Source organism: Artibeus jamaicensis, unplaced genomic scaffold (genome assembly GCF_021234435.1).
Source record: "Artibeus jamaicensis isolate MK-2021 breed Jamaican fruit bat unplaced genomic scaffold, CSHL_Jam_final contig_3174, whole genome shotgun sequence".
Classification (NCBI taxonomy): domain Eukaryota; kingdom Metazoa; phylum Chordata; class Mammalia; order Chiroptera; family Phyllostomidae; genus Artibeus; species Artibeus jamaicensis.
In genome coordinates, this window is record NW_026521738.1 from 2,792,997 (window position 1) to 2,937,175 (window position 144,179).

The 144,179-nt window shown below is 43.0% G+C and overlaps 1 protein-coding gene across 1 annotated transcript; it reads right to left on the reverse strand.

Annotated features, from left to right (window-relative positions):
* Window positions 1-13,704: 13,704 nt before the first annotated feature.
* TGFA (transforming growth factor alpha) lies at window positions 13,705-115,957 on the reverse strand. Its single transcript, XM_053663402.1, has 6 exons — window positions 115,651-115,957; window positions 77,355-77,408; window positions 33,614-33,734; window positions 22,930-23,079; window positions 19,405-19,514; window positions 13,705-17,514 (listed from the first exon to the last, which is right to left on the reverse strand). The coding sequence occupies exons 1-6, from the start codon at window positions 115,688-115,690 to the stop codon at window positions 17,507-17,509; spliced, it is 483 nt and encodes a 160-aa protein (XP_053519377.1). The 5' UTR covers window positions 115,691-115,957; the 3' UTR covers window positions 13,705-17,506.
* Window positions 115,958-144,179: the final 28,222 nt, after the last annotated feature.

Here is a 144,179-nt window from a genome sequence, read left to right on the forward strand (position 1 = left end):
AAAGTAACTATAAAATAGAGAAAAATTTTAAGCAGTCATTCAAATATCTCTTTTAAATGTTTATTTTCCATTATAATTATTAATACACTATAGAAAATGATAGGAAACTATAGCATCATCTAAACTAGAATCTAGACAGTGACTATTGGTTTGTGTATTTTTAAAATTACAGAATACTTGTTTTAATATAATTGTCATCTACTTCTGTACCTTAACTTTTCCCTTACATTAAGCCATAAATATTTTTCTATGTCATTAGTCTTCATAAATATTATTTAAAATGTTTGTATTATACCCCATTAAATGATATGGCACAATTTACTTAGTTATTGGACCTTGAGGCTATTTTTGATTTTTACTCAATTTAAAAATAACAATATGATGAATAACATTCTGAAGAAAAGGTCTTTATAAAATCTCTGGGAATTAGCTTTTGACAGTATGGAACTATGAAATCAAAAAAATCATTTAATGCTCTTGATATAGATAACCAATTGTTTTGAAAAAGAACTTTTCCCATTTATAATCCAAGTGTGGGTATATGAGAGAGATTATTTTCATCACGCCCTCACCAGTAGTGGACTTTTGTTATTATTATTAATTTATTATTATTATTATTATTATTATTATTATTATTATTATTATTATTTTATCCTCACCTGAGGACATTTGTTTTCATTGCTTTTTAGAGAGAGGAAAATAAAATAAGAGAAGAAGGGATAGAGAAATATCAATGTGTGAGAGAAGCATTGTCTGCTTCTTGCCTCCTGTAGGAGGAGGACTGGGGACCCAACCCTCAACCCAAGTGCATGCCCGACCAGAGTTGAACCTCTCAACCACCAGACCATACTCCAACCAACTGAGTCACACTGGCTGGGGGGACTTTATTATTCTTAATCTTTGCTAATTTTGTAGGGAAAATATGGGATTCAGTTTAAAGTATTTTTATCAGTAAGATTGAACTTTTCTCATGTGTTTGTTGATTAATAGTAATTTCTTTTAGAGTATTCATAGTCTTTGCCTGTTTATCCTTTCATCTTCATACATGTTAATTAACTTGTAGGAATTCTTTATATAAAGAGAAAGAAAAGAAAGAGTCATCAAGGAACATGTGTAAAGGACCCATGGACAAAGCCAAAGGAGGGTGGGACGTGGGGGTAGGTGGGGTGGGGAAAAGTGGTGGTGGGAAAGTGGAGACAACTATACTTGAGCAATAATAAAAAAAGGAAATAAATATATACATACATACAAAAAAGAAAAGCATTAAAATTTAAAAGTTTATCATATTGCAAATGGTTGGGGCAAGGTGGTTATTGGTTATTGAATTTATGGTTACATTTAAAATAAAACAATCTTTTTTTCTTAAAAAAAGATGGTATCCTTTTGTTACATCTGCAGCAATTATGTTTCTATTCTTTGAATTTTTGGTTTTACATATAGAAGATTGAATTTTTGTGTATAGGAAAGTCATCTTCTCCTCTGATATTTTCAGTCAGAGTCTCCTTCCACAAGCTTGGTAAATGCTTACTTCTATTTTCTCATTTCCTTCCCATGTTTTGAACTTTTTATATCTAATTTTAAGATGTATCTAATTTATTGTGGTGTTGGTATATAAGGTGAGACTCTAAAATGATTTTTTTCTAAATAATAACCAGTGTTTAAGCTCCATTTGTTGAAAATTGTGTCTCAATTGACTTCTTTACTTTACCATTTCATATTTATTTATCACTATTAAATTGTTAAATTAATGTATGTATACATCACACACATATATACCACTGCATTCTTCTTTTATTCTTACAGTTATTGTTTTGTTTATCAGTTTTCTAAGTTTTAAGGTCTATTCATTTTACTTTTATCATTATTCTAAATTTTCTTTGCCATTTTTATAATAAAAAATTTAGTAAAATTCTCTTATCACAAATTCCCATTGGGATTTTGATTAGAATCAGATCAAATCTATTGTCCATTGGAAAAAAATAAAAACTTTACAAATATTATCCTTTTCAAATCAGGAACATGATCTCTTTTCACTTAAAAATATTTTTGACTAAAGTTTAATAGTTTCTTCTTACACATTCTACATATTTCTTAGTAAGGTAATTTCCAGATATTTTATTTATCTCTAATGTTACTGAGATCCCTTTAGGATCTCATTCAGCAAATCTTTATTGAATAACTATCATATACTAGGTTCTATTCTAGGCTCTGGGATTTTAATGGTGTGCAACAATGGGTACATCAGGCCCTCATGTATTTTACAATATGGAAGACCAACGTTAGTCAGATAGTCACAGTAATGGGTGTTCGGCCACAGTCTAGGATAAGAGCACTGAAGGAATGACATCAGATACCATGAGAGCATATTATAAACAAACAAACAAAATGCCTCTAGGTTGGCCAAAAGGGGCGAAGGAGAACTTTCCGAGGAAATAACAGAGAGCTGAAATGTTACTAATTATTGAAAAGTTTATTATATTTAGTCAATATATTGAACTCTTTAATTGCAAAAATTTCAGTTGCTTTGCTAGGGTTTTCTAAGTGTACAATTAAATTATAATATTTCCTCTTTGTCCTATATTTCTAATTTATTTCATACTTGTTGTACTAGCCAGATCTTTCCAAATAATGCTGAGTAACTATGGCAATAGTGGAAAGTTCATGATTTTTAAAATAAACAAGTTAGTGTTTTGCTGTTAAGAATGATGGTGGCTATTGGTTTGAAAAGATCAATCCCATTAAGATGGTGGACTCTTTTCTGGCTAGTAGATTTTATATTTTTCATTGGAAATGGGAACTGAATTTTATCAAATGCTTTAGGAAAATATTGACTAGAGCATGAAGTTTTCCCATTTGACTTATAATGTATTTTTAACCTTGTAGTCCTGGGATACGCCCTATTGGTTGTGATATTTTTCTTATACTTCTAATAAAAAATCTATACTTCAAAATTAAAAATCTAAAGTTGTATTTAGAATTTCAAAATACACATTTAGCTATAAATGATATAGTTTTGTTCTTTCTCTGTTGTTTGGACACCAATCATATCAGTTCAAATTTGAAATGTGTATCCTTCTGAGATTATATGGTGATGGGAGATTAGAATTTGGGTGGTGAGCATGCAATGGAATATGCATATGATGTATTATAAAATTGTACACCTGAAACTTATGTAACGTCATCAAACCATTACCTTGATAAATTTAATTAAAAATATAAAATATACCATATGGTAGACACTGTTAGTTACTTATCCAATATCCACGGTTTTTTTTTTCCCTTGCCATTAGAGTCCTCATTTTGTTTCTGGAAGCAAGGTGATAAATCATAATTGATTTAAGTCATCGTGACGGTCCTGTTGTTTTAGAGTTACACCATGTCTCAGTCTCCCTTGCACCTAGCGGTGGTCATATGACCAGTTCTGGTCAATACAATGTAAAGCAAGGGCTGCTGCAGGGTCTCTAGGAAGGTCTTTGCTTTGCTGACATAAGATCTAACTGTGGGTGTTCTTACCTCTTCCCCTTTGAGTATAATTACGATTGATCCCGGAGTTGTAGCAGTCATCCTGTAACCAAGAGGAGACGAGCACAGAACAAAATGCCCACATGCTAAGGTAGCAGAGCAGAAAAACCTAAGCGCTTGGGATTCTCAACCAATACCTGTTACCGTTTACCTCCAGACTCTTGTTATGTGAGAAAAACAAATCCTTAGTTGTTTAAGCCTCTCTTAGTACTGGTAATAATACAGGAACAGTGTTGATACTGGCAACCAAATACCAGCGGGGGAGCAAAAGTAGGTTTACAGTTGTTCATATGGAAAATCATATTATAATTAATAAATAATAAGACAAGAATAAGCTGTGTTTTGTATACTCACAACTGTAAACCTAATTTTGCCCCACCCTGTATACCTCTAATCAGGTACATACATATCTTTTGACCCAGCCATTTCTATGTGTGACTCCAACCTTAAGAAATGAAAGTACCTGTGTGTAGAGATTTATGTATAGCACTGTTTTGGGAAGCAAAGAACTAAGACCAATTGGAGTGTCTATCAATAGCCATGTAACTAAATAAAACGAAGTATATCCATACAATAGAATGCTATGTAACTATGAGAAAGAATAATTTAGACTGACATCTATTGATGTTGAGGAATGTTCATGATATATTATGTGAAAAAGAGCAAATTGAATAGTTAACACTTATAATAATGCATTTACTTGTGAAAAAAATCTGGTATATGTATAAATGTTTGTATATGCCTACACAAATGGATAAAAATACCTGCAGGAATGAGGGAAGTTACACAATTGAGTGAAACAAACCTGGTAGAAAAAAAAAGCTACCCTAAGTATTACCAAACTTTATTTTTATTGACCTATGTATAAGAACATCTAATGTGATATAAATAGACATGATATTGGCAATGATATTTTTGTCTCCTTATAGTTTCTTATTCCTTCTTTGTGGAACATAAATTTTAATTTTATTTCTTCCTGTATCAAGAATTCGAAGATAGGTTTTATTTTCCTTTTAATGATGTAGAGGCAGAATTCATCTAGAATCCTTTACCTGATAGTTAAACTTAGTTTTCAGAATGAAAATGACTTGTTTAAAAGTGTGATAGTGCTTAACTTTCAGTGTTTTCACATTAAAAAAAAATAGTGTATCCATCACAGGAACATGTAGATTTCTGGTACTCAAATGTCTTACTTAGTTTTCAGTGCCGGATTTTGAAAATTCTTTGTAGTTCTTCATCCAAACCATCCATATTAATTGAGAAAGACAACTGAGTAATGTTAATCCATTTTCATAACTTTAATATCAGGGCCTCATTTAAAGAACTCAATTTTTACCTCCTCAATTTAAGAATGAATTTCAGATTATCACTTTCGTTAAGAGAAAACTGATTTTGTGTAGGAAAGTGTGCCGGGTTTTTTCTTGTCACTTAAGTTTCCCAAAGACATAATTTCTCTATTTGAGGCACTGCTCATGAATGCCCTTCAAAATGATTTTTAAGGCATTATCCTGACAAAGAAAAATGCCAAGAATTGATCCCATTTTAATTGGTGACCTGAGGTAGAGACCTTTCCTCAGATGACATGAACAATGTAATTCCCCTCAACAGTTAAAATTGCATTTACATCAAGACACTAGGTAGCCACGTAACCTCTGTGTTGCACCGCTGGCTACCATACTGTGCTGCCAATTCATTGTGCAATGAACTGTCTGGGTCAAGCCAGACTGGGCGTCTAGTATAGTGAGTTGATTACTACATTCATCATATGTTCTCTCCTTGCTGTTTTAGCAACAGAGATGTTCCTGGGGGATGACACAATGAATTTAAATTCTGCTTCCTTGCTGAGTGATGCCACAGTGGAAGTAAGTTTCATAAGGTAGTCAGTCGCATGTTAACATCAACATCACAACAGCACTGTTTGCGGTTGTGCTGACTAATTACGACTTGTCTTAAACTTTTCAAGAATGTTCTCAATGCAAAATAATTGATTCCCCAATGTTGTTTAAAATGAGCACATGCCCAGAGATTCTTATGTTAAAAACCAAAAAACTAAAACCAATGACACCTTTGGATTGCATGAATAAGCATAGCTAGCCCTATGATATCATTTAAATCTATGTTCTCTAGGTTATAAGAAAAATACCACAAATTATTTGTTCTAACTAATTTGTCCTAAATGTTTTGAACCCTATTTTATCATGCTGATCAACAGTATTTTAGCAAATGTACATTTGTGTTGCAACAAAAACAATCAAAATCTCAGTCCATTTCTTTACTTCAGTGACTTTTTTTATCTGATTGCTTTTCCTTTTTTATGTACTATGGTCTATAGTTGTCTTTTTTTGTTTTAATAATAGCTAATAAAGCTATTATTAAATAAGAGATGTATTTTATATACTATAGAATTCATCCTTTTTAAGTGTACAAATTAGCAGTTTTTAGTATACTCACAAAGTTGTGCAACCATTACCACTACTGAATTTTAAAACATTTTCAGTGCTCCAGGAAGAAAAGCTATATCCATTAGCAGACACTCTCTTCTCCTCTCTTCCAACTTCAGACAATAAGTAACCTGTAGATTTGTCTATTTTATATATACATATTTCATGAAAATAAAATCATGCAATATGTGGTCTGTTGTATCTGACTCCTTTCACTTAGTATGTTTCCAAGATTCATTTATGTCATAGCACATCCTACTACTTCATTCTTTTTTGCCATATAATACTCCATGATATGGGTATACCATATTAAAAAAATCTACTATCTATTGGCAGTTTTAGCCACAGCGATCAGACAAGAAAAGGAAATAAAAGGCATCCAGATTGAAAAGGAGGAAACAAAACTCATTGTTTGCAGATGATATGATAGTGTACATAGAAAATCCAATAGACTCTGCCAAAAAAATTGCTTGACCTAATAAATGAATTTTGCAAAACTGCAGGATACAAAGTCAATATCCAGAAAGCAAAGGCATTTTTGTATACCAACAATGAAACATCAGAAGTGGAAATCAAGAAAAAAATCCCATTCGATATAGCAAACAGAAAAATAAAATATCTGGAAATAAACCTAACCAAGGAGGTAAAAGACCTGTATGCAGAAAACTACACAACCCTAAAGAAAGAAATCAAGGAAGACACAAACAAATGGAAACATATACCATGTTCATGGATCAAAAGGGTTAACATCATCAAAATGTCCACACTACCCAAAGCAATTTACAGATTGAATGCCGTACCTATTAAAGTACCAATGGCATACTTCACAGACATAGAACAAACACTTCAATAATTTATATGGAACCATAAATGACCCCAAAGAGCTGCAGCAATTTTAAGAAAGAAGAGCAAAGTAGAAGGGATCACAATACCTGATATCAAACTGTATTACAAGGCCACTATAATCAAAACAGCCTGGTACGGGCATAAAAACAGGCACATAGACCAATGGAACACAACAGAGAGCCCAGAAATAAACCCAAGTCTCTATAGGCAATTAATATTCAACAAAGGGGGCAGCAACATAAAATGGAGTAAAAATAGCCTCTTCAACAAATGGTGTTGGGAGAGCTGGACAGCTACATGCAAAAAACTGAAACTCGAGAGCCAACTTATACCATACACCAAAATAAATTCAAGGTGGATAAAAGATTTAAATATAAGCCATAACACTATTAAAGTCCTAGAGGAGAACATAGGCAGGAAAATCGCAGATATTTCATGCAGCAATATTCTCACTGATGTGTCTCCTAGAGCAAGGGACATAAAGGAAAGAATAAACAAATGGGATCTCATCAAAATAAAAAGCTTCTGCATGGCTAAAGAAAACAGTATTAAAATGAAAGAGAGCCAAACATATGAGAAAATATATTTGCCAATGATATCTCAGACAAGGGGCTAATCTCCAAAATATATAAAGAACTCACACGACTCCACTCTAAGAAGACAAGCAACCCAATTAAAAAATGGGCAAAGGACTTGAACAGACATTTCTCCAAGGAGGATATACAGAGGATCCAGAGACACATGAAAAGACGCTCAGTATCAATAGCTATCAGAGAGATGCAAATTAAAACCACAATAAGATACCACTTCACACTGGTCAGAATGGCCATCATAAACAAAGCAACAAACACAAGGGTTGGAGAGGTTTTGGAGAAAAGGGAACCCTAGTGCACTGTTGGTGGGATTGCAGACTGGTACAACCACTGTGGAAAACAGTATGGAATTTTCTCAGAAAACTAAAAATGGATCTGTCTTTTTGACCCAGCAATTCCACTGCTAGGATTATATCCTAAGAACCCTGAAACACCAATCCAAAAGAACCTATGCACCCCAATGTTCATAGCAACACAATTTACAATAGCCAAGTGCCAGAAGCAACAAGGTGCCCATCAGTAAATGAATGGATCAAAAAACTGTGGCACATTTACACAATGGAATTCTATGCAGCAGAAAGAAAGAAGGAGCTCCTACCCTTTGCAATAGCATGGATGGAACTGGAAAGCATTATGCTAAGTGAAATAAGCCAGGTGGTGAAAGACAAATATATGATATCACCTTTAACAGGAATCTAATCAACAAAACAAACAAACAAGCAAAATATAACCAAAGACACTGGAATTGAGAACAGGCTGACTGACAGTGACCAGAAGGGAGAGGGGAGGGAATTTCAGGGGGAAAGGTTTGCAGAAACAAATATAAAGGACACATGGACAATAACAAGGTTGGGGGTATATTTAAGTTTATGATCTGTTTTGATACGGTATGAGGTAAGGGTCCAACTTCATTCATTTGCAGGTGAATATCTAGTTGTCCCAGCACCACTTGTTGAAAAGATACTCTTTCCCACAATGTATTGTCTTGACACTCTTGTCAAAGATCAGTTAGCCATAGGCGTATGGCTTTCTTTCTGGACTTTCAATTTTATTCCACTGATTTGTTCTTCAGGTCAATTTAAGTCATGCTTGTGTCAGTGCCATACTGCTTTAAGTACCATTGCTTTGTAGTCAGCTTTGAAATCAGGAACTGTGAGTCCTCCTACTTTGTTCTACTTTATCTGTTCCCGATACGCTGCAATTCCATAAGAATTTCAAAATCAGCTCATTAGTTTCTACAAAGAAGTCAGCTGATATTCAGATAGGGATTGCTTTGAATCTGTGGATCAATCTGGGGAGTACTGCCATCATAATAATGTTAAGTCTTCCAATCCATAGACATGGAATGTGCTTTGGGTATGTTGGGAAGGCTCTGCATTGGGGCTGTAGGTAGGCTCCAGAGAGAGGAGGCCTAAGCCTGTTCTTAAAGGAACAGAAGTTTGGAAAAAAAGCAGAAAAAGCCATTCCCAGCAAAGAGAACTTTTAAGGCAGAGAGGAGTGAGAGGGACCCAGTAGAGCCAAAGATGAACAAACAGCTTGAGAGCGGAGGCTGCAAACGGATGGTGACCTGTAGACAGATTTTGCAGGGGCCAGAGTAGTTTATAAACTTGAGTCACATTAATAAGTAGAGATATTTTATTAGAAACAGAGATGGTTTATAAAAAAGCCAAGATTGCCTGCTTCTCTTAATGAAAACAAAAAAAGCTGGCCACCTGGATGGAACTAGGCGACCATCCCCCTCAGAAGAGGTCTGTGCACTCCAGTTCATCACAGTGTTCACCTCCCAGTCCAGATTCAGACAGATGGGCATTCATGCTTTCATCAAGCAGTTGCAATAATTCAGACCACCAGTTACTTGGCATTTTAATTTTGAGCTTCTGGTTAAGCACTTTTGGAAATTAAAGAGCTGGGGATAGGTAGGGGAATTCGGCAGAGTTAAACTAGAGGAGTAGTGGTATAAATGAAGTGTGCTGAGGGCTAGAGCTAGGGACAAAGGCCCTGGGAGCCTAGTGCTGGGGCGTAGGTATTTAAAGGCACAGTACTGGGGCAGGAAGGGAGTGAGGTGGCTGAATTAGAAGGCAGAGAGTGAGAGAACCCTAGGGAGCTCATCCACAGGGACCAGGCTCCAGGCACAGGGCAGAGTGGATATGGGAGGGAAAATCTAGCAAACGAGGCATTTGGATATGGAGAAAGCCAGGAAAGGCCCTTTCCTGAGTGATTTAGGCTGTGGTCTCTGTATAGGGCCCCTCCTAAGGCATCTCCAGAGCCAGCAGGTGGGAGGGCAGAGGAGTCTGGGTGGGGCCTGAGAAGCCCTTTTATAGCTGTGAAGTTCTGGGAAGCCACAGCACCCATAGCAGGACAAGGGGAGGACAGAGGCCCAAGTTTGGGTGCACAAAGACTATTTCAGAATGGCACTGTAGGAGGGGGAGGCCTGACGCATGGGGATAACCCATGATTTCATGGGCAGGAGATGGTGGTCAGAACGCTGGAGATGGACCAGCTCCCAGAGGTTTTCTGGCTCATGCTCCACCATGGGACCCTGGTGCCCCCGTGCTCACTCAGCCTCTGCTTGATTGTTTCGGTGTTAGGGTGCATACTGGCCCAGGAGACTGCCAGTACCAGGAGGTGACTCTGATGAAAAGACTCTATGGAGCTGAAGTCAAACTTTTTGCCTCCTGGTCCTGCTCCTAAGGCCAGACTGAACGCCTTCCTTTGTCTGAGGACAATTTTCCTCACCCCTCTGGGTTCTTAACCACTTCTAAAGGTGGTGTTCTGGGACAATGACTCTGGATGTGGCCCCATTTGCCACTGGCTCTCTGAAATACAGCTCACAAAAGTCACTGGAGGATGGGGATGGGGCCTCCCTTGGCCATATACATTGGTGGCATTGAGGGTTACACTAGATTTTTTTAATTCTAAGCATCAGGCTGTGCAAGTGGGAATTTATAAGCTTTATCTCAACAACTCCATGAGCTAAACAGGAGGCTCAGAGAGAACCAGTAATGCCCCAGGTAACACCATCGGTGAGAAGCTAGGCTGCAGCCAATGCCAGGTCTTCGCCTCCAGGCCTCCTCCCACCACTGGGGCCCAGAGCCCTGTGCTCTGGCTGAGGGGCTTCTTTACCAAGGCAGGTTGGAGAGTCACACTGCAGGGGAGTGTGCGGCTGCTTGCCCTGTTCTGGTGGGACCGGGTTTAACTGACTCTGGCTCCTACAGCACAGTCAGTCCTAAGATGTCCCATTGCCAGACCTGAGGAATCCCACTCTGGGATGTGCAGGGCAGACCAGCCCCAGGTTAGTGGAGGTGTTCCCTTGCCCAGCTCTCAACTCCACCTCCCTGACTTCCTGAGAGGGGCTCCCCCACAGGACTTGAACTTGCATGGAGGATTTCAAGGCTGCTGGGCTCCTCTCATCCCAGTTTAGCTGTGCAGCTGCAAATCAGGGCCTGAAGCTTCCATAGGAGCAAACATGCCTGAAAAAGGCCTTTCCCCTCTCTCCTATTTCCCTTTAATGTTGTTTTGTTTTTACTCCCAAATGCAAAATGTAGCTTTCTAATAAGTCACCACCCATTTGTATTTGACCTTGGGCATCAGCCATGTGGTACTCCTCACAGTCCCTATCCCCAAATGCGTTTTCTCACTTCTCTGCCTTAGACGATACCACTTGAAAGGAGGTGCAAGCCTCCAAGTGTCCCCAGGGGCTAACATGTGCTGGATATTAAGGATACCTAGACATGGGCCAGGGTGGACACCCTGGGTGGGTATGCAGTACTCTCAGCCCCAGGCGTCAAACCTCTCTGCCATCTGCATCCTGGGGCCTGGTGTAATCCAGAGGGCAGTAGGAACTGGATTAAAATCACTGGGAGAGATTTAAAAAATGCCCAAGGTTATAAAAATAGTCATGGGGATATAAAATGCAACACAGGGAATAGTCAATAATATTGTAATAATCATGTATGGTGCTGGATGGGTCCAAGAATTACTGCAGCGATCATTTTATAAGGTATGTAAATATTTAATTGCTATGTTGTATACCTGAAAGAAATAATCTATGTCAACTACAATTGAAAAGTAAATTTAAAAATATGCTCAGGGTCCATTCTCACAGATTCTAGAACTCAGTTCACCTGGGGTGAGAGACACCAGCCTAGTGGAATAGGCATTTCCAGGCTCAGTTTGTAGGATCAATATGCATGTCCCTCCCTAGTTCTAGAGGTGAAAGGTCATGCCAGAAACCTCAGGGCCTGCCTGAGTGGCAAGTCCTGCAGAGAGCAAATACAAGGGTGGGCCAAAGTAGGCTTACAGTGGTACATACACAAAACAGAGCTTTTTCTTGTATTACTATTTTTTAAATTGTTGTTCAAGTACAGTCGTCTCCCTTTTCACCTTACCATGCCCCCCTGTCTTCCCACTCTTGAAACCTACTCCCTTTGGCTTTGTCCATGTGTCCTTCATACATGTTCCTTGGTGGCCCTTCCCCTTTTGTCCCCTATTATCCTTCTTCCACTCCTCTCTGGTTACTGTCAGTTTGCTGTTTATCTCAATGTCTCTGGTTGTAGTTTATTAATTATTGTATTATTTTGCATATGAATACTGTAAACCTACTTTTGCCCACCCTGTGGGAGAGGAAGTTTCATGAGACAGGGAGAATGCTGGTGCTAGAATCCAGGCAGCTGCAAAGCAGGGAGCTCTGAACCAGGGAGGAGGCAAGGCTAGGTCACACTCAAAGTCCCCCAAATCTGGCCAGGTAGGAGTCAGAGCACACAAAAGCCAGGCAAAACATGGATGCTTTTGGGCCAACAGCATACAAAAAGACTAAGCCCAAAGAGTCTGGAACTTGGATTCAAGTTGGCAACTGCAGGTCACCTAAATAAACGGGGGGAGGTCTGGCTTGACTCCAAGTTCATAGGTACTTTTTCCTAGAATGGGTCCTCAACACTCTAGACAGGCCAGTGCACCTCCCTGACCAGAACCAGGGACAGCCACTGGACACTGGTCTGGAAGGCAGGCAGTCTTGGAGGAACAGGGATTGCAAATCAGGGAGGAAGAGAAGAAATAGGATAAGTAGAAAATTCTGTGGGTTGAGAATAAGGCCTGAAGATGTCCCTGAGGACTAAATAGGGTCATGAGGGGGAATACCAGGTATGGGTAGTAGGTCTTGCCCTCTCTCTTCTAAGAGGTAAGGAAGGTTCTGTTGAGGGACAGGCACCAGGCCAGGGAACTTGGAACAAAAAGGTGCTTGGGTGTACATCTTCCTGCAAGCTAGGTGTATACCAAAGCTCTCTGGGGCCTGGACACCAGTCCCTACACACTTCTTCCTGGCTACGAAGGGCCATGCCTTCCTCGGGACCAAGATCTCATGCCATTCAGCAACTATTCACTCTCTACTGCTTCTGTATGAGCTTCTCATAGGTTGCACATGTGAGGTCCCCACATAGGATAGAAGTACAGAGGCTTAACCACGAAAATTCAAATGCAGCGGGGCTTACAATAACTAGGCTGACAGTTTTAGAACAATTCCCTACAGTTAGAAACTGGGCAGTGCTGAGCTTCAGGGGGGTGAGTGGAGGTGTGATAGGAGATGGATAGGCTCATTTTTTTCTTCAACTAAATTGAGTAGAAAAGATCCAAATAAATGCAGGTCTTTAATCAGAACATACTTTTTGATAGCTATTAACTTTGAATATTAATGGGTAAATTGTATTAGGTTTCACTTCTGCATAGCCTTTTCCTAAAAACTGTAGCCCCACAATAATTGGCTCTCACTGAGTCCTAAAGCACCGTGGTTCTCAAACTTGAGCATATGTCAGAATAACCTGAAAGGCGGAGGGAACATGGGGCACCTCTAGAGTTTAATAGGTTTGGGGTGGGGTCTGAGAATTTGCATTCCTAAGAAGTTCTGATACTACTGATACTGCTGGTCTGGGGGCAACACTTTTCGGGCAACACTTTGAGAACTATAGCTATTAACTCATAATCTCTACCATACAGCTAACTATTTATATCTTGCCTAGAACTGATCCAGAATTATGTTCTGCATGTCAGTCTGTCTTCCCGGCCAGCTCTCAATTCCCTGGGACAGGGATTGTGTGCTTTATATTTTCCTTTACATCAGTTGGCATATGTTGGACACACAATAGATGAAATATTATATATTGAGAAAAACTTGAAAGAATTTGGTTTCTTCAAGCAGACAGGGATCATTTCTGTTTCATTTTAGGATCCTCACATTTTGAAAAAGAGCATCTAATTTTTTTTCCATTATTCACATTTGCAGAGGAAAATCTTAATATCCCAATCTCACAAAATACAAGTTTCAGTCTTGATTTAGGAAAAAAAAGAGTTCATTCCTTCATTTTTCCAAACAATGTACAGTACAACTGAACGACAATGCACATGACTGAAAAATGCGACTGCATTTTATATTTCTCACTACTTTTTAAATAATTCAGATATTAAGGAAAAGAACTGCTAATCACATTAATGCATTACAGAAATCAAAATTAACTTACCACACAAAATAAATTAAAACATTATTAAATATTAACCTTTTCAGTGCAACATATACAGAAGTCAGAGTAACAAGTTCTTTTAAAAAAAGCATCAGGTTTGTTATAATAAAGATAATGAAAAGTTGAACACTTCCGTCAGTTATTACATTAGAAAGAGGGGTTGCTTTTCAGTACTGCATGGGTGTGCTTACCTCTGGATCTTTCAAAAAGCCTGGTGAGATCAGTGGCTACAGAGAACAGGTCTTATGTTAGAACGTTAAGAATGAACATAGGTGTCCACCTGTTTCTGTGATGTCCCCCATGGTCCTGGGCTTTTGAATCATCTCCTGACCCCCCTTTACTGAGCAGGTTGGAAGAAATCAAAGCCAAGACCCTACTAAGGGGCCAGTGTGCCCTGAGCAGCGTCCGAGCCTGGTTGACCCATTCCTGCCAAAGTGCCTGGAAAAGCACCTAGTTGGATGGCCTAGTTGAAGATGCCAGACTCTTTTTTTCTACCTGCAGAGAACTGTCCCCCAAGAAGCTCTAGAACCACACCTTCCCCTCCTTCACCAAAGGGGCTGGGGGAGTGTCAATCCCACCTCCTCCTTTCTCAGGAAAGTAGACTTGGGGGACATTCTACCCACCTCTTCTGTTGGAACACAACGGCAAGCTCATACCTTGCTTTTTTCCGCTTGTAGCCAGACATGTTTTCCAGATCAAGCTAGGCTGGTGTATATTTTCCACCTAGAAGACAGTGTTCCCTGCCAGTGCGCTTGAAGGAGTCGCAGCCTGTAGAACAGGCTCCATAAAAGATGTGGAAGCACCTTCGTCATTTTTTAAAGGAGTTTTTTCACTTCTCCTGAGACAGACATTGAAAACAGCTGTGTTCCCTGCTCCCAGGTGTGTGGCTACCTATCAAGTCAGGTCTTTGGAATGAGTCCCTAATCATCATGAACACTTGGCTTTCAAAAGAGCAAGGAAACACAAGGAACATGCAGACATGGATTAGAAGTTGCATTTTTAACCTGAGATGGGGGCATTTTACAACTAACCAAAGAAGCACCAGTGCATGAGATGGCACAGGAATCAAAGCATGTTGGCCATCTGACTTCTACAAGAGAAATCACTAAAGAAGTAAGGCCGTGTCATATCCTGGTGGATAGATAAAGGTCCAACAGGACTGCCTTGACCCCAGACTCTGCTTCCAGCTCTTTTCAGACCTAGTTTACAGAGGACTGGCCCGAGAGGCATATTTAGGGTTGCACACATTCGAGCCTGCTCACTGTGTGGTCTTGCAGGCACAAGGAAGGGGGTGCTGGTGGCTATGACTTGTTAGACCTGAGGATGAGAGTGTTCACAGATGCTAAATTTGAAGTCCCCACAGGGAACCAAGAAGGTTCCTTCTGCTCCTATCCATGTCTCCTCACACCTCTGCAAAGGCTCTTGGAAGCCTACAGACTGGACGCTGATTTTTCCATTCATTAGGTGAAGAAAGCCCTGCAAACATTTTCATATCAGTCCATATCCTTTAATGGCACTCAGACCTCAGAGAGTCTCCAAAAGACTGAGAGAGATTGTCCTAAAGTAAAAATGTGACCTCGGGTTAACAAATGACACTACTTCACTTCCATTAGTCTCTCTAAACAGGAACCTCAGACCTTCAGAGTCTGATGGGAAAAGTGACATGGAGTCTGCAAGCCAGCAACAATTGGATTGGTCTCCGTGTGAGCAGCTACGCATACCAGCCTCGGCCCACATATCTGTTGCTGTAGGACTGGTCCAAGGAATGTAAACTTAGGCCTATTTTCTTTTGTAATTAAAACCTGGGAGCTGCATCAATTACATGGTTGGGGGGCCAACTGGTGAACAGATCCCATTTCTGCTCTCAGAGCTTTGGGTGCACCATGGTTCAATGGAAGTGCCAAGGTTAAGACATGGGTCAAAAATTGTCTCAGCTGTAAGAAAGAGAGAAAAAATTCATTGAAATAGACAGACTGGAAAGGAAGAATTAGGGGAGGACAAGATTAGCTGGTAGAAATTTCAAGCTGACTTGACATATTTTAATGGTCACTTCCATGATATGAGAAGCTCAATGCATTGAAGGATTAAAAGCTAGAAATCTTTCATTTTCCCCAAATATTGTTAAAGAAGACTTCCTTTGCATGAATTTATATATTATTTCATTGTTATTCCATTCCCAAATTTTAATGACAGTCCCTAGGGATGTGCCCCTTGCTGTTTAGTAGGAGGGGGCAGTGCTCCTCACAGGCCGGACAGTGGGCCGGGATGTGCCTCGTGCCCAGGAGGACAATTCCTCCCTTCTCTGAGGGGAAAGTGAGACCCTCATTGTGGAGACGGCTTGTGAGAGCTTTGAAAAACAAACAAACAAACAATCACTGGAATATTTCTCCTCATACTTGAAAATAAATAAAAAAGTTAAATTTCTCCTTTTAAAAATGAAGTAGTAAATCCACCAAGTGACCAAATGGAAAATAAATGACCAGTCCTCCTTTCAAGGATGTGGCCCCAAATGCCCGTGGCTCACAGCTAATGCTCTATTTCGTAGCACACGCCCGGAAGCCGCTTGAGGAAGTTAATATGTTTTATCATGGAGCACTGTAGTGAGTATTGTGCTTAACCTGTGCAGAAACACACACATTCCTTCTCTCTTTCCCGACAGAGGTGACAAATCTGTGCTGCTGGATTGGCTAACTTTTCCACCAGAATGTACCCAGGGGCATTCACCTCCTTTTTATCTTAAATGGCACAACGTCTGAACCCCACTCCTTGCTCCCATCAGCGACTCAACTTCTGCTTCCATCTCTGTACCTTGTGGGTGGCTTTTCCAAAGAGGACACACATTTTTAATCAGTACTCTACAACTTTGCAGCCGGCAACACATCCATCATTAATGAAGAAGTCTGAAAGAGTTTTATGCTTTTTACATTGGCTTAAGAGGTTAAAAATAAAACCATCATCCAGCTAATAAATAATAAATCATCTCCGAGGGTGGTGATGATTTGGGAAGGTCCTCAGCATCATACGTATGTCTGTGGAAGATGTTGGGCTGGTTGAGGGTCTTGTGGACAGAGGACAGGCACAGCTCTTTGTAAAGTTGGTATCCTCATATAACAATGAGCAGCTACCCTTTCTCCACCTTCTTCCCCAATAAGTGGATGAGAAAAAGATGTAACAACTATACTGGAATCTCCAGTGCTGGGCAAGCTGCATGCTGCTGTGGGCCCATTAAAAAGAAACACAGCCTGGTATCCATGAATGGTAGAAGACAAGTACACCTGGACTCAGATGCTGGCTGATGCACACACCTTATGTGGGTAAATGGGAAGCCCACCCCTTGCAGTTCATTTTTGACCAGTCTTTAAATTGCGATCCATTAATTTCTTTTCTAGATCACACCAAATAACCCCAAGCAGACAGAGTTCTTGATAGAGTTTTGAAGGAAGGCCCACAAAAGACAAAGGCTGCACAGGCGATGCAGGCAGAGGAGGAAGGTCTGCCGCACATCTAGGGCATCCCTTGCTGGGCTGTCCTGAAGAGGTTCTTTCTTTATCAGGGCTGCCGCAGTCCATCTGGCTGAATTCCTCCTCTGGGATCTTCAGACCACTGTGAGGAAGGAAGAACAGGTTAAGCTCTGTGGGCCAGACTCTAGCCATGCTGGCAAAACCCCAAGTTCTGTCGGATAGTCAGACCCAAGCCCAAGCCCAAGTTTTGCTGGTTCCACTTCAGGGGCAGAAGCTTCTGAAACTGCGCTTTCAGTGCCAAAGAAAAAGCTGACCAAAAGTGAAACGAGTTGTGGCAGGAAAGAACGGGGGATGCCCTCTGTTGTGTGGGCACTCTGTTCAACCAGCCTGTGGCCAGTTCCCCCACAAAGAGTGGTTTAGTGGGCAACTCAAGAGCTGGTCCAAGATTCTGATGGTAGAATGGCTTCCCCTATGGCCATACAAGAATGGACCCATTTGTTTCTCAATGGGCAGGGCCCTGAGGGCATCCTCTGTGGCTGTCATGGTGAGGCAGCATGAGCCCCATTCCCAGCAGCTCCTCGGTCAGCCTGGACAACTTCCTGCTTGGTCCCTCCCATGATCCCTCTAGAGCTGGGGAGGTATGCATCCTCTCAGGGACAGGGGCTTCAGGCTCAGTGCCATCTCTGGAAGGCCAGACCCATCCCCATGCTCAAGGGTGAAGTCCTCTCAAACGTGGGTAGAGGAGAAGTAACATAAAGAAGAAATTTCCTGTACTCTGAAATGACTCTGCTGAGGTTCAGACAATTGGTACAAAATCTACTATAAATTTTCTTAAAAGATGTAAGTAATTTTTTGTTGGAGCTAAAAGACCAATAGATGACCCGAGAGGCAGTGGAAGAGGGATGTGAGTGAGGCCCTCAGGGGCCTTGGTTCTCATCCTTGCTCCCTACCAGACTCATGGTGGGACCCAAGCAGGCCTGTGACAGACTCAGTTTACCTGCATTACCCACAAATCCTGTTCCTCCTTAATGATTTTTTTTTGCAGATTAATGGATTAGCATCCTGCCAAGTCAAAAGCACTGCCCATGTGCCATTACTGTGCTTCTTGAAATGAAGACCAAATAAATGGTGCTCCCTGGGCTTCAGTTCCCTCCGGGCCAGATTCCATGAGGTTTAACAAACATATGAGTGTTTCAACTTTCCATTCACTTTTCTTCCTACACTCTGCATGGAACCTTGAGCTTCTGGAATGTTAACTGTTTACTAGTGAAGGCCACCTTGGGGTGGATCAGCCCAGGGTAATTGCCTTCTGACACATTACTTCCTGAAAAGGAAATTTTATGATGAACTCCGTTGGTCTAAGTACATTCCAAAAAAGCTGCTGATGTGAGATTTCCCAGAGCTTGCCTGGATAAAGGAGCAATTTGGTTCTGTGAGACCCAAGCTACTGATGCTCAGATGTGGACTCCTGAGGTGTACATTTGGCCTCATGTCTAGATGTACAGTCTGCTTCACAGATGTTGGAAAAACATTCACAAAACAAGGGAAAACTTAATGATGGTTACAGCATCTAAAAGTTTAAAGAGTCTTTAGAGACCTTCTATAGGCCAAATCCTTCACTTCACAGATGGGAAAAGGGAGGTGATTTTTCAAAGGAAAAGGAATGAGCACCTGTTGCATATCTACAGTTGGTGATCCACTATACTAGATACTTTATTCCCAATGCCTTTTTTTGATACTTATTCAAGTTACACAATACCTTTTTATTAAGAAAATTGAGGCTCAGAGAGGTTGCATAGCTTGTTAAAAGTCATACAGTCACCACTAAGGATAAAAGAGCTCCCTTTTGACTAAAACATAGCTTAGAATAAACTAAACCTAACTAAGTAGATAAATATCACCTTCCTTTTGTCCCTCCTCCTGCTTCAACCTCCAAGAACTGCTCTGACCTGCAGAAAAGGTGGCATTTTTCTCCACCCAATCAACAGTGACTCCCAAGGGGAAAAGGCCCCTCATGGATGAGGCCCCTTACCTGTTTCCGAGTGGCAGCAAGCAGTCCTTCCTTTCAGGAGCACACTGGGCTTCTCGTGCCGGCAGACAAGGGCCCGGCAGCACTCACAGTGTTTTCGGACCTGGCAGCAGCTGCAAAGACAGAGAACATAGTCAAGGCAGGAGCCTGGCAAGAACACCCAGAGGGTGCAGTGTCTGCCCGAGGGGCCTGCTGGGCAGCTCTAGGCTTAAAACAAGCCTCCTGTGGGGCCCTCCAGAGGGACAGACATTGCAGAGGACTGAGGGTTACTGGGGGTAACCTTTAGGGTTGGCACTGGCCAATAGCAAAAGCACCCATGGGCCACCCTGAAGTCCCAGCTCTGTCTGTGTAGCTCTGCTCAGGGCAGCCTGGCTCCAGCTTTCCTGGCTCTCACAGGGGTCTGTCACCACACGGCTGCCCACTCCATAAAGCAGCAGATGGGTAATTCTGTAAGCGTAGTAATAGCCTTAGAACTGCTTGCAGGACTGGGACAAAGCAGCCACTTCAGGCTGGTAGGGTATTGCCAACAGCCAAGAGGGGATGGTGGCCGGGCTGAACTGACCCATGGAAAGAAGGAGAGAATGAGTCATGAATCTCAGTGAATCCTGAGATTTGAATCCTTCTCTGAGGATTAATATCTTCTATCTGTGGCAAACTAACCTCCCAGTGAACCTGTGTTACCCGGAGTCCTGAAGAGTTAGGACTGTGATGGCTCCTGCCTCCCTCTATGGGCAGAACTAGCATGAAAAAAGAACCAGAGAACTCAAAAGAAGGTCAGAAAAGAAAGCACAAAGTCATTCATTACCCAGAGACACTGATGGCAGTTTTCCCATGGGATAAGAAGGAAGACTTCATATCCACTCATTTTAACCTTAATGTATGTATAACCTATGCATCTGCTGACTGGGGCTGGGAGGGATCTCCTGGCTAACAAGAGCCTGAGATAGATGAGGAAACAAGCCTGTTGCTGTGCTTCTTTCCCTCTTGGTGCCTGGTGGCATTTCATGATCCCCATCCCAGCCATGGGAAGGCTAGGGGGCCTGGAATCTCTGGGCAGCAGAGCTGAGACGGGGCCCTGCAACGTTTCTGCCCACCTTGCTTCTGGCGCAGTGGCCAGGGCAGTCTGCCTGGCAAGGGTCCCTCCTGAGTTGCAGTCCAGGTTCACCTCATGCCTCAGGCCTGGATACCAGATCCATCAGTGATTGCTGTCTTGCACTCAGCTAGCCAGGGAGACTCGACCCCATCATGATTCAGCCAGGAGCATCCCAAGGGAAGTGAAATCAAAGCCTCTTGATTTCTCTGGTGTGGAATGAGCTGGTCCCAACCAATTCTGCAACTCAGTAGGTCCCCCTGCCCAGGCAACTAGCAGCCTGGTGGACATGAGGGCTTAGGCACTGGCTCAGAGATTCTGAACTTGGTATCTGGCAAGGACAGGGTGGCAAAGGATAGAAGAAAGGTGGGACTGGCTGCCTTCCTGGAAATGAGAGAGGCTGTTCAGGTATCTTGGTTTGTTCTTATCTCCAAGAAATCTGGTGAAAACAAGCTTTTAGTCCCTCTGGAGAGACCACGTGGTAACTCAGTCTTATTCTAAGGCTCTAGGACCCTAATGGCTTAGAAAGAGGACTACAGAAGTGATGGGTGAGCACAGGTAGCTGGTAGTGGTCCATTAGGCCAACAGCTGCTACTGCTCCGCAGGGAGGGTCTTCATGAGTGGCAGAACCTGAGCTCTGCCCCAGCTTGAACCAGAGCTGCTTGTCTTTTACCTACAAACATGTTTGCCCAAGGCACATGCAAGTGGAACAGCTCCTGCTAGCAGAGGAAGGGGAGGCCAGCCCAGTTCAGACCTCAGCTCTTGCCACTTAACACCAGCTTGTTTCAGGAGAAGGATGAGACCAGGCTGTGGCTGCTGTCAATGGCTGGGGCTCTAAAGGCTACTCCTTTCATTGCCAAAACCTGGAACCTGTGCTTTATTTTTATTTATAATTTTTAAATTTAAATATTTTTACTGAGATATAATTAACATACAATAAACTGCACATATTAAAGTGTACAGTTTGATAGGTTTTGAGATTTGTACACACACATGCAACCATCACTGTGGTTAAGATAATGAACATATCTGTCACCCCCAGAGTCCCAGTGTTCCTCTGTCATCACCCCCACTTCTCCCTCTCTCCCACCCCACCCCACTTTCCCCAAGCATCCTGATCTACTTTCTGTCACTAGAGCCCAATTTGGTTTGTCTACAGTTTTATAACAATGGAATAATACAGTATGAACTTTTTTAAAACAACATAGTGATTAGATATTTATATAACTTACAGAGTGACCTCCCTAATAAATCTAGTACCCTTCTTTCACAACACATAGGTATTACAATATTATTGAGCATATTCCCTGTGTTATACTTCACATGCTCACGGTTATTTTGTAACTACCAATTTGTACTCCTTAATCCCTTCCCCCTTTTCTCCCATTCCCCAGGCCCCCATCTGGCAACTGTCGAATGTTCTCTGTATCTATGAGTCTGTTGTTTATTTTGTGTGTTTTTTTTAGACCCCACATATAAATAAAATCACATGGCATTTGTCTTTCTCCGACTTATTTCACGCAGCAGGAGTGTGTGTTTTAGGTGCCCCAATACCAACAAACCAATAAACAAACAGGGCAGAGATACTTATTTATCTCTGTCCAAAATCCTAGGCAACCCCAGAGGGCAAAAGTCTGGCTTCCTGCATTAACATACGGCTGTTTACTCCAGCCCTTGCCACAATGGCCCCATCCACTTACTGTCTCTCCACGGTGAGTTAATCTATACTAAGCTACTGGCAGTCTTTAACTGTGAATTCCTTATGCATATCCAGTTAGGTATAAGATCTCTGAGAGCTTGCTTTGTGACTTAGACATCTTCCAATGTTTCCAGGGAATATGTCTGGGCAGATGCTGGGAATGCACCCCTAGAGTTTCTCCCTTTGCAGAGCAGTCCTGTTGAAAGATACAGGCCAGCAAACAAGGGTAAGAAACATCTGAAAACAGTCTCTCTAATGGTCTGGGCTCAGGAAGGCTTCTTGGAAGATGCAAGGCAGAAACTCAGTTTTGGAGGATGAGTTGGGCAGAGAAGTGTAAAAAGAGGGCAGGCTGCCATTAACCTATCACAACAATTAACAGTGGCCTTTGTGTGGCTTTATGATTTGCAAAGAGCTCCTGTCCAAATGAGGCTGGGAGCTGTTTCTGGTTCACTCTGGAGCACCTGGACATCCCCATTGGGAAACAGAGAAGGCTCCAAACCCAATAACGGGGAGAGCGAGCTTGCCTTCAGTCTACGGGGCTTCCAGCAGTGCACAGGGCCACTGCTGGGACCCTTCCAGGATGTGTGCCATTTTGGCTGTCACCAAAGTTCCACTTGGCTGAGCCGACACCAATCAGACATCACAGCAATAAACTGCTGAGGTGGCCCTGTTATCTGGGCATGCTGCAGATGTCCCTGGGAAAGGAGAAGACTCAACTTTAGGGGCAGCAAATACTCACTGTATCAGCACACACGTGATGATGAGGCCAGCCAAGGCCACGATGGAAACCACCACTAAGGCAGTGATGGCCTGTTTCTTCTGGCTGGCGGCCACCACAGCCAGGAGGTCTGCGTGCTCACAGCGTGCTCCGATGTACCCAGTATGGCAGCTGGGGAAGAAAGGGACATCAGCATAGTCTCCTGGCAGAAAGTCTTGTTCCCTCAACTCCCCAGGGAAAGCTGGGCTGGAGAGACCCAAAGCTCTAGGAAAAGCCCAAAGAGACCCTTCCAGGTGTTGGTTAAGTCACTCCCACTTCTTGCACAGGCACCTCTTGCTTAGGGAATAAGGGGCAAGAAATCAGCTTTATCTCATGAGGAGGAAAGGTGCTGCTGAAGCGCTTCATTGTTATTGTCACCATGCCAGCACTTGGGGGAATGAAGAAAGCAGCAAATGTGTTGATGGCACTGAGTTCATTTTGGCAGTTTGTAAAAATTCAGGTTATTTTTAAACCAAATGTGTGCGTTCAGAATTTCTGACGATGAGCTCAAGAAAACACACTGAACCAGCTGGAGACACAGGCTGTGGTTTGCTTATCTTCTTCAAGTTTAATTAGTTCTGCAAGCAGTACCCTGGTGGCCCAGCACATGGGGCACATACTGAAGGTGGGGCCAGCAGCATTAACTAGTAGTGGTGGGACTTAAGAAGCCACTGATCTGTGAACCCTGGTCCTCATTTCCAACTACACCTGGCCTCTCTCCACTGAGGATTAGTAAGGGTCCAGAAGAGGTCACGTTCCTGAGCTGCCTGTAGCCTTTAAAGGGCAATGCCAACACAAGCTGTGATCACTACTGGTCTTGCTGTTACACAGAGGCTCTTTGGCATCCATCAGTTTAGTAACAGCTTCCTCCTATGTGATAAAGGCTATGCTGCTTCTTCCACATCACTCTCGCTTGTGCTACCACCCAACTCTGGGGCAACCACGAGTGGTTCTTACACGATCCCTTAGGATATGTTCTAGCCATTAGGAAGTGATGGCCATTTTCGGATGTAGGTATTTTCCACTCCTCCAAGCTTATGATTTTTTTTCAATAGAAGATACCTAGCTTACACACTGGTTCCTTTGTCTGGGTGACATTCAAATTGTGACGGAAATGTTTGATCACCAACGGATGCCTTCTCAGGTGGGGAGCCGTCCTTCCCACAGGGGACTTCCCTGAAAAGCAGCCTTGCACCAAACGGCACACACTGGCTTTAAGTTTTGTTTTGTTTTCCCCTTAAACATAGCAATGACAGCTGAACTTTTTTTATTTTAAAGAGTCTACCTTTTGATGAGGTAGCTAGTCTATCACTTCACTTTTATTTAAAAGACACCTGAGGAATAAGGAAAAATGAGAGGATGTGAAGGGTCTTCCTGGTCCCAGAGGCATTCTGTCTGGGAGTGTCCTGCACCTGTGCTCCTGGCTGCTAGACCCCAGACGCCAGCAGGGTACCTTGACCAGGTCCCCAAATACTGGATATCCTTGTCTTGTTATAATGCTGTTTCATTATAGCATTTTATTATAATGTCAATGAACTGAATTCTTTTCTAAAAATGTAAATCTTTATTGTATTTTCTCCCCATTACCATTTAGTCCCCTTATACCCTCCACCCCCCAGCAATCACCATACTTAATGAACTTAACTCTTACTTATACCAATTAGACTATGATAAAATTAGTTTCATATATGTCATTTCGTGTAAAGTCTCAGAGCTTATCAATGACATGGAGGACTTAAGGTACAGTATATTCTCCTGGAGTATAGGTTTTGCTCAATGTTAACAAAAATTTCATCATTTTAATGTTGAAGGAATAGGTATTCTACGGGTTAATATTTATGGCAAATGTTAGATGCTGCAAAAATTGCTGCTTAAGTCTACCACCTGGGACACCCGAACACACGAGCTTCTGTCTTAACACTGCGTGGTGGAAGTCTTTCACTGCACTTGTGTCCAGAGCCCAGTTGTTATGCGCCTTAGGGAAAGGTATTTTTTTAGTTTGAATCCAGGCATCTGCTTTCCTGTGAAGGGTTATCTTACAGTAAGCATATTTTTTCTCATTTAATCCTTGCACAGAAAAGTCAAGTCATTTGGCTATGCCCACCCTGCTAGGGAAGAGAGAAATTCATACCCAGGTCTGCTGACCCCAGAGTCCAGGTTCTCACTCACTCACCAGGCTGCTTGCCCTGCACGCTAAACAGGGGTTTGGATGAGAATGCCACAGATTCAGCTCTTGATCAAATCTAGCTTTTGGTTTAACCTCCAATCATGATAGTATCAAAGATTTGAGGCTATAGTTCAACAAGGGTGCAAAGGTATTCATTGTTTGGTAAGTAAGGAAGCCGAGGAGGGCCAACTAGGATGGACAGTGCCACATAGGGCTGGGCTCTCTACAGACCCATGGAGGAGAGAACAGGCCCTGGATGGAGAAGAAACAAAGCAGGAGAGGGGGGATCTCTAGCGAGAAGATCCTTCTTGGAAAAGAATCTGGACCACAGGAATCTGAATAAGAACCCTGGCTCTTACAGACATGGTCTGGCAGGGAGAAGACTGAGGGGCTGTGGGACAGGGGCTAATTTTTATTTTTCTTTTGTTTTTACTTGGTATTAACAACAATTATGTGAAGGCAAAAGTCAAAAAGTAGCTCATATAGGTTGTGGAGCAAACAAAGGCATGGGCCCATTACCACCAGGGAAAGCTGACAGCAGACTGGACTAGAGGCTGAGAGGCGATGATCAGCAGGCGTGAGCGATGAATAAATCTAAGCCGTCTTTGTTGACAGGGAACCATGCACAGGGTCCCTTCTCTAGCCCATCTTCGAGTTTTCACTCTGCATCCAGATGGCTCCCACCTGAGCTTTGGGCTTACTTTATCTGATATCTGACACCCCTTCTCTGTCGGACCCCAATCTATCCCTTCCACTTTATTACCCATGACCAAGGTTTCGGCTAACCCAAGTTGTCTCTCCCTCCTCACTAGCCCGGTGTCAAACTTGTGTCCAGCACATAGACACTCAGGACACACCTGCCTAATGAGTGAATGACTACCCTTCTTCTTCCCTGTCTCAGCTCCTGTTACCTCCTCCGCTTCAGACTCCATCTCAAAGACTACATTCTCCAAAAAGATGTGATTTACAGATCCAGTCACCCATCCATTCCTTTTTCATATTTCTTTCCTAGATCTCCCTGACCTTTCCTCCTCTGAATGCCCTTAGGACTAGTTGGACCTCTCTGCCGGCCCTTCCACCGGCCTCATGGTAGGCCAGCCTCCCTCCATGCTTCCCAGGCAAGGCCTAGCTCTACAAAAACTGGTGAGCCACTGAACAGAATGGGCTGGTAACCCTGGGCTTTGAGTGAATTGTTTGATTTCTACCCAGAAATTGCAGCCAGGCCAATGAGACTTCTCTATGGACAACTTCCTCCTAGAAAAAGGTAGTGTGATGAGGATTAGCATAAATGTTTGTGCAAGGTCCGGGGAACCGGGGAACAGGTGGGTGAACACCCCTGAGGCAAATTTCATGTGGTTTGAAATCTTGCTACTCTAACCTGCAGGCTTGATTCTAAAACATCCCCCACTAGTAGGTTCTGAAAACCCTATGAATTAACAACGAATGCTGGGAACTCTGAGAAATCCTATTTAAATAAAAGAGTGGCAGCCAGGTGCTAATTACAGCACATACCATTTATCTGGGAAGTATGCTAAACTCCTACTTGAAATACCTCTTTTAATCCCAACAATCACAGTGCATGTGAAGTCAGGGCTGTATTTACCTTGTCTTGCAGATTAGGAAATGGGAGCTTCTAGAGGTTTAAAAACCAATACTGTCAACCATGAAGGCTACCTTTCTGGGCTAATGACTTTCATGACAAACTCACAAACCTCAGAGCAAAAAGAGAGATGGGCTGCTGACGGCCCCATCAAGTGTGGCAAGTTCCAAATATGCTCCAGATTCTCCAGGAAGAGTCACTTCACCTGATTACAAATGAATGACACTTGACACAGCTGCTGTCCTCTCCTTTACCCCAGGCAGGCACTTGTTCCCACCTGGCTGCACATTAGAATCACCTGGGAGGCTCTGGCGACTGCCAGGGACATGGTCACACCCCAGGAGGTGGTCATCCCATTGCTCTGTGCGCCCAGGTGATTCCAACGCACAGTCAGGCCTGAGAACCACTGAGGTAGAACTATCACTGAAGTACATGGAATCAAGGTCCTGCAGTTCAGAGTCTGCCACTTCCCTCCCTCCCGTCCTTTTCCACCTTCCTCTCCTCTCCCTAGGCATTTCCTCAAGGTGATGGCTATAAAATGGGTCCTCTCATATCAAGTGCAGGAGAAACAGAAGATGCTACACCCCTGTTTAAGACAGGAATCTGAACCAAATGGGGGTTATGTTATGTCACAAAGGGAAATGGGAAATGCGAAAGACTGAAAAATATCACTTGACCATTCAGTTTCATCTGACTAGAGTGGGTTTTCACAGACACGAGGTTCTGGAATGCTGTTTTGCCTTCACAATGCTGAAAAGGAGGCTCTGGAATCACAGTCAGGCTGTTTTCCCAAACTAAACACCAGAAGGGAAGAAGTGCATAAAAAAGAGAGTGTAGCACTGGGAGGGTGGGGAGGCTGTCTGAGCTGCAAAGGGAGCTTGCAGCTGGAGATCAAAGGCTCCAGCCAGGGGGTCCCTGAGGCCTTTTCATTTTTGTTGCTGATTAAGTCTGGAGGTTATGTTGGTGCTGTTCTTAGGAGCAACCTCCCTGGCTGTAGGTCTCTCTGTTTTAACAAGAATTAAATGATGTGTCTTTCATTCTCTGCTGAGGGCTTGAGGGTCTTCCAGTCCCATGAAGCCACTGGGCTTCCTCCCTAAGTCTCTTGTGCACGTGGTTCCCAGTGAGTGCCCTTTTCAAATTGTAAAGAAATATGATAATGCATGGAGAGCTGTGCTCTTAAATTTTTTTAAGGAAAAATTTCCCCAACTAGAAAAGGAGTGCTTCTATGCAAATTGTGAAGTACATAAATTATTACAAAGCAGAAAGAAGAAGAAATAAGAAAGCCCACATGGTTGCACATCCCACCCCTGCAAATGGCAGTTCGATAAACATGCTTCCTTCCAGACTACTCCTATGTAGTTTTTGACAGAGTTGAGATTTTTTATACTTTTGTATCAGATTCTCATTTAACATCCCTTCACTCTTTGTCATTTGAAACTCTGCAAAAGTCCTTTAAAATGATTGTACAGTAATTTATGTGCATGGTTTGTTTCACTGAACCCTTACCGTTTAGACTGACCAAATTTAGAGATCATACCTAAAGCCAGGTGGTTATTTCTGTGTACACACCTCTCTTTGTATTTGATATTATTTCCTCAGGATAGGGTCCCACAAGTTGGTACAGTGTGGTATAGACTTTGGAGCCAAATTGTCCTGGGTTCAAATCCCATTTCCCATTTAATGCCTGTGTGACTCTGAACAGATTACTTAACCACTCTGTGCCATATATTCTGGAACTTTAAAATGTGATAGTAAGAATACTTACCTTATAGTTGTTATGAGCACTAAATGCGTTAATATCTTGTGAGGTGCTTGGCACAAAGGAAGGGCTAAGTGCTGAGAATGTGAATAAGGGATGGGAGCATTCTGAAGGTTCTTGGGAGACCTTGTCTTCATAAACTGTGATGTGCTGTCTGGCAGGAGGTTAATGCTCTGATTTTTAGCCAAGTCTTTTGGCATAGGTTCCAAGACAGACTCTTTAATATGGGGGCCAGGACCAAGTTGACCAACGGCCAAGGGCTTTGGTTTCAGAAACATGTTTATACCAACTTGCCTTTAGTATGAAGAAAATCTACAGGGTTTGGGTGGGAGTGAGGCCCCTGAGCCCAGGGGCATCTGTATTGGGCTTACCTACTATTAGCCTCGTAAGAACTAGATTCACCAAGTCCTGTGTTCTTTCTGCTCCTGGGACTTGGGGAGGAGTGGGCCGGATGGAGTAAAGGCTTCCTTTGCAGCTCTGACCCACAGGCCTCATGGGACAGCCCCAGTTCCACAGTCTACCTGACTTTCACTGCTCCTTTCAGCAGAATCTTTCAACGTCATTCAGTTGTGGTGACAGTAACAATGACCTGAACACAGTGGGGATGGTCCTGATGCCAAATACTCTTATGCTCTGCTGGGAACTGGGCTTGGGTATCTAACAGAACTTTCTGTAATGATGAAGACAGTCTCTAGTTATGTTGTCCAATACAGTAGCTTCTAGCCACCTAGAGATATGAGTACTTGAAATGTGGCCAGTGAGACCGAGAAACAAAATCTTAATTAAAGGAATTAATTTAAATGGCCTCACCAGTCTAGTAAGGGTCTGTTGTCTTGAACAGCGACAGCTCTACAGACATTATGGTCACTGGGACCTCATCACAAACCTATGAAGTATTAGTGTCCTCATTTTATATAAAAGAAAACCGAGGCTTAATGAAGGAGCTAAGTCACTTGTAGAAGTGACTCAGGTCTGTTTGACCTTCAAAGCTGCATCTTTAACGGCTGTGGTAGCTGCCTGGTGGTAGCAGACCCTCAGATCTGCTTCTGGTGGGTTAGAGAGAGGATGAGGACACACACTTTCTCCAGACATGGGGATGATAGTGATGTCATAACTCCCTAACCCCTGGCCCCCTACAACCTGCTGCTTGTTGAGGTGACAGTTGATCTACATAAAGTGGCTCAAGCACCCACAAGAAAACCTTTCAACCCTGATCTCTTGGGAGGTGTGTTCCTGATCACACAGGGCGGTCACCTCTCTCTGGGTGTTTGACTCTGTTCGGATGCCACGAGAACACACTGTGGCCAGGGCCATGTGGAATGTTTTCCTTGGCAGACAGTTCTTTGTTTTCACACTTTGCTGTGGGAAAGCATTAAGCCAGGGAGTTCAGTCACGGTGGAGCATTTTGAACAGGTGAGAAACTTCAAACTATCAAAACTTCAAACTAGCTGCCACTGGCTGCCGACACTGGAACCCTTAAAACTTGTCACCAGGGTGGCTTCCTTCAACTGTTTTCCTTTGTTTGAAGGCTTCTGCAGGCAGCGTGGAATCCGCCTCAGGGAAAATACAGTGTGCCAGTCCTCAGCTTGCATTTCTATGGCTTTACTATCTTGGGAAATTCTTTTCCCATTTGTTCTCTGATGTAGTTGGGTACCAGCAGGGTTTTATTAAAGGGAGACATAAAATACAATCTAGGGTTCATCTGAAGCGCAAATGCTTAAGGACAATTTTCACTACCTTTGGCTATCTGACTAGTCATTTGTTTCAGCTTTTTTTTCTTGACCTCCTATTTTAGTGTGAGGTGTCATTTGAGGTTCTCTGGAAACCTAAAGACTATTGTTCTTCAGGATGACAGTAGTTTAGAAAGAACTCCCTCTTTTGAGACTATCATCTTGGGCTACTGTGGGTTTTCTTTCTAGGGCCATGAACGACAAGGACTTCCTGTAAGGTATGTCAGTTTTACTGACCAGGATGTGTGTGCTGGTTCCCCAGAGATGGGGCGGGTCTGAAGATCAGGGATGGGATGTCCTGCTTTCTCTGTAGAGACTGAGTTTCTGGTCTAGTGGGAATTAATTAATTAGAATGTTCTTCTAGGTACTGCACATATAATAGGTGTGAGATGTGGTCCTGTCCTGTGAGCTTATAAGCAAGCTCGTGTCGTGTCAAAATGGAGACTGGAGAACCAGAGAAGCTGTGTTTGTGAGAAGCTGGGCCTCTTTGCATGGAGATGTGAAACCTGACTTCCAAAACAGACAGCTAATTAAAACCACCACAGAACAATGCAGATTGCCATTTACTGCCACATAAAACACGTCGGTGGGCTGAATGCCCCATGATCTGGGGGGAAACTGAGGCAAAGAGGTGGTCGTTGCTTGCAGGGCTGTGCCTCCCCACAGGAAATCACCTTTCCCAATCTGTGAAACTGTCTTGGCTCTTTCCACGGACCCCACACTGGGCCCACAGGAAGGACTCCTTAAAAGTCTGTGGTCAGAGCAACCAGCCTGAAAACGACCCTGACCTTTCTTTGGCAGAAAGTTTACCTGCAGGAGGAAGGTGCCAACACCTTTCCTGGAAAACAAAGAGCTTAGTAATTTCGGGTGAACTTTGTGAGGCTGAGGCCAGTGCGCCCTCTGAGGCAGTGGCTGAAAACATGGGTTTGGGGGCTGGATTATCTGACTGAATCCCAGCTCTGCTGCTTACTTGCTCTGGGATTCTGGGCAAGTTGCTTAATTTCCCTGAGCTGTCTCAGTTTTCTCATTTATACAATAAGGCAAGAATCCCTACTTGAGAGGGGAGCCGTGAGGTTTCCATGAGCCACTGTATGTGGCGCCACGCCTGGCTCTAGCTACTGCTTATATTGAGAAATTACTGTATAGTGGTATTTATAACGAGAATGGAGGAGAGACAGCCAGTCAGTCATCCTGATGATCAAAATGTAATGCTGTGTAAATGTGATGGACGAGTATCTCCCTGAGCCAAGAGCAGGGCCTGGGATCCAGACTGAGGAGAACAACAGGAGGCTTCCACCAGCGATGGGGGTCTTGGCCACAAAAGAAGTTATTGCTTTGGCTCATCTGCTGACACACGCTGGAGACTGCTCACTCTCAGAAAGTTTACACCAGCCCCCTGATCGGGTGGGGAAGGCACCTGAGGAGAAAGAACTGAGCTTGGGACAGAGTTTATCAGAACTCGGCGAAGACTTGCCCTCTCTCTCCAAAGAGGATCCTCTCGATGCACAGCCAGGGGCAGCCTCCTGAGGTCCCAACATTGGGTGCTGCTGGAGGGGAGAATGCCTTCTGCCTGCTCCACTGGGAGTGTTCCTGATATCTGGGACAAGAGGAGGCACTTCCTCCAGGGCCAGTGTTTTTCCACAATGACCTTGGGCTGCTGACAAAAACAACCCCATCAGTCCCCCAGGGCCCCAATGTGTTTTAATAAGAATGATAATAAGGAATAATGATGGTGACTATCATCATCATTGTGCCTTGTATTTATGGGGTGGGAGGGGCTCTTAGCTCTGCAGACATGGCCTGGGAACGTCACATAGTCCTTCCTCCAGGAAGAAGGTGGCCAGTGTGTCTCTCCAGGTGAGGTTCAGAGGCACCCTGAAGGGCTGCTCAGGCCCATACAGCCACACCTTGGGAAGAAGGAAGTCCCACCCACGGACGCGTGCTGCCACAAACTCTCTTGGTTCCCAGTTTCTCTTGGGCTAATGCATTTGATATCCTTAAGCATCATGTTATGGACTCAGCTTCAGGAGCCTGTCTGGGTTTTAATGTAAACTTTGGTATATAACCTGGGCATAGCCTCCCTGTACCTACCTCATGGGATCATTAGGAAGATTACGTAAATTAACACATGGATTGTTCTTGGAATGATGACTGGCATGAACAAAAGCTCAATAAATGTTACCTTTTATTAACACTCTGTATTATTTGCTGGTACTATTAGGTTGGACCCCCATTGACATTTTTGACCTATAAAATGCCAACTTCATATAGGTAAGTGGTCCTTAATGAGGGCAGCGGGTGATTTTGCATCCCCCCACCCGGACATTTGGCAATATCCAGAGACATATTGTATTGTCAAGACTATGGGTGGTGGTGCTACCGGCATCTGGTAGGTAAGGCCAGGGATGCTGCTAACATCCTTTAGCGCTCAGGTCAGCCCCTATGACAAATGAGTATCCAGCCCTAAATATCAATAGTGCTAATGTTGAGTATAGGGCCACCTAATAGTTTTCTGGTGTAGACAGATTAATTTTCTTAAAACATCCCTTTGCAAAGCTGATATGGCTCCCACTGCATACAGAATGAAGGCTCACTTCCAGCAGGCTCCAGCCTCCCCTTTGTCTTCAATCTCGTCTCCTTCCTGCTGTGGCTGCACTGACTGGGGACAGTGGGTCCCTGACACTCAGGCCTGGAGTAACTCCTTTGTTCTCCCCACCAGCCAACCCCTAACTCCTGCTCTGGGAAGCTTTCCTCAAGGGCCCTTCTCCCCAAGTCTGGCTGACCATGGCTGCTGGCTCTCAACCGATGCAACTCTGGGTCCCATTCCTGCAGATTCTGGTTTGAAAGATTGGGGTGTGGCTCAGGTATACTTTAAGAAGCCTCTGCAGAGGGCTCATGCCCAGCCTGCTGTGGAAACCACTGTGCCCCAACACACATCCTTTATATCTAGGCTGCTCCTGGTTCTGTTGCCACTTATGTGTACACTAACCCTCGTGGACATTTCCACTTATTTTATTAGCTGCACGTAAAGATGCTACAGGGCAGAGACTTCATCTTAGAGACTCTAGCTACTCTAAGGATCCAACTCAGTGCCTTGCCCCCCAGAAATTCTAAGTAGTAGATTAAACTTGAATCCAGGGATTTTCAGACTTTGCTGAACCTAGTACTTATCTGAGATGCATGTTAAAATTCAGATCTCCAGGCCCCCAGGGGTTCTGCCTCAGTGGCTCTGGACTGGAGCCCTGGAACCTAAATTTTTCACCAGCTGGGCTTTGATCTTCCAATATGTTAGGCTCCAGGAGTCTCTGGGGCTTCTGGCATGCCTCGTGGAGGTAAACGTTCTTTTAATTGGGTACTGGGCTGCCCCTGCCCTAGAACCCCAGGACAGCAGGACACCAGGGGATACTTACACACATGCTGGCTTGTCCTCCTGCACCAAAAACCTGCAGGTTCCATGGAAGCAGAGCTGACTGTGGGAATCCGGGCAGTCATTAAAATAAGACATCACAGCTGCAGCCATGGGCGGATTTGCTGAGGAAAGAAAATACATTTGGCTCAGGCCCACAGTCCAGGAAGATATACCAGCTGGCCCCCATTGGTCTGGAGGAGCAGAGCCCTGAGGGCTGGGATTTCTGGTCCCTCCATAGCTCTCACTTCTACCAGCCAGCCCAGGACTAGCTACTCCTACATCCCGTGCTTTCCAGCAGGGCTTTATTTATTTATTTATCTTTGTATAAAACAAAACAACCTTTCCACAAGACTCTGTGTGAGTCAGAGACGCCAGAGCCGTTTTACTATTTAGAGCCTACTATCCCAAAGTGACCTATTTTTGCTTTTTTGCAAAGTGATGGTGATTTTTTTTAAAAGATAGCCTTCATAAAAATCTGTTTGAAATGTAAGAAACCACAAGAGTACTATATAACCATTACACTGATGCTTTTGCATTAGCAATGTAAAGTGATGTTCATGATACACTACTGAAAATTAGGTGCATTTCCGAGATGGTCTGTATGGTATGATTCTGCTGAAACAAACATGGAGAGGTCTGGGAGGCTCTACGAGAAGAGGGTAGCTGGGCTTCTCTGGGGTGGTGGGCATCGCATGGTTAGCCCATGAAGGTGACCTAAGCCCAGAAGTCCAACTGCAGGCAGCACAGGCAGTAACGGGAAAGCATGGGGGAGAGGGAAAGAGAACAGAGTTGGGGGACAGAGACCAGTCCTACTCACAATCCTGACACCCATAACTCTCAAGAGCCAGGGGCATTGCCAAATCTCTCAGGGGTTTCCTTTCTTGGCTTTCAGACAGGAATGAAAATAGCCAGCCAGGAGCATTGTAAGGAAAAATACACAAAGAGACCTGTGGACCAGCCCAAAGGGCATTGCTTTAGATTTATTTTATTAAATTCCAATAGCCTTGTTTTGTCCAAGTAATACCTGAGACATATGGTAGCTATTTCAAGATGGCATGGTAGACGTAATTTTTATTGCTTCTTTCAAAAGGTCCTCTTATGCTTGTGTTTTAGGTATTTGAGCAGTGGGTCTTTCTCACTAACTTTCTGCGAAAAGATGTTCTTGGAGTTTTTGCTCTTTGAGAAAAGGCAGCCCATCTCAGACTGTGGGGTTCTAGACCACCACTGAACATTAAACTCACACTTCTGCCTTCCTACTCATGAATTGCTTCTAGAAGTGTCATAATTCTGGGAGTCTCATAACCCAGTGGAAAAAGCAGAGGCTAAAACTACAGTAGAATCCTTGATGCAGAAGGTGAGATGGCACTTAGTGGTTGTTATGCACATGGGCTTTGGGAGGCAGAGACACGGTTTTGAATCCTGCCTCTGCCACCTGGAAGAAGTACTTGAACTTTTCTAGCCTGCTTGGGCTTCTACAGGATCAGGAACCCAGCTGCCTTGCTCTGAGGCTGAATGAGGCAAAGCTTGATCCGTACCATACTCAATAAACTGCCTGCTACTTACCACTCCGCTGTCAGTGTTGCTGTTACCATCACTGACAATCCATGATGCTGATGAAGTGCCACATATGATAAGACCACTATAGGACATAATCTTCCCCTCCCTCCATAAATTCAGTACAGTGTGACTGAAAGTCCAAGTGTCCCCATTAGCCTTTAATGACAGCTACTTTCACATGTGAGGACAAACAGGAGGCCCAGAGCCAGGTGGAAATGTCCACTCAGGCCTCCTGCCAGCCTTGCTCCTCCTGGCTGCAGCATGTCCCTGGCCAGCAGCAGCTTCAGGACATGGGGTCCAACTGCCTCGGCTGCCCAACTGCTTTGGTGGCGAGTCCCAGGCCTGGGTGGTTGATGAACAGGCTGGCCACTTGCTGACAGTAGACACTGGAAGGGTCCGCTGTAATTCACAAAACTGGCTCCTCTGTTCACTAAACTTGTCAGGGAGTGAACATGGCAAGATGAAGGGGCTAGAGACTAGCCTTTGTGGATCTGATTTGATTTAGACTTTGAAAAAGGCTTTTAATAAGCTCTACAAAAGGCTGTTTAGACAACCACCTCCAAATGGCTAGAGGGAGTCCCTTGCCAGGGGTTAGAGCTAGGCTCTTCAATGTGTGGTCTGTGGACCAGCGGCTTCACATTCCCAATGAAGCGTGTTAGGAAGCCAAGTTTATGGCTCCACACCAGACCCACCAAATTAGGATCTTTGGGGTGGGGCCCAGGAATCTGGGTGCTGTGCTCTCCAGATGCTTTTATGAGATAGATTTCACATACAGTACTGTTTGCCCTCTGGGAAATTTGTTAATGTTTGAGACATGGGCTTGTGTTGCGCAGGAAACAACAATAAAGAAAAGGTAGAGACAAAGGCCTGTCAGAGACGGAATACGACAGGGGCCCCAAAAGGGATCCTTTTTGGAGCAGGTCATCTTCCAGAAATTCAAACTCCTGTGTGATATTAAAGCCAGAAATCTGCTGAAGGAAGTTTTTTTGTGGTAAAGTGTCAGGTCAGTAGAAATACTGAGAAAAACTCTGGAGCTATCTTTCAGGAACAATACTCTCCCAAACTGGTGAGGGGTAGGCTCAGTGTCACTGTCTTGTGTATTTATATTTTATCTCTTCTCACAGATGACTTAGCAGGCTTTATAAAAACGGGGCTATAAAAAGAAGACACAAATGGAAAATATTTTGTGTATGTGTGTGTGAAAGAGAGAAGAAGAGAGATGGGGGGAGGGAGGGAGAGGAGACACACACAGGAAGTGAAAACGGACGGAGCGAGAGAGACACAGACATACGAAGGGGGACAGAGAGACAGGGAGACAAGCAGAGGAGGTGACAGGGAGAGAGGAAGAAATGGAGACAGAATCAGCTAATGAGACAGGAATAGAGATATCTGGGCAGGGGAAAATAATGTTAAGGGTTGAAAAGAACAAAGAAGTCAGTTATTAGTTTATATTCAAAGACAAGCATCAGAAAGTCACACACATGTACGGAAGCCCAGAGGTGGACCCAGCTCTGTGTCTTCCAGCAGGCTGCGCAAGGATGCACACCGTTTATTAGATAGCAATGCATCCATTTTGCACATGCAGGACACTCTCAGCTTTGCCCAAGTCAGAGGGCAGCTTCTCTTCTGCGGCCGCTTCTGAAGAGGACTTCATGTGCTATGGTGGATGACACCCTTCACATTCCCCCAAAGACAATGCAGAAGCATCCACCAAGGAAACTGTCTCCACCTTTCACACAGCTTATTAAGAAGCCAAGGAGCCCAGCTGATGAGGAAACTCAATGCCATAGGCACGGTGATGGCAGCTAAGGATGCCGATTTTGCTCTCTGCATTGAGACCAGGTGAGGATGGGAGCTCTTGGTCCTCTATAAGCTCATCTTTCTGATACAACCAAAGGTGCCAAGGAGAGACCAAGGGAGCTTGATGCTACATGATTATCAAGATAACTAAAAGACTTTATTTTTAATATCTTTTTTCCTGATGACAAAAGTGACACATCGTGAAGAAAACTTTTGTAAATGACAGTGTAGAATAAAAAACAGAATAAAATTCATCTTGAATCTATTCTTAGAACTATGTAAGTACACACTGTACATACTTTTGTAAACTTAACTGTTTCTGTTTTGCTACATGTGTTTTCCTCCCCTGATATACCCACAAACATCTTAAAAGTGAGCATTTAGTTCAACACTCTGCCAAGGGTGCAGTCCTGGCCTTAATGCTGAGAAGTTCCATGTGTGTAATGTGAGGGGTGGGTTCTCTTTCCAACAGCACATTCTGCAGCTTTGGGGGATGTGATTTGCACGTGAGAAGTGGACAGGGCAGGGCACCAACAACAGTTCTGAGGGTGAGCCACATTCTGGTCCTCTGCTCTGACTGTGCCACAGGGTGGCACTGGCGCAGGGTGAGCAGACCACAGACGAGGAGTGGCAGGGGGCTTGCCCCCCCTCAGTGCACCTGGGTAGCTTCATGGACGAATGCTCTGTGCAAAGTACAAAGCATATCGCCACACTTCCACTGGGAACGATTGTTCTTATTTTGTGGATTTTAAAGGCGGTTGTCTCAGATAGCACCTGAATCAGCAAAGGAAACGTACATCGCACCATGGTCAGGTCAGGCCAACAAAACCATCCCTATCAATGTTCCCAGAGCTTCACCAAGTCCAAGAGGAAAGGGACTCTGCAGAAGGTTGGGGAGGGGAGGGAGAAGAGGGGCTACCACTCTCTGAGTGCCAGGTGCTATTCTTAGAGCATCTCACAAATCCAGACAGGGTAGGTGGTCAGAACAGGTAGAAGATTTGCTCAGTAACAGGTAAAAATGACCTTCACGATGAAATCCCCAAATTCCCAGCATCTTCCCAGAGAATAAGTCTCTCAGCCTCTCTGCCTCTTTTTTCCTCCCTACATATTTCCTCTACCTTCCTCCATTCTTTCCTTTTCTTGCTCTTGATTTTCCTTTCTCTTCTTTCTGAAAACTCAAGGAATTTCAAGTGAAGCAAGGAAAGGCCTAGACACTTAAAAGGGGAAAAACACTCATTAAAAAAAGGAAGGCAGTGAAGTTCAACAGGAAACTCCAAGGGAGCCCCAGACTGAGGGCAGAGGACTGGGCGCTTGACCCTGTACTCATCTCCTCCAGGCACAAAGTCTGATTAGCACTCAGGGCTCATTGGAAAATTGAATGTTTCACTTTTCAGAACAGACCTCATACTGACCCCATTGGCAACTGGAGGTTCAGAGCTGCTCAGTTCCTGTTGCTCTGAAATTTATGAGGGGCCTCTCCAACGTGTTAACTTAGCACACATCTTATAGATACCACTGTTGTCCAGGGAAGCTGCGAAGCTTTACCTGGAGACCACAGACCCCACTAACAGGGCCTGGAGCCTAGCTTCACTCATGGGAAGAGGGTCTGGAATAGCAATCTAGAGGCACAGAAACCATAGATTCAACTCCCAGGAGGGGGCTCCCCAGTTCAGAAGGGCTAGAGAGGCAGTCATCCAGACAGCTCCTTCCGATGGCCTTGCTTTCTGGAGAATGGCATCTGCACCACCAAGTACAATCACCCCCTTTTTAAAGCAGCCTGAGTTGGACTTTCTGCTGTGCTGGTGGATGGGAGCTGGCTGGAGCCATGGCTCCTCATGTTCTTCTCCAGATGTCAGAATTTGCAAACCGATAGGAAGCTTACATCATTTTTAGCCATTTCATTACTTCCTCAAATATCATGGCTGACTTTCTGACAAACACTTGGCTTTTTAGTAGGAACTTCCAGCCAAGGTATTTGACCTGGGACTAAATATTTTCTCTCTTAGACAATACAATGGCAAAGCCAACTAATGCTTTTGGGATGTCTAGGAGAAAAGGCGATAGATTAGTTAAATGAAGATGGGAGGCAGCAAGCAGCCCCTGGTGACACCAGGGAGTGTACACAGCTGACCTCTACACTCTGATGCTCCCCAGTGCCAAGGCAGCCTCGACTGCAGGGCCAGGCTAGAGTCACACGTGGTTCTAGACTCAGTTCTGGGACATGGAAGGCTCGCTTCAGGCTGCCAGTGACCCATTTCACAGGGATGGAACTCCAAGCTTACATGAGATGATGCAAAACCTCACAGTTAGTCAGCATGTGAAGAAGAGGCTGGTACAGGATGGTGGAAGTGCTAAGCTAGAACTTAGAGAAATCAGTGGTGTAGAGCACGGGAACTTCTCCAGATAGAAACTGATGAGCAGGCACCCTGGTCCCAGCCATTTTGCAGCAGGGGGATGGAATGACAGTAAGAATGCTGAGAAGTTTGTCTCTCAACCCCTGGCTTATTTCACTCAGCATAATGCTTTCCAGTTCCATCCATGTTGTGGGGTGCATGGGGGAGGGGTGGGCTGGAATGGGAGAAATAAACAGAAAACTGTACTTGAAAAATAACTAAATAAAAATTAAAAAAAAAAGAATGCTGAGAAATTTTATGTGATCCCGAAGAGGAAGAGCATTGTCAGTGACGAGTGTGGCAACATTACTGACCTTTACCCCAGAGAGGAAATGCCTGTCAAGGAAGCTAATCAATAAGGGCATTTCCCAAGGCTGCTTGAGACAACAGAGAGCAAGAGAGCAGTTTTCAAATGAGCAGTGGAAGTCAGATGAGTACAGAAAAGTCATCCCAGTCACAGTTATAGCAGGGGTAGGAAGCTCATCCTATTCTCAGGGATTACTGATCTACAAGGAGAACTCCATTTCGCTGTTTGGGGGATGTGTGTGCAGTGGTGGAATGAGATAGATGTAATCACTCAACTCATTCACTGTTAAAACCAAGGATAGTGAGTACTTTTAAAAGAGTAGATATAAAGTAATTTGAAAACAGTTTGGCTTCGCAGTATCATCACTTAAGAGAGAGAAGGGACTTTCTTTGCTGAAGCAATGAAAGACAAAGGGGATGAAGTACTGCTGCAATTCCTCCTGCCATCCCTCTCGATGAGGGTGCGGGGCATAGTGCCATTTCTGTTCTGCAGTCCTCCACCTCAAGATTTTCAGTTTCCTGAGAGTAACTCCTATACTTCAAAACCACATATTTTTTCCGATAACATGATCCCTGAACCCAGGGTTTCTAAGTCTTCAAGCAATCTTTTCCAATACTGGCTAATTATGACCCTATTTGACCTTTACCATTCCCTGATCTTAAACTGGCTTTAGACCCCACTCATCCCCTCCATCCCCATTTATGGGCATGGATACTGTATTACCTCATTAAACCTCTAACCACCTTATGGGGTAAGCATTACCAGTCGCTACTTTTCAGATGAGAAAACAAAACTAAAGCTTAGATGATCTTGCCAACAGATATGTAACTAGAAAGTACTTGAATTGGAATTTTACCCCAGTTCGCTCTGATTTTAAGAGAATAAAGAGCTGTAGAGAATTAGGATGCTATTCAGGTCCAGGAAGACAAGTGATGGGAAGGCATGTAATCAAATGTACACATCATGTGGCAGCAAGAAGGGGAACACTTGCAGACAGCGTCTAGTAATCAGAAAGGGGCAGGTAAAGAGGAAGTATTACTTTATCTGCAGGAGGAGTGGGGAACTGTACATATGGAACTTATTCACTTATTCCCACAAGGGAGCCGTGGCTGCAAACCAGAAATAGATGATGAAGAGATTTTTAGATGTCTATGGATGGTAGTTAATTGAGGAGTAGCTGGAAGGAAGTAGGGTAGGGGCTGCCCCATAAAGTCTACTCGAGCAGAGCCCCAACCTCTGGGCCAGATGGCACTCATGCCCAGAGACCGGGAGCTTCTGGCTCACAGCAGTGCTCAAATGGACCCTTGAATTGCTTTTCTGGCACTAAACAAGATGCTGGGGGAGCCTCAGGGAACATCTGAGTTCATTTAATTTTCTCTGGTCATTTCTTTTTGGATAAAACCCAAGGGACATGAGGGCTTAGGGAACCAAATTAAAAGAAAGTTATCATAAAGAAGCAGACAACATATTTTTCACTTTCCTACAAGAGTATTGGTTATCAGTAACACAGCATGCATGTCTAATGGAGAGACAGGCACATTCAGAGAGAAAGTCACCAGTGGTATTTGACCCCAGTGGGGTTCATCCTAGTTGTGCTTATTTCAAAGGCAAAGGCAGAATCTACATCACTTTTGGCACCTTTTTCTAGTCCTGCAGGTAGAAAAGAATCAGATAGCATGAACATAGAAATACTTTGCTAGGTTCAGATTCCACCTAAAGTTCTTGGACTTAGAGTTTTTAACCTGATTTTCTGAGTTTCTGGACTAAGATGATGCTGAAATGATGATGATGATGATGACTATTGTTATTAATAATAGTTACTATTAATAAGTTGTCTACCAGCTGGAAGCACTATGCCTAGTACTTTATATAGAGAATTTTACCTAATCCTCACAAAAATCTTGTGAGGTAGCCATTACCATTCCAGTCTTATAGATGAGGAAAGTAAAGCCAAGGGAGGACAAGGCTGTTCAATGTTGGCAGAACTGAAACCAGGACTCATGGTTGGCTGTCTCTAAAGATTTTTCTCTTTCTAATATATCACATTGTCACATCAGAGGGTGTGTGTGTGTGTGTGTGTGTGTGTGACAGGACATGAATGAATGAGTTGAGGATAAAGAAATCCTTACAGAACCTTCCACAGTTAAGACAACTCTTCCATTTGAAGAATAAACAAATCAGAAATCACCAGGAAGTTCTCAGGGCTATTTTAGAATTAAGAGCTAAAAGTCCCAAGGCAAAATGGCTTTAATTATTAAAGAGACTTTAGGAATCTAAAATAAATCATGTGAAGTATGGAATAAAACCAGAGTCTGGGGATACTCATCTAAAGATGCAAAGCATACATATTTCATCTTGGCTTCTTACCTGCACCAATCTCCCACCTGTAACACTGCTTCCTCCCCAAAGGGCATGAGGAAGGGGAGGCAGGTGTGCAATACCCCATAGAGCCCCCAGACTGCAGTTTAGATTCATTATGCATTAAAATGAGATGAAAATAGAAGGGAAACACACCAGACATAGATGATTACCTCCCCACTGACTGTCCTCCAGCCCCCAGGTTGTGCCTTCTATCCTTGCTGTGGCTTTAGTAATTTTAAGCAAAAAAACAATTAAGAAAATTACATGTCATGATTTTGCTTTGAAGACTAAATGCCAAATCTCTCCTCTCTTTTACTATTTAATAATTTCATTTCAAAGAGACAGAGTATTTCTTTCTTTCGTATCTTCAAACCAGAAAGCCCCTTATTCTAATTGCATCCTCTTGAGTGTCAACCAGTATTTTGCAAATTCACTTCAAATTTCTATTTACAAGGTAAACAAGGATATCTCTGTTTGGCTCTCATCAGCCAGCATTGAACCAGAACATGCATGGTTCTGGAAACTGGAGCCAAGTCTCGCTGGATGGGGAATTCTGTTTTGGCTTTGTTGGAGGAAGAACCCCGTTGGAGCCCCCGGCTACCTGGCTTTGCAAGACTCTGTGTCTCTGTTCTTTTTTTTTATTAATATCAAAATTGTTAGGTAAAATGGTTGGCAGGAAACCTGCAATTTACCCTTAGGAAAAAATGCTTCCTCTTGTTGAGTCTTTGAACTATAATCCCTTCAAACGTTCTACACTAAATACTTGTAAGCACTACAATTGTTTTTCTAGAATAGTCTATGCCCTCAGAACTTTTGACAGATGGCTTTTTCATTTACAGTCTGCAGATGCAGTCTGGGTGAATGAAGGATACTCTTCATTTTAAGCAAAGAAACTGAGGCATCCACAAGTAAATTTATATCAAAGCTCAAAAGCCTTGAAAGCATCATAGTGAATTTGTGGTTAGAACTTTGTTCAATGACCAAATGTGACTTCCTTTTTTGTCTGAGTTTTATATAGATGATTTTTGCCTTCCTGTAGATAAAAAGCCCATCAATTTGGATTATCTTCCAGAAGAAAAACACTGAGATATTAAAAGTGTGGTGGGGTTATGGGCAATCATTTTTCTTTTATAATTTTCCAAATGTTATAAAACAAACATTTTAGAGTAGGAAAATAAACATGATTAAAAATTAAAACCCCACAAGCACTGGGGGTGGTGGTGAGCTGGGTTGGAGTAAAAGACAAAAAACTGTACTTGAACAACAATTAAAATAAATTAAATTTTAAATAAAGAAATAAAAATGTAAATGAAAAAAAATCCCACAAAATTATAAACATTACTAATGTTTAAACGCTATTTTTTATTGTCTTACTCATGGATAGAATTGTAATTTTACAGAAGGCTGGTCTTTTAGGACTAGATTTAAATCTGCACTAAGATAAATCATGTTACTATCTTGTCTTTGTGATGATGATTATGCAAGGAATTGCTGGCCACATGGAAAAAAATTCATTATATAAGAACATTCTTGAGGAATTCCAATGACTTTCTCTACTCCTAAGAAATGGAGGAAGATGTTGGATAATTTCTAATTTGTGTCTTCAAAACTGAAGCTGACATTGCATTTATAAATGACAGCAGGGAGCTCTAAGTAAGCAGCTGCACAGAGATGAAGAAATATGGCAACCAATTTTGAATTGGACCAGTGAGCAACAGATTGGATATTACAGTAAATGAAATCAGTCGAATGGAAAAAATGACTTGGGAAATTTCTCCCAGAACTCAGAAGGACAGAAAGACAAAAGTAATGAGGAAAAAAAGTATGTGTGTTTATGGAAGGGTTGCTATATGGAGGGCAAAGGGAAAAAAATGGGGATAACTGTAGTAACATAAATAATTAAATGTAATTTAAAAAAATGAGAAAAAAGAAATTAAAAAAACAGAACTAAACAGTCCAATATACCAATGATAATAATAATGCCAAAAGAAGAAAAAGCAAACTAAGGTTGACATTATTATCAAATAAATAATTGAAGAGAACTTACTTAAGCTGAAAAAGACTTGTCCTTAAGACTGAAAGCACTGAATCTATAAATTGCTGTGGGTGGTATGCACATTTTAATTATGTTAATTCTTCCAATCCATGAACACAGTATGTGCTTCCATTTATTTGTATCTTCCACAATTTCTTTCTTCAGTGTTATTTAGTTTTCCAAGTATAGGTCTTTTAGATCCTTGGTTAAATTTATTCCTAGGTACTTTATTTTTCTTGTTGCTATAGTAAATGTGATTTTTTTCTTAGTTTCTCTTCCTGATTATTGTTGGTATACAAGAATGCCATTGATTTCTGAATGTTGATTTTGTATCCTGTTACTTTGCCGAATTCCCTTATTAGGTGGAGTAGTTTTTAGGTGAAGATTATAAGGGTTTCTATGTACACTATCATGTCATCTGTGACTGACAGTTCTACCTCCTCCTTTCCAATTTGGATACCTTTTATTTCTTTTCCTAGTCTAACTGCTGTGGCTAGGACTTCCAACACTATGTTGAATAAGAGTGGTGAAGGTGGGCACATTTGTCTTGTTCCTGATCTTAAGGGAAATGCTTTTACTTTTTGCCCATTGAGTATGATGTTAGCTGTAGGTTTCTCATATATGGCCTTTATTATGTTGAGGTATGCTTCCTCTATTCCCACTTTCCTGAGTGTTGTCATAAATCGGTGCTGGATTTTGTCAAATGCTTTTTCAGCATCTATTGATATGATCATGTGATTTTTGTCTTTCACTTTGTTTATGTGATGCAATTCATTGATTGATTTGCATATGTTAAAGCATCCTTGTATCCCTGCGATAAATGCCACTTGATTGTGGTGTATGATCTGTTTAATGTATTGCTGGATCCAGTTTGCCAATATTTTGAATTCTTATTAAAATAACAATGGCATATTTCACAGATCTAGAACAAATGTTCCAAAAATGTATATGGAACCAAAAAAGACCCCGAATAGCCTCGGCAATCCTGAGAAAGAAGAACAAAGTTGGAGGTATCACAATATCTGATATTAAATTATACTACAAGACCACTGTAATCAAGACAGTCTAGTACTGGCATAAGAACAGTCACATAGATCAATGGAATAGAATAGACAGCCCAGAAATAAACCCATGTCTCTATGGTCAATTAATATTCGACAAAGGGGACAGAAGCATACAATGAAATAAAAATAGCCTCTTCAGTAAATGGTGTTGGGAGAACTGAACTGGTACATGCAAAAAAATAAAACTTGACCACCAACTTAAACCATACACCATAATAAACTCAAAATGGATAAAAGACTTAAATATACATCATGATACCATAAAAGTCCTAGTGGAAAACATAGGCAGTAAAATTTCAGACATCTCATGTAGCAATATTTTTGCCAATACATCTAGGGCAAAGGAAATAAAGGAGAAAATAAACTAATAAGACTACATTAAATTAAAAAGCTTCTGCATTGCTAAAGAAACAATTGCTAAAGAAACCATTGCTAAAGAAATCAGAATGAAAAGGGAACCAACTGTGTGAGAGAACATATTTGCCAATGATACATTGGACAAGGATTTAATCTCCAAAATACATAAAGAACTTATACAACTCAATATGAGGAAGACAAACAACCCAATTAAAAAATGGGCAAAGGACCTAAATAGACACTTCTCCAAGGAGGACATACAGATGACTCACAGGCATATGAAATAATGCTCAACATCACTATCCATCAGAGAGATGCAAATTAAAACCACAATGAGATACCACCTCACACCTGTCAGAATGGCTATCATCAATAAATCAACAAACAACAAGGGCTGGTGAGAATGTGGAGAAAAGGGAACCCTAGTGCACTGTTGGTGAGAATGCAGACTGGTGCAGCCATTGTGGAAAATGGCATGAAATTTCCTCAAAAAATTAAAAATGGAACTGCCTTTTGACCCAGTGATTTCATTGCTGGGACTATCCCCTAAGAATCCTGAGACACCAATTCCAAAGAGCTTATGTACCCCTATGTTCATAGCAGGGGTATTTATAATAGCCAAATGTTGGAAACTGCCCAAGTGCCCATCAGTAGATGAGTGGATTAAAAAACTATGGTGTATTTACAACAGAATACTATGCAGCAGAAAGAAAGAAGGAGGTCCTGTCTCTTGCGATAGTATGGATGGAACTAGACTATCATGCTAAATGAAAAAAGCCACTCAGTAAAGACAAATACTACATGACCTCACTTACAGCTGGAATCTAATGAACAAAATTAATTAATGAGGAAAACAGAACCAGAGACATGGAAACATGGAACTGAATGACAGCTGTAGGAGGGGAGGTTGGAAGGGAGAATAGTGGATGGAAGTGGAATGGACTAGTCAAGGAACATGTACTATAGGTGTCCATGGACATGGACAATGGAGAGGGAATTGACTGTGGATGACAGGGGTAGGCTGGGTGGAGGGGGCCAAAAAGGGCAAAAAAAAAAATCAGGACAACTATAATAGAATAAATTAAAAAAGAAAAAGAAAATTGAAAAAACAAACACATGAATAAGTCTGAAAGCAAACTTTCAGTGTAACTTGACAAGTTTTTTCAGTATAACTTGACAAGTTTTTTCAGTATAACTTGACAAAGAACTTCATAAGCATCCAGGTGAAAATAATAACATGTTACTTACACAGGAACATAGTAAAACTAGCTTTAGTTTTTCCCACCAACTACCAGGCAGAAGTCTGTGATGGGAGGCCTAGGATAACCTTTGCCAAGTATGGTGAAGAATTATGTAGGTTCCATCAGAGACTGCATGGCTCTGTCCAATATTTTAGGCCCAGATCGAAATAGAAAAGACAAAGTTTAAGTATACTGACTTTAAGTAGCTGAGGAATCTGTAACTGGTGGGCCAGAAGGTGTTTTATTTTTTTCTTCCTTGTTTGGCAGACACTGATGCCATGTCAGGAATAAGAGCTGACTGAGTTCATCACTCAGTGCAGCCCTGACAACTGGTGTCTTTCCCTGGGGCATTGATGTGAGCCAGCTCTATCTCCCCCAGACCCACTGCCATATGGCCTGCCCTTGACCCCACACCCTGGCCTTCCAAGAATGGGCTGTTGGTGTGTTTCTTCTCATGACAATCCCTCCACCTCCTGGAGGCGTGGTTGCTGCATTGGGGCAGGATGAATCCCATCTGTACATTCAGTGGCAGAAATTTTTCAGGGCTTCTAGTACTAATATAAGATTAGAAATAGTTTCATACTGCACTGGTCACTCATTTCAGTGAGCATCCAAGGGCGGATGGGGGAAAGGAGGAGTAAAAGTGGTATGCTCAAGTCTCCCTTCATGTACCTGGAATGTGTGTGTAGAAAAATTGGTGTATGTTTTCTACATCGTATGTATATAGGGTGACCAATGTAACAGCACCCTACCACATCTACCAACCATTTAAAAAAGTTCTTGACTATTTTAAACATGAATGCACTCTCAGTTCTCCATTTGGGAATCCCCAGCAAAGTGTCAGATGTCCTCTTGCACGCTCGAAGTGTAGGTTGGCTTCCGCCAGTGAATGCGTGAGCCTTATCTGGCCAGCATCCCCTGGAGCTGCATCCTCAGCCCTGTCTCCAAGGTCTGCTGGGATTCCCAAAGAGAAAACACAGGGCCCAGGTTCCTGCTCCTTCCACGACCTAAAGGCTTTGCCCCTAAACAGTTGGGAATTCCCGGTTTAAACCCCACAGGCTAAGTGTAAACCAACCATGCCATGCCAGAACCTTGTTCTTAAAAGGATAAATATTACAGGATTCCAAAAATATCAAGGTCACTTTACCTCTTAATAGTTTCTTCAAGCCATACTGGTTTACGAACAAAGATCTTGTATTTTGTTGAAATATTTATTTTCCATCAAAAGTAAAATAATATAAACAAAACCCTAAAGAAATCTCTGTTGCTTGGCTTGAATTCTGTTCTTGGAAGCCACACAGAATAGGTCTCCCTCTTCTATACAATAGTCCTTTCATGTATCTGCATTCAGCCACCAAATCTGAGTCTTTGTGGTGATAACCTTCCTGTAACAGCCAGCTTCCAAGACAGCTGCAGTGACCCCCACCTTCTGGTGTTCATGGCCTTGTGAAGTCCCCTCCTACACTGTCTCAGGGTTGGTCTGTGCGACTGAGAGAATATGGGTGAAATGTGACTTCAGGCTACATCACAAAAGGCACTGTAACTTCTGCCTTGCTTGTTCTCTCTGGGATCGCTCACTCTGGGGGAGGCTCATTGCCAGGTCATCAGGACACTCAGTGGAGAGGCCCATGCAGCAAGAAACTGAGGTGTCCAGCCAAAAGTTCTGTGACTGAAGCCCATGATGACACTGCAGCCCCTGTTCACATCTTGACAGCAATCTCTATGGGAGACCCTGGACCAGACCTCCAGCTAAGCTGTTCCTGACTCTCAGAACATTTGAGATAATTGCTTATTAACTTAAGGTGCTAAATTTTAGAATGATTTGTTACACAGCAATAAGTAGTAAACATGCACTTCAAGTTCCTATAAAAGATCCTTAAGAAAGTCTGTAAACTCTTTACCTCAGATGATGACTTTTTTAAGTGACCTTTTAAAAATAGTCCACTAGAGTGTTAAAATGACACACCAGTAACAAAAACGTTTAGCAAATGCTTTATGTGTTGGCCTCTGTGCTGAGTTTTAGATGTACCATCTAAATTAATCTTCTAAGATTCCTATGACAGTTCTATTATCCTACCCACTTTACGGATGCGGCATATAAACCTAGAGGAATTTAGGGCCTTGCGCAAAGGCACAGAACTAGAAAGAGGCAGAGAGAAATAAAAAAAAACAAAAAACAGGCAGCGTGTCCTCAGAGCTGACAGTTGACAGCTCTGGGCTATGGTGACGGAGTGCGGCAGGAATACCATCTCCCATGACCTGATGTTTACACTACTGAGACTTAATTCTCCACCAATTTCTCTAGCAGTTCTGGAATGCTGTTCGTTAGATTATATATAAGCTTGTGGCCAACTTCAGCCTCTAGCTTTTATCCACATAAACTGCCATCAAACTTGGGCTCATGTCCTTCCTAACTAAACTTCATTATTCTTAACCTAAACACCATTAAATGTGTCATTGTTCAATTTAATCTGGTTGGTTGGCTTTGATTTGTCATTCTAGCTCCATACTTTATCTTCCCTCCTTTTGGGTATTCTATCATTTAACAAAAGCCCAGGTGATCCTGGGCTTTGGATCACCTCTACATTTGATGAATCTGCCTTACATATCTTTCTTCAATTTGCTTATAAAATTTTCAGGAGGAAAGGAAGACAAATCCCACCTGCATACCCTACAGGCCCCCTCCCAGGTCAACATGAACAGATCAGCGAACATTTTCTGGGGGATGCCCTGGTTAAACACCCCCTGCCCTTCCCAAAAGCTCACAGGTGAACCTGGATAGGGTTTACCTAGGGATCATTCACTTAAGGTCACTGTTGTTCTATCTCACTGACCAGCCATTGTTTTAATTCACATTTCTTCATTTGGCTTTACTGATTACTTCGATTTTGTCATGCGCCTTCCTGAAATCACATCATATTAGTTTAACCCTGGCAATAGTTCCCTTATCAGTCCGATAACACTTAAAGAGGAATAAAATTAGCCTGCTGTAACTTATTTTGGTGAATTTATTCAGGGGCCCAAGTACTCATTCTATATCTGCTATAATAATTTGCTCTAGAGTTTTCCTGGGAGTATCATCAACTTTTATCATCTATATTATAAAGAATCATCAGGTGTTTTTACTCATTTAAAGTCAGAAACTTATTTGTCTTTTTCCACTCTCTGACCATTGTTTATGTTTCGTATTATATCTTAAGAATTACCAACAAGGATGGGAAGGTTTTTGTTTTTGTTTTGCTACAAGTTTTCTTAGAATACTGAGAGGGTGCAATACATTTGCACCCTTGAAAATAAATTCATTTATGGCATTAGGTGATATTTTACTAGGATCCTTGCTAGTCCTTCTATTTCTGATTTTACTATGTTTGTTTTATTTCCTGTAGTTTGAAGATCCTTCTTGACAGAAAATATAAAAATGAAATTATAGTAGTAGTCTTTTCCTGGTTCTGCACTAATGTTATTCCATCTGTCCCAAGAAATAAGCTTACTCCTTCCTTTTTTACTTGTCTGTTCTCAAATACAGCAATATAGCTTTAAAAAGCTTGTGTGTGTGTGTGTGTGGTCAATAGCCATGCGGGCAATCCTCAGTTCTTCTGTGATTCAGTTTTCCTGACATTCTCTAAACACCTGCCAGCCCGCAGAGCACACCTGCTCCCAGGGTGGCACTGGCATACTTGTTCACTCAACAAAGTGCCCTTCAGTACGGTTGTTCTACCTCTTGGGACATGTCTTGATTCTGATCTTCTCTGCACAGCTTATTAAATGGTACCCCAGGGAACTCCCTCTACAGATGCACTTGGGTCTTCTTTAAATGTTTATTTATTGCCTTTCTCATGCACCCTCTGACAATAAATTGAAAACCAAACTCATAGCCTTCCAACCTTCCCAGGCCGTATTCCTTTTTGGAATCCTACTCAATGAATCACATCTGATTTTCCTCTGAATTTTTGTACACTCTGCTTTGCTGAAGTGGAACTATGCCTAGTGTTTCATTCTTTCACTAGTACAAACTTTAAAGTGACACATACAGATACCAACCTATTATCAAGACTGCATTAAAAAAGATGACCCTATTGTCTTCTCTACCTCTGAGTAATACCACAGCCAACAGGTATGTAAAGAATTTTCTAGGTGTTCAATTTGTGGCATGCTAAGATTTCCAGAAAATGTATCAATCTGGCATTGGTTGTCAAACAACATTGTATCCTTATGACTACTTTGTAATCAGGATCCAGACAGTATTAATTACTTGGATAAACCATCTATCTACCAAATCGATCCATGATAATATTACTTTTGATATTTCCTATTTTCATTTACAATCAAATATCCACACCTCTGTTTAGCTTGTGCTCAATGATTTAGGCCTGCCTGGCAAACATTTCTGCCCCTCCCAACAGCACCCAGATGTTTTTTTGAATTACCTTTCCAGCATGGGTTTACACTGGTTTATAGCCACAGATGCTCCACCCTCGCTTCTGTCCTCTCTCCCTAAAATGTGAATCCTGAAATAAAGGGATAATGCAGGTGGAGTTCACGTATGACCAGTGTGGCATGCTCAGCACACTTCCTGTTCTGAAATGGATTCTGTAATTCCCATTTCTTAGTTTCCTGGAACCACCTTGGTTACTGTTCATTTCCACATACAATTTTCCAGCTCTCTTGCTAATTTAATGGACTTCCAACTGCCTTCCAACAACGTTGCTTTTATTCGGTTAGTCAGTTGCAATCAAAGAACCCTAGTTTCTATACTCCAGAACAAGGCTATTCTCCCGGGATGTTCCTTCCCACCAAGTCTCCAATGTCCACAGAGTCTTGGAATTCCCCATTCAGCTCACTGGGCTCATCCATTTATTTCAGTTTTTCAAAAACATTTCCCTCACAAGCCCACATACACTGGATTAAAATAGTCAGATTTAATCTATTTACTGTCCCTAATTCACAGTGGGGACAGTAAATAGATTAAAGTCTATAGTGCAAAGTCTATAGTTATCCAAGGTCTTAAGTGTTGTTTATGGTAATGTTATATTTTACGTGATTACTGTTCTTTCTTAACATAAGCTCTCCCTTCCTAAATTGATAAACATAATTTCATGGCCTCCTTTAATGGTCTGTGAAATTTAAAAATAAATTCAGTGTTATAAAAGAACTGAGAATCAAACCAAAGGGCTGAACGCTGCTTAGTTTTTTCAAACTATACTTCCTACTGTCTCCACAGCATCTGGCTTGACAGTGTTTTTGAGTCATTATCTCTCCCCTAAATTACAGTGTAAGGACAAACTGATCAGTTGGGTGGCTTTTTTGCCAAACATGTACTCACTTCTCTGTCTTTACATGATAGAGTTCATCTCTTGCTGGAATCTTTATAGGCCATGGTCATAGTTATATATATAGTGTTTACATAGGCAACAACCACATTTTGGTGGCTGTCTTGGCCATTCTCCATCATCTCTCAGAAAGATGGTCAAGAAAAATCAGATACCTACTAACTACCTGCATCAGGGTTACTACCATACCCTTCAACAAGAAGTCAGGACTTGTTGGATCTTCTACTCTCCAAAGCAGATAGAATTTGAAAGGCAAAAGCTCACATAGTGAAGTCTCCCAATTAATGTGTTCTGAATATATTTTTCCTAGCCTGCAAAATCAGGAAGCCACTGCTTTTTACTGCCCACTGAAGTATATCTTTTTTGCATGTATCCATTTTTGAGATATTTCCTACAAAATAGAGGTTTATATTTTGCCCTCAAACAACATAGCAAAAATAAATGTCCTCTGTAGTGCTAGATGGTGAAACAATGAACATTCAGATCTATTCCATTGAGGCCCTTGCAGGAAGGAGGACCCAAGGAGTAAGGGCAGGATGCTTCACCCCTTTGATCCTTGTTTAGTCACCTCTCTGGTGCACTTCTCTGGTGGCACCAGATCCCAACCAGACACCTAAACAGTCTCTCAAAATCATCTGACTAATCTCACCCAGATTCTTACAACGGCACTCCCTGTCTTTCTTTTTTTCAATTTAACAACTTTTGAAATTGCAAAAGCAGCATATGTTTAAGGAGAAAGCTTGAGAGAACAGAAAAGCACAAAGAAAGAAGAAAAAACATAAGTTGCCTTTCAGCCCATCACTCGTGGATGACTACTGTTAGCACTTTGGAGTATAGCCTTTATTCTGTGCTCTCATTTGTGCCCAACAGGAATAAAACAAAACTATCATGGACCCTTCCCCAACTCAGCAGGCATTATAGTACAAGGTAATCTTCAATGGCTGCAGTTTTCTACGGACACATTTTCTTCCCCCAGTTTTCCCTTGTTGGACATTGTGATAGCTTCCCCTTATATCTCACTCTTGTAAGTCATATAGAACTGAATGTTTTTCTATACAGATAGTTGTTCATGTACAGTTATGATCATTTTCCTGGGAGCAGAATCAGTGTAACATATGAACACTAATTTCTTTTTTTTTTTTTTAAGATTTTATTTATTTATCTTTAGAGGGAAAGGGAAGGAGAGAGAGAGAGAAACATCAATGTATGGTTGCCCCTTGTGTGTCCCCTGCTGGGAACTGGCCTGCAACCCAGGCATGTGCCCTGACTGGGAATCGAACCGCGATTGTCTGGTTCTCAGGCCCATGCTCAATCCACTGAGCTACACCAGCCAGGTGAACACTCATTTCTAAGACTTCTGAGACATATTGTCAAGCTGCATGCTAGGACCTTCATAAAATTTCTACTCTCATAAAGAGGAGATGAATATTTATTTCTTCATATCCTCCCCAGTACTGAATATTATCTTTCTTTTCCTTCTTTGCCAATATCATGGAGGTATATTAATTTGCGTTTTCTTGACTACTTATGATGTTGAATGTTTTTTCATATGATTATTAGCACTTGTAGTTCAACTTTGGTTAACTAGCTGTTTATGCCTTTTGTCTATGTTCTTTCCTGTTTATTTCCTTGTAAGAGATCTTTAAAATAATAAGAGCTAAATCACAAATAATAACTACATATAAAAATAATCTGTGGGTTTATGTCTTCATTTTGTTTGTGCAGAAGTCACACCTCAATGTTATGGCTAGAGGCCTTCCCTTTGATAAGATTATATAACTATTTACCTATGTTTCCTTCCACTGTTTTATTGTTTACATTTAATCCTAAACTGTCCATAATCTTAGTGTTTAATATTTATTATTTTCTAAACAGCTAACCAATTATTCCAATACCAATTTTTGAAAAGTTCATTATTTCTCTGTTTATTTGAAATGGTACCTCTATCATACACTGAGTACTTAATATTCGTGGTCCTTCCATCTAGCTCCATTTTGATGGTCTATTTCAGCATCAGTACCAAACCATGGTATTAATTATAATCTTGTCATATGGCTTAACAGCTAGTAACACAAATTTGTCCTTCTCCTTTGACCCACCCTTCATTTTTAAAAAACAGAATATTCTCATCTGTTTAATTTTTCCAGATGAACTTTAGAATCATTTATAAGTTCTCTCCTGATGTCCAAATCTTTTGGAGAGTGACATTATAAATTAGCCCACCGATAACTGGCCCATTTGCAGATGAAGTTTTCCTATCAGCAGACATGCTGTGCTTTCCCGTTTATTCGCATCTCCTTCGGGCGTTGTGCAGGGAAACTCCGTGGAACTCCTGTGCACGACCATGGCTGGGCTTCCAGTTTCTCGTCGGGCCCTTGGCTTAGTGTCAACAGCCCCCGATAGGATCCTTAGGGCCTCCAGCCACACTGGCCTGCTGCTATAGCACACACCAGGGGCTGCAAGGGCACGGCAGGGCTGGAAGGATGGCAACACAAGGCACTGTGGCATGACAGCCTTTGTCCTACTGGTGGCTGGGACACCCACTCTTGATGACTTTGGATATGTCACTCCCTTCCCTGGGTCTCAGTTTAATTATTTATAAAATGGGTTCCCTCTATATAGCCATAGTTCCTTTCTTGATAAAATTCTCAATCTATTGAAAGTGAGATGGTACATAGGACAGCCCTCGAAGGAGGGTGGAGCCCCACAGAAATTCACATGTAATGTCTATTATTAATGGCATGCTTAGATGCTGAAGGAGTAAAGAATAAAGGGGTGATTGTTTAAATGTGACTAGCTTAATCTGAGAAAACTTGTTGCAGGTGAGCTTGAATGTGGGATCTTGACAGGCACAGCAAATATGTGGAATCAGTGCCCCCAGTGTGGAACGTATGTGCAAAAATACAGACGGTGGGGGTGAGAGTTGGCAGATTAGCTTTGACTTGACTGGAGAGCAGGAACCATGTTAGAGTCTCAACTAGAGAGCAACAATATGGGACAACAGAGTTTGAACCAGTTTGTATGTGTATTTCTTTTAGCTCATTTAGTCCTGGGTGGCAGATCTATAGAATCCACTCACTCTGTACAGACAGGGTCTATTGCAGAATGTGCAGCCTAGTCCTAAAATTTCCTTAGTCCAATTATGGTAAAAAAACTCCAGGTAGAGTAATTTAGGGGTCTCGGTCTTAAATTAGACCTTTTCAGGAGCTGAGAGGGCATGGGGATCACAGAGCAAGGTGATCTTTACTGGCCCAGGAAACAGGATGGGGCCTGGGCACCTTTTGGGGAGTGCCCAGAACGGGAGACATGAGCAGGAGCTGCCCTTCCTTCCACACCCAGGCTCCAGAGTGAGGCTCAACAGGCTGTGCACCCAGAGCTATGCCAGAGTGGCCAGGGCTCTGTCACCCTCAGAGCCTCAAGTGTCCTGAGGCTCTGCACAGCCTGCCTCCCTTGGCAGGTGAGTTCCTTCTCCCACCAGCTGTTAGAGAGGTGGGTGTTGGAATGCTGCTCCCAGGCACCCTGGCCTCCCTCAACCTGCTGTTTCACACACCCATTCCTTAACCTCATTCTCTGCCCATTTCATTCCTATTCCCACGCAGTGTTTACTAAAATCTCTCTTCCCTATCAGATAAAGCACGAGACCAGGGTTTCCTGGACTACCTGGGGAGTGTTCCCACAACTGGGCAAGCCACCAGAGCAGAGAACACAGGGTGCTACCCACTCAAGGGGAAAGGACCCCAATCTCTATCTCAGAAAGGTGACTGGTGTTCTCAAGGAAAAAATACCATCAGACAACGTTTGAGAAAGAGGGGCTTTTCCTTTGGGATTTGCAAGTCGTCATCATCATCATCATCTTATAGGAAAAGGAAGATAAAGAACTACAGCAGCTTTGTTGTTTGTTTGCTAAGCAGGGGACAGCAGTCGAGGGACAAGTGAGAACCTGTGCAGCATTTTACAATCACAGTGTCTACCATCTAATGTCTAGCTACAAGTGTTCTTCTATAGTCTAAGATCTGGCTGCTCGACATATGGCCCATAGACCAGCAATGTCGGCATTGCCTGGGAGCTCATTAAAGAGGAAGAACGTCAGACCTGAACCCAGAGCTGCTGAATCAGAATCCGCATGACCCCCAATCCCTAGGGTTGTGTGCACATCACAGTCTGAGAAGGCAGCTCTGGTACAGTGCTTCTTGATCTTGGATGCACATGAGAATCACCCTGGACAAGCCCCTGTCCCTGGGTCCACCTCCACAGATTATGATTTAATTGTTCTGGGACAAAGTGTGCAGCTAGGCCAATGGGATTTTTAAACACCACCCTGGTGATTCTAATATACAGCCAAGTTTGAGAACCCCTGGTCTAGTATACATATACATAGATTAAAAGAGAAAAATTAAGACATTTCTTCCTGAATTATAAATAAAATTATAGAAAGCTTTGCAAACACCTAAGCAAAATTCATTGAGAAGAAACTCCACAGATAACCACCGATCTGATGTGCCTTTACCATATAGCATCAAGAAATGATGTACTTAAAAAGAGAAAAATTAAAACAAGGTTGAATCAGAGTCTTCAATGAAGCTAAAAGATAACAGCACCTCCTCTCTCCCATCTTGTGACTAATAAATAAAAACACGCTCCTCCTATAAAATTTTCAAACTATGACCAGTGGGGGTATTTTAGTGCTTCAGTCTTATTAGAACGATTTTTTTTTGCATTGCAAATTTCTGGTTTGATAACACTTTGCACTATGGTTACATAAGAACAGTGGAAGTTCTTGTGTTCATTTGAGGATACAGAGTCTCCTTTTACTCACATAGTCTCCTTTTATGCACACAGTCCTTTAATATAGTTGGACATCAATCTTTCTAGCCTAGAAAGGAGGTTTTATTTCATTGCCAGGGAACAGAACTTCCAAAAAACACAAATGTCTTTCAGCATCATGTTGAGTAAATAATCAAGGGAGTATGAATGGGTCTCTCTCTGACTTCCTGCCTTACTTTGCTTTAAACTCATAGGTGAACTATGAAACGATATCTGCCCTAACGTTCCTGCCACCTAGGCAGCACATCAGCCCCAAAGCCAAGTCTAGACTTATGGGGCTTCCCTCGCTTTGCATGTTTATCTGGTCCTGGAGCACGCCAACATAATGCACAGACATGTCTGGGTAGCAGTTAGCACCTTTCCTTTCAATTCAAGCCATTCATAAAAGTGACTCCTGGCTCAGGTCTCCTCAGTCTTATCATGTTTTACATATGCCATGATCATATTCAGTGGGTACTGAGAGTGGAAAAAAAAAAAAACGGTCAGTATTTAGTATTCCAAGCCCAGGGGCAGCATGGAGTTTACACACTCACCTACTTACTTTTAATTTAACTCTTAAAGAAGGCACTATTAGCTCCCATGTTTCCACCAGCAAGTTCTCTGAAAGTGGGGCTGAGGACAAGGGCCTGAGTTGGTGGATGATGCTTCTCTCAGGCTCTTTCAGCCCCCAGGTGGGCAGCATCAGCAGTGGAGTTGAAATGGAGCCCCACGACCACAGGACAAACCCATGTTGAGTCAGGCAACAGTGAGTTGTCAGGAGGTTGGCTTGGGTAAGTGGCTTTCAGTTCTTAGTGTGCAGGGCGAACAACAACCCTCCAGACTTAAAGCAAACTTTCCAGTTTGGCGTGATCCAGAAGTCACCCCACCATGTGTGTGCAAAGAGACCTGCTCTACTCAAGGTGGTACAATCAAAGTCCACCTGTGCTTCTGGGTGTCTCTCTGGATTGTAATCTGGGTTATATGAAACTTGGTTTTAAAAGATATTCATTCCCTTTATCATTCTGATTTTCAAAAGGAACACAAATGTATACTAAAAAGTCTCCCTCTTGCCCTGTCCCCAGCCAGCCAGACCTCTTTCCTGGAGACAGTAGCACAACAGGGTCTCATGTACACAACTGTTGGCACAGCTTTCCTTCTCAGAAGGGCTCTGCCCTGGTGAGTGAAAGGCCCTCTTTGTGGTCCTCCAACCCCCTAAGAAAAGGCTCACATACAGCTTCCTTGCCAGGTGAAAGATATGGCAAGGGTTGGTGGGTTTTCTACTCTCATCCCTTGGGAGCTCCTAGGCACCAGTTCACATGGCACATATGAAGAGTTCACAAAGCCCAGGAAATGAGTTGCACAAAGGCATATCTCTGGGTTTTGTAGGTAAGACCTTCAATTCTACATAAATGTTCACCAAATATTAACTGAACTCTTTATCTGTGCAGGGAAATTTACTATAAAAGAGAAAACTTGCTGTAGAAGAGAAAAATCATGAGCAAGTCATGCTGTAATTTCCTAGGATTGTATACCTGGGTGAAGTTAATACCCATACTCTAATTTATAGTGATACAAGTAGAGAAAAACAAAGACATTAGGAAGGATGAGAGGAAAGGCAAGGCTGCAGACAAATCCTTGTGCCTGAACACAGTAGGGGACTGAGAAGGGGGAGAAGAGTGATAGAGCTTGTCTCGTACTGATGGGAGCCTTCCAGTGCCTGTCATGGGCCTGGACTGGTACTCCCATGGCCACTTCCTTCTCCACACCCAGCCAAGGTGGGTTGGAAGGGAGAAGATTCTAGAGCAGGAATTAATGAGCTCTGTCTTGGATCGTGGCCAGTTGAGTATGGCCCTGGCATCTTCTCAGCTGGATTTTGTGTCCCTTGAGGTCAGGCATGGGCAAGATGAGTGGCTGAATGTGTCAGCCATCACTCCTATTTCTCACCACCACCAGATAAGTATATATTATGTTCTGCATTTAATAGACAAGGAAATAGATCCATGAGGTTAAGTGATTTGTCCAAGGTCACTCTGCTGATTGGTAATGGAGCTATGGCAGGAACTCAAGAGAGTCTGGCAAATCAAGGCTGGGATTTTTTTCCCCTTTTTCACTTTTGTTCACCTTGCTGTTCCTTGATATCCTTTTGATTATTGAACTGAATCTGGGTAAAATAGGGGCTTTCCATATTTCCACATTTAACTTCAAAACTCCAGTTCCATTTTACAAAATTTCCACATGTTGAGATAACAAGTTATAACTACAACTGCCCAACGTGTGTCTCCATCATCGCTGGGCTCCAAATTTACTCAGAAAAACAAAGGTATTTGTCATGTCAATCCCTGATAACAACGGCTTCACTGTAGGTGTGAATGCTAAATTCTCCAGAGGTTTGTTCCTAAAGGTGATCATTTCTTTGTACATTTCAAAATGTAGCTCCAATACCTTATAGGCATGACACCAATTTGAAAACATGTATACATTTATCTTTTATGTACTCAAATTCAAACAGTAAAGTATATATATCATGGTTCTTGTGCTTATATGTAGGTGAAAAAATGCATGTGATAAAACCCCCAAAATGCCTACAGACTAAGTTATTAAACATGCACACACTATGGTATTAAGTGATAACTGTCACTATTAGCAAACTGTCTTCTTCAGCAACTTTACTGTGCCCCTTCCGTGGGCCAAAAAGCAGACACCACATGAGGTGAAAAGACTGAGTAAGGCTTGATCTCTCTTCTGGGCAGGTCCTGTGGTGCAGTGGGCAAGTGAATGTGGACACCTGGGTTGTTCTACTGCAGAGCCTTGATGTGAGAGTATGACCTTGAAATTTCCATTCTGTATGTGTACAACTTTGAGTTGATTTGGAGTGGGGGAATCTTCTAGAACATCCTTCTACAAAGATCTTGCTATGGAGACTCTGTGAAGCTTGCATGCCCAATCTCAGCTGCACCTTGCCATCCATTTGTCATAGTTATAATGGCTTCTAACCTGTGCATATTGTCACTTGTCTCTGTGGGACTCACTGCAGTGCTCCAGGATCCTCTGCATGAGAACACACACATGCAGGCACACGCTCAGACAAGGAAAATGCTCACAATAGTGTAACCAGCTTCCAAAACAAACTCAAATCTACTCATCAGCCTTAACCCATTGTTATTCATGTCATAACAAATGATGTACCTAATGATGGTAAACAAAGGCTTAAATGTTTAAGGAGGAATAGAACTTTAAGGCAAGAAGAGAACCTTAAGGATGAAGAAACTATGATCTAGAGAGGTGGCCTTGCAAGGCTGTGACCATAATCCAGGTCTCTGAACTTCTCAATGGGACCAACTAATGTATTACCACGGCTCAAGTGTAAGTTTGATTTTCCCCCCTTTTTTCAAATACATTAGTTTTCTATTGCTGCTTTAACAAACTACCACAAACTACCAACTTCAAACAACACAAATTTATTGTTCTATTGTTCTGGAGTCAGAAGTTGGAAATCAGTCTTAGGGAGCTATAGTCAAGGGGTTATCAGGGCAGCTTCCTTTGACACACTGTAGAGAAGACCTGGTTTTCTTGACTTTTCCAGCTTCTAGACCTGCTAGAATTCTTTGACTCCTGGCAGTGTCACTCCAGTCTCTGCCTCCCTTATCTCTTCTGTCCCTCTGACTCTGACCTTCCTGCATCCCTTTTAAAGGGCCTTTTGATTACATTGGATCTACCCAGACAGTCCTGGAGAATCTCCCTATTTCAAGGTCCTTAATCAATTTACACAGTCCCTTTTTGCTGTGTAAGGTAACAAATTCACAAGTTCTGGGGCTTAGGACATCTTTGGGAGACCATAATATTCAGCCCATCTCACCAACACAAGTCAGCAATTCAAGCAAATGACTGTGTCCACTTACTGTCCAAACCTAAGCAGGTGTTCAAGAGCAAAACTGTAAATGAGAAATCTGGCCCCCAATTCACAGTCACTTGCAAGGTACAAAACTGAAAAATTTTCATCAAAAATGGAAAAAAAATCCCCAAACATTAGATCATCAAGTGCATCATTGTTTACATGTGCGACCTAAGTACTAAACATTCTGGGTGGTCTAAAAATAAGTACACAGGTTCTACCCATTCATTCCAAAGCAATTCTACACCTACCTCCCCAGCACCTCTCACCATATCAATGCTTGCAGTTTTCCTGATCGCTACCTTGCTGCAATGGACATCATTGTAGCTCGGTCTTTACAGAAATCTGCCCATGCTTACTTCCTTAGGATAAATTCTTAGAAGTGGTATTTCTGGGTCAATGGGTAAGCAGAGCATTCTAAAGCCTTATAAGTGTTACCAAATGGCTCTCATAGAAGTTGAAACAACTTACACACCCCAAAATACAAGTCTCCAACCTTATCTACTTTGTACTCCAACACCTATTTTTATCTCCACTAATTTGATCAGTGAAAATGATATCTTGAATTAATTTGCATTTCTTTGATGACTGGCAAGGCAGGATATCTTTTCTGTTTATTGGTCACAGGTAGTTATTGTGTGACTTATCTATTCAAACAACTTGCTTGCTCTCTTACTAGTGTGTTAGATTTTTTGTTATTGGTTTGTATGAGCACTTTATTGATTAAAGATATGAATCCATTTTAGGACTCAAATATTGGTGAGTATTGCCTATGGTTTGCTTGTAGTATGGGGCCTCAGTGTGTGTGTGGGGGGCAAAGGGGTGGGGAACGGGGACATCTGCAATATTATCAACAATAAAAATGAAGAAAAAAGAAAATTATGATTTTTAATGTATCTATTTTCCTTTATGGTTTCTGTCTTTAATGTTCTGATTAGCTGGACTTTTTTGTAAGTTATTTAAATATTCACATATATTTTCTTAGAGCAAGTTTATGCTTCCATTAAAAAAAATATATCCCTACCAGCTAGACCTTTTTTAGAATGTCATTAGGTTTTCATATCAAACTTTATCTCTATTTCAATGTTCAGCCTGGGACCTTGGGATCACTGGTGACACTATCTCCTACTCCTCAGGGACGTAAAATGCCACTTTTTGTCATTTCAACCTGTTACATGTAATTGGTTCTCTACTGGAGCTTCCTGAATAAATCTATTTTTCTGTTAGTGTCACGACATTATAATTAGTGTAGCTTCCCATCATTTATTAATATTTGATAGTACAAATGCTTTTATCTTTTAAACCAACATTTTCTTGTGCCTTATTCTTAAAGGTAAACTTTAGAATCCTTTAGTCAAATTCTTCTTTACCCATTCTAATCCTAAAGACTAACTAGAACTGCTTTAAGTTTCTTTCCTCTTTTTAAAAAAAATTATTTAGTTATTTTAGACAGAGGGGAAGGGAGAGAGAGAAGGAGAGAAGTATCAATGTGTGGTTGCCTATAGCTCACCCCTTATTGGAGACCTGGCCCACAACCCAGGCATGTGCCCTGACTGGGGATCAAACCAGCAACCTGTTGGTTCACAGGCCAGTACTCTATCCACTGAGCCATACCAGCCAGAGCTTAAGTTTTAAAGTACTAATGGGAAGAACTAACAATTTTATAATATTGTGGTTTCCTACTGAGGCACAGGCCTCTTTACTAGGTCAAATAAATGACCTCAAAAGCAGAGTTTTATGGTATTTTCCAAATAGATCTCAAATAAATCTTTAGAAATTTATTCATATATAGTTTATAGTCTGATAATTATTTGAAGGTGATCATCCCTAGCATATTTTTAATTGGTTATTAATGATTTATAAGAAAACTACTGATTGTTTATTTTCTTACTTGCACCCTACTAGATTAACAGGTGGTTTGTGTGCGTCTTCCAGGTTTATGATTATATACTTTGTGAAAACACTGATTTAATCTCCTTTCCTACCAGCATTACTGAGCATCCTTTGACAGCGTCTAGTCTCAGACATCTGGCTGCCGCATGGTCCCAGCGACTCTGCAAAGCTGCCCTGACCTGCCCATGTGAACGTCTGGGCGCCCGCCTCTGGGGGAAGGGTGTTGTCACCAGGTCATCATCAATATTGTCTGGAGGTTGGCCCTACTTTTCATGTGACACCATCATTATTTTTATTGTTTTTGTTTTCCAAAAACTAGACTTCAAGACATGTATTATTATTTCTTAAATAAGGATCATCTATAATTCACATGCTTGAGCAGGTATCTACAACTCGCTCCAAAATATGTTTCCACCAGGACCTCCTTGTTACTTCTTTTACACAGAACTGTGGATAGGGACCTATTTCAAGGCCCTGGACAAAAAGTTTTAAGTCATAGCAATAAATAAAATACTTCTACTAATAAACCTGTAAAGGTCAGAATAAGGCAAAAACTTATTGAACCATAACCTCAGAACTGACTCTGGGACAGACTTTTGCAGACAGGTAGACTGAAATCAAATCTTGGCTCTTTGTTACTGATTCTGACCTTGGGCGAATCACTGAAAGCCTCCAGGGCTCCACTTCCCTATGTATCAATAGTGAACGTTATAAAGGTGCAATGTTAAAGCACTTGGATGGTGCTTAGTATTCATTCATCACTTACTCACCAAGATATCAAATGCCTTCTATATGTCAAGCACTGTGCTGGGCCCTGGGGATACATGAATAGACTAGACAGACAAGATCACCGCTCTAAGGTCTACTGGGGGAGGCAGGCACATGATAAGTAAATAACCCAATGAAATCATTATAGACAGCAGTGAGCACTATGAATGAAATGAACAGGGGTGTGATAGAGAGTGGCTGTGGGAGGACACCATTCAAGGAAGGCCACTCTGAGAAAGGGAAGCAGATCAGAGACCTGAAGGACACAAATGAGTGGGTTATAGGGAAACTTGGACAGAGAATCCCAGGCAGAAGGAACAGCAAGTGCAACAGCCTGGAGTCAGAGAAGGGTCCGACACCCTCAGAGAAGGGTCTGAGAAAAAGAAAAGGGGCCAGAGAGTTGAAGCAGAGAAAGAAGGAGAGAAGTGTGAGCTACGGCTGGAGAGGGAGGTGGGGCTGCACACGGCAGGGCCCGGCAGGGCAGGATGCGCTGGGGTCTTATTCTGAGAGCGTGTTGCTACTAGTGCTGTTCTTCTTGTAAATGATGGTGATGTGCCAGATATTGCATTGGTTGAACTTAAACCAGAAGTTCAAATACATGTTCAACTATCTCATTTGCTAGAGCATACACAGACTACAGATATGTTACCTAAGGAAGCTCATTTTAAGATTGCTAAGCATTTCTGCTTAATTTGATAAACCTCCAATGTCTGGACTAGACCTGACACCATGTTTATCAATGATAAACACTAATTGCACCTGCTATGCAGGAGGCAGTGAAGCTATGAAAAAGCTGCGCCAATGGTGCCTGCTGACAAGGAGGGGAATTCCTTGGGCATCTTTTCCTTTGGGCACATGGCATTTCAGTCCTGCTGACTTCTGATGAAGACCCGTGGTGGAAGGGAAGCTCAGGTTGATGGGTAGAGAGGTAGCAGGCAACAACTTTTGGGGCTACAACAGAATGCTTGACATAAATCCTTCCCTGTCATAGACCTCAGTTGTATTAGCCAATCATTTCAAAGGATCTGTATCATAGCTGTCTAGGGTGGGGAAATCTTTTGATCCTTTTGTAAAGGCAATAATTCATATCAAATGCACAAATCTGTATTTTCATAAGTGGTACTGCATTTACTTCTTATGAGATACTCTTGCATTGTTCTGCCTTGATAATTCTTAGACATGAGAGGAAAAATAATTAAAAACAGCTTATTCCTGCATTAATTCCTGTCCATGAGAGAAAGTCAATGTGGTATTTTTGTAACTAAAGAAAACCGACTTCTGAGGTGATTTCCAGGTTATAGAATGGTAGCATTCGAAGAGGTCACTTGCAGATTAGTTGGTTAGATCTCAGGATCTAATCTGACACAAAATATTTTACAGAGTGGGTGAGCGTGGCAGACCAGCTCACAAAAGCTGGCCTTACCAATTGCACATTTTACCTCCCAGAGTGCCGCTGAACCTGCCAGTCCTAACAGTACTACTATAGGATGATGCTTTGGGTATGAATTTTCTGAAAGTATGGATATCCTATGCTGCTGAACCCATCAGAAAGCAGGAAGGGGCCTTGCCCGGGGCCAGGATGCTCGCTGTCTGGTCTGGCATGGGACCAGGGTGTCCGTGGAGAATGGGCTATAGGAAGAGGTTGGAGAAAGGTTTATAGGGGATTAGAGGTGCAAGGCACAGATCTCAGGTTGAACAGAAAGGAAAGATTGAACAGTGAAGAGAAAGGAGCCTAGGAAAGGCAACAGCAGAATAAAGGCTAAGGGTTTTGGATAAGGAAAAGGAAAAAGAGGTGGGGAAAAAGTTTTCCCCTCTTTTTTCCTCCCCTTTATCACCAAGGTAAGTGGACAGGTGGAAGCAGGGATCACCCATTTACTGTCTATGAAAGGAGACAGATGCAGGGGTGTGCAGGATACTTTCCTTCCCTCTCCTGGCTTTGAGGGGGAGGGAGATAAATGCCATGCATATTGAAGAGTGTACACAAATCCAGTTTGTATAAAAGTACATACCTGACAGTGTATAATAGCCAATATTTGTTCAATATTGTACTCTCACATTTGTTTGATCTTCATGGCCATTGACAGATATGCAAACTGGGTCTCAGGCAGTATTAGGGTCAGGATTCCACAGGCCTTGTGCTTTTCCCCACACCTGAGGTTTTCTACCCTGGCCCATTCTAGAATCCCCTGGGGAGACTGGACAAATTCTCATGCCTGGATCTCACCTGCAGAACCCGTGAATCAGGATCTCTGGGAGAAGAGCCAGTGCATCAGTTTTTAAAACTCCCCAGGTAATTCCAATGTGCAGTCAAAGTTGAGAACTCTTGTCTTACCCAGTGGCCTGGGGACTTCAGTGTGACTTTTAATTCCAAGGGAGTTAAAAATGTAGGCTCTGAGGCCCTGCTCAAAGATTGCACCTGGCTTCTGTATCAGTATGTGCATGCCTCTACAGAGTCTAGACACACAGAAGGCCTGTTCTCCCCCATCCCCTTGAGGTTAGGTGTGGCCACATGTGCTGCTTCAGGCAATGAACTGTGAGCACTAAAAGCTGACACACATCTGGGTGAGAGTGGTTAGCTGCTGGCACTAGACCTGATATCCCACTTGCTGACGTGGAGGTTTAACCTGCACCATCGGTTTCCCTGGAGAGTTGTCCAGGGCCCACAGTGGACTTCAAAGAAGTAAGAATTAAACTTTTGCTCTTAAGGCAATGATATTTGGTGTCCTCTCTCCACAGTCTCATCCCATACTTCGCTGCAGCCCAGCGGTCCAGTGTTTTCTCACGTTGCCTGCACCCATGACAGTATTCTGCTTAGGGAATGCTGACTCGTTCTAAGGTCCAGGTCACACACCTTCTACTTCAGAAAGCTCCTATTGCTCTTCCTTTGTTCACAGATGCAAGATCCTGGATTCTGAACCCCTCGAGATCCTCCAAACACACATTTTTAAGCCTCCTGTCATTGCTGATGCTGGTGCAGGTTGGGAAGCTGATGCTTCCCAAGCTGGGAAGGCCTTCCATGTTGATGGAACAAAGATCAAAATGCACTCCCCAAGGTGCCTGCTTCAGTCTCCTCTGGCAGGGGACAGCCGGGCCTGGCCCTCGCTGGCACTGACTGATTTATTACTCTGGTGTGCAGTCATTTAACTCAAGGTTTGAATGATTCGATTCTGTTCTAAACGTTTGCAATTCTATTCCTCGCCCCTGTCACTTAAAGGGCTGTGAGGGCTGCCCTTTGCCCATCTCTGATGCCCAGTACAGCCCTCTGCAGTAAGCCCTCACTTTCAACCATAAAAATGAAAAAATCAGAAAAGCAAGTCAACTCAAATTGGGCCAAAGATCCCTTCATTATAATATCCTCTTTCTCAAGTGTCCCATAGAACATTCTTTTCCCCTTTTTTCTCTTTTAGAAACAAAAATAGATTTTTCTTCCAGGCTCTCATCTGATGGTTAATTCTAAAGCCAGTTAATGTCAATAACTCTAGTTTCTCAATTAGTAATATTTTTTGTTTAACTATCTAGTTATTTCCCCATCTTTATATTCTAACCCGTGCTCCCACTTAGATTCTCATCTCATTGGAATCAAAAGGGGAATTTGGAGTGAACTCTTCTCATACAAAGAGCCACAAACAGTTCCCATATGTGATGACCAACCTCCCCTTGAACTCTTCACATGAAGGAAGAGCAACCTATCTGTACTTTAAAAAACACTGTCAAAGGGCTTCTATGTAGCAAGTGGTCACTTCCTCATGCAAGTGACTGTGCCCTTTTCACTCTGTGCTTCTGAGATGTGCTGGGCCCTGGGCACAAGCAGCAAGACCCCCCTTCCTTTGCTACCCGCTGGTGCATCACCAGGCCTTTGGCCTTTCCACACAGTGGATTTTTCTTATTGCTCTCTGTTCCTCCTAAGGCTCACTACTCAGGAGAGAGCATGACATTCCACATGTCCCATAACTGTCACTGAAGGGGCTTTGGGTACAGTAATTCTAAAAGAAAAGCTTTATTATTTGGCACCTACCAGAGTAGCACATTTTACAACACTACTTCTCAGCAGGCAGAATGAGGCTTCCTTTGACCCATTCTTTAAGATTCAAAGACATCGTGCCCTTGAGCACTGAGTCACGTGGCTTACTCTGTCACAGCCATTTATATCTTTAAACTCCAATCAGATTCTTGCCACCAGTTGGCTCAGGCCATCCTGGTATTTCAGATACCACTTCTTACATGTGTGTTACTGCTTTCTCTCTCTCTTTGTAAATCTAAAGGAAAATATTTATCTAACAAATAGAACTTACTATGTACCTGACACTGTTCAAGCACTTTAGGTAAGTCATATCTTGTAGTCCTCACAATGACCCTATGGAGCAGGCCCTGTTGTTATCTTGACTTTACAGATGAGGTAACTGAGGTACACAGTGATTAGATAATTTGCTCAGCATCACGGTCTACAAGGGGCACAGCTAAGACTTGAACCCAGGCCATGTGGCTCTAGAATTTAGTGTAACCACTGTGCTATCAGATTCTAATGATTTTTATTTTTAGGCACCTTTCTATAAAGCCAAATTTAAATAGATAAAAAGGCACAATTCTCTCACCTGCTAATGAGAATCTAAAATCAAGTAAAGCAGAAGCTCTGAGAATAATGTGAGAATTTCTAACCTAGAAACCACCCCCACTGGATATATATCCAAGCAGCTGGTGAACAAGGAACACTGTGCATACAGAAGTGCAAGAGTGGGAAGATCACGTAATTACCTACATGGACCCGCGACTCAGAGCCCTGTAGGTTTAATCCTCTGTGTTTCATAGGCTGAGTAACACTGCCATCGTACAGAAATCTACAGGAAGATTTTCTTTAAGGAAGCACATATTGGTGACTAGATTTCAGCAAAACATTTACAATCATAACAGTGCATACACTTCAGAAAAAAAGGCCATGCACAACCTTCCTCAGCTGGCTACCACTTTCTTCCAGCCTCACCTCTGAGCTCCTACGTGCCCAGCCCCTCCCCCAAAGTCAACCTGATCAACTTCATCTCACCCTCCAAAACTTAGCTGAAGGTCACTTCCTTTGAGGAGCCTTCCCTGGTGCCTCCCCTAGAACAAACTGGGGTTCCCTCTCCTCATCCCACAATATCTTGTGCCCCCACCTGATAGCAGGTATGCCACACGAGTGTGGTTATTTGTTAGCCAGACAGTTCTGCTGAGCGCTGAGATTCCCAAGGGCAGGAATGATGTCTCAGTCATTCTCCTGGTACGTAGCACACCGTAGGAACAGAGTCAGTCTTTGTTGGGTGGAGAAATAAATGTATGAAGGAAGATTTCAGTTTCATGTTAAGACTACAATATTAAATAAAAGGTTACATATGGCACACACGCCCATACTTTGCTTCGAGAGGTATGTTTAACTTTTAGTGGCATGGAGGACTAAACACCCAAGAAAGTGTACTTGCCAATCTGTCTTGCAGAAGGGGAAAGAAGAGAATCATAGAGTTACTTAATGCAAGGTGTCTGTAAATCTCCTCTTGAGTTATACCTGTGGTCTGAATGAGACAGATGTGTGTCTCCGTGTGTGTTAAAAGCATAGGGTGAAGTGCTTAGATCTCTGCAGTTACCTGGGTTCAAACCCCAGTTCTGCCAAAGGTTACTTCTCTGTGCTTCAGTTTTGTCAACTGAAGGGGGTTAATTTGTAAAATGGGGCTAATAACAGTACCTTCTTCTTAGGTTTGTAGGTATTAAATGAGAATCTATAGGACAGTACCAAGCATAAAGTGAGTTTTATAAACATTACCTTATATATCACTATATGGGTTCTACTGTGATCAATTAAATACAAATTTATTTTGAAGTGTTACTGAGTTCTTATAGCAGCTTTTGTATATCAGTTTAATCTAATTATTTAATTTAATTTAATTTAATGCTAAAGGTACAATCTGTGAGACCAAAACCCTGTTGATGTTTAAATTTGGTCTTTATTCTGAAAAAGGTTGGAAAGTGCTGGCCCAGGGTTAAATCCTCGGGAAATAATTGCCTCCAGTGACAACTACAATCTGGGTATCATTTGGTTAGATGTGCCTCTAACCGGCTTTCTAGCGCTTTTCACTGTGCTGGGCTGTATTTATTGAATAGGATATCAAGTGGAAAGCCTGCTGGATCCAAAATTTTATAGAGGTTCCATGGCCTGCTTCGTGATCCATGATTGACGATGTTTTCATTTGTTATGCCTCAGAGCACCGGGAAGATTCACTTGTGGCAGATTTCACAGGAGATCTAACACCTTCCGCTTTCAAGATTCCTAATTCTAGACCTATGGTGTAAGACAGAGAGAGATGTGCACTATATCCCAAGCCCCCAAAAGTCAGGATGAAACAAGGCCTCGAAAGAAAAAGATTCCTAACAAGGCTGTGCAGTGACAGCTGGAAGGAGGCGCGTTCTTCTGATCCCCCGGCTGCAGGCCTGGGTGTGTGAGGGGGACAGAAGCCCTCTGGTCCGGTCCTCTCGGCCATTCCCTTGTTTGGCATCAGTGTGTTGTGGTATTTAGGAGACATTTCAGCCAAGGCGAACCGGTAATAAAATGGCCAGTGGCGTGAAGTCACCTTCCTTTACACATTCTTTATTTAAAAAATTTAATTATTGTTCAAGTACAATTTTCTTTTACTCCCATCCCAGCACCCCCACCCAGACCTCATTACCTCCCTACCATTCTCCCCCCACCGCCTTAGGTTTTGTCCATGTCATGTGTCCTTTATACTTGTTCCTGTGAATCCTTCCCCTTTTCTCCCGAAATTCTCTCCCCTCTCCCCTCTGGTTCCTGTCAGCCTGTTCTCTATTTCAGTGTCTTTGGTTATATTTTGCTTGCTTGCTTGTTTTGTTGTTTAGGTTCCTGTTAAAGGTGAGATCATATGGTATTTGTCTTTCACCGCCTGGCTTATTTCACTCAGCATAATGCTTTCCAGTTCCATCCATGCTGTTGCAAAGGGTAGTAGCTCCTTCTTTCTTTCTGCTGCATAGAATTCCATTGTGTAAATGTACCATAGTTTTTGGATCCATTCATTTATTGATGGGCGCCTAGGTTGCTTCCAACTCTTGGCTATTGTAAATTGTGCTGCTATGAACATTGGTGTGCATAGGTTCTTTTGGTGTTTCAGGGTTCTTAGGATATAGTCCTAACAGTGGAATTGCTGGGCCAACATATTCATTTTTAGTTTTCTTAGAAAATTTCATACTGCTTTCCATAGTGGTTATACCAGTCTGCAATCCCACCAACAGTGAACTAGGGTCCCCATTTACACATTCTGATATGGGAGGTAGAACATAACTTTTAAGACAGGAAAGCTAAGAGAGATTCAGAAGGAATCTGTAAATTGAATGCTGTGGAGCCTGCCAAGGAGGACACCTCAGCCTGACTGGATTCTAAAAGCTAAAGGTCCCTTCATTAGTAAATAACCAGACATTCAGGCTGTGCCTCAGACTTGGCTCAGGCTCTCAGATAACAAAGCCGATAAGATGGTGGCCCATGCTCCAAGGTTTGTGATTCTCTTTACCAAGCTCCCGGGTGAACGCTAGGAAGTCAGTCCTGCAACTCAACCATTTCACAGGCTCCCAGCACCATCCAGCTGAGGAGGAGCCAGAGCCCCAGGGATGGGACAGGCTGCTGCTTTCAGGAGAAGGCACCTCAGCCTACAAGGACGTGCATCTTTCCACTCCTTCCCATTGGGCCTTGGCAAAATGTGGTTGAGGTCTAAAAGTGCAGACTTCTGGGCTATGCTGTTGTCTGTTTTCCCAGGAAACGGAACCTACACGCATTAGCAGTATATGTAGCCAACTCACCTCACACGCACTAGCACTCAGTATTGACATTCTCAAAAATATGCCAATTTGATATATTGTAATATAATATTATGTCTATCTTTCCTAGGGGAATAGAAGGTCCTTGAGAATAGGCCCTTTGTCTGTTGAGATCAGGGCCTGGTATGTAGTAAGTGCTCAATAAATGTGTGATTGACTGAATGATTCAAACAATCAGTCTGGATTAGGGATGCTGGTCTTTGCCTCCTCCAGGTCTAGTAAGGGACTCTGCCCTGCCCAAGGCCTATGCTACACTTTGGCACCTGCTACTCTGCAGCCTTCTCCTCCCAGCCCTGCCATGGTTGCTGGCTGACCACTCAACCAAGGAAGTCCAACCAATCTGATCCTCTCTTGGGACTCTGAGCCAAGAGGCAAAAAGGACATGAGTTGGTATGGTCTCTATGGTAGGTACAGAGTAAATGGCTACAAACTGTTACAGCTGAGATCTAAGCAGTCGCCTCGGCTCCTGAGCTCCCCATGGCTGGGCTGCTCAGCATCTCCATGGATTCTCTAAGAACTGACTCCTTAAAAGGCTGATGTGTGCTCGGGTTCTGCTCTCACAACAAAAGGTTCCTGATGGAGATGTCCTCTTTGTCAACCTCACAGATGGACAACCGCAGCCCAGACGAGTGACGGTCAGATGGAAAACCAGGCCAGCACCATGGGCCAAACCGAACATGATGCAATGTAACAGAGAATTATAGGTATATAGTTTGTCACTTACATTAAAAATTGGAAGTCTGAGTATAGCAGAAGCAGGTGTTTTCTTTAGAGAAATCCATCTTGGTAGATCGTGACTTTGTCTGTGCTTATGATTTACTTTGATACGCAAAAGTTGCCAGTGTTACCTGTCGGACCCTAGGCCCTGTGATGGCGGGCCTCCTGTTCAACGCTCATGGGCATCTCCAGGGCCTAGCACAATGCCTGCCACGAGGCAATACTTAATCAATGTGTGCTAAATAAATGTCACAACTAAAAAGTGGGAGAACAGCAAGGCTTCCATAGGCCTAGATTTTTTTAAAAATCCATGAGTTGTGTCACTTGCCTGTTCTTTCAAAGATGGTGGACGCTCTCTTCACCGAGCCTGACTTAAACCAAGCCCCTGCTTCACCCACTCCGTCCTCTCCTTTGCTTTGCTAAAACATCTAGATCCTCAGCATGCAAATGCTCGGTTAGTTGGCTACTCTTGTTCACCAGTCCATCTCTGTTTTTTACCAGTTAAGTCATATATTTACCAAGAAGACATTTGTGTTTGTTCCAAAGTCTGTTTATGGTAGTTGCACTCACTGTATTTACATAATTTAATTATGTATTACATAAATTTATGACATATCAATGCATAAGGAAAGAGCTGTCGTTTCTACTATAAGCTGAGTATTTGGGAACACTTGCTTGATAAAGGTAAGTAGATTAAAAAAACTTCTGTCAAATTAGAAATGAATAAGGACTGTAAAAGGCTAGGGGTGTGTGTCAGGGTGACGTGTACAGGTCTAAAAGAATTTATGCCACGTACTCTGCCACTGTTTAAGAAATCAAATCTGGAAGTTATAAAGGGCGCAACATGGTTACCGCTCCTACAAATAAAATGATGTAGAAGGTCAATATATGAATCCATCGTAATGACAACAAGAGTATTTTGAAACAATACCTATCCTTCCGTCATGTACCGCACTCTGAAATTCTCTTTTCCTTTTTTCCGATTTTATTTCTTTTTTCCTTTTTAAATTTTTTCCTTTTTCTTTCTTTAGTTTGTGGAACGTCTTACAACTAATGCCATCTTGAGTTTAGTGAATAATAGTAGATATAATGATAGTATCATTATACTTTCAGCACATGCTTTTTACGTTGACCGGTTCATTCACTTACTTTTGAAATTCTTTAAGCATTTCAATCCCATTAAAAAAATGTTGGTCATGACCCACTAAAGTGATTTTGTGACTCACAGTTTGAAAAGACACTGCCTTGATGCCACTCCTTATTGTATTGATGGGAGAGCTGAGGTTCAGGGAGATTTAAGGTCACATAGCTAGTGAGTCAGAACTATGGTCCCGGGTCCTGTATCCTCTGGCCTCTGTTCTGCCCTGAGCAACCTTCCTTCTGACCCAGCACAGTTTCCTTTGCAAAGACTGCACATTCCTCTAAGCACAGAAACAAGTCCCGGCACACACAGATACATGTGCTTTTATCCTAAAACCGTGACACACCAAGTCTCTTGTGCTAAAGACACATTTGGAACAGTGAACCAGGTACCTGGGCAGAACACGTGAGCCTTCTAAATTTAGAACGACTGCAGCTCCACATGGGAAAACTCCAGACAATGGAATGGGGAAGCAGTTCACGTTCTGAGAAGCTTTTGTTTGGCAAGATGAGCAATAAACAGATCCCTGGCTTGCCGGCTGACCCACGTTCTACCTGTTTTCCAAACAAGTAACGCCTTCCAAGACTTTTTCCTATAATCATCTTTGCCCTCCCTCTGTGCACTTCTGGCCCAAACTCACCCTCTCAGCAAAGTGAAGCCCAAAGTCCCCACCAAAATCTGACCACCATCTCTTCAAGCAAGCTACTAATGGTGAGTTTCCCCCTGAATAACACCACTGTGAATTTTTCATGTTCTTTTATCACCACCTCTGACACTAAATTAACCAAGCCTTCAAACACTCAGGGTGTCATTAAACACAGGCTAGAGGAAGGAGCAGTGCTTCAGAGGTGCAAAGAGCCACCCTGAGCGCTGTGATTATGCAAGGCAGAGAGCAGAGGGAAGCCTGGAGCCTGGCTCGCAGGTGCCTGAGCAAAGCCCTCACCACACCCCTCAGTCATTAGAGCGAGTCTCACGAAAACAAGAGAACCAGATGGGCAGCCTCGGAACTGTGCAATATTTAGGAGGGTTAAGCAAGGAGCCACCCAACAACTTAACTGGGTGCATTCTGTCCCCTTCAAGGGGCATTAAAAGGTGCCTTTTGAAGAGAGGTCATGAGTCCTTCCTCAGGAGGGTGTGTTCTAAGCTGCAGGTGCCATCGCCCTCACCCTGCCTCCAGCTAATGTTTCTCTGCATGCTTTACAAATTGACAACCAAACAGATACACATTTTTTGTCCTGACCCCCAGCTTAGGTCATTATGAGGCTCTCATGGGTTCCCATGCTGTCTTTTTACCTGTACGGTGGGCCCCTTCAGGACACGGACAGAGAAGGACTGCTTCTTTGTATAGTCTCAGCAACTAGAATGTTAGAACCTGTATGTAAAACAGCATCTGGTTCCAAGAGAATTAAATGCATTATAGTGATACTACTGCCTCCCTACCTTGGGTCCATGGCAGGCATTGCCTGTTGCTCACCACTGTACTGCCTAGCAGCTCTAAGGTAGTCTAATAATCCTTCTTAACAAAGCTTTCCAAGTAGCCTCCACCAATTCACAGAATGGTCATATGAAAGATCTTACAGGCCATTCCTGATTTAAGTCCAGAAGATGTGGAAACGTAAGATCCAAACAGGAACCAGATGAATAAGTTGCCCAGATGGACAACTGGACTTGGTAAAGCCAAGACCAGTTGGGCCTAACACCCAGGCTTCCTGACCTCCAGCCTAAGGCGTGCATCCTTCCAACTCTCACCTGAAGTAGATGTCTGAGAAGCATTTATTGACAACCATAATGTTGGTTTCCTACGCCTCTGGCGTCATCTACCCTCCACATTTCAAGATCTAAGAGAAAGGAGACTGGAAGAAATCATCAAAACCTCAAAAAGACAGGCCAAGATTAACTGTCAGGTAATAAGATTGGGGAATTTTTTTTCTTTCAAAAGCACAAGAAAGCCACATGGGATCAGTCCCTGTTCTTTACGCTCAGGCACCACCCTTGACTGGCACATGGAGTTTGCAGTTTTCTCTCCATGCTGCTCCATCAACATGCCCGAGATTAATCCTGAGCATGCCTGCAGCCTGCTCCCGCACTGTCGTTCAGGAACTCGCTAGACCCTTCCTGCATCCACTACTGTTCTCATTCCTGTCAGCTCTTAGAGTGAAGAGGACTTCGTATTCATACCAGGGGTAAAGCCCTTGGAGTTTTTGTCCTGAAATGACACATCTTTACACCTAAATGGCTTGTTCTGTAAATGATCCCACGGACATCCGGAGCATAAGGGGTTAGGAGGGACTCAGATGTGAGAGTCAGTCACACAGAATATAAATCAACTATTGTTTCCTGAGCATAAATCCTAGTGAGGACAGTGAACCTCAGGGGCTTGTTCACATCAGACACGTTCTCACAGAAGCAAGTCCAGAAAGGAAAGGTAACAAAGAGGCTGTCACCACCGCAGCAGGGACAGTCATTTCTAGATAGCAGGTCTTCCCATGTCTGCCCAGGGAAGACCGGGAAACCACAAAGGACCTTGGCAGGAGCCACACCTGAGGGAGTAGGCTCAGGTTCCACAGCCCGAGGCCTGTCTCACCTGTATGAATGGATGACACTGGAAGGAGTGGTAAAGGAGGCAGGACGACCCCTCTCCATGGATGGCAGCCTGTCACCGGCAAGTGACACCTTCACCTACCAGATCCTACAGTGAGGACCAGGAAGGGCTGAAAATGCACCTGGCAGGGGGTAAATGGATCCTAGGAAGGGGGTTGGGACAAATCTGAGAGCAGCATAGGGCAGTTACTAAGCTATCCCCCACCACGCATATTCACATCTGAACCCTTTGTGATGGAGGTAATTAAAAAGTGAAAGAACTGCTTTATGGAAACTCCAGTAGGTCCTGGAGCCCAGAAGCTCTGACGCATCCTTCCATCCTGGGCCCCAACAAGCACAGCACAGAGAAAGAAAGGCGTTGTCTCCTGTGTCATCGTGGACCACCAAGTAGCCTGGGCACCTCAAGGGTTCAAGTGCACCAAGAATAATAGCTCCAAGGGGAGCTGTGGGGCTGCAGAAGCAGTGGTGCCCGGTGGGTGTGGTGGCGTCACCTCCGGTGTGTTTGGAGGGAAAGGTCTAGCAGAGGAGAAAAGTACCGGGACAGGGTGTGGGTTGGTTAGAGAATTTGTGCGTACATAAGTGACACCCCCTTACACATACATAAAGCCCAACACTGCCCTGAAATAACTAGGGAGACAGATCAGGGGCCACTATAGGAACATGGGAGCATGCCCCATGTCAGCGAGGGAAAAGTGAGACTGGTAGGCTCATGCGTGCATTGCTGGTGTAAAAATCAGCTCACATGCACTTGGAAAGCTATATCTGGCAATTTGCACCAAGGGTCATAAATATATTCATTCTTGCTTCTGGAGATATAACCTAAGGAAAGTATCCAAAATAAGGAAAAAGCTTCTAGGCATAAAGACGTAGCATCATAACTTAAACTGAAGGCAACATAAATATCCAATGGGGAATGTTGAATTCAATCACACATGTCCATCCTAATGGAGCATCATGACATCTGAAAGGATAAAACCTAAGACTTTCTAGCAACATGGAAAAACACATGACTCTAAACCTTGAGTTTAAAAAGCAGGAGTCAAAATAGCTTTCTCACCATGACTAATTTAATAGAAATATTAGTGCACATGGACAGAGGCCGAAAACAATGTGCAGACGTGAACAGGGATACTTCGGTAGGGCTCTGACCATGAGCGGTTTGCCTCCTACGTTTCCCAAATGTTTCAAATGTCAAAAGACAAACCAGAAAATACCTACACAAAGATCACTGGGCAGAGGCAGACAAAAGGTTTCAGGAATTTGGGCTCTTGTTTAGATGGATTATTAGATGAGCTAGTTTCGAGTTCTTGGGTTGTTGTGCAGACTCTGCTTTCTAGCACCCTTGCCCACACCAAGGGTCTGAACAGAGAGCGGGGAGGGGGCTGGTCCTGAGTGAGCAGGGAGGACATGGCGGGGGAATAGCTCCCTCTGGCCTGCAGTTGAGACCTCCCAGGAGCACGATCTTGGCCCCTGGGATGCAGGGCAGAGATGGCTCAGGGGACAGCTGGGCATAAGCTCAGCAGGTAGGAGCACCAGAGGGAAGTTTAGAGCCCCGGGTCCACAAACCAGTCAAGGTCTGCCCCCTGCCCACCCCCACGTGCCATCTCACACCAAGGGGATGAGGGGATGAGACTCACCACTCAAGGCAGACGTGGTGTTCTCCAGGGCCTGACACACAGCCAACAAAACACCTGTGGGGGGAAAAGAAGAGTCAGTTCGGTAGCACCCAACCTTCAGGATTTGAGGGCAGGGCTGGGGAAAGGCAAAGACTGGGCAGTTTTACAAGGTGGCCAATAGGCAGTCTTGGCTACATAATTTGGGGGGCTTAATGCAAAATGAAAATGCAGGGCCCCTTGTTCATAGAGCAGGAAAACAGTGCCTTTAATGGTACTAAATAGAAAGCTTTTTCCTTTCTTCCAGGTCTCTCTCTCCACCTGCCGTGATGTTTCTTGTTTTTGTTTCTAAATATGGTACAAATATTTTTATTGGGGTCAACGATATATAGAACGTACTGTGTTGACCATTGTCAGTGTCGAGTTCGGTGGCACTAAGCACATTCACATCACTGTGCACATCATGGGTTGTGCTTACTCTTTATGCCGCTTCTGTCTTTGCAGCATGAGCATCACTGCAAGGTGAACAGAGCCCCTCGCGGCACAGGAGGCACCAGCAATAAAGCCTGCAGGTGCACCTGGAACCCCTGACTGCTGTTCCCCTCTGGCCAGGAGCTGGGTGGCTACGCCGTCACCCAGCTGGAGGCAGGGAAGTCTAGTCAGGTATTTCTTCTTCCCAGGGCCCAGGAACCCCACCAGGGGCCAACTGTGGACCCCCGAGGATATCACAACCTCTGCACCAGGATGTACTAGGTACCTGATCAGGGCAGGGGAGAGGCTCGTGCTTATCTATAGCAACACACTGAACATGCTGCAGCACTGTCATCCCAGCACAGGGACCAAAACTGTCCCAAAAGGCTGTGGGGTGCCAGCACCTAACCTCTGCCTTTCTGTGTGTCCAGGTCCTACTCAGGGGAGGCAGCAGGTGGTGACAGTGGGTGGGATCACATGCTCCTGTGCACACTGCACTGTCCCACTGCACGCCACTAATGAGATACAAATTTAAATACAAAACTATTAAGAATGTCAAGACTGCCACCACAGCATTAATGCCATGCTTAGGGCCCATCAGAGTGTAAGACTCTGTGGCTACACAAGTCACACACCCGTGAAGCTGCCCCTGCCAATGGATGACCTTGTGTGCCCTGACATTACAGTAGTGGAGGTTTCTGGAAACAATGAAGTAAATTTCCAATGAAAAAGGAACATCTTGTGAGTTATGCAATCAGCATGAACTAAGTTACAATGACTTCCTAAAACTGAAATGCAAAGGATGCCGTGGTGGCCATGCAGAGTCTGGACCACTGAAGGGTTAGCCCAGAAGGCAGATGAATCGAGTCATACAAACAAGAAGCACGTTCTTTGCTGTGACCCCCTCCACTGCATAGGACCGGGGTAAACCCCACTGGCCAGACAGGTTGAGAGGGCCCCTTTCCCCTCCACTCAGGGTGTAGAAAAGGAGCCCTTAACTCTCAGTGGAGAAACATTTAGAACAGAGAAAGCAATCATGCTCCAACTTTTCTCTAGGCTCTGAAATGACAAACATCACAAAAACTTTCGACCACATTTGCAGGAGTCTTGGCATGGATTTCCCAAAGGCTCCTACAGACTCCTGGACAGGATATTTGGGGTGGAACAGGGTGTTGGGGACACAAGGAGAAAATCAGTAAAAGCACCACATCTTCCCTGTGCAATTCCTCTTACTGCTCCGTAGACACTGAGTTTGGAAGCTTGGCTCTTAGGGCTCCTTTGGACATACGTAAAAGGTTGAGTTTGTGATCTGCACACTGAGCATTAAAATGAGGCTTTCCTGCCTAAGGCAGAAGTCTTAGTGGTTCCACACAGCCAGATGGGGACCTGTCACACTGACTTTGCTGGCACTGCCACAAACCACTCAGGGCCAAAGTCAGCCAGTAACATGTAGTAACATAACAACATGGGGATGCTTTGCATACCTCTCTGCAAGAAGAGCCACTGGCTGGTCCCAAACCATCCCCGAGTGAATAAAAGATCCTGCCACTTCCCTCCCTGTCTGCCTATCCCCTAAGTGGGGGAAAGCACAGTTTCTGAGCTCCATGAAGACCTCTGCTGGAGCTAAACTGAGACAAGAAAGCACATCTTGTGCAACTGCTGCCAGGTTGGAGCAGAGACAGCCACTGACTCTTCAGGGCAGGTGGATGGCCGCTCCCTCTGCTCCTCCTGTGTGAGCTGTGGTAAAGGTGTTTTGGCAACTAATCAGAGTCTGCAAAAGCACTGTGTTCCACAGATAAAAAACACTGGGTTTTTATTCATAATCTGAGAAACATGACAAGAATTCCTTTCCATACCCTGTCACGCCCATGGAGACAACTTCTTAAAGCTCTGGGCTTCTCCCTACTGCTTGGATTCAGGCACGACTACAGCTGGGGCTCTGTGACCCGCGGTGAGGCCTCTGCCTTCCCTCCACTCTGTGGTGTGCTCCCTAAGAGGGTCCCAGGCCAGAAAACTAGGGCTCACTTCTTTGACTTCTCAGGTGTCTGGGTACCACTTAATGGGCTAGTACTAGTTCCTGGCCCACCACTTTCACGTGTGTTGTCTTATGGGGTCCTCAGAATAACCCATGATATAGCCACCCTCACCCCAGCCTACAGCCTTCTGGTCTAGCCTGTGGAAACACATGATTTTACAGATGAGGAAACTGAGGCTTAGAGAGGTTAAGAAATGTGCCCAAGCTCCTACAGCCAAATTCAAACCCCAGTCTGTCCAACTCCTACTACCACACTACACAACAGTCCTTCTGACCACAGCCTGTCACAAATGAGTCCAAACAACAAATACAGGGGGTCTAGCAGCCAAACTCCATCCCTCTCTTCCGGAGGCTGCACCCATCGCCTTGTGGGTATTTCCACTGCCTCTGATTCCCCCCACTATGAGCAATGTCTCCTGAGAGGCAAGGGTGTGAGCGCCCAGACCCCTGACTGCCACTCTACATAAGCCCAGGTGTCCAGACTGCTGGCCCCCCTGGCTGTACTCGGAAAGTGGGCTCTGTGAAGGCCTTCCAGACACATGGGGCCTCGGCAGGCCCCGAGGCTCATCAGAAACACAGAAAATCCTTCCCTGGAGCACCTGTGTGGGGACAGCACAGCCCTGGGACAGCTGCCACACCCAGTGACTCCAGGGAGACAACACACAGTTCAGATGGAGGCTTGTGGCCTGAAGCCACAGGCTCCTCTTGCCTGTTTCAAAGCCGGACCTTGCCTGCCACGGGCCACCCAGACAGCCTCCTTCTGGGGCAGGAATCCCTTTCAAGTGGCTCCTGCTAACACCTCTTTTTTGTTTAGAAAGTTCCAAAGAGGGGAATCCCTGGATTACAGACTTCGGGGTGGGGGGTGGGAGTGGGGGGGGGGTGAGGGGAAGGCCACATACCAGGGAGGGGAAACATTATGAAAGGCTGATCGTCCCATCCCAAGTGGAGTGGGAACCCAGCCTGCCCTCAAGGAAGGACAAAGGTGGCGGTGCTTATAATTCAGGTGTTAGAGAGGCAATAAAAATTTTCTGCAAAGAGAATGTTAAAGAGGGGCTAGGTTATTAATCTCCTAAGTACACATCACAGAGCCATGGTGAAATCCATTTGCAGGTGTGTCAGTGGGAGATGCTGTTGAGAGGTGCTGGGCCCCCGTGCCCTGGACCGCAGAGCAGGGAGCCCACTCCCAGCTCATGCCCCTCCATGCAGCAGCTCACTCATGCACGGGATTGGGATCTGGGCTGTGCCTTCAGCACGGGACGCCCTCCATCCTCTCTCACTCATCAGCCCGGTGGCTGTCTCCTCTGTGGACACTCAGCCCCGGTGCCCAGTCACCCCAGCAGAGTGGCCCATGCCTGGCTCTGGCCTCTGTCACAGCCAGTGTTTGCTTCCCGGCTCTTACCTATGCCACTGTGTTATCAGCTGACCCCCGAGAAAGTCAAGGGCTCCACATCTCATCTGTTTGGGAGCCCCAAGGCAGGCCTTCTACCTACAGGGTGAGGGTAAGGTTTGGTGTCACGCAGATGTGGGGAGAATGGAGAGAGGCTGCAGCAGGTCCTTTTGGATGAAGGATGGCCTGGATGTAGAGGAGGTGGTGAGGAAAGGCATATGGGCAAAGGACTAATGCAGGAGTCAGGCAAGAGAGAGGGGTGTGGGTGTTTGGAGGGCAGCTGGGATTGCCCCTTCCTTTCTACATGCTTTGGGGTCATGGGGGACAGAGCCAGGAGCTCAGGAAGTGGTGGGTGGTCCCTAGAAGATGACAACCCTGCAGCTCAGCAGGAGGCCCACAGGGGACACCCGTGGAGCAGCCACATGGGCGCAAATATGTGTAAATGGGTCACATGGAACCCGCTGGTCACAGGTTCTAAGGCCTCTTCCCTTATGATTACACTCCAACATTAAATTTCATTTGCAAACATGGCAGGGTTTTAACTGTATAGCAGAAAATGCAACGTTACATGACTATCAGTATTTTTATTTTTTTGGTTTAATCTTTATTATATATTTTTTCCATTACCATTTAGACTCCTTATACCCTCTTCCCCCCAAAAAATCAGTATTTTAAATGCAAGAGGTTTTGGTAGCTAGGAAGGATGCTGGTTGCAGAGCAAGATCTAATTAGGAAGAAAGAAAAAGGTAACACACTTCAGGTAGGGGGATGGGGAGGCTGGGAGGACCAGGGGACCACGAGCCTGGCCGTGACAAAACCCATAAATGCTGTGGCCAAAAGCAGCCACGGCCTTCGCCACTGCACTAGTGTAGGGAGGCCAGCCCTCAGAGAGGTCATGGTGTCTCCTGAAGGGGAAGGTGACAGTTCACTTTGCTCCTGCTCACAGACTCCAGTGACACTCATTTCAGAGGATGTCAGGCGAAGCGGCAGAGAAACTGGCCTGAGGAACTGGCCAGACGGGATTAGGAAAACTCTGGGGATGGCAAGGAGTTTAGGAACATGTGACCCAGGAATGAGTCACCTTGAGCAGATGGGCTCATTGGACAGAGGGCTCTTTCTTTCACCATCCCGGCATCTGGAACACTGCTTTCAAAACACAGGTCGACCCTGCTACCCAAGGAGTCTTATGGAGACATTATTAGAAAGGATTAGTGTCATGTTTCAGGTGGCAGGTCCTGATGCAGGGAGCAAGGAAAACAACTATGCAGGGAGGGAGCAGCTTTCAGTTCCAAACCCACACAAGTGAGGGCCTGGGCCCGGCACCCAAACGCAGCTGAGACATGGGACACGCTAACCAGGAAGACATTTCTATGCCAGTGGTGGGCAGTGGAGGGAAGACAAGCGGGGCCTGACTGGTGGTCTGAGCGCTCTCCTCACGTTGTTCAGTCCTAGGATTGTCACTGTGGCTGATGGCGTTATTAATAATATCAGCAGCAACATTTGCCTGATACTTACTACATGCTCTGCACCATTTCATTCAATACTCAAAGCAAGTCCTAGGACATAGGTACTATTATGCTCCCATTTTAGAGATAAGAAAGTGGAGGTACAGTAGATGAAGTAACTGGCCCAAGGTAACCCAGCTTGTAAGTGACAGACATCTGCCACTCATATTACAGGACCCGGTTTGCCTCTCTTTGTTTCCACTTATCCTGTGGAACACAGTCAAAAAAACACAGAAACGCTGGAAAAGACCACCTCCTCCTCTTCTCTCCTGGATATAATCCACTTATGTTCTGTGATCTGGGGAAGAAAGCTAGTGGGGAGCCCAGAGACCAGGGTCATCCACGAATGGCGTCATCTTTAGCAAGGGACTTCACCTCTCTCACTGTGTGATTCTTTATCTTTAAATGACAGCACTGGGTGAGAAGACCTGCCCAATCCCCAAATTCCAAGCACCTGTGCAGATACAGGGCTGTCCGTCTTCCCTAGCCACCTAGCCCCCGGAGCACCACCAGGGAACACTGGCCTCGTTCCAACACTTGGTAGGTGGGCCCCTCGCCTCGAACGAGGATCAGGCAATAGGGAGGCTGTGTGTTGATCTCAAAAAGTGTGCTCGGTTTGTGCTAATTTTGTCTTTCAGTTTAGCATGGCATTTACATCAAATACCAGGTGATGGAAGAGAGCCTAAACCTGACCCTAAACGTGCGCTAGGTCCCATCTCTGTTTTCCACAGCCATCCAGTTTCAGCACATGTGCTGTCTAAGTGAGGGCAGCGTGGTCTTGATTTTGGCCTGGTGGAAAACTGCAGCTCACCACCCACGAGGGAATGCGCTTGGGTCAGGGCCCTTCCTAATGGGATGGCCATAGGCAGCAAAGTCCACCTTAATGAGGCTAAGGCAATACGTTGTGATGAGGACATCACGGAAAATAAGCCAGTGCTACCTGAATGCTTGCAGGTATTTTCCATAGCCATCTGAATTCCTCTGCGACTAGGAAAAAACCAAAGTGTTCAGACTGAAGCTTTGGGATCAGGGAGGTAGAAGAAATAAGCAGACTGTACCTGCCCCACAACCCTTTCTCACTTTCTAATTCTGACTCAGGGTCTGCTAGGGCAGAGCCGAGAGGAGCCTTGAAATCAGACCTGGGTTCAAATCCTGACCCTGGCATTCCTTACTTGTGAGATCTTGGTTTATGTTATCTAATCTCACTCAACTTGGTGTCCTTCTCCATAAATGAGAATGACACCTCCTCGGACAGCTACTGCAAGGATGAAAGGAAATGAAACGGAGAACACAAATCAGGGAAAAACGGAGTCTTCCAGACGACAGCAAAGGCAGAAAGGTAAGGGCTGCCAAGGGTAGCGCCCAGATCGCACACGCCCACGGACGCTGCCTCTGCCTCCAGGCCCCCTAAGCACCGTCTCCAAAGCCTGCCACTCTGCAGAGGCCCGTGCCTCAAACCACGTCTTCAAAAATGACTTCATCTGGTCTCATCCCCTGACCTGTTCCACCTCCTCCTCTCTGCTCCTGGGCGGGGCTGAAGGCCCCACAGCCATCCCCGGCCCTCCCTCTCCTTTACCTGGTCTCCAAGCCAAGGCCTCCTACACATCCCGCCTGCACATCTTCCGCCTCCTCCATCCCCCACCCCCATCCCGGCTGCTGCTGCCCCAGTTCAGGCCCCGGCATCTCTCCTGGGCTATCACAACAGTTGCCTGCCTAACTGGTTCTCCTGCCAAAGGCTTTTTAACCTCTGCTCCTGCTGCTAGAGGGACCTTCCTGAAGCACATGCTGGACCATAGCACTCCTTTCCTCTAAAGTCCCCATGGGCTCCCTGCTCACCGTACCCAGTGCAAAGTCCGGAGCAGAGATTCACCATGCAGACCCTGAACCCCACTGCCACCTCCCCACCACTCCCGTCAGGCACTATCCCCTTTTCCCCGCATGTGACTTGCCCCCACTCAGAGCCTGGTGCCTTGGGCTCACACCACTAGGGACCTGACCCAAGTGCTTGCAGCTGTGCGACATTTGCTTCACTGCCTGAGCCTTGGTTTCCTTCACTGTGAACCAAGATGAAGATCTCCATCTCCTGCACGGGGTTATCGTAAAGGTGAAATAACGGGGCACATAAGAAAGGTGTTGTATGCTGAGTGGCATGCAAATGGTAGCTGCTATTATAGAGGGTTACCATAAACACAGGGGGAGGGCAAATGTAGGTTTACAGTTTATTCTCATGTCATTACTTATTTATTAACTATTGTATTGTTACTGGTAGTTCTGTTTTCTTCCATCTGAACAACTGTGAAGCCACTTTGCCCACCCTGCACTGTGCGATCTCTCAAGTTGGCAGGCCCCTTCCTCTGCCCGTGGAAATCAAATTTGCCTCTCAAACCTTCATTCAAATATCAGAAATAATCATTTCTTCAGAGTGGTTCTTATTTAATTCTGCTTTATAGTTTGAAAGTTTTTACATCTTATCCGCCTTTCCCTCTAGTGTGGTCAGGAACTATACCTACTCATATCTACCCTCCCACCTGGCATAATGCCTTGCACCTAGTTAGGTATTTTTTGTGTTTGTTTTTTAAGATTTTATTTATTTATCTTTAGAGGGGAAGGAAAGGAGAGAGGGAGAGAAACATCAATGTATGGTTGCCTCTAGAGTGTCCCCTGCTGGGAACTGGCCTGCAACCCAGGCACGTGCCCTGACTGGGAATCGAACCGTGGTTGTTTGGTTCCCAGGCTTGCGCTCATTCCACTGAGCTACACCAGCCAGGGCAGGTTTTTAAAAATATATTTTATTGATTATGCTATTACAGTTGTCCCATTTTCCCCCTTCATTCCCCTCCACCCTGCAACCCCCCCCCCCACATTCCCCCCTTTAGTTCATGTCTATGTGTCATAAGTTCTTTAGCTTCTACATTTCCCATACTATTCTTGCCCTCCCCCTGTCTATTTTCTACCTACCATCTATGCTACTTATTCTCTGTATCTTTTCCCCCCTCTCCTCCTCCCACTCCCCTGTTGATAACCCTTCATGTGATTTCCATTTCTGTGGTTCTGTTCCTGTTCTAGTTGTTTCATTGGTTTTTGTTTTAGGTGTTGTTAATAATTATGAGTTTTCTGTCATTTTACTGTTTATATTTTTTTATCTTCTTTTTGTTAGATAAGTCCCTTTAATATTTCATATAATAAGGGCTTGGTGATGATGAACTCCTTGAACTTGACCTTATCTGAGAAGCACTTTATCTGCCCTTTCATTCTAAATGAAAGCTTTGCTGGATAGAGCAATCTTGGATGTAGGTCCTTGCCTTTCATGACTTGGAATACTTCTTTCCAGCGCCTTCTTGCCTGTAAGGTCTCTTTTGAAAAATCAGTCTGATGGGAAGTCCTTTGTAGGTGACTGTCCCCTTATCTCTTGCTGCTTCTAGGATTCTATCCTTCATTTTAATCTTGGTTAATTAATGATGATGTGCCTTGGTGTGTTCCTTCTTGGGTCCAACTTCTTTGGGACTCTCTGAGCTTCCTGGACTTCCTGGAATTCTATTTTCTTTGCCAGATTGGGGAAGTTCTCCTTTATGATTTGGTCAAATGACTTTTCCACTTGTTGCTCTTCTTCTTCCCTCTGGTACCCCTATAATTCAGATGATGGAACATTTAAAGATGTCCTGGAGGTTCCTAAGCCTCTCCTAATTTTTTTGAATTTTTGGTTCTTTCTTCCTTCTGCTCCTCTTCATTGATTTGAGTCCCCATTTTTTCCCATTGCTATTGGTTCCCTGTGCATTTTCCTTTACTTCATTTAGTATAACCTTCATTTTTTCATCTAAATTGTGACCAAAATCAACCAATTCTGTGAGCACCCTGATTACCAGTGCTTTGAACTGTGTGTCTGATAGGTTGGCTATCTCTTGGTCACTTGGATGTATTGGCTCTGGGGCTTTGATCCGTTCTTCCATTTGAGACATTTTTTTTGGTCTGGTCACACCTGTTACATAGTAAGATGAAGCCTTAGGTGTTCACCAGGGCAGGGTAACCCCCATGGCTGGGGTGTGACGCAGTATGTGGGGGCAGGGTCAGAGAGGGAACAATGGTGCTTGCTCTGCTCTCGTGGATTTCAGTCCCTTCTGCTGCTTTCCGCAAGAAAACTGGGCCCTTCTGGTGCTGGTTCCTGGGTGGGCGGGCTTGTGTACATTCTAGGACCCTGTGGGTCTCTCCAACAAACTCTCCTGTGAGGCTGGGAGTCTCTCCCGGCACCTCAACCCCCACAAGTGTTTTCAACTGGTGCTTTTTGGCTTTATTTCCCAGGGCTGGGGCCCTGGGTTATGCAGTCTGTCTTGCTGCCCGTTATTGCCTGGTTTATCTGCACGCGAATGTGTGTCCCCCATCAGCCAGCCACCTTGCACGCTTCACTGCATCTGCTCATTGTCACCCCGCGCCTGGGGTCTGCCAAGTGCTGTGCCTGGGTCTCCAGCCACTGCCTTTTCCTGTCACGATCGTACTCCACTTCTCTTACCGGTCTGGATGAATGGTTGTCAGACTTCCGTACAGTTCAATTCTTTGTCAGTTCTGGTTGTTTTTTTTATTTTCATAAGCTTTTGTTGTCCTTAATTTTGGTTGTTCAAGGAGGCACAGTGTGTCTACCTACACCTCCATCTTGGCTGGAAGTCCCTAGTTAGGTTTTTGATACATTGAACTGAATTTCTCTAAGAGGTCACAGAGCTGGGGGGTGGGGGGTGTTGAGTATTGAAAGTGTGCACATGGGGAGTCAACGAACCAGTGGATTCTCGGGAATCCCTTCCTCATGTTTCTCCTAGACCCTCTTAGCTATGAACTTGATTCTTATTCTGATATCAGAACAAGAACACCCAAAACCTTGCATTCATTCATTCAACAGGTGCTTACTGAACACAACTTGGCAGTTCTAGGTGCTGCTGAGACAGTGAAGGAGTAAAAGTTCCCTTCTCTCACAATATCTGCAATGAACTTGTCCTGTGGAAAATAATCCTTCCAACTCTTGGAAACCATTTCCACCAAACTCCATTATAAACGCCTGGCTGCACCATCATTCCAGTGGGTGGTGAGTTAAAATTTGCCTTCAATTTCAACAACAATGTTAACTAACTAGTTTCACTAGGATGGAGAGAGGTCCGCGAAGTGGGGGGAAGTGTCCTTCTGAGCCTAGAGTGCATCTGCTGAACCGGAGTGCCAGGGTGATTCTGAGTTGTTTAGTCACCACCTAGAGGACCTCTGAAACATTTTGTTTTCAGATCCTTAACTCATTTTGTAGGCCTTCTGAAAACTATGAGTAAACAGGAAGATCTACACCCAAGGAGCAGAAGACAGGCTGTGATAAGGAGTGCAGAGCACATCGAATGGTGGCTGGAGCTGCAGGTTGGCCAGCTGGCCAGTGCCTGCTGAGTGCTATGCTTCTCCTAAACACACTCATTCATTCTTTCTTGCCTAGAAGACCTACTGCTGCCCTGACCTCACTTCTAGGCAGCCTTCCAAGCCCAGCTCAACCTTCTGACCACTCCAGCAGGTGGAACTTTCATATTTTATCTCCTGACACATGTCAGCACCAGGGCAGGTACATAACTAACTCCAGTCCCTCTGATTTTCCACCATCTCTGATTTAGGAGCATTGATTACTATCTTTCTCTCCCTACTTCATGGGGAAAATGAGAATATTTGTAAAATTCTTTGAGTTCTTTAGAGTTGAGAGCATAATTAATGCCTAGGGCTGACACCACATGCACACATACAGGCATCAGAGAAGTAATGCAGCTGTAAAAGATGACATGTGCTCTTATTGACTTCCAGGAAAGTGTGCAAAAATAAATGACTAAATAAAAAAGCCTCAGAGACCCTCGCAGGGGGAGGTGGGTGCTGCCTCGTTAAGATACCTTTGTTTCTAAGGACCAGAAGCTGATCCAACGCACATCTCTCCACTCTCCCCAACTACCCACCTACTTCAAAGCCTCACAGAACAATGCTGTCTACTGGTCTGGTGGTCTGAGAGGACCCCTGCCACTAATGTGAATAGTGTATAGGGGCAACATATCTCTGCCAACCAATCAGTTAACCAGGATGCACTGAATATCTCCTCTGGGTGAGGAAGGCCTGGAGTCTGCTCTCGTTTACCCAGACCTATGCTATAACCTTTTTTGTTAAGAGGTGGCAGTCGTGTCTTCAGCAGAGTTAAGCAAGCCTTATCCAAAGACCTGGACCAAGGGCTGGGTACTGAGTCAGACTTCTTCTTTCACAGGGCCTGCTCCTGTGCTGGCTGGCTAGGGCCTTCCTCTGGGGAATGCAGAGCAGAAGAGCATGTATCTGGGCTGGCTGGAGTTCTCTGGCCACTGAGTCACCAACAGGCTCTACCAGGGCTGAGCTCTGAGGTTGCAAGAAGCTGTGCCAAGCTAACTGACATAGAGTTGAGGCATCAAGGTGACTGTGAAAGGGGCTACGCTTGACATTCCCAGAGTCCCCAAGGAAATAAGGGGTGAGAAATGCCTTAAGACAAGGCCAGGATAAAGTGGTAGACACAATGGTTCCATGTGCAAGGCTCAGTCCCCTTGGCAAACCAGCTGAGCAGAGACCTGGCTGCCAGGAAATTTAGGAATCAAATTCCAGCTCTGGAGGAGTCTACTGGATGTTACGAGCTCTCTCCCCCTCCATCCACATGGAGACCCATTGGCCCCATCTCAGCTTCCCCTGGCTTTGTGGGTCCCAGAATTACCATCCTCTGGGTCAAGGGTCAGCAGGGGCTTTGCCTGTGTGGAGCTCAGATTGGCAAACTTAGCTTCTCAGCAGAACCAATCAAGCCAGGTCAATCCCTCAGCTCCGTCAAGGCCGTATGTAAACATCACTTCCTGCAAGTGACTTGGAAGTAGGCTATAAGCGGGGAGGAGGTAAAAAAATAAGCAGTCCTTGATCTCTGCCCCACTTCCTCCATGTGAATAGCTTGGTGATGACAAACTCACCCATTTCCACCACGTCACTCAGGTCAGCCCCAGAGCCGCCCTGTAGAAGCCACTGTGATGTTTGGGGTTTGGGCCAAGATAAATACCTGAGTGACTTGGCAGAATTTCTATCAATGTGGCATCAGCCTGGGGCGTGGTGCTGGTGGAGGGGGCAGTGTTGTACCAATACTGACCACCACTGTCAAGCTTCCATTGTGCTGTGTTTTCAGGGATGGCTACAGAATACCCTGTGGGGAACTTATTTGACCCAATAAGGGACACTGATTGAGAAGCGGGGTTCAAAGAGAGGAGACAAATTTCCAGAACTACAGATTTTCAGAGTTGAGAGGAAAACCTCATGAAGTTCTTATATCCCCACAACTTCTCAACCCATATCATGCTGCAGACTGGGACAACGTCCATGTTCTTTTCTCTGGGCCCTGAAAGTGAGGGGTGGCAGCAGAAGAAGAGTAGGTAAGAAAGGGCCTGAGTGACAAGTGCAGGTAGCAGCTTCTGAAGCGGGCCTGGATGAGTGGGCAGGAGGCACCCTGGCTAAGCTTTTGCTGGGAGACCCTGACCAGCCTGCCTGTAGCCCAGGGGTTCTCACTGCTGGCATTGCTTCCTAGGGGCATCTGGAGACTGGGTGGAGGGTAGTAGTTTTTGATTGTCACAATGAGTTGGGGGTACTCCTGGTATTTAGTGGGTGAGAGCTGGGGTGCCAAATTACTGTAATACACATGACTTTGTCCTGCAAGAAATGCTAAGAGTGCATTCTGTCAAAAAATTCTGAACCCCAACAGGGAAAGTCCCTTCGACCACAGGTCATTCAACCTCCAAATGAATGGGCAGAAGCACCCAAAACTCAGGGGAAATGAAACAAGCTGGTAGTCACACAAACAGACAGGGCCACTCATTAGAGCCTTGCAGATGGTCTCAGGGAAACTTACAGAGTAACTGTGGTGATCAGCCTGCCCTTGGTGAACTGGGGTACTCCCTTTGCCATTCAGTAATTCCCTCTTTTCTCACATTAATCTGTCTGTCTCTGTATTAACCCAAAGTATTTGAGTTGCACAATTCAAAGCCTACTTACAAAGTAATGAGACTGACAGGCCACAAACAAACCCACTCCCAGTGTTTTATAGCCATGGGGCTCCAGAGAGACTCCCAGGAGTCTCAGGAGGGAGAGTACTGACAGGAGAGGTGTTTCATTAAACTCTCCCTTGGTCTACTGCCCTATTTTAGGGCCCCTGACGTATTTCCCTTGGGGCAACGTGAGTTCTGGCAACACATAGCAAAGCTGTTCATAAATGCCCCCAAAGCACTTAGTCATGTGGGAAGAGTCTTGCTTGCTGAGATTAACCCTTAAAGAAGGAGGGACGCCTGTCCCCACAGTTTTGAGGCAGAGAGCATCACATACCTTGTAGTGGTGTCAACTTAAAGCATTTTAAAGACAAAAAAACCCGAGGAAAACACAGTGGCTCTTCAGGGCAAAATGGGAATAGGATCTCTCCAAAAAACCCGGCTGCTACCCTCTGCCCCTACTTATCCCTTTGACTTTGGGGGTGGGGGACAGTGTAGAGATGAGAAATAAAGTGGCAGAAAGAGCAGGAAAAGGAGGATATTTTCTACCAGATTGTTCAGCTCTAGCAAGAATAGGAGGACGGCATAAAGAAGAATGTGGATAGAAGCCCTGAACATTTAAGAGCCAGGTAGGAGTGCAGGGAGAAAAGGGTCTTTGGTTATTAATATTCAGTGTATTGAAGAATTGTCTAGAAAATGAGATTCATCTCAATGAAAGTGGTGTAGGAACCAAAATCAGCTGATAAAATGGAACAGTACTTCGGAGGGCAATTTGGTGGTTTCTTGCAAAACTAAGCATAGTCTTATTATACGGTCCTGCAATTGAGCTCCTTGATTTTATCCAAATGATTGAAAACTCATGTCTACACAAAACCCCACATACTTCCCTAGCTGATGTAGTTCACTGGATTGAGCGCTGGCCTGTGAACCAAAGGGTCGCTGGTTTGATTCCCAGTCAGGGCACATGCCTGGGCTGTGGTCCAGGTTCCAAGCAGGAGGTGCATGAGAGGCAACCACATATTGATAATTCTCTCCCTCTCTTTCTCCGTCCCTTCCCCTGTGTCTAAAAGTAATAAACAAAATCTTTTAAATTAAAAAAAAACCCTGCACACAAATGTTTATAGTAGCTTTATTCATAAGTGCCCAAACTTGGAAGTAACCAAGACTCCTTTCAGTAGGTGATGGATAAACGGTGGTGCATCCAGACAATGGAGTACTATGCAGCAATGAAATGAGCTATCGAGACATAAAAAGAGATGGAGAAGCCTTGAATGCATATTACTAAGTGAAAGAAGCCAATCAGAAAAATCTATGGACTGAGTCTGTATGATTTTGATTTTATGGCACTCTGTAAAAGACTAAACTATAGGGACAGTAAAAAGATCAGTGGTTGCCTGAAGATTGGAAAAAGGGAAGGAAGAGGAATTAAATAAAGGCAACACAGGAGGTTGTCGGGGCAGTGAGACTCTTCTGTAGGACACTACAGTGCTGGACACAGCTCATTGCACACTCGTCAATACTCGTAAAATGGAGTTCCGGCCAAGATGGAGGCACAGGTGGAAACCCTTCTCTTCTTCCCACAACCAAAAGGAGAATAACAACCAATCTCAAATCAGTAAACAACTAGAAGTGCCAGAAAAATCAAACCGCATGGAACTCCAACAACCAAGGAATTAAAGAAAGAGTCAAGCAGAACAACCAGACCGGTAAGGCGGAGGACAGCGAGTGTCGACTCAGAAAAACCTTGGGGATGCAGCGGATGATGAGGGTGGGGCTGGGTGCTGAGCTCAGTGGGCTGCGTGGGAGGGACTGACCTAATAAGGGGAAACTGACACTCAGAGCTGACTGAGGGCTACGGCCGGGGTTGCCCTGCTGGGAGATACTCCCAGTCTCACACCAGAGTTTGAGAGTTCATTGAAAAGTGTGCTAGAGAGGAGCAGGCGAGCCTCACTCTTCCCTCTCTGGCCCCACCCCCACAGGCAGCGCGGCAAGGAGTGCGCCCTGCCTGGGTGAATACCTAAGCCCCTCCCCCTTATAACCAAACAGTTGGCCCGAGACAAAGAAACACACCCCAAATGAAAGAACGGAGTAAAGCCTCAGAAAGAGTTAAGGAATGAGGAGATCACCAACCTATCTGATGGAGAATTTAAAGCCCTGGTAATCAAAATGCTCACAAATCTGATTGAAAAAATGAGAAAAAAAAAAACAGATGAAGGATACTCAAAATGAAATAAAGCAAAATATTCATGGCAGGAAGGAAATCAGAACTCAGAGCAACGATTTGGAACAAAAGAAAGAAATAAACATCCATCCAGAAGAAAAGGAAGAAACCAGAATTCAAAACCTCTGGGACAACTTGAAACGTTCCAATATCTGAATTATAGGGGTGCCAGAAGGAGAAGAACAACAGCAAGAAATTGAAAACCTATTTGAACAAGAAATGAAGGAAAACTTCCCCAATCTGGCAAAGGAAATAGAATTCCAGGAATTCCAGAGAGTCCCAAAGAAGTTGGACCCAAATAGGAACACAACAGGGCACGATATTACTAAGTTACCCAAGATTAAAGGTAAAGAGAAAATCCTAAAAGAAGCAAGGGGAAAAGAGTTACCTACAAAGGGGTGCCCATTAGACTATTAGCTGATTTCTCAAAAGAAACCTTGCAGGCAAGAAGGGGCTGGAAAGAAGTATTCGAAGTCATGAAAAGCAAGGTCCTACATCCAAGAATACTCTATCTAGCAAAGCTTTCATTTAGAATGGAAGGGCAGATAAAGTGCTTCCCAGATAGGGTGAAGTTAAAGGAATTCATCACCACCAAGCCATTATTATATGAAACATTAAAGGGAGTTATCTAAGAAAAAGAAGGTAAAAAATATGAACAGTAAAATGACAACAAACTCACAACTATCAACAAACGAACCTAAAAGAAAAGCAATGAAAACAAAAACTAAGCAAACAACCAGAACAGGAACAGAATCAAGAGAAATGGCCATTACACAGGGGATTTCAGTGGGGGAAGGGAGGAATGGGGGAAAAGGTACATGGAAGAAGCATAATTAGTAGATATAAAATAGATGGTGAGAGATAAAAATGGTATAGGAAACAGGACTGAAAGAATTTACACGTACAACCTATGAACATGAACTAAGTGGGGGCAGGGAATGCTGGAGGGTTGAGGGGTAGAGGAAGGAGGGGGGTACAGGGGGGAAATTGGAAAAATTATAATAGCATCATCAATAAAAATACTTTAAAAAACTTATAAAATGCACAATACAAAGAATAAACCCTAATGTAAACTAGGAGCCTTAGTTACATTTAACTTTAGTTAAAAAAAAACACATGAACTTTAGTCAATAATAATGCACCAATAATGGCCCAGCAACTGTTGCAAATGTACCACACTGAGGCAAGATGTTAATAATAAGGGAAATTGGGTGGGGTGGGGTAAGGAAGTATATGGGAACTCTGTACTTTCCACTAAATTTTACTATAAACCTGAAACTTCTCACAAAGTCTTTAAAAACCCCAGCTGATAATAATTACAACACTCTGAAGCCATATAGTTTTCTCCACATTCTCAATTGTCTAGTCTTACTGTTTCCCTAAGATCAAGTACGATGCCCTTCTCCTAGGAAGGCCAAGCTGGCATGAACAGCTTGGGTTGGACTTTTCTGGAAGCACAGAGGAGACACTTGGGCAACTTTTCAGAGTCCCATGGCTCTGGGCATCATCACCGCCCCAGCAGCTTGGCAGAATGTAAAGATGGACAGCAGAGCTCACTTCCCAGCCAGCCTTTGCTGTCACTGGGAATTCTAGCCAGGTGAAAACTTAGAGGGCGAGAAGCACACTTATTTCTCCTCTGTTGTGAAATGTGCTGCAGGGCTGTGCCCAATGAATATCGACGGGGGCTTCCGGGAGGAGCAATGACCTGCTTTGGTTGTGTAACCTTCGCCTCCCTCACAAACGAGGAGCTTGTCAAATGAGAGAAAGCAGAGGAGAATCACAGGCCAGGGAGAAGGCCGGGGAGGGGACTGGAAGGGAGGAAGGAGAGAAATAATGGGTGAAGGGTCTTCACGAGAAGTCTTCCAACAGAGAGGCTGACAGACACAGTCAGGAATCTAAGCAGCCTTTGAGACAACCAAGGAAATCCAGTATTCCCATTTCAGGGCAACTGGCCTTGCTTCGGTGGTCCCTAATGTAAAAGAGGTGACGTTTCCTAGGCGTGCTGTCTCTCAGCTAAGTACCAGTCAATACAATTTTCAGTCTGGTGCCAGCCAGCATCAGCTGTGAGACTGATGGAGCAGAATGTAAGAGTTGCTAGAAAGATGGTTTCATCCAATGTCTTGACCTAGCTGCAATCTAAGAATGGGCTCCCAAGTAGGTGTCCAGCATACCCTTTATTGTAATGAAATGAAGCTACAGCTACAGAGAAATATTCCACCCTCTTCTTCCTCTCTTTCCTTACACTTCAGTCAGGAAAGGAACAAGACAGCACTGGGGGCCTTTTAAATATCCTGGATCATCTTACTATGAAAACTATGAGCAAGGTACTGAAGTGAGCGGCTCACGCCCCATTCCCAGCACTGCTGCAACCTGACATAAACATGGTATGTTTATTTGTTAGTTTATTTTCTGCCTTCTTGGGGTCAAGTGGGAGTGGGAGAGAGATGGTGTTTCTTGGTTCGCTGCATTCTCAGTGCCCAAACAGGGCCTGGTGCACAGATAGCTCTCAACTATATTCGCTAAATGAATTCAGTTCCTTTTCAAGCCAAACCTGTCAGGCAGTTCCACAGAGATGTCTGGAGAGTGTGGACCAAAGAAGACAGCATGTGAACACCTATTTGAGCATAAAAACTTTATAAGGACTTTGTGGAATCTAAGGTCTTTCATTTTGGAATAAGACACCATGAAAATGTGTTTGTGGTGATGGTTCTCTAAGAAATAATGCAGGCACTATTGTGTGTGTGTGTGTGTGTGTGTGTAGATCATCAGCATCATTGTGGATGTTCTTTCTGAATTGGTGACACTGAACAGAGACATGAATAAAATTAGGAATCCAGTCCTGCAAATATCTGGAGCAAGCGCATCCATAGCTAAAGAAACAGTAAGTACAAAGGTCCTGTGGTGGGAGTGAACTTAGTCTGTTCGAGGAAGAACAAGAAGGCTGGTGTGGCTGCAGAACAGTGGTGGGAAGTGAGGCTGGAGAGATGCTAAGGCAGACATCTCTCATGGGGAGAGCTGGGAGTCTGAAGATTATTCCAAGTTGAGCAGCTACCAGAAGGTTTTGAGCAGAGGAAGAACGGCATATAATGCATGCATTAGAAGGGATCACTCAGGGAACTGAGAACAGAAGAGGCCTTACCAGAGGCAAAATTGGACACTGGAGAGTGAAGAGGAGACTACTGCAGAAGTCCAGGTGAAAGATGAGGAATAGCAGGGAAGGACATGAGAAGTGGTCGGATGTAGAATGCAGTCAGAACTGAAGACTCACTGAACTTGGGAGAACTGAACACGGGACATACACTTTGGTCCTGTTCCTCTGGGGACTCTTCTCTTTACCCTGTCTTTATCTTCATGATTCCCCTGCCTTCTTCACCTAGGCCTTCTGCAACTCTCAAGTCCAGTTCAAACTTTGATGTCTTCAAAAATCTTTCCTGACCTCCCACCTCTCTCAAAATTAAAAAGCAAACAAATGAGTAAATATACAAGAACACAGGCCTAGAGAAACCCATTGGCATGCTGAATGCCCACAAGAGTCAAATCCTCACAAGTCAGTCTTATCTTGGTCCTGAGGTTCTCAAGCTTCTCTAAAGAGCTTTCAATAAAATGCCACCCAGGGTTTTCCCACTACCCATGAGATCCTCTGGACACTGCAACCTGAAATGAAGGTCCTGCCCTTGGTCATCTCCAGTAGGCCCTAAGAATCTCAGTGGAAGATAACCCTGGGCTTACCTGGGAGATACATTTGACATCCAGGGTAAGATGGCCTTAAGAAGGTGATGGTTGTGCCCAGGGCTTTCTAACCTCCTCTGCTACTGCCTGTGGCTGGACTAATGTATTCAGGCTTAGAAGAGAAGGGTCAAGGGGAGAGCCAGCAAGGAGCAAAGCGAACAGACTCTGTGCTGACCTGTGACCAGAACCCATGCAAGTTGCAAACACACAGACCCAGAGGCTATTCTCCACTCTGGGTTCCTCTGTCCTAAATGTCTTGCCTTTGCAGCAACCTCTTATGCCCCTGTTGGCACAGCCCAGCTCTCCACTTTGCTTCATATCCCCCACAGTGCCTGGGGGAGAGAACTGAACAGAGGTGGCCCCCACTGAGGAGGGTACAGTGACACTGAGATGGCTACTTAGCTGCAGCACTCAACATGCTATCCATTCTCTTGGGAAATGGGCCCTTCCCTCTAAGACAGATAGAAGGCAGTGTCCTTTCTGACCAGGAGGCAGCCAAAACACTCCCGCTAGTAATTCAACAATGTCACCACAGAGCTTCATCAACAGCATTAGCTGTGGTTTTCTGCTTCCTACTTTGAGGGAGGCAAATACCCATGTCTGAGTGATGACAGGACATCCCAGTCCACACCCTCATAGGCTCCTTGCCTTGCTGGGATGCTAATTTTCCCTAACAGGGTTCCATGGTACTTCCATGACTATGGTATCCGGTTTATGGGACACCTTTTAAAACTCAGAGCAGTGTATTGAAAAGGGCATTAAAAGTAATGTAAGTGGGACCACCTTCAACTAATTCCTTGAAAACACGTCTTTTTCTCATTCTTAAGAAAAAGTGTCCTACAATTAAATATACTGCACATGTATCACCACCTTCACACTGAGCCCACAGCAGACATTACTAATCAATCACAGCACCCCCCCTCACTGACACAGATGCATTCTCAAATTCTTCTAAACAACACTTCTAAGTGATCACAGTTGGCCTACAAAGTGGAGTTATTTCTTTCCACTTCTGCTCATAGAATATCCATTGCTATGTCCACGATGATTTGGAAATGAGGTGGGGGAGGAGGAAGAGAAGAGAGAAGTAAAGAGAGACTTTGGGGGTAAATTATTTGTTAATAAATCAATAAAAATGTGTTTGCCAACCATTAAATATCAGGTTTGTGCAAGGCACTGCAGAAGCTGAAAACAGGAGCAAGAAAAAAAAAAAGCCCATGAAGCAGGAATGAACCTGTGGATGAAACACACACTCACACTCTCACACACAATTACTGTCAGTAGAGCAAGAAGTCATCCAGGAGCACCGCTGGTATGACTGCAAAATCAGAGTGAGTTGATTTTTTTTCCCCCAGCAGAAGGGAGGCAGAACTTATGGATATCAATAGCTATTTCTACCGATTTCTCCGCCTCCTCATGGCAAAAGGTTTTTTGTATAAACAAAGCCTTAGATTTTCAGAAAATTTCTGCCTGTGTCATTTCTGAAAATAGATAGCTGTTTATCAGCTGATAAACAGCCCGGGTAAAAACAGTGACTGAACTGTTTATGAGAAAGGCTAGAGTGGAGAAAACCAAGAACAGCACATTGGTAGGTAGTTTAGAACAACCCAGATTTCTTCAATGTTTTCTATTGGGAGCCTACACACGCCTTTTCACAAAAGTAAATGACTTTATCTTCAAGGCCAGATAGTGAGGCCATTTGCCCACTTTTGTTCTGCTCTGCAGTGGTGTCAGATGACATTACAGCCCCCAGAGGGCATTTCTGGCTGAGTCAGAAACAGATTCTGGGGCTGTGGGATCCTCAGGGGTGAGGACCATGCACACAGGAGGGGTTGCACTTTGCAACTTGACCCTCTCTCCCTATCCCAAAGGCAGCTGCTGCTACCTGCCTTGCTCACTGGTATATTCCCCACTTTCTGGCATAACCTTTTGGAACAGAACATACCCGCACTCCTGGGGGTCACTTCTCAAGGCCAGGAATGCAGATAAACTGTCTGGCTGCAGGGCAGGCTTGTGGGAGCTCTCTGCAGAGGGAGCTGCCTCTCAGACAGACCGACTCCATCCTTGGCCTGTGAACAAAACCCTCTCCCCCCCTGCTTCTGGCGGCTCCTCTCAGAGGAGAAGGGAAGACAGCCGGAAAGTGCCATTCCCTGATTAGCAGGTGAAGCCCATCTATGAGCGATTAAGCACATTTATTTTCTTTACTGCTGGAAACAGCAGGCTCATTTCACTAGTCTTTTCCTTTTGATCACTCACCAGCTCCTTGCAATTTTGGTTCCTTGGGTTCTGAGGTGCAAGCTGAAAAAATGAAGAAATTTTGTCCCAACGGGACTGTTCTGTTCCAAAAGGTTAAACCCTTCTTCTTTTTCCTCCTGCTGAATGGTACAACTAAAGAGCATCAGTCAGAGGAAGAAATGTCTGATACTGGGTCACTAGAGATTAGGTGATGCAAGTGAAGATCAAGGAAGCCTGTGGGGCAGCTTGGAGACGCCCTTGGAAAAGAAAGGCAGGCCCTCTGCTCTGAGAACAATGGAATTTTTATAAGGAGCTACTATCTGTGTTTGTTTAAATCTCAGGAGATAGTTTAGTTTCCTGGCTCCCTAAAAGATCAACGTTTTCTCCCCCATGGGCCAGCAGGATGGGTTTTTACATAAGTACCAAGTAGTCAACTTGGGGGACTTGGGGGGCTCGCTACAGTGGAGGCCAACAAACAAATTAAGGAGGGGCTGTTCTTTTTTTTTAATATATTTTATTTATTTATCTTTAGAGGGGAAGGGAAGGAGAGAGGGAGAGAAACATCAATGTATGGTTGCCTTTCATGCGTCCCCTGCTGGGAACTGACCTGCAGGGAACTGGTTTGCAACCCAGGCATGTGCCCTGACTGGGAATCGAACCGCGATTATCTGGTTCGCAGGCCCGCGCTCAATCCACTGAGCTACACCAGCCAGGGCCTAAGGAGGGGCTGTTCTAAAAAGGATTATCAAATAGGGTCCTTAAATTAATATTGATTTTTTAAACTCATGTGTTTTTACAATCATTCATTTACTGCAAAAGAGGTCCATCCCACTGGCTGTTTTGTGTGTTAGTGACATGGTTTGCCAATGCATACAGCTCCTTTACCTTTACCTGGGTGGGGGGAATTGCCTTTAATGCACATGGGTGGAATCCACACGGTGGCGCTGCTCTCAGACCTGAGGATCCAGATATTAAACTATCTAGTCAGAGGTGCAAAGCCCATGAAAACTGCTGCCCACTGAAGGAAGAAAGTTCCCAGTACAGGTGAAACAATACATGCTATTTTATCCTCATCAGCTATTCTATAAAGTTGATGGAAATGCCTGTTTTTTGTGGGCATGTCACTGCTGAAGTTGGGGGTGAAGAGTCTGAAAGTAAGCCAGCTATTAGCAAATGTGCTAACACAGATTCTATCTTTAGGTGGACTCTGAAGAACTAAATGTGTTAAAGTAAAAATGTTAAAGGCTATTATTTGGGAGAAACATCAATTGGGGAAGTATAGGAATGGGGTGAGGAGAACATGTAGCCAGCGCCTTAGGAGAGGGCTTCAGAGACCAGAGGTCCCAAGTGCTGTGGCTCTCACACATAAACGGGAGAGATCATCCTTTAAAACAACACCTTAGACACCTTAAAAAATGTACGGTAGAAATGCAAATAGACCTCCATTAATGAATTTATTATTAGAGGCTCTCTGGTCACAACAAAAAATGTCAGGTGGCACAGCTCATGTGATTAAGGGTTCTGAACATCTGAACTCTTGACTCCAGGAGAGAAAAATGGCCTCTCCCATACTTGTTTCTTCACGATACTTCACAGCACTGGGAAGTAATAAAGTTCCTTTTTAGCCAGCATGACACTGACCTACATGGCAATTACTCTCCATATGGTAAATATTTAGGGGAGTGGCTGCCTGAAAATCTGATTGCATTTAGCCTAATGCCTGCTGCTAAGTGGCACTGTCACACTCGAGTGACTCTGGACAGCTCAGCACCCAGGACCTTCCATGACTGACACAGAGAAGCAGAATAATGGGAAGGCAAGGATCCTGGGTTCGAATCCTTATTCTGCCATTTGCTGACTGTGGGAGCTTGGGGGAGTTACTTTACATTTTTGTGCCTCAGTTTCTTCATCTGCAAAAGGAGAATAATCATATATCATAGGATTTGGGTTAAAGGAGTTTCACAACATATAAAGCACTTGAAGAAATTACCACATCCAGGCACTATTCTAAGTGGTGGCCATTATCTCCTCAAAGAGTACCTTGCCCTGCCACACCAAGAACGCTCCTCTGCAGCCCAAGGTGCCCACTGTACATCTCGTTGTATAGTAAAAACAGCTGTGTGTCTGCCTCTGCCACAACCTCTAAAAACTTCAGAGGCAGGGCGTGAGAGCTAGGTTATGGCCCTCTGCAACAATGTCACCAAACCCAGCAGAAAATCCAAACAATCTGTGTATGAAATAAACAACCTCAATGAACAAATAAATAGCACCCCTCACTTTCAGCTGATAAACCTTATTTCTCTTATTCATACCGTTGGCTCTATAAAATACAGTGTTAAGTGAATAAAGCAGCTACCTTAGGTGAAGTAAGAACCAAGTTACATTGGGCTCGGTTCCCAAAAATCACAGCCACCGTTCGATCACTTGGGTATAGTCTACATGGGAACACAGTGGAGATACTGCAAATGTCTCTGTTATTACTGCTCAAGGGAAAAGGTCCTGCCTTTTATTTGAAATCAGAAAAATCTAATTTGGTTGAGAGTCCTGTTTAGTTTGGTTTTCCTTTTCTTCCATAGTAGGGAAAGAGGTACTTCACAAGAAAATAAGCTCACATCACACTTAGTTTTCCTAAGCAAAAACCTCTAACTTTTAAGGTACTCACTGGGGCATAACCAGTTCATTCACCAAAGCCTTTTACAACCTACAGAAAGTTCAAGATAAGGACCTACTTAAATGATGGCCTCAGTCAGAGGTCCCTCCCTCTGGTCCTAACAGAGCAGTAGTCCAGGAACTTGGAGTAACACTTTTTGTATTTTTTTCTCTCCACAAGGAAAGTTAAAACAGAGCAGAGTTTTTCATAACTAAGTCAGGAAGAAAACTACTAACTGGAACTTCTCATTCACGGATAGTAATAGAAGTTCTGCCTTCCATTACTACAGGTACCCTGTGGGGATGAGAGTTTGCTCATGATGACTTTCAGGCACTGAGAGACCTTGAAACAGCTTCTGAATTATTAAGGAATGTTAAAGTTACATAACAACCTTTAAAGTGTATGCACCTAACAACAGAATGTTGCAATCCATAAGGCAAAAATTATTCAAATTGCAAGGAGAAGCAGATAAATCCATGATCATAGTTGGAGACTTCAACACCCCTCTATCAGAAATGGCCAGATTCAACAGGCAGAAAATCAGTAAGGACATATCTGAACTCAACAGCGCCATCAACTAACTCGATATAATTGACATCTATAGACTGCTTCATCCAAACATGGCAGAATACACATTCTTCTCAAGCTCACTTAAACACTCATCAAAACAGACCACATTTTGGAGCGAGGGTATAGTTAGGGTATAAAACACACCGTAACAAATTTAAAAGACTAGAAATCATTCAGTGTCTGCTCTCAGGCCACGAAGGAACTAAATACTGAAGATTAGGCAACACACTTCTAAATCATACATAGGTTGAAGAAGAAATCTCAGAAATCAAAAAATATTTTGAACTAAATAAAAATGGACATACAAGTCATCCAAATGTGTGGGATGCTGTGAGAGCCATGCTTAGAGGCAAATTTATAGCCTTGAATAAACATATATGAAAAAAAGAACCAACATCAATAATTTAAGTTTTCACCTTAGAAAAAGTTTCAAAAAGAAAGGCAAATTAAATCCAAAGTAAGAAGAATATGATAAAGTTATAATATTTGATTTAGTTTCTGTCTTATTCTACTTTAAAAATCTAAAAATTAGTCATCCATTTGCGACAGTATTTCTCAAACATTCCCATTAAAATCCCTGCAGTGGCAGAGAGAAGGAACTCATACCCATGTCTTTAGAGACCGGGGGCACAGTCTGAAGCAAAGGGAAAAACACCCTAATGTATTTGAGGTCTTCCAAAGTTAATTTTGATATTTCAAACTTCCATTCTATTCACTCACATATCCAAGTATGTTTTAATATAAAAAACAATGTTCTGACTCGCCAACTAAGTTCCTTCTAGATTCCTTAATTCTTCCTCATGCAGGGAGACGTGTAGGTTTGATCTGTGGTTCCAGATATGCCGCAGTGTACTCCACAGCACTCCCATTTGAGAAGGGGACATGAAAACATACAGTCTCCATTAACTAGAATGTCACATGGTGGACTGTAGGTCTGCCTCATGACCCCCAAATCCTGCAAAGCACAAAGTTCCAGAAAGAATAGGAGAGCAGAGCAGGTTCACCATGCCTTTCAGTATTGTAAGACCCATTGCCCATCAGTCTCAGACCAAGTGAAGGATGAGGTAAGACATCCTTTTTCCCCAGGGATTGAAACATGGTAAGTAATCCTTCTTTCTTTCCTCCACCATATAAATGTTCATTTCCTCCATCACCACAAGTGTTTCTTCCTCCCACGTGTCCTAGGTGGGAAGGAAATGAAGTCCTGCCATGAGCGGGAGAAGCAAATTATATTCACTGTAATATACTGTCTGCTTTCCTAGTTCTCAATATTTTCTGCCCCAACTTCCTGGGGCAATGCCACGTTCTCAGCCCCCCAAAAATGGTTCATTACAGGGTGAGCCTTCTATTGATGGAACAGTACAAAAATTCCACAAACAGACCTGGTACTCCTACGAATGTATCAAGTGCCAAAGGTGGTATTTGAAATCAGTGAGTAGAGAATACATTATTCAACAAATGGTGTTACAGTAGCTGGATCATTATTTAACAATAGGTGAGTTAGGTTCTCATCTCACACCTTACACCAAAATACCTTCCGAAGGAACTGAAATTTAACCCCAAAGTGGCAACATGAAAGTACAAGAGAAAATGAAAGCTCAAACAGTCATTGAAATGCCTTCCCACCCCAAGACTAAGTATTATGCAAAAGTAGAAATCATAAAGGAATAATGAACAGATTTTAAGTACTTACAAGTAAAAAAGCCCCTAACAGCCATACTTCTGTAAATCCAAACACAACACATACAAGTGTAAAAGGCAAAGTGAAGAAAATATTTCAATATATCATTTTAAACACTGCTTACAAATCAGTAAGAAAACAACCTATCCAAAATATGGTCTAAGGACAGAAATAGCTATTTTACAAGCAAATAAATTAAAATACTCAAACATGAAAAATCATTAAATCATACCAAACTTTTGTCTTATCCAAAGAAATGCAGATTAAAACAGTAAGACACCATTTGCCAACCTAATTAGAAAGGTCTAGAGAATAGGCAAGTTTGTGATTGATAGGCATTCACACACGGGTGGTAGAGTATCCATTCTCACAGCTGCTCTGCAAGGGCACATTGTCAAAACACGCCAATAGCTGGAAAATGGTGTGCCTGTCACCTAGTAATCCATTTCTGGGGATAGTCTATAGAAGATAAATGAAAGTCGCTAGCAATAATTTAGCTGGAAGAATTTTCACTTCAGGTGTAAATATTTAAAAGTTTGAAACAACCTACATTTCAATCAATAAGGGATGAATAAATAAATAATAATGGTTAAATAATAGAATGTGTCACAGTTATTAAAAAGTGACGGGTTAATAAGATGTATTTATATGTTTGCCACAGAAATGTTTTCCCTATATACTGTAAGTGAAAGGCAGATTTGGAAACATAAGCTATCAACAGGCATTTTTGAAGGAGAAACGTGAACATACAAATATCTGTGTCCGTATACACAATGAGATCTGGTAGGACACCTTCCTGCTGGTTAGTCTGATTTGGGGGTGTTTTCTAGATTCTTTGGTTTGTAGATTCCAATTTCTATTTCATTTGGAAAAAGAACATGTAGGGTGTGACTGAGGCTAGCAGAGAAGGAGTGTATTCCGCATGGCCTGCCCGGGGAAGTGGCGACCAGAGGGTGTGCGTGCTTTGTGAGTACTAAGCGGCCTGCACAGGGGCCTGCATGACGCATGTGCTTGTTTTGTGTTTTGGTGGGGGCAGGGGAACGGTTGATGAGGTTCAGAGAGAGTCCCCATCCAGAAGGATTCCCCACCGGGGTGATGTCTGAGTTTATGGCACCTTCCTCAAAAATGCTCAGGCCCCAGGCTTGCTTTCTTCATTCTAGTTCAGGGACCTATGATTCATCCCCTGCAACCCTAATTATAACACCCAAGGTCTGCTATGTGCAAAAGACATCTGTGATTGTTTCAACTGGCTGGCGGGGGTGGGGATAGCATGCACTGGCCCAATGATGTGCTCCTTCAATGCGAAAATAATAACCCAGGAGCCATCCCAAGGTGAGAAGTGCTGAAACCTGGAGTTTCCGTCTGAGCCCGTGCCAAAGGAGGTGAACAGTTGATGTCTCCTCACAGTTCATGCGCCAGTTCCTCAGAGCCACTGCCACGGTGAAAATGACAGGTCTTTAGCTGCTGCTGCTTCTTTTTAAATTCTATTTATTTATCTATTTTTAAATTTATTGAGGTGACATTAGTTAATAAAATTATATAGGTTTCAGGTGCACAATTCTATAATACATCATCTGTATATTGTATTGTATGTCTACCACTCCAAGCCAAGTCTCCTTCCACCACCATTTATTACACCTTTACTCTCTTCTACCTCCTCCCACCCTCCTTGAGCTGTTTTTTTCAACCAAGAAAAGTCTCCTAAGTTTGTGTTTCCCCAGTTGGTTGCCAAGGCCTGCAGAGGGAGGGAGCAGAGTGTGTAATTGCAAACCTCTCATTTATCGGCTTTGGCCGCTTTTGTGTCACCACATTAGGTGTACCATTTAGCCAGTTAATCTCCTGTACCCCTTGGAAGTACATGAATTACACAGAGAATGCCTCAGACCTGGCAAGAAGTGACGAAAGAGGAGGCGAGGTACATCTACCCTCTAAGTACCCAGGAGAATTGTTTATGGACTGATCTCATTCAAACTCAGATCATAGGCCTCAAAGAACTCAAGCTGAAGAGATAGCCTTTTTGTAACACTCCAATAATTTGACCTAGAAGTATTAAACTTAAAAACAAAACAAAAAATAAACAGTGAGCAAATAACAAGAATCTCCCCCGCAAGCCTGGATCCTCTTATTCCAAATGCTATCATAGCATCTAATGGACACAACAGCATGTTCAGAGGTTTTAATACACTTAAGGAACCAACAGGAAGATACTTAGCAGCTTCTGCTAGAAACTACAATGTCATGCATCATTCAAATCAGAAATAGCATTACTAGACAACTTTGGCACATGCAATTATGCAAATCAACTAGTTATTTACCCTGGCTTCTGGGAACACTATTAAATATAAAGCACTCACTTAAATTTGGTTTAATGATTCAAAAGTTTTTTCCCCAAACAATATCATTGCCAAGAGAAACAGACTTAAAAGAATATTTAATTTTGGGTGCCTAGGTGCTTACTTTGTTTCATATTTGGTAAAGTCTCATTAACTGGGGACAAAGATGCAAAAGAAAAACTTTAAATTAGTTTACATCTGGGTTGCCCTGGCTGGTGTAGCTCAGTGGATTGAGCATGGGCCTGTGAAGCAAAGGGTCGCTGGTTTGATTCCCAGTCAGGGCACATGCCCGGGTTGCAGGTCAGGTCCCTAGTAGGGTATACGTGAGAGGCAACCACACACTGATGTTTCTCTCCCCCTCTTTCTCCTTCCCATCCCCTCTCTCTAAAAATAAATAAATAAAATATTTTTAAAAACCTTTAAATTAATAGGAGGTCATTTGTAAATCTGTGCTAAATACTTAGAAATCTGAATTGAATAGATTGTGAGGGAAATAATGACCAAAAATGACTCGAGAAGTAGAAAACTTGAACTGACCACTAAAAAGCGACCAGACTCAGAAGCAATTTCTTTCAAGCCTTCACAGAACCATTGACTTCTATGGTATTTCAATTATTTCAGAGCATAAAACAGATGAAATGTTTTTTAAAATTTATAGCTGACATAATACTTATATCAAAACCTAAAAAAGAAAATGAGTCCCCAGATGCTTTAGAACATATCAGACCTAGCAGTACATACAGAGAATAATATCACATAGATACAAAGGGTTCATTCCAGGAATTTAAGAACGGCTTTACTATAATTGAGTCAATATAAGTCCTCAAAACATTTGAAGAAAAAAAAAGACAACTTGTATTTTCTCCTTTGCATTAAAAAAAAACAAAGCAAAATGCCAATTTTTAAGTAAGTTATGAAGAAAAGTATATTTCATTAACATAATAAGTTTATATGCACACATACACATTGTAAATACAAACTCACATGCGTAGGTAACTACAAAGTCATCCTCATAGTTAACTGTTGATTACTACAAACATGATGAGTAAGTCAAGAAAAATACAAGGATATCTACTGCCTTTTAAACACTGCTGTTCTTAAAGTAAGAGATAAAAATAATAAGCCAGCACTATAAGAAAAAGTAATAAGAAATAAAAATATTAAAGAGGAGGAGGCAAAGTTATTATTATTCAGGATTACATGATCATATAATTGTGAAACCTAAGAGAATCAATTGAAGGATTTTAGAATGAACAAATCCATTACAAAATAAATATTCTCTTGCTTTTTAAAACCTCTCAGAAAGGCTTTTGAATACCAGCAATAACCAATGAGAACAGAGCGCAGGGGGAAGGTCTCGCCCACTAGAACGTGGGCTGCGTGACAGGCTTTGTCTCATTCTCAGCTGATTTCCTCGCATCCACGAGCAGTCCCATCACAGAACAGGTGCTCAATAAGTATTTGCAGAATATACGAATGAACAAATTCACAATAAGGGCAAAAACATAAGATAATAGAACCAAACTGAAATTCCATAAACAGATACAAATAGTTGTAAGAATTTAGCATATGAAAAAAAACAGAATTTCAAAGCACACTAGGTATGGTAGTTTATTCCATAAATAGCAATTGAGACTATTAACTGGTTGACTATTTAAAAAAAGTGAAATATGAGTTGTACCTCATATCATACACTGAAATATGTTATAGATAGAATAGTTCAACATAACATATGAGACCAAATCTTTCTTCTAAAGAGTCAGAAGAAAAAACCAAGTAAATATTTGCCTTATCTTAGCACAGGGAAGGTTTTCCTAAACCTACAGGCAAAGGTAGCGAGTTTAAGGGGAAAGCTTTGTAGTTTCTGCTACTTAAAATAAAAGAAAAAACTCTTAGGTCAAATACCATAAACAAAAGGGCAAAGGAGAAATAATCAATGGGAGAAATACTTGCAAAGTGCTAATATTCTTTTTTTTAAATATTTTATTTATTTATCTTTAGAGGGGAAGAAAAGGAGAGGCAGAGAAATATTAACGTATAGTTGCATCTTGTGTGTCCCCTGCTGGGAACTGGCCTGCAGCCCAGGCATGTGCCCTGACTGGGAATCAAACCGCGATTCTTTGCTTCACAGGCCCGCACTCAATCCACTGAGCTACACCAGTCAGGGCTAATATTCTTTTTTATATAAAGTATTGTATGAAGCTCTAAGAAAAAAGATGATCGATCAATAAGAAACAATTTGAAAAGGTTAAAATGCCAATAACAGGATGACAGTGGCTAACAAATGTACTACCCTAACAAATACTGAATATGAAAACTGGGCTGAGACCATTCTTCTCCTATCAAGTGGGGAAACGCTAAAACCAATTTCAAGTGTCATGGAAGGTTCGAGAAAATGGGCATTCATATGCTGCTAGTGGGAGAAAAGACCAATTTCTAAAACTTCATCCTCAGTAATCAAAGATGTATCAAACATTTACGTCCAAGAATGTCTATTGTATCATTTATTGTCCTTGAATTTAGGCATTATGAATTTAAAATGTTTTTATGAAAAATTAACTAATTCATACCAAGGTACTGTCTAAAGCCATGATTCTATGCCTTTTAAAATTTAATGTATCATAAAAACTCTAATTCTTTTAAATAATACATAGTAAATCATTGTGTTATCACACAAAAATATCTCATTTAGGGAATCATTAGGTAACTATAACAGTGTGGCACCAGCACCTTGCCACTACGGTAAACAAGTCAGCAGTCACCATCCTTTACATTTTTTGTTGCTATTTAGTAGCCCAATTATGCTCACTCCAAACTGATAGCTGTTGCCACACTGACTTCAGGAAGAGTCCTATTGGTTTATATTCCCAGCAACAGTATGTAGATTGTTCATAATAGTGAGGAACAAGAAAAATCTGTACGGTCAAAAGGGCTCCTTCAAAACTGGTTAAATTACAGTCAATGCAGTCAAGGGATGATTTCCCAGCAACTCAGAATGATATTATGGATGAATGTTTAATGACACAAAAAACATTTTTTCTTAAAGGTTAAGTTACAAAAACAAATTAATTCACTAGAATTCATATATATGCTATTAAATACTACCTACCTATGCATTTATTCATAGGCTGTATAACAAAATGTTAATTGTGGTTATCTTTGGGTGGTAGAATTATAGGTCATTAAAATTTTTCTCTCTTATTCTTTCTAGAATTTTCCAAATGGTCTAGAAGAAAAAAAGTTTTTGTAATCATTAAAAACATTAAAAAATAACATTAAAACACTGCTCTAAAGACTAATTGTGTTGGTGTCATGAGAATATAAATGCAACCATCACCCTTATCATAATAAAGAAATTTTCAGGACTGATGGTAGCCATCTGGCCAGTGTTTCCAATTGAGTGTAACCACAGAGTACCAGCACTAGGCACCCAAAGGTATTATAAAGTGCTTAGTGGCCGCTGCTGAGGCTCTGCCTGTGCTCAGAAGGGTCAAGGGCAGAGACGAAGACCCAGGGTCTCTGCCTTCAAGCAGCCCTCAAGCAGAAAACAAGCAGAAAAGAGAGGGCAAGTACCAGCAATGTTAACCCATGGTAGCACATGTAGGGGCCAGAACTCTGCTGCTGAGGTTCGCAGCCAGAAACGTTAACATATTCCAAGATGAAAACAAACAAACAAACAAACAAACAAACAAACAAACGCAAGGCAATAGCAGTCTGGAATTCCACAAAATTTTATGTACAAGTATGTTACACAAAGGAGTTATGTGTACATCCCTTCTTGAGGAAGCCCTAACCACTTACAAGTACCTGGGAAGTACAAGAAAGGAGGAGAAGACTGAAAACTTTTCAAGGTGAAGGGACAGTGAAAAATTAAAGGCAAAGGTACTGAGCATAGAATTCACTTGACAAGAGGAGAGACTATATGAAAGAAAATTCTTCCTTATCACTTAAAAAAAGCACTAGCAAATACATGAAATTCCATTTCAATAAACCTCCAATTGTTCTAAGCCCAGGTAATAACTTATTTAATCATATTCAATACAACCAATTTATAATGTTTCAAAGTAGTTTAGCCAGATATTTAGAGTTGGTCTAAAGGGCATGTGCCTTGTACTTGAAGAGTTTAAGAGATGGTTCTGGTAGACTAGATTTCAGGCTTTTTAATGAAAGATTTTCATACTTGACATTTCACGGGGGTAGGGGGTTTGATAAAAGCAAAACAAAAGCAAAAGTCACTATAAAAGTACCCCAATTCTCTATCCAGATGTAATTTAAACATATTAGCCTTCAGCATAAAATTAAGTTTATATTAGGTTGGCCAAAAAGACTGTTACATTTTTTCCATGTAATGGCTCTAGTAGTGCTTAGTTATCTTTTAACTTTATTTGAAACAATTTTGTTTGATTGTATTGTGGTAGCTGTCGTATGAGCATACATTTAAAAAAACATCAAAATTGGTAGATTTTTGTGCAGCAATTTCACTGCTGAAGATGGAAGGAAATACAAAACATTTCAGCTTATTATGCTTTATTATTTCAAGAAAGGTAAAAACACAACTAAAATGCAAAAAACGATTTGTGCAGTGTATGAAGTGCTGTTAACAGTCGAATGTGTCAAAAGTGGTCTGCAAAATTTCTTGGTACTACTGATATTTTGTCTAAATAATTCTTTGCTGTGTGGCTGTCTTATTTATCGGAAGATGTTTAGCAGCACCCTGGCCTCTACCCACTAAAACCCAATAGTGGGAGATAGCAAACATAATTAAAATACCCAAGTCAATAAAGCTATTGGTGAAAAAATTTTTTAAAGTCTTATATTTTATGGAAAAAACTGTAATGGACTTTTTGGCCAATGCAATACTTTAAAATGAGGTGTTTAAAAGTATTTGAGCCCTGGCTGGCGTGCTCAATAGGTTGAGTGCGAGCCTGTGAACCAAGAGGTCGCTGGTTTGATTCCCAGTCAGGGCACATGCCTGGGTTGCAGGCCAGGTCCCCAGTAGGGGGCTCACAAGAGGCAACCACACACTGATATTTTTCTCCCTTTCTTTCTCATTCCCTTCCTATCTATCTATCTATCTATCTATCTATCTATCTATCTATTTTCTTTTAAAAATAAATAAAAGTATTTGAAATGGCAGCAAAAGAATGGTTAATTCTAACAATCCGAAACCAAAAAAGTGACATGATTAGCGTTGGTCAACTTAGGTCTAATAACATGGGATCATCACATTTCCCCTGGGGAAAGTATAGCAACACTCAGAACAATAAAGAGATCTCAGCAAGAGTTCTCACTCTGCCCTGGTCAACAAGACAGGCTGTAAAAGTACCTTTAATAATGGCTCATAAATCCACAGTGGCATTTAAACATGTCAGAATGTACTTTTAGATAAAATACAATTAGTTAAGACAGAAGCTTCTCTAACAGCAACTGAATGAAGAGCAAGTGCTTCTCCGAGTGTCCCTCCCCTGTCCTCCCCACCAGCAGCAAAGCCGCACCTGGGAACTAGTTGGACACGCAAACTCTCCCACTTCCTGCCTGGCAATCTGGTTACCAGACCCTCCAGGTGGTTGTGATTTGAGGACACTGCTGTGGAAGATACGACTGAGGTTTGCATGTGAAACCAAGTACAAAATGCCCAGTTTAGTGTTTCAGGCTATTCCCACTTGGCTGACCCAACTTCGACTTCCCACTGCCCACCTCCTTCAGTGGGCAGCCCAAAGAGTAGGTCCCTGTTCAAACACACTTTCAAAAGGCCCTCAGAGATAGGGCTAATGGGAAAAGTCACCTATTTTTTGTATGTTACCATAGTAACATAAAGCCTCATTTACGTCTACCAGAAAGGTTCCCTTTGCAGGGGACATTGAATATAACAGAGAAACCTCCAGGAAATCAAATTTTGGAAAAGCAAATATGGGAGACTCAGACTCAAAGCCTTCTATATACACTTTCACAGCCATGTTCTATCAGTGGTCCTCAGCGTTTTTGGCATCAGGGACCGGTTTCATGGAAAACAATTTTTCCATGGACTGGGGTCGGGGGCAGAGTGGGTAGGTGACAGGAGGCAGAGCTTAGTGGTACTGAGAGCTGAGTCCAGGGACAAGGAGGAGAGAGGTTGGAGAGCCCTGTTCTAAGGGAACTTTCCCTCATTATGCCTGCCCAATAAGGAAAACCTACGTCCTGGGCCAACCCCCACTGTCTACACTGAAAGACATAACTTCCATGTACTGGAGAAACATGTTCCTTCATGCCCCCTACTGGTCCCTGTCCCAAAGCCACAGGGAAGCTGACCTGTTTCATCTCTACATGTTCTTAGTGACACTTCGTGTCCTAAGATGTCCTTCTTTAGGCTGACGTCCAGCCCTACTTCCGAAAGCTACTAGAAAAATAATAATGTTTATTTCTGAATTATAAAACATATTCCTGTATTATAAAATCAATTTCATTGTGTGTGTAACCCTTTATTTTTATAGTTTATACATAGCTTCCATATCTTCATCTCATTTGATTCTCCTAACAAGCTATGAGATGGGTACAATTTTATTCTCACTTTACAGGTGAGAAAACTGGAACTTAGGACTGAATTCAGTAAACAACTGAGCATTATATGTTATGAAGGAACTACAAATATTTTGCATCAAAAAATTAAAGAATTCAAAATGTCCAAAAGAACCCCCAAAGTTACTTGCATTTGTCATCTGCCAAATGATATTCACAAAAATCACTTGGTTTTTCTGGCTTGAGAAGGACGGGGAGCAGGGAGATGAGGGAAGTAAGATGCTCTCCCAACTTACAGAATTGGCATAGCCTGCCATGAAATGCTGTGGGGCTCATTTAACAACAGTGATAGCCTGATGGCACTGAGGTTGATTAAGCTCTTACTGCATGCCAGGCACCATTCTATGCTCATTAAATATATCCAGCAATGGTACTGATATCACCATTCTAGAGGTAAGAAGAGCAAAGCACAGAGAAGTGAAGTAACTTGTCCAAGGTTATACATCTTACTCTCTGGACATGAAGGGAGGAGTTGGGACTGGAGGTGACAGGCCCCTGTGAGGTCTGCCTCCCATGGAAACCTGACACGGAGGGCCACCACCACAGGAGCCTGGACTGCTTTCCAGGGCTGCCATTTAATCAACAGGCTCCACACTCTCTCTGCCAAAACATCAATCAATGCTCAGGTTCCAAGTACTCAGGAGCATTAACTGGTTCCTTCTCAGAGTGTCCCTGTGAAAAAGGGGAAGGAGGGGATAGGTCTTGGTTTTCTAGATCTTGGTTAGCTATGGAACCCTGGCAGATGTGCCTGAAGCTGCCTTCTGTTATTTTAAGAAAATTAGACAGGAAAAAAAAAAAAGAAAAGAAAATTAGAGAGGAAAGCAGCTCTGAAGGAACTGTGCAAATTAAAATGCACGTGGCATTAATGTGTATTTAGTGGTCTAGCAGAAAGTGAGATGGGAGGCAGAGGTTCTAGTAGATGCTTTTTAAATAAAAAGAAACCTCACTGATGTAAATTAAAATTACTTTTGCCTTCTTTTTCCTTGACTTTCCCCCCAAAACTGCTCATATTTTGGAATTATATGAGCCAGTTTTTACATATTAATCAGTCTTTTAAGTTTATACATCTTTTTCTTAAAGAAGGAAACAAAGATCAAGTTGAACTTTTAGGCTAAAAGAAAAAGTGAATGATGAAAGAACGCAGTCTCCATGGGCCATTACACTGTGATGGGGAGTGGGGGAGACCATGTTCAAAAGGCATCCTCAAAAATGTTTACCTTTGTCATTTCCTGCCTCTACTTTTTCACTGAATAATTTAAGAACAGCACGAAGTCCTAGGAATTCAAGAGTATTTAACAGCAAGTTCCAGAGTATCCAACAGAATCTCTCCTCAAGGCAAAACCCCAAATCTGGGCGATGGGGGTACAGAGCCCACAGTTAGGGGACTTTTCCGAGCCACATTCCTTGCACACTTTAACGATCCCTGCCCAACTAACTCACTGTGGGCCCTGTGTGCTTCATTTTCTCCTTGTATAAAATAGGAGTAATAATTCCTCCTTCATCAGGTTGGTGTGAAAAGTAAATGAGTTAGTATGTCAATCACTTAGCACAGTGCCTGACACAGAGAAAAATGTTCAAGCCATTATTTTCACTTTTAGAATTTGCAAAGAAAATTGCCACAGGGAAATTGCATATAGACGACTTTTATTGTATTGATAATGTTTTATTGCTTTAAAAACGTCTATAATCAGAACAGCCATCCATAATCATGCCACCTGTTGGCCAGTTTCTGCAGGAGCATCCGCTCCACACTGCTCCCTACCTCCCTCAGATGATTCCTGCTCGTCTGTTGCAGTCCTCAAACGGCCTTTCACAGTCTGCTGCAGCTCTTAACCAGCCCTTCATGGGCTAGATTACAGGCGGGTCCACGAACCCCCTGAAACTGTACATGAAACTGAGCAAGGCTGTGCCTCTGGGCATTTAAGAGGAGGTGTTCCACAGCTTTTCTCAGGCTCAGATGTATTAAGCAACTTGCTTTACAGGGTTAAACTCAGGGAATAACCACGGAACAATTCATTTTACAGAAGCTATGGTGATAATGAGGACACCTGGGCTGTTTAATCACTATCTTCACACTGGACAGACCTGGCTCCGGAGAGTTCAGAGCCGGCCAGGCGGTGCACCGCACAGCGCCCCTCATCACTTACAGACTGACCTGCGAACTCCACCGCTGAAAACTCACCTGCTCCGCAGATTTGACCCGGAGCGCGGGGGTTTAACTTCCCCCTCCCTTCCCCCACCCATACCTTGTTCCCGTCCAAGAACAAATTCAAAGGAAATTGGCACCTCTCCGTCTAGGGTTTCACTCCTGCCCTCGGCTGACTCTTAAACTACTTCTCCAAGGGAACTTAATTAAAAGAACAATTAATCCGCACAAAAATCCAGAATCTACCCCAAAGCTCGAGAGCTCTAGAAGTTAGAAGATTGAGGGCACTCCCCTGACCGTGAAAGCGGCGGGTACCAAAGGGAAGCAGCAAGGTCTGAATGGAGGGTCGGACGCTGGTCTCCCTCTGCGAGTCGACAAGCTACTGACGCGGGGAAACACGGGCTTGGAGGCAGCCAGGTAAGCAGGTAGGTGTGGGTAAGTGAACACACACACAGACGCGGCACATTAAAGTTCAAGCCTGAACACACACCGCTTGCCCCTCCCGGGCAGCGTTCTCACACTCGCCCCAGGTGGCCACTTCTCGGGCAAAGCCTGGGTGTTCGACGATCGCCCTCTTTGGAATGGGCGCCCCAGATCCCTAGTAAGCCCTATCCTCTCCCCTTGCCTTTCAGCCTCCAACCCTGGAAAAGCATTAACCTTGCTCCACTCTTCTAGGAGGGCAAAGAAAATCCCCGGGAAAGAGAAATAAAGGGGACAGGGGAAAGCGGGGTGTCGCCGAAGGCAGGGGATGCGCAGCCGGCAGCGTACATACCCAGCGCGAACAGGGCGAGCTGTCCAGCCGAGGTGACCATTTTACGGGCAGTGGGCAGCAGGCGCTCCAGCCTCCTGCCCTACCTGCGGTGCCCGAGTGGCGAAGCGGCGCTGCGGTGCCGGGGGGAAAAAGGCGCCGGAGAGGCAAGGCCAGCCCCTGCGCGGGCGGGCGGAGGCAGGACCAAGAGCTCAGCTGGCCGAAGCGCTTTGGCTACTAAGCTGTCTGCTAGGCGGAAATGGGAAGGCGGTTACCGTCACCTCTCCGCCACTCGGGGACAGGGCGCGGCGGACCACCCTCCAGCCCCAGCGAGGGTGCCCCTCTAAGGGCATAGGAGGTGGGGGATTGGGGCTGGAGGCGGGGACGCTACACGCACCAGGCAGGGCGCGGGCGGTGGGGCGGGGCGATCAGGGACTCTCCGAGCCAGCGCAGGAGCCTGTCACCCAGGCCACCGAAAAGGCGGGAAGCTTCTGACTTCGAACACCACCCTCATACTCACTCGCTGGGCAGTGCGACCCCGGCCTCTGAGCCAGGGGTCGGTGCCTGCTGCGGAGCCAGAGCGTCCCCAGGCGCAGTGACAGCTTCTAGGCTCTAGGCGGCGGAGCAGAGCCGCCCGGCCGGGATCACCTGTGCCCACTGCCTCTGCAGGGGATCGCCAGAGCAAGGGACTTGGGACGCAGCCCTGAACCGACCTGACCTGTGAGCTTATCCGGCTGCCTGCCAAAGGCTTGGCCTAGGGAAAGTGCTCCCTAGAATCAGCGAAGAATATGTTAAACCACGTTGCTTACCTGCGCTCCCATCCAGTCGAATAACTTGATTTTAGGGACACTTAACGGCCTGAGCAGAGCCACCCTGCGAGCCCAGGCAGGCACATTAAGATCAGCGGGTCTTTGTCCATGTTGGCCTGGGATTGATAATGACGGTGGCTCTCTGTTTAAGGGGCACCTGTTTATCACTACCCCCAGCCCACCCTGGGATAGGCAGCTGAAGCCAGGAGTGGGATAGCATGCTGACAAGTGCTCCCTGAGAGAGGGGTGAATGTGCTGGAACTACCTGGGTGGCCCTTTCAGGATCTGTGGCCTTGAGCTGGCCCTTGGTGCTAGAATTGAGGGAAATGGAGGGGACAGAGGAAAGACATCCTAGACAAGAATGGAAGACCCATGGGTTCCTTGGTTCTTTGGGGACTGCCCATTGGGAATCGTATGCCCCCAAGAGGCAGTGACCAGTGGTATTCTGCAGATGCCCTGAGCTCAGGGACTAATTCTCTTTACCTACCCTCTCCCGGACCCACCCAGCCTAGCTATGCTGGATAAACCTCTTCTCCTTGGTTGGGGGCAGGAGGAAATCTCCTGCTGTTTCCTTGGCCCAAGGATCAGACTCTCAGGGCTGCTTTTGCTAAGATTGTTTCATATGGGCTCAGAGGCCTAGTTTTTTTTTTATCAGAAAGCACCAGGCCATTGGCTTCAATGTTTTAGCAGGAAATAGTGTAGAAAAGGATTTCGAAAAGAGTGTAAATTTACTTTGAGAAACCGTTCCTTTCACTACCTACGTCAGAGGATACTTTGCTGTTCTCTCAACCCTTAATGATCCATGGTGAGAGTTTTCATGGTAAGTCCTAGGGGTACCTATGTCCACACCCATGCATGTATAGGGCATAGTCTCTTTAGTAAGTGGTCCCTGTCTCCCTTCAAGCATCTATGTCCATCTCCTTCAGACGGGTCTTGACCTGTTCTGATGGCTTATCTGTCTCATCCATAGATTAGCGGGCTGTGGCTGCAAGAGGGAAGAAATCAATAATTCTTCAAGTTCTCCTGTTCTCCAGGATCTTCTCTGGGACTGCAGAGTGAACCTGTCACCTTGCTTCCTGCTGGGACACACAGTCAAGTTCACTGCGGCTGAGGTCTGGCTGTCCAAGCTGGTGAGAGTCAGGTTCAGCAGTTTCCCCTTCTCTGCCTCCACACAAAGTCAAGGGTGGTGGAAAGTGGCAGCAGAATCAAGCCAGTGAGCAGGTCCCCATCAGGATTGGAAAGTCAGGACATAATCTGCCATCTTGTAAACTAGAGAGCATCCAAATCGAAGCACATTCTAATGTTTGGACATTGTTGATTCCCCCAACATTTTCAAGAGCCAGTCCATATCTATAGTTTTATAAACCTTTCAATTTATTCAAGTCAAACAGATAATCAAGGGTTGGGTTTTTAACAATGTCTACAGCATTTGTTGTAAAGTGAACTGAAATAATTTGGAGCATTTATTTATAAAACTAGGAGGACACCTAATGTCCTAAAATATTAACACTCTGCCCCTGGCACCTTGTGTATCTCATTAATCCACACAATAAACTCATGAGATAGATTTCACCTCCCTTTAATATAAAAACAATTGAGAACTAGAGAATTTAGTGACTTACCCAGAGTTACAAAGCCAGCAAATGGCAGAGCCCAATTTTGAAAGCAAAACGAGCGGGCTCTGAGGCCTATGTGTCGGCACCTATGCTACGCTGCCTCAGTTTCTGCATTTTAATCAGGATAAAACTAAACTCACTGGATTGCTGTGAGGACTAACTGCAAAAACTTTTTTGCATGCTTAGCACAGTACTTATTATCAACAAATCTAGCTGTGGTTTAAAGAAAACTTCCTCAGTAGCTACACTTTTTCCTTCTCTCAGTTTACTACCATGACCTTTATTTTATCACCTCCACATCAGAACTTTGCTGGTACATGTATACCTATGCATACACATGAGCACTCCTTCCTGCTGGAGAAAGTTCCACAGGAGCCATGAAGTTGTTTCTCTGTCTGTGCTGTAACAGCAGCAGGGAAAAAATTTACAGAATGCGATTTAGGGCAAGAGTTGTTTTTTTTCTTAAAGGGTGGTGTGATGCTTTTGCATTTTAGCAATGTGGAATACCTGCTTCCTGAACTGAGTGAAATTCCAGTCATAGCCCTGGAGGCTATATAGAAACGTGGGTGCATTCCTGCAGCTACAGGCACTGTAGCTGTCTCGCTTGGCCACTGAAGGTCCTGTTTCTGTGTGGACATGGAGCATAATGAATAGGTGGGCTTCTCACTAGGAATCTGCCTGGGCTGCCTTTACACATGCTTTCTTCACCTGGCTCTGAGCTCAAGCAGAACCCCTGCTGTAACAAGCCAATCACAGCTTCTCCTCCGCATGCAAAAAACTAGAACTATGTTATGTTTGACTCAGGCCAGTAAAGTCCCACTGTCGGTTTTCTCTTTCCTTTCTTCTACGTACTTCTTACAGAGGTGTGTTTAAAGAGTCCCCTTCTTCACTGTAATCAGCCTCCCCCTCCAACCCGATTCATCTGTAGACATGACTGCGGGAAACCAGCACGGGAGTCTTCCCTGATTCAGGCCAGCCACCATTCAGATCGGCAATTACCCAAGACATTGGTGAGTAATAGCCTGGACAGTCTTAGGAAGGAAGGACAGCCATGGGCCATAGCACTGCAGGAATTGCAGACAAGCCTCAGAGAGCAGTGACCAGGGAGGGCTTCAGTGCACTGCAGCTCATTTCTTGGTGGCAGCAGCAGACAGTGAGGCTCAGAGGGAAAACAGGAGGGGGGGGGGGGTCCTAGCACAGCAGGGGGGCAAAAGTCAGATGTCATTTGTGTATGAGAGAGAGTGAGAGAGATTTATAAAGGACTCTGAAGAACTGTGTTTAGGCAGAGTGAGATTTTAATATGTTAAAGGATTTAGGAAAAGCAATCTAATTCAAAGTAAGGTATTGTCCAAGTATCAGCTCACTGTGAAGACTTGGCTATTAATGTACCCCTTATCTCTAGCTGAAGGAAAAATAGGAAACCTTATGCTTAATCTATTTTTACAGTTTTCATCACCAGCACAGTGGGTGGGGTAAGGAGCCATAAGCATTTGCTTTGTCCTCAGCAACTGGGGTGATATTTCTGGCCATTGTTGTCCAAAGACTGGTATGACCTGCTTAACATCTCCCATCTCCCCAGCTCTCAGGTCTGCCTTCGGAATGCACATCGAAGTTGTATACGAAGCTTGTATATCCCTTGAGATATTCTCAAGGGATATAACAGGATGGCCCTAACACTCAATATTGAGGTCTGGAGGTTGATGGTTCCATGGGTGGTCCAAGCAGCTCCAGGCTATCAAGGCACTAGGCTGAATCAAGACTGGACATTACCACAAGGCTGCTGTGACTAAAGGCATTATCCTCTTATACAGCTCGTGAACTGCTTAGATGACTGGGTGCATTAGAGGTACCCAACATGTTCGACACAGCTCCCTCCAAACCACTCCATGAAGTGCATCTGGAGGAGGAAGAGCTGTGCATTCAATTCTGTCCTTGTGTCTTTACTGCTGTCATCCCAGTCCCAGCAGCCTCAGCCTCAGTCACAACATTCTGAAGACTGGGAAGACTGCCTGCCAGAATCCTCAGGGTGCCTTGGGGACAGTCCTAAATCAAGTGCTTAGAAATCCCTAGGCAAGTAACACTAATGATCGAGTGAAGGAAAGGACAGACAGGGAAAGGAAAATATAAAGAATTGAGGATGGAGAAAGCAAAGAAATATTGAGAGCTGCGAAGGGGGCTTAATAATTTATTTTTTAGTGATGGGTTAGTCTGTCTGAGAAACTCAAAAAATTTCCCCCAAGCTCAGAGAAAAAGGAAAAAAATTATGAGAGAAGTTATGAGACAGAGAAAGACAAAACCAGAATAACCCAACTATTTTTAATAGGGAGCCCAGAAAAAAAGCATAGAGCTGATAGAGGAGAAAATGTTCTTGTTCTCCAAACAGGAGGGATTAGTAGTGACAGGAGGGGCCTGTACATTTTGTAGGTCTGTGAGGGGAAAGGGGCTTTGTCTAAAGAGATTATGAAAAGTGCAAGGAAAACTTCCATTCTGTGGTGGACATTCAGACTCTCATATTGGACTTCCCATCCTGCCTCTCTCCCAAAGTCCCACTGAAACAGCTGAAAATAAAAAAAATAAAAATAATAATGATAGAAAAAATCTGTCACTGTTCAAAACAGGAGGAAAAAGAAAGGATTCCATTCACATACCAGCCAGTTAAATGAATTTCTGTACAACTCAATGCAGATAATACCAGTTGGAGAGAAGGGTTAGATAGCCTTCAATTTATCTCACAGGACAGAAAAAAAAAGTTTCTTAAGGGAAAGACCTCCCCCCACCAGATCTAGTAATGCTCCCAAGGTTGGTTGTGACAAGGGCTATAGACAAAAATTAATCCCAGGAAAGTCAGGAATGGCAAACACCCATCTTCTTGAAGCATCCTGGAAGTGCCCAGGTACTGGGTGCACACAAGGCAGGGATCCCATGGGAAGCTCACCTTGGATGTCTGGCATACAGCATGCCAAGCGGGCAATGATGGTCGGGGAGTCACTCCAGCTTGCAGATAGCTCTATGTGGTGGCAGCACACAGGGGGGAAAATCATTTAATCTGAAGGTAATACTCTGCTCTTTCAGGAGTTTCCACAGACAACTGGTTCATGACAAGCTTGTTACGTTCCCGGCCCGGAGTTAGGCTGAGGGATGCAATAACACACAAGTGTTGCAGTGCCCAAGACTGCTTCATGGAGTCACTCAGGCAGAGTTCTCAGGTTGCCTCTGAAAGAAAAAAGTCACATTGACATTTGTCACGTAAATGTCAAAGAAACAAAGCAACATCCATGAGATTTTGAGGGAAAATAATTATGACTTAAAATTCTGTTCCATATTTAAGATATTTTTCATATTAAGATATTTTAGGCAAGCATCTATTAAAAAGTAAATAATTCATGTACCACCATGACTGAAAAAAAGACTCCACAGAAAGTATTCTAGTCAAGGAAATAAATTCAATAATGTAAAGGAAATTGTAATGAAAGGAACATCAGTGAACTGATGAAAGCAGTAAAATTTAATGTGGAGCCTGACTCTTGATTTTTTATATATCATGGCACTTACTGTAGGATGCCAATAGATGAAATTTTTATTTTCTTCTTACCAACAGGATTCCAGGTTTGTGTGGTTGACAACATGCCCTGACACCCTGTTGATGATTGGCCTAGGGTTGGGCATGTGACTGAGTTCTGACCAATGAACAATCAGAGAAAGTCTGTGCCGGGCTGAGGGAGGTGTCAGACCTCTTCGGGAGAAGTTTGCTTTTTGATCAAGATAAATAGACAGTGAGGTGGCCTGGCTTTTCTTCCTGTTTGAAGGTGGTTGCCTGAGGATGAAATACCTGGAATGTGACATCCATTTCGTGATGGCGAGAAGGCTTAAAGAATGTGAGAGATGCCCACTGAGGTCCTGGAAGCATATTGAAGAGCAGCTAAACCAACGATGGACCCACCTCCCTCACCCGCTTTTCTGTACAGCATAGTTAAATGTCCTTCATGTCTGAGCCACTGCGGGTTGGTGGTCTGCTATGTGAGGCGGAAGGTATGGTTGGATTTTTAACAAAACTATTGAAGATAGTTCTTGCAAGAGAACATATATGCAGAAATTAGGAGCTGGGATTAAATCATAATAATCTAAATCTAAAGTCCTCAATCACTATTGTAGTAACTGGGAGGACGGGGTGGGATCGGAGAAGGGAAGAAACAATGTACTTGTTTTGTCATCTTTCATTAAAGAGAACTAATAGCTACTGTAAAGATTTTTAATAGATATACAAACTTATTTAAAAATATTAAAGATAACTAGTAATAGAATAAAAACGGAGTCTAAAACATCCAAATTCCTTGAAGAAGAAAAGGAGGAGATAGAGACAGAGATTAGATAATAGATAAATAGACAATGAGAGGAGAAAAAGTGTGAGAAATGGAAAAGTCAGAAAAGGGTAGAAATAAGCACAAAGGCGCCCATTCTCATTAAAGTGAACAGCTTTAACTGCCCTTTAAAAATACATAATCCAACTAGAGACTTTTAAGAAACATACCTGAGAGTGATATAAAAAGCAAACACAAAAAATGTACATTATCCCGTAAATGTAAACCAAAAGAAATCTGGTGAGGTAGTATAATTATGAGAAAACAAAAATGTGTGGCAAAAAAGAATTAATATATGAACAGGATCACTTTGGTCAAAAGTGTTAGAAATATGGGGAAATCTACAACAATGAATTATAATCCCCTTGTGTGGCGGACTGTCGCATTAGTGGTCCCCAGGCTTTTCTGTAGTTCCCTCCCACACTGAGTCTGGGTTTGGCTGTGTCTTGCTTAGGTCAGTAGGACTTCAGCAACTGAATGATAGAAGCAGGGACTTAAAAACTGTTGAACGTTAGGGCTTGTCCTCTTGGACTGTTTCTGCCATCTTGGGCGGAAGCCCAAGTTGTCTACGAGAGGGAGAGAGGCCGTGTGGAGACATACCCCCATTCCTGAACCTGGCCTGCACCCGACCCGCCAGCTGAACCTGGCTGTAAGAATGGATCCATCCAACTCACAGAATCATGAATAACAAGAAAATGTTACTGTGTTAAACCACTAAATTTTGGGGGTGTTTTGTTATGTGTGACCCAAGCATTTCTCTGTGGCACCTGAAAAGAGCAAATATTCAGTAAGGTTATGATGAATTCAAAAATTTATCTAATAGAATTAATTTAACATACACAAATCGAGATTTTCTGCTCTGCAAATATAAATACATTTCTTTCAAGTCAAAATGTTTGGGATTCAGCCAAAGGTATTCCAAGAGAAATTTGTAGCCACAAATTTTCTTTTCTTATTTAGAAATAATAAGACTAAATGAAGTGACAATTTTACTTATATAGAAAGAAAAGGTAAATCTAAGGGAAGTAGAAATATGGAGTCACAATTAAAACAAAAAATAATGGCTTAGAAAAGGCAATAATCAGAGAATACATGTGAGAGTGTCTTTGAAACAAATAGTAAAAATGGTGAGGCTAATTGTGAAGAATGAAGAGAAGATTAAAAAGGTGCAGCAGTGTGGGCAACAGGAAATGGGACAGAACATGTGGATAGGGTTTTGTATAAGAAAGTAGTGCGTATAACTCAAAGAATTTGAAAAGCTCATTAAAATGAATAAATTTACTAGGAGAATGTACTTGCCAAATTGACTCAAGAAGTAGAATCTTGAAAACACTAATAATCAGAGAAGAAATAGAAAAGTTATTAAATAACTACTCTGTAAAAGATGCCTTTTCCATGACATCTTTGGATGTCATGTAGAGAAATATAAAGTATATTTCTTTTAGTCTTTAAGGAATTTAATGTTCTTGCTACTTAAAATGTTCTAGAACATAAAAAAGGATAAAAAGTATCTCAGTTCAGTTTTTCAAATGAAAACAACCCTGGTATTCCAAACTAACAAAAGTAGCAAAATGATCAAAAAATAAAAATGAAACTAAAGACCAAATTTAAGAGAATAGATAAAAAAGTAAACAAAATGATAACAGATCAAATCCAAAATGTTATTAAAAGTAATATATTATGACCAAGTTCAGTTTTTTTCCCACTAGTGCAGGTAGTATTTTATTAACATAAATAATTACATTTAAAAAGTTAAAATATAAATGACCATATATAACAGTATATTACTTTCAGTTATACAACATATGAGTAGTTATTGCATACATTACAAAATTATTATTGCAATAAATCTAGGTAACATCCATCTCACACATAATAGCAATTTTTTTAACATTTTAAAATCAAAGATAAAACTTAATTATCTCTATAGATGTGAGAAAAGTTCTTAGTTAATAAAAATACACTACTTCATGAACACAGTGAATACCTATGTCAAATTAGCATGGACAGAGTTCTTTTATTTGTTGTACTTTTTCTGTTACCATTTCTTTCCCCTCTACCCTCCTCGACCCCCTCCCTACCACACTCGCTGCACTGCTGACTGATACAGTTCTTCATGTGGAAATATTAGGAGCCTTCCTACTAAAGGCAAGAACTAAACAAGAATGTTTAATCTAACCACTATTCTATAACTTTCTCATAAAATTCAATTCGATGGTGAAGAATCTTAAGGTTTTTCATGCTCATTATTTTTAGCTATTTTCCCCACTGATTTGAAATAATAGCTTTTTCATGTCACAATTTTTTTATTTTCTTGGCCTGATTAAACACTCACATGAGAGTGTCCAAACTGCCCTTCAGAATAGTTCATCATTCCTACTAGCTGTGTGGTAGGTGGTTTTCTACATTGGTTATTATCTCCCAGCCAAGTTCATATAAATCGTTAGTTCTTGGGTCACATATGCCTTGGAGAATCTGATGAAGACTAAATGGTCTTCACCTCACTCCCCTACAGCTATGTCTATATCTACATCTATGTATATATATCAGTACACCAAATTGTACATATTATTATATGCATTTATAGACTCTCTAAAACTTATCCATGGACCCCAGGTTAAAAACAACTGATACTAACTAATACAGGGGTGGGTAAAATTAGGTTTACAGTTGTGAGTACACAAAATACAGATGATTTTATTCTTGTATTATTATTTATTAATCTTGTGAACATAGAAACAACTGTAAACCTACTTTTGCTTATCCCATTTTCATCTATATTTATTGCACCATCTTTTACATTTAATTCTTTAATCCAATTTAATTTTTGGTGATTATGTATAATACAACCCTAAGAAATGTACAGTATGATCCAAATATTGTCCCTCCCCCATAAATATAATATACATGCATAGAGAAACATAAACGCTATAGATGTACCGAAATCTTAACACAGATCTGGGTGGTTTGAGTGATTCTTTGTCTAGTCTTCTCTTTTCTTCTCCTATTTAAATATTCTACAATGAATTTATTTTATTTGTGTAATGAGAAACAAACTGATTTCTTTCAGAAAGAATGGTGGAGAGTACACTGTGGTGGGTTTCAGGGTTGCTGAGAGTGAGAGGTGAAAGGGTTGTTCTTCTGTCGTGGATGTAGAGATGATCGTGGGGGTTGGGGAGAGATGGAGTCTGAACGTCAACTGTTTGCACTGCCACAGCAGTGTGGGCAGGAATCAGAGGCTGCCTGGGCCCATCTCCTGCTCGCCTGGACACAGGGCCCTTAGTGTGCACTGGGGCCTGTGATGGGCCGACACCAGGCTCCTCCAACAAGGGCCCTGTGTCTGCCACTGTCCAACACAAAGGACAGAGGTCCCCTGTTTACTTTGGATTAGAAACGTTCAAATGAAGGACAGCAAAAACATTTGAGTTTTCCCTCTTTTCAGTTTCTTACAAAAAAACAAATTGTAGCAAGTTGGGGATTTTTTGGCATCTTCCCTGAATAAAAATCAGACTAGATTGTTGATGGAGTCTTAAAGAACTTCCCTTGTTTATTATTACTTTTTTTTTCTTTAAGATTTAGGGCTTAAAGGTTAAGAAGTAGCAGTGACTGACTAGGCCCCTGAATTGTCCATTCATTTCCCAGGAAACGGGGCATTCCCTGTACCTTGGTCAGCTGGAACAGGTGACCTTTGACCTTTTGCAATAAGCTCATTATTGGCTGGAAGCACCCACATATTTATGACCATGCTGTCTCCCCCCTCCCCTCTAATCAAACTCCCACACAGTTGGATACTCTTTTGCCTTTCAGATGCTCATTCAAAATTAGGAAATTCGACCTACAAAGAATTTTATCAGACATAGGAGTCTTTAAATCATAAAGGTCAAGGTCAAGGTTCTACATTGGAAGACTGTGCCTGAGACTATAGGGAATAGGCTCTCAAAGGCCACTGGTGAAGGCCTGTGGTGAAAATTGTATGGACTTTCATGGCTTCAGGGTTCAATTAACTCTGGCACCAATGACCCAAGGACGACTTTCTGAACCTTTCTGATTGTCAAGATTCTTAGCTATAAAATAGGGATAATCGTAACACTCAGCACATAGAGTCACTAGTGAAAACTAAGTGAGACAATGTGTTAAGGGTGTAATCAGAGCCTGATACATGGGAACCACTCAGTGCCTGATGCTGTCACTGCTGTGACTTGCCACAGTTGTCCCCTGATGTGGAATAAGGCAGTTGTAGCACTGGCCCACTTCAGGAAGAGGGGGCGGAACTGGTACATGTGCAGGACTGGGAAGCACAGCTTGCAGGGTCAGCGACTCTCTGTCTGGTGCTGGCTTGTTCTTTTTTTCGTATTGTTTATGTTTTTCACAGCTGTCCCAATTTCCCCCCCATTGCTTTCTCCCACCCCAAGCCCCAGTTCCCACAGTCAATCCCCACCCTATTGCTTATGTCCCTGGGCCCTTTACACATGTTCCATGACTAGAACCTTCCCCTTCTTTCCCCTATTATCCCCCTCCCCTTCCCCTCTGGTCACTGTCAGTCTGCACCTTGTTTCCATGCCTCTGGTTCTGTTTTGCTCATTTGTTTGTTTTGTTCATTAGGTTCTACTTAAAGGTGAGATCATATGCTATTTGTCTTTTACCACCTGGCTTATTTCACTTAGCATAACACTCTCCATGATTCTGGCTTGTTCTTGAGTGACTACCATAGTATTGATAAGTCTCAAAAGGGACGGATGTAGAAACTTTGAGGGGGGGCTTCTGCACCCCACATCTGACCCTACCCTCAGAGTCTCATGTAGTCTTTTAGCAGGGTAAGTTTGAAAATGGCTCCTTGTGATTAGATATGTCTGCAATGGGGGTGTGGTATATTTATATATATGAATGGTATGGGAAGGGGAAAGGTGAGACCACTAATCTATATCCATGTTATCATCCTCTGTCCTGTCAAATCTTATATGTTACTAACAACATCAGAGGTAAATATCTGAAGTGACGTTTGCTTGTCATATTTCAGACCCTAAGGATTCCTGAGTCCTTCCTTTCAGCAATGTCATTTAGAGGTGCATCTCTGAGGATCAGACACAAAGCGGTGCGGTCCATCCAGTGAGGCTGGCCATTCCCACTTCTTTTTATGTACTGAGTTTTTATTAATCACCAGCAAGAACAGAGGGAGAAAAAAGGAAACCAATGGATTTTAAGATATATTTAAGGTCACACACAGAAAATTCTTAAAACTCAAGCCATTCCTTCCTACACCAAAATTTTCCAAAGTTCCAATGGAAGGAAGCATTTATTCCTAAAATAGGTAGATAGGTAGATGAGATATTTCTAGAGCAGAAGTGATGACTCTAAGAAACAATTAGAAAACCAAAGACAGCAATAACTTATCTGAAGGTCAATGCTTCTGGTGAAGAGCAGTTTCTTTGGCACCACGCTAACTTTAGAAACTTCTGTTGATTCCTCTTTCCCCATGCTCAATCTATTTCAGCTCGGTCTGCATGCTGCCTTGCAGGTGCCCCTGAACTTGCCTCCCTCTTTTCCTTACTCTCTCCCCATCTCTCCCCTTCTCCCTCTGTTTACCCAGCAGTAGTATGAAAATCTAAGCATTCGAATGAATTTTTCATTCAATTTTAATAAGTGAGGTTTTATATTTTGTCCTTAGTTTTAAGAGAGTATATTAACATTTTATGTTCTCTGTCTTTTTTCATCCTCACCTGAGGACATGTTTATTGATTTTTAGAGAGAGGATGAGAGAGAGAGAAAAAGAGAGAAACATTGATCAGTTGCCTTCTGTACTTGTTTTGACTGGGGATCGAACCCGAAACTTTTTGGTGTGTAGGATGACGCTCCAACCAACTGAGCCATTCATCTAGGGCTTATCATTTTTTAATCAAAAAAATTCAATTCAGTTGGCCTTTGGTCGGATATGATTCATTTGATTTTTTTTTCCTTTTAGAGTGTATGACATTCTCAACAACAACAAAAATCCTTTGACTTCTGGTTAAAATATATTTGATGCTGTCATTTTATTTTTTACTCTCATATGACTAAACTTCTGGTTTTTAATAGTTTTTCTTGTAAGCATTCATATAAACTTGTGATGCATGTTTACAAATATAGGAGTAAACAGCTCAGCATGATCTCCTGTCTGCCCATGACCCAGCTTTCACCTGTGTTCTGAAACCACACCCCAGATCTAAAAGCAAATGTGCCTGCTATGGTGTCCTTGACTTAAGTATCACTAGCGATCTGGCCTGCCAGTTATCACAGCCATTCAGGTGACACGTAGGCATCTGCCAAATTATCTACTTTTCCAGTTGGGCAAGGCCTTGGAATTCCCCGGGACGGAACCTCTTAGGTGAGACAGGTTCAGCAGTATTGCTGTTGGATCACACTGAATGAGATAACCATTTCCCTCTCCTGGTACCACTTGCAAAGAACTTCTGAATCATTATGTTGTTTGATCCCTACATTACATGTGGTGAAGCTACTAACGTATCACCATTTTGCAAGTGAGTAAACTGAGAGTCAGAGAGTCTAAATGATTTGTCTAGGGTCATACAACTAGGAAGTGTCTCTGGCCTTCTGAACTCCAAATCCAGGACCATTATATCCACCACAAGTGAAAAAGAAGTCATTGCTTCTCTCTTTCCAGGAGAGGACACTACTAGAACCCTCAGCAAATAGGCATTGAAGACATGGTCTTGTTATGTTCTTAATTATTCAGATCTCAGAGCTCCTTGGCCTCGTTGGAGTCTTCCTGCCAGCTTGGCTGATGAGCCTGCTGTTTACTACTTGCACAAAAAACAAAGGAATTCCCCCATTTCTCACAGGAAGTAAAAGTTAAGAGTCATGGTCACAGATGATAAAAATGTTAGCAACCAGTTCCTGTAAGGACTAAGTGGTTCTCATGAATTGTATCACCCTGCTTCTATTCCATGCCACCCTCTGTGTAGTTTGCTAGCTATTGGGGGGAAGCTAAAGAGTGGTTTCTGACAATAACCACAAAAGCCTTTTCTTCTTAAATAACAGTGGAATTGGCATAATTGAGAATGAAGATAAAATGTGGAACCAAGTTAGAAGAGACGGAGTGTATGCAGCAGGGCTGTTGAAAATGTAACACTTGGGCACATTACTTGTGGGGGCTCAAACTTGGGAAAGTTAAGTACCATGATTTTCCCATTTGTTCTACATTTTAATTCTGGAAATAATGCTGTCTTTGCTCACTTATTATTTTTTAAAATTTCTAAGAAAAAGAGAGAGGGGAACAATTTTAAAAAAAACAACAACTACTGTTTGAAACCATTACAGCCAGAAGAAGCTACAAAGGAGCTAGAGAACCTAGTGACTAAGAGAATGAAGAATGACAAGTATGTCCTCCCTCTGGGAGGGGTTCCACCTGCGTGGATCATCACACACCAAACATGTCCTCACAGGTATGCGGGTGGTAAATGATTCAAAAGACATCAAAGTCAGAATAAAGGAGAGTCTGGAACACATTTCATGATTTGCTTCTGGGGATCATTGTAAATGACCCAAAATTTGGGAGACATCTCTGAATTTTCTGGCTCTTGAAGAATTCAGCTGAAAAGTAAAAAACAAGACCTGTTCCCTTAGGAATGTCTCCAAAAGTCCCAAGAAGGTAAGCAATATTTAGATGTGAGTGAAGTAGCCTTACTCACCAAGCTATACTCACAATCAAAATGTCATCCTCCTAATTCTATTAATGAATTTCCCACCTTTGTCTCAAAACACACACATACACAGATGTCCTTGCAAGCCACTAAGTCTAAAACATTCTTGCTTAACTCCTACTGCCCTTCATAGCTCAGCCAAAATATCTCTTCTCCAAGCAGACTCCTCTGATTCTTCCCACACAGAAACATGGACTCTGATAGTATCCTACCAGCTTCTCAAGGGGCCTCACAGCATTTCCTTTGTCCCCATCACAGGGAGTTTTGTCTAACCCCAAAGAGAAGATAAGGATGCCCTTCTACTCTACCCTACCCCTCACTAGGTTCTCTCGGGCTTACACATATCTGGGGTGTTAAGTGGAAGGATCTCCAGAAGGATGTGGAGGCCTTGAGTCTCCTGGGCAGGAGTGGGAGTGAAGGTGGGCACTGGAACCATGAAGGATCAGGCATAGAGGAGAAGGTTGCTGATTCTGTGAGCCTGACCATGCGACATCATCTCCCGTGTGGCAACACCTCCAGTAGACAACTGTTAAGGTGCCTCTGGAGGTCAGGCACTGAGTCTGCAAACTTGGGCCCTTCAGTGGGGACTCTAATGGTTAAGCTTGGATAGAGAGAGTGGAACCCCCAGAATAAAGGGCTCCCACTGCAGGGCAATGTGGGCCAAGAGAAAGGTCAGCTAAAGCGGGAGGTTCCCAGCCTGAGGAATAGGGCCCGACCCTCATTTCCTGGATACCAGCTGGAGGATAGCAGTGGGGAACATCATTAACCTGGGTGAGTGGCTTCATAAACAATATTTAACTTAGGAAAAGTAAAATTACTTTTCTTTCATCTAAATTCATAACTATTGTACCATACCACATTTATAATTACATAAGAACTTCCAAAATTGTTGGTTTTATGTATACCTTCTCCTCTTAGAAGTTTACATACCTAGTACAGTCTAGAATGTATTTGACTCCCAATAAATATTCATTGAATGGATGAGTGGATTAATCTATGAAAATTCCTTAAATCTTCATAATCTCAAACCCTCTTATCAGAAACTTTTACCAAAACAAAATCATGAAAATTCCACTGGCCAATATGTTTTTGAAAAATCTACATCAGCCCTGCAAGTCTGAAATCTCAATTATTGAAAAGTAGTTTTTTTTACCAAGGTAAGAATAAAGGCACTTCCACCAGGGGTGGGCCTCAGCCCCCGCAGATTAAGCACCTTAATCAAGTGCTCACTTCTCTACCTGGTGGGCCCTAAAAGACCACCCTTTCTCATGATTTTTTTTCTTATTTAACTAACCTATCAAATGTTTTTGAAAGAATAAACCCAGGAAGGAGACTTGACAAACAAGCAGTCAAGACTGGAGTTTTCACTTTGTCGAGAACACAGCAAGTGGAGGTGTGCATCTTAGGAAGTTTCAATAATTGGGAAAAACAGGGGCCCAACAGTGAAAAAAGGAGACTTGTCATGAGGGGACCAGGGCAGGAGAGACAGCACCATGAGGGGACCAGGGCAGGGTCTCTTTGTGCTGAAATCAGTGCGGTGAACTCTCCTGTGTAAATAGCTCATTACAAGCAGTGAGATCACAGCATTCTCTGAGGTCTGGGTTCCCTGTCTTCTTGTCACTCGTGTCCACCCAAAAACAAAGAGTCCCATTTCAAAAACTTCTGGAACTTTCCCTTTCTCCCTGACAGAGCTAATCACATGTATAAAACAGGTGCCACAAAGAAACGACGTCTGGCTTTAAGTGCCATTTGGCTCAAAGTGTATGAGGCAGACTCTTCCAACTTAAGATATTTATAAAAACAGGAAAAGACAGGAACTCAAAAGGGTGCTAGAAACTTCATCCCAATCAATGGTTTAACCAAATTCTAGGAGGCAGTTTTCTTAGTTGTAAAGTGGGACACATCGGGTTGTCCAAACCTATGCAGAGTATGTCTCATGTAATAGATGTCAACGGGAAGCCCCTGACTCTACCTATTGTTACAGACAGAAAGATCCAAGGTCTGAGAACTAGAACACTAGGTGGGTAGCCATATGCCCTGGAAGTGCAGCTTTTCAAAAATTAAAAAATATTTAATGATGTATAATTCACATATATTAGTTTCGGGTGTAAAACAGAAGGGTTTGATATTTGTGTGCCTTGCAAAATGATCACAGCAATAGAACAAATTCTAAGTTTGATTAACATTGTCAGCTTCTATAGTTAAAATGTTTTTCTTATGATGAGAACTTTTAAAATGTATTCTTTTAGCAAATTTCAAATATGCAGTACAGTATTATTTGAAGGCAGTGCTGCATTTGGAGGATGCTAATACTATACCTATTTGAAAGCAGCACCTCCCAGGAAATAACTGGTCAGGAAGTGTGTATGTACGAGGAGGGGTGGGAGGAAGGAGAACCAGCAATTTTGTACTATACCCTGGGAGGTGCAATATTTACACGCGAAACACTACAGGCAGGGTGGGGACAGGAAGATCTCTAATAAGCAGTGCGCACTATCAGTTGCAGTTTTGCAGGTGACTTAATGGTTCAGAGGAAGAGACAAGCAGGCAGAAGGATGCGCTGCCTCAGTTGCAGGGGCCACGTTAGGTGCACACCTGCTGGAAATGGAAAATGTGCCTGGACACCAAGTACACACTTTACCTTGTAGTCAGAATCTGAAAAGATGTTTGTCACACATCGAACTGACAGTATGGCCAAGGGCAACACACTTACCTGGACTGATGGCCGATATCTAGTCTGGAAAAATTTAATCTTAGCTGAAGATAAGAAAAAAATCCTATTGTTCATACCCCAAAACTGGGCATATGTAAAATACTTACAGAACAAGGAAAAGGGAACATGATTTTGAAGATTCTTTCAAACAATCTATTGCAGAACCAGGAGGAAATTTTAGGAAGATTAAAAATTCTGTGAAATGCAAGAAAATGTAGTATTTATTTGGGTGATCATTGAATTTATTCTATTTAAAGTGAAGGGGGTACTATTGATAATTATATCAATGTCTATCACAAAAATAGATAAAGCATTTAAATAAAATCGGTAAATAGAATCTGGAAAATGTTTTAAAAAATTATACATCATAACAAAATGAGATTTATTCTAGGAATGTAAGTTTGGTTTAACATTGTAAAAATCAATAAAATTCATATGTTAACAAAATAGAGAAACAAAATTCAATAGATGAAGAAAGAAACTTCATAAAACTAGACATAAGTCCATGATAAAACTCTTATTATTTTAAAGCATGGTGATATCACTCAAAGAGGATGATTACACTCAATTTGATGTACTACTGTGGAGAAAATATTAAAGTTTATTCATTCTCTTATGTACATGACATTGTTCTAGCTGCTTAGTACACAGCAGGGAAAAAGAAAAAAAGACAAAAATTCTTGTCCTCATGTGGCTTACATTTTAGTGGAGAAGTAAATAAATGATGGTGAAAAGTACTATGGGAAAAGATAAAACAGGGAAGGGAGAGGGGAAACAAGGGAGGTGAATAGCTGTTTTTTAAAAGGATATTCAGTCCTGGCTTGTGTGGCTCAGTGGATTGATTGCAGGCTGCAAACCAAAGGGTTGCTGGTTTGATTCCCAGTCCAGGTACATGCCTGGGTTACAGGCCAGGTCTCTAGTAGGGGGCCTGGGAGAGGCAATCACACATTGATGTTTCTCTCCCTCTGTTTCTCCCTCCCCTCTCCTCCCTCTAAAAATCCATAAATAAAATCTTTAAAAAAATAAAGGGTGGTCAGCAAAGATTTCACTAAGAGATGGTATTGAACAAAGATCTAAAGAAGGTGAGGAAGTAAGCCTTGCTGATATGTGGGAAAGAGTGGTCCAGGTTAATGGAAAGTAAGTGCAAAGGCCCTGAGGCAGGAGCATGCCTGCCTTCTATGAGGGAATAGCAGAAGAGGAATGGGAATCAGTGGGAGGAGTGGAGATGTATGGGGTGGGGGGAGGCTGTACAGGGCTCTATAGGCCATCGTAAGGACTTTGCCATTATTTGAGTGAGATGATGGGAGCCATTGAAGATTTTAGGCAGAGGAGTGACAGGCCTGATTTATATCTGAAAAGGTTCACTCTGGCTGCAGTGTGGTGGACAAAACGTAGGCTCCAAAAGCATACCCAGGGAGGCTAGGTGGAAAGCTCTTGCAATGGTGCTAGCAGGAGAAAATGGTTACTTGGAACAGGGTGATCTTGTGAAGTTGGTGAGAAGGGCTTGAATTCTGGAGAAATTTTGATGATAGAGATCTGCTGATGAGCATCTGAGAAAGATTTTTGGCCTGAGCAAACTGGGAGTTTGCTAACACGGGGAAGTTTGCTAACACGGGGGAGTTTGCTAACATTTACTAACACGGGGAAGACAATGACAGTTATGTACCAGGCATTTTTCTAGTTGTTTAGGAATTAGAACAAGTTATTTTTGAGGGGTGAGTGGGGGGCCTGTTTTGAACAAGCTAAGTTTAATATTAGATTTCTAAGCAAGGATGTCATGAGGACAGCTAAATATGCTAGTCTAAACTGAAGGTATAAAATTGAACCTTCATGAAATAAAAAGATCTCCTTCATTAGCTAGGATTTTGTCCTACTCACACAGAAAACAAGCAGGAAAAGATAAATTATCACTGCTGTAATTAAAGTTTTTAGATCTGGTGGTTTGGTTTCAATCACACAGCTGTAAATAACAGATTGCTCCCATCTGGGGCTCCACCCGTGCTTCAGACCATGACTGTGTCAACCTCAGCATCCACAGGAACTGCCCACTTTCTCTGTACAGCATTGAAATGTGATGTAGAAACACATTGTTATCCAGTTTGTAACTAATGGGATATCAGTGAGCTAAGTCAGAGAGATGCAGCTGAAGCTAAAAAATATCCTCCAGACCAGAGCATTCTGGGAAATCACCATAGACATTATAGGCCTTTGTGATAACACTGGAACCATCAAATAAAGAAACTGAAAATTTTTTATATTACTCATTGATTCTAGAATTGTGTGTATGCCTTTCCGAGACTTTTTTCCTTTTAAGAAAAACATGAAGGTCAAGGTAAAGGTCAGAGGAGCTCCAGCAGTCTGTGGTGGTTATGATGGATATGCCTGTGGGTATCTCCAGTCTGTTCTGCCATCTCTGGCTTCTAAAGCTTGTTTTGGGTACCGAGGGTAACACTACGGCTTCCTGAACACAACGGTAGCTTACAATTTAAAGCGACTCCAACAATTTGGTAGCCACAGAGGTTGTGCTGTCGCCTGAAACATAAATAAACAATTTCTGTATCCTGCCAGCACTCTGCAATCTTTTCACTCTTTTTTCACCTTTGTCAACTTTTAATTTGCTTTTTTTGTTTGTTTGCTGGTGAAGTTGATCATTTCTTCAATATAGTCACTGGCTGTTCTTATTTCTTCTTTATATCCTGTCACTTTTCACTAGAACTCTTGAAACTCATAGTCTGTTGGCTTTCTTTCTAGTAGAGCATGAATTGAATTTGTCTACTTTGTGAGAACTTCAGTGTGTCCTGTCCTGTTCTAACTGGTCTATGAACACACCTTAGTACTCTCTTTTGTTCCCTCTCTGGTGACAGTGGACTTACATGTACCCTGATGTTTTAAACAAGCAAACTTGTCAACCCCTCCTCATGAATGGCCACCTGGAGTACATGAAGGAGCCTTTTCCAATCTCCTCTATTGTTGATGTGTTGGCCCCATTTATTGGGTGTGTATAACCCAACCGAGATGTCCGTGGCCGTATCCTTCTTGGTGTGGCCTCATGAGAAGATGTATCTGCGCAGTACTACTTATTCTTGTCAAATTTTTGGCATTTAGAATTCTGCCCAGTCTTTAAAAGTGAATGCTTGAAGTCAAACACCTAACTCACTGTCTGCAACTTTCTTACATCTTCTGTGCATTCGGACGGGTACATGTGGGGTTAGATGATGAAGAAGTGACTAGTGTGGCCCTGGAGGTTATAATTGCTACCAGACTCAGGATTTCTGGGGAAAAGCTATTTTAAACAGATGAATCATACCCTTGCTGTCACTCTCACTTAAGTATTTCTCAGACAGCTAATAGCAAGCTATCATAAACCTGACAAGCTCTTTTAGAGTTGTGGCTGTCTTTGTTCAGTTGGGATAGTTGCAAAAATAATCTGGCTTCCACCATTACATGGAGTCCACACAGTGCTTCATGTCTCCTATCAGCTCCACAGCCCCACTGGGGTTATAGATACTCATGCCTTGGTGATTGCCAACATAAAGCCATTTCAGCTGCGGGTGTCCCGATGCCACAACTTAGGTAATTCTGTAGTGGTCGTGTGCTTGCTAACACACAAAGGGCATCTGAATAACAACAACAGAATCCTGCTTTGACCCCCACGGCAGAAAGGGTGAGATATTAGAATCTTTAATGGGGAATAGTTCCACATTAAACTGTCTGTCTAACTGGTGTTGAGAGGGAAAAAAGTAGTTGATAATTAAAATTCATAGTCACTTCGCTTTGGGAGCTGATGCTTTCAGATGCCCTGAGACATATCAGTGGGGCCCAGAGAACCGCTTCAGTCCAGTAAGTCCAGTGATAAATTCTTTCCCACATCCTCCTGCCCCATATTCTGTTGTTTCAAAAATAATGTCACTTAATCTGGCTGCATAAAGGTGATCTATGTCTTAATGTGCAGCTTGAAAACAATTGTCCTACTATTTGTATCTGCTTTTCTACCAATGAAGAAAGTATATATATATGTGTGTGTATATATATATTTGTAAACATGAATACACGCTTACCGTAATATATGCATGTGTATGAACAAATAATAAAATTGTCTCCTGCCAAACTTTGAGTGAATATTTAAAGTTTATAAATTGTTTTATCTTCATACATCACCCAAACACAGTAGTCGAATGGGAAGCATAATACTCATAATTTCTCCTTCCTGTGAGCAAGCTGATTTGGCGGTGCTGGATGTAGAGTTCTTGGTGAAGAGGAGAATCGGAAAATTCCAAGCTGGAAGACAGAGAGCAAGAATTTAGGTGCATCTCTAGATATGTATGTCTCTGGAAAGGGTGGCCCCAAGCCTGACATTGGACATCCTGGGATGTCATGAGTGGTTTTATGTTTTTAAGTCAGCTGTGGTATTATGTGGAGAATGAGGCAAGTCTATGAACCAGGTTTCTCTGTCTGAACTCTTGGGCAGGAAAGAGGGGAAAGTCAAAGGTTCATTCTGAGTCTTCTGTTTCTTAATAAACAGCTTAAAGCCAATATCCCAGAAAGGCAGCTTCAGGATGGCAGAATGTTGGTCTCCCGCAGTTGTATTAAATTCTCAGTCTGATAATTCCAATACCCCTGCCGTGTCTGCTTCTGATGCTTCCTCTGCCTTTTTGAACTGTGCTTTTGCCTTTTACTACGCCTGGTGATTTTTTTGATTGTTGGACACAACGTATCAAATAGAAGGAGCCACTGTAAACAGGCCTTTGTTAACGTGGTGGTGAGGTGCAGGGGGAGAAGAGGCCTTCTGTTGTCCTATGATTAGGTCTCAGTTTTCTAGTGAGCCTGTCCCTCTGGACTGTGAACCTCACAAGTGTTTTAAATTTTCTTCTCTAGCTTTAGGTGTGAGAGGATGTCTGGAGCTGACTGGAGTTAAGTACTTCCCTCCCCCCAGGTTAGTTAGGCTCTGATTATACCCTGCAAATTAACTTGTCTCCCCTGATGACAGGTCTTGCTAAGAAGGCTATTTCAAAAAATGGGCATGTTCCCCTGCCGGAAGCATGAGGGCGTTTTTCGCCAATATTTACTCTGGGAACATGGTTGTGTGCCTGGAGGAGACGAATCTCCAAAACTGTGCACCCCTTCCATGACTGGGCCCCCTCGGAGATTTTTAACTCTCAGAATGGTCCACCCTGAGCCTCCAGCAGTTTGTCAACAACAGTTCAGGCTCCCCTGGCACCGGTTCTGGTGGTGGTTTTGGCTGGGGAGTCCGCTCAGGAAGCGAGGGCTCCTGTATTGCCTGTCTGTCTCTCCAGTTTGGGGGCAGCAGGCTGCCCTGTGCCCTCCCCCTCTTATGAGATCCAAGAAGAGTTGGTGATTTTTCCATCTGTTCAACTTTTTATTTGTTAGGATGCAGTGGCTACTTCCAAGATACCTACGTGCACAACTGGAAACTGAAAGTCCTCACACTTCATTCTCGTACATCTGCACGAAGAGCGTGTGGGTAGGTGCCCTCACATGTGCATGGGTGTGTGGTGCGTGTGCGCGTGCGTCAGGGCAGCCAATAGTAATGGCCCTGTTGGCTAGGAACTGGAAGTAAGAGTCTAGGGCTTAAAAACCCCTCAGGGGACTAGTAAAATTCTCTTTATTTTTACTTTTCTTTTCTTTTTTAAATATATTTTATTGATTATGCCACTATAGTTGTTCTATTCCCCCCTTCATTCCCCTCCACCCTGCACACCCCCTCCCCCACCATTCCTCCCTTTAGTTTACGACCACATGTCTCAAGTTCTTTAGATTCTATATTTCCCCTACTACTCTTGCCCTCCCCCATATTTTTACTTTTCTGAGCATTTAAACAAAATTGGAATCTGTGGTTTCACATTAGGAGTGTGCCGTGGTTTTCTCCTCTCTTTGGGAAAAAGGGATGCCTGTGAGGGATGCTCCACGGTGGTCAGGGTAGGGGGCAGGGTGGGGGCAGCGCAGGGGGCAGAGGAGGGTGGGGCTGAGCAGTCACACACTTTGTTTGGAAATCAGCTTCAGGTTTGGTGTCACATGTTTTCCTGGAAGTTTTAGATCTATCATTTCCTGTTTCTCCATTCTTTTAGAAGCCTCTTTATTTTTCTAAAAAAATGTCATCAAGCAGCTGAGAGAGAAAAAGACAGAGAAGGAAGGAAGGAAGGAAGGAAGGGAGAGAGGGAGGGAGGGAGGAAGAAAAGAAAGAAGAAAGAAAGAAAGAAAGAAAGAAAGAAAGAAAGAAAGAAAGAAAGAAAGAAAGAAAGAAAGAAAGAAAGAAAGAAAGGAAGGAAGGAAGAAAGGAAGGAAGAAAGGAAGAGAAAGAAAGAAAGAGAAAGAAAGAAAAGGAAGAAGGAAAGAAAGGGAGGGGGAGAGACAGGAAGGGAAGGTGGTTCGAGGCTGGTGACACTGGGTTCAGATGTAAACTCCAGAGGAATTTTAAACCTTTTCTTGGGCTTTATTTCTACATCTTGGAGTCTTTCCTCATCACTTACCTCCATTCCACTCCCAGAAATAGTAATTTCAGATTTGGAGAGGGGTGAAGCATTTTCTGAGAAATAGGTTGGGTAATGGTAATTGGGGGGTAAGATCTTTCACCAAGTTAAGAGGGTAAGAGACCTCAAATGTCTTGGTTTAGTTTAAACACAATGACTTCATGCTTATTTGTGGAATAAGAATTTAAAAAATTAACAAAAAATCATTTTGGGGGGTGGGTTAAAGTGGGTAGCTGATTAAGGGATTAATTTGATGATATTAACATGAAAGTTGGGGGTGTGTGTGGCAGAATTAATTAGAAAGATATGGCTAGTGCAGTATCCTACAGTTGTATTTCCACAGTTTAAGACTTCTGTCCTGGTTTAGAGAGCTGGGGTACAAGTAACTCCTCAGGACGGAGTCCTTCCTTCGGTGGCTCCTGTTTCACTTTATGCATTCAGAAACAGGACACCGGCCTCAGTCCCTGAAAGACCTTAGGGGAAAGCAAGCACGGGCTATGTCACGCATCTCCATTTTAGGACCCACCCAAATTGTTGCATCTTTACAAAATTCTCCCTGCCTCCACCACATCCCCAAATGCCCGGGACATGGGCTTTGAAAGGCTTTTGTTGGCCTTCAATTTTCGCACCGAGCACCCCTCACAGTGCAGTGTGATGTGAGGCTAACATTATATTCAAATCACACTAAGGTGAGTGAGCAGCAAGGGCTTCTTAAAAAAAAAAAAGAACAACTATCTGCAATGTTCAAAGGTAGATCAGGGTCGCACTCTCTACAAGGCTTTAATGATTCGTGGGAAACGACTAAATCACATCAAATGCTCATTCAGGAGCAGGTTGGCCACCTAGTTTAAAAGATGCTTGCATAGTGTGTGGGTGCAGACTGACTTTGCTCAGTGGCAGTCAGGCATAGCAAGGGCATGTTATCTCCTTGATCTTCAACTCTCTGCAAACTCTAACCCTGGGTTAGCCTGGATTCCTAAGAAATGGGCTGGAAGGAACTGAAAACAGTGTTGTAAATGGTTTTAAAAAAGGAAAGTATAGAGGTAATGCTAGCCTCAAAGATGATCAAGAGACAGCCTAGCGTCAGACTCCTGCATAAAAGAGAAACCTGCCCTGGCTGGTGTAGCTCAGTGGATTGAGCGTGGGCCTGGGAACCAAACAACTATGGTTTCATTCCCAGTCAGGGCACATGCCTGGTTTGCAGGCCAGTTCCCAGAAGGGGATGCACAAGAGGCAACCATACATTGATGTTTCTCTCCCTCTCTCCTTCCCTTTCCCCTAAAGATAAATAAATAAAATATTTTTAAAAAGAGAGAGAAAAGCCTAGGGGCAGGTAGGAAGGGGAGAGTGGAGGGATGGGGAGTGACTGCAAGTGGATACAGGGTTTTGGGGGGAGGGGTGATGGGAACGTTCTAAAATTAGATTGTGATAATGGTTGCACAACTTTGCAAATTTACTAAAAATCATTGAATTACACACGGTATGTGAATTTTACCACAATGAAGCTGTTAAATTAAAAAAAAAACAAAGATAAAAAGGCAGATCACAGAGAACTACTATAGATCCAAAGAGTGATTGATAGCTCCTATTGTCCAGTTGGATAGACAATTACCGGTGACTCTAGCAGAACCAGAGCTGCATCAGAACAACTCAGAAAATCCCATTCCTCTCACCAAGGCCAGTGAGTGGAATCCCAGGGAGGCAGATTTTGCCTTGGTATCGGGAGGGGCCTGATGATTGTTAGAAAGACCCAATAAGAAAGAGGTAGAGCACAGCGCTCTACCAGGACAGGGTACCAGGGACACATCAGTGTGCTGGGTGACAGATGCCTCCTGAGATGATGTCCAGCGAATCCACTGTTGGGATGCGAAATCTCCCTTTCTCTCCGAAACTGTGTTTGTCCATCTGAAAGCCAGATGGTTTTTGCCCCATTTCTAATCCACCCGGAAGGGGATGTTTGTCTGCTGCTCAGAGATTTGCTGATGAAAGAGGCCAGAGGGGCATAAAGACTCCCTGAAGACTTACACTCACATAATAACAGGAACTGGGCAACTGACAGACTGCAATTGTACCTCCATAATAATAGTAATTAATGCAAGAATAATAACTTCATTTCAATTTCCTATTGCCATTTTCATCCTGGGCAGCACACAACCCCAACACAGAGAATTTTAGCCACTTCAGGATTGTGAACTAGCGTTTTTATGTTTGTTTGTTTTTCGCATTTATGGGGGTTTTTTAGATTATAAAAGTGCTATATTGCCTGTAAAGAATTAGAAAAGGCAGAAAGCAATGAAAGATAATATGAATTAAATGGGAGTTCCACAAACTGGTGATAACTACTATTAACATATATCTTGTTATATTGTTTTGCAAAAATTAAAAGCTGGTACATGTTTACAAAACCAGTTTCTATTTAACAATATAATACAACATTTCCAAGTCGCTAAATATGCTTCTAAAACATTATTTTCAGTAGTTGCCTGGGGTTGTATTATACAATGTATATTAATAGAGTTAATTCATTCTCTATTGTTGTACTTTTAGATTGCTTCTAATTGTTTTTGCATTGACAATATAATTTTTTAGGGCAAAGTCTTTTTTAAAAATAATTTATTTTAAAAAATTAAATTTATTTATCTTTAGAGGGGAAGGAGAGAGGGAGAGAAACATCAATGTATGGTTGCCTCTAGTGCATCTCCTGCTGGGAACTGGCCTGCTGGGAACTGGCCTGCAACACAGGCATGTGCCCTGACTGGGAATGGAACTGGGATCCTCTGGTTCGCAGACCTGGGCTCAATCCACTGAGCTACACCAGTCAGGCAAAGTCTTTTTTTTTAAGTAAAAATATATATTCTTAATATCAATGGCCTAGACATGGACTCTAGATATAGAATTTCTGGTTCAAAAATTTATAAACATTATTCAGGTTCTTTATATTTATTTCTGAATTGTTCTTCAAAGAGTTTGTGCCTGGTATAGTCAAACCAACAGACTGTGAGCATACTCATTTCCGCGTGTGTTCCTTAATTCTAGCTATTATAATCATTACTAAATTGTATTTATCAAATTGGTAAGTACACAATAGCACCTCATTTTTAAAAATTTGTATTTTGCTGGTTATTATGGACCTTGACCATTTTTTAGCATCAGTATTTGTTTGCATTTCTTATTTTGTGAATTGTATGCTCATACTCCTTGTTCGTTTTTCTGATGGATCATTCATCTTGTTCCTATTGATTGTAAGAGTTTATATGTGTGTGTGTGTGTGTGTGTGTGTGTGTGTGTGTATAAACAATATCAAGTCTTTGCTTCCTGTAAAAGTCACAAATATTTCCCCCCACATGGCTGTTTGCCTATTCATCTTATTTTATAAGGTACACTTTTATATTGTCAAAATTTAATGATCTAGTTCTTCTATAATTTCTGTGTTTGGTATCATTCTTAGAGAGTACTTCCCTGACCAAAAGAAATACTCATATATATAGACTATTTATTTTCCTTAAGGGTTTTTATAGTTTCACTTTTTATACTCACATCTTTAATCTATCTGGTGATGATGTTCATTTATTATACAAAGTAAGATTTTTTCCCCCAAATGGTTAGCCATTCGACCAATTATTGAAAATCGTATCTTTTAAAAACTTTTTATTTTAATTTACCTTTAGAAGGGAAAGGAGGGAGAGAGGGAGAGAACATCAATGTGTGGTTGCCTTTCGTGGGCCCCCTGCCCGGGAACCGGCCTGCAGCCAAGGCATGTGCCCTGACTGGGAATCAAACGACCATCTGCTGGTTTGCAGGCCTGCGCTCAATCCACTGAGCCATACCAGCCAGGGCAAAAATCGTATCTTTTATTTAACTGGTTTGTCTAGTTCGGCAAATAGCTGCTTATTTCATATGAAGTTTATTCTTAAATAGAGTCACAATTTCTGTAACTCCATCATTGGGAACCTTTTCTCCATCAGATATTTTGAACTAGTTATTGCTTATATGTAGTGAAACCCTAGATTTTTAAATATATATTTTAGAACATCACAACCAACCACTCTCTTATTAGTTCAAGTATCCTTGTCATAGACAGCAGAAAAACAATTTATCTCAAAAGATGATAGATTCATTCTGAAGACAGAGTTTAGTGTTATTCCATCACACAGGAATAGGTCTTCTCTCTGGACATTTTTTTTTTTCTGATTATCCTACTGGAGACTGGAATAAACCTTTATCTGGATGTGGTGTGGCATATTTTTTAAAACATGCTACTCAAAATATTTGCTAATATTTTATTTAGGGATTTTTCTCCTTGTGTTGATGAAATAAATTGGTCTGTAACTTTTATTGTCATTTTGGCCTTCAAGGACATATCAGTTTATTTTATAAATTAAGTTTTATTTTATATTTCAAAAATCTTTTACAATTTATATTCTCTGGAGCAGTTAAATTTTTTTCTTAATTATTTTTTCTTAAAAGCTTGAAATAAGTCTCTAGTAAATTGTTTGATTGTGTCCTTTCACAATATTACAACCAAAGTCATTGGTAAGTCCCTGTATCAATGTATTCTCCCTATTCATCCTTATATTTTGCATCCCCAGGTCTAATATCTTCAAAGTCTACTCCTAGGTGTGCTTCCTGGCTCCTACCAGTGCTTATGAGTCAGGCTCTGCAATTCCTCTTGGGGTAAGAGCCACATTCTCATCCTCTTCCTGTCTGACACATGATCATGGTTGTCAGCCATATTGCAAGGTACTGGCTTCAGGTAAGGTCTTTCCAGGTCTCCAGGCAGGAGATGTTCTCTGTGGTAAGCAGGAGGTGGCTGCTTCTCCCAATGGAGATTATCCAGGGGAATTCTAGGGTTTCAAAATTCTTAGAGTTATA

What these genes read in the sequence shown, in the direction of transcription:
- TGFA (XM_053663402.1), bottom strand. Translation starts at nt 115,690, where the DNA reads ATGGTCACCTCGGCTGGACAGCTCGCCCTGTTCGCGCTGG. An exon ending in CACCACGTCTGCCTTGAGTG is followed by an intron (nt 33,735 to 77,354) that starts GTGAGTCTCATC and finishes TTCTTTCCTCAG; the next exon opens with CAAATCCGCCCATGGCTGCA. An exon ending in GAGGACAAGCCAGCATGTGT is followed by an intron (nt 23,080 to 33,613) that starts GTAAGTATCCCC and finishes TTTCTTCCCCAG; the next exon opens with CTGCCATACTGGGTACATCG.